Source organism: Chenopodium quinoa, unplaced genomic scaffold (assembly GCF_001683475.1).
Source record: "Chenopodium quinoa cultivar QQ74 unplaced genomic scaffold, ASM168347v1, whole genome shotgun sequence".
In the NCBI taxonomy this organism is placed as follows: Eukaryota; Viridiplantae; Streptophyta; class Magnoliopsida; order Caryophyllales; family Amaranthaceae; genus Chenopodium; species Chenopodium quinoa.
The window spans coordinates 2,921,778-3,065,956 of record NW_018743555.1 but is presented as its reverse complement, the minus strand read 5'-3'; the positions used below and the strand labels follow the sequence as shown (position 1 = coordinate 3,065,956).

At 36.3% G+C, this 144,179-nt stretch overlaps 1 pseudogene; it reads right to left on the bottom strand.

Moving 5' to 3' along the window:
- Positions 1-25,544: 25,544 nt before the first annotated feature.
- On the bottom strand, positions 25,545-82,712 carry LOC110681624 (annotated as a pseudogene).
- Between the last annotated feature and the right edge of the window lie 61,467 nt (positions 82,713-144,179).

Below are 144,179 nucleotides of genomic sequence, written 5' to 3'. Positions count from 1 at the left end.
TATCGAATCAATATCTATAGGTCTTTATCTCATGTTGGTATTGGAACGAAAATTGAATCCTAACTCTATTCCTTCAATATTTCACTTTGAATTTTAAGAGGTTAATTTCACAATATGTTTTTAGGGACGAAACATGTTTTCCGCAAATTATTGACTTGAATCGAACTCGACTCGAACCCGAGAATGACCCGACTTAGAAATGACCCGACTTGATTATAACTCGCAAATTATTGACTTGAACCGAACCCGACTTGAACCAAACCCGACTTGAACCCGAGAATGACCCGACTTAGAATTGACCCGACTTGATTATATCCCGCAAATTATTGACTTGAACCGAACCCGACTTGAACAAAACCCGACTTGAACCCGAAAATGACCCGATGTGATTATAACCCGTAAATAATTGACTTGAACCGAACCCGAATCGAACCCGAGAATGACCCTAACTCGTTTAAACCCGTAAAGACCCGAATTCAACCCGACCTATTTTTCACCTGAACCGAATGTAACCCGACCTTTTACTAACCCAACCTAAACCCGACCCAAACCCGATAAGATGTATGACCTGACATTACCCGACTCAAGCATGACCTCACCCGAACCTGACCCGCATATGTTATGACATTAACCCGTATTGACCCGACCCGAGATGACCCGACTTACATTAACCTAACACTAACCCGACCCGTTTACCCGAATTGACAGCTCTACCTGTGAAGGTTACACCCCATTCATAATCCATGAGATTACTAACTCTATATGGTTCAAAACAACGAAAGGAGGATCGGGGATGATGGTACGAAGTGAGTCATGGAGTCACATTTGCCCGTATTGGCCTCTACTCGATTCTTATAGTGAAAAGTGATTCTTGCGATCTCAAAGGCATGCAAACAAAGATTCAATTTTCTCCAAACTATTATTATGCTAAATTGGTTGAATATTAATGCAACACACAATTCTAAAATATTTCTGATCTCTTAATTAATAAAAAGATTAAAAATGATCCTAAACCGGTTGTCCAAATTATCTTATTAGGCGTGATTTTCAATTACATATTCCCTTTAAACATGCAATATGATGATCAAGAAATATAAAAGAATAAACATTAATATGGGAAGCAATTTAACAATAATAGCGTTAGTCAAATCAAATAATAAATTAACCTAATCTTGATACTATCAATATTAAAATAAAATAAGTAATTAAATTAATTAATTACTAACATGCCGCGCATTCCTTTAAATTGCTACATCATGAATAAATTGTTAATAATTTTAATAAAAAATATAAATCAAATGGAAATTAAATTAAATAAATGTAGAGTTGATTTGTTCCAAACCCTCATTTATTTGTACCTTTCACGCCTTGGTTTAAGGATGGAATCTCGGGTATTGTATGGACTCCTTGGAGTACTTAAGGGAAGAATGATATAATTAGAAATATAGCTTTAAGGCTTAGAATATGAGAGAAAGAGAGAGGAGAATGATTTTTGGTGTAAAATAGAGAAAGAGAGAATCATTTGATGCCCCGAACTGCAGAAAGGAGGGTCCTATTTATAGGGGAAAAGAGCATAGGGAACACACGGAACCCTAAAAAGATAAAAACCCTTAAAATAACGCCGCGACACGACAAAATGCGCCGTGACACGACAAAATCATGCCGCAACACGACAAAGATTCCCGTGACGCGGGGAAAACTGATGTGACTCGGGACATATTTAAACTACAGAGGATAAAAGCGCGTAAAGAATTACGCAGTGAAAACACGGAAAAAACCCGTGTCACGGTATATGTACCGCGACACGATACATATTGCCGCGACGCGACAAAGTCCACCGTGGCACGGTACAGTATACTATTTCACGGTGAAATAAGCACACGTGAAAATGCGGAAATGACGCGGGAAAAGCACCGTGTCACGGTATAGTCAGATATTGCCGCGTTGCGGCAATTTTGCAGCTGCGCGGCAATTCTTGTTTTTTTTATGCGTTTTTAAATTATCATAACTTTTGATCCCTAACTTGTAATACAAAACATAACATATCATTAGAAATCTTATCAAGTATACTTTCCAACCCAATTAGAATCATGTCAAAATCATTTGTTGATTTAAAGATATGGCCGTTTTAGTAGAAGGGTGTTGGTTTTGGGCCGAGTTTAGTGTTTGGCTCATATCTTCTTCGTTTTAAATCGGAATTGGGCTTAAGATATATTGTTGGAAAAATTATTTCAAGGCCTATCCAACTAATTATTAATTGGATCAAAATTTTTAGGCCACAAAATCAGTTTCTCTCGGTTTTGTGATGTGGACGCGAAAAGAGGAAAACAAGTTATGGTTTAGGGAAATGAGCTAGGAAATGGATTAGTTTATGAAATGTATTGAATTGAAACATGGATTTAAGCACTCCAAAGGTTAAATACTCAACCTGACCAATAATGGCGGTGAAAGGTTGTTCATCATCGGGTTTGGTTTTGGGGAGATATTTTTAGGTGTCTACAATGGGGCATGCTTTTTTTCCTTTGACCTTGTACCCACACAAGTTTCCTTATGCAGGGAAGTCATTCATGGTCCACATAAGGGCTGCACGCAATGTGAACATCTCGTCCTCATGAGCATCGAAAACGGAAACCCCTTCGTCCCACATCTTTCTCAAGTCGTCAATAAGTGGCGCAAGGTAAACATCTATGTCGTTTCTAGGTTGCCTAGGCCCCGTTATTAGCAATGAAACCATTACATACTTACGTTTCATGCACAACCAAGGAGGAAAATTATAGATCACTAAAAGTACTGGTCATGTGCTGTGTTGGGTACTAAGAGTGCCAAATGGATTCATCCCGTCCGTGCACAACCCAAGCATTATTTTTTCTTTCTTCCCTCTGCATGCCACCTCAAGTTTTTAGCGTCTTTTGGTATTTATAATAGACGCTTGAACCTTGGAATAATGGGAAGATACCACAACACCATATCAGGAGGTCCCTCTGTACTAGGATAGCAACTCATGCGCTTGTAGCGCGACAGCTTTCATCGTGGACACTCCTGCAATTGTTCATACTCATTTTGATAAAGAATACAATCATTAGGACATGCATGTATCTTCTTATACTCCAAACCAAAGGGACACATGAGCTTCTTTTCATAATAGTAAGACTTAGGAATTTCATTCCCATCAGGCAACATATCACTTAATGCAATTAACAAATAAGTAAAACTAATGTCCGTCCAACTATGCTTTGACTTAATGTTGAAAAGTGTTAGCACGACTGTTAGTTTGGAGTATTTTTTTCACCCAAGATACAAAGGATTTTTGGAAGCCTCCGATAATAACTCAAACACGCCACCTTCAACACCATGCAACATCTCATCCACGTCTTCATCCTTTACCTCATCTGCCTTATCATCATCGGCTCCATCCTCACCATTATCAATAATATAGTCATCATTCTCGTATTCCTCGTCCACGTGAATCTCATTGCTTCTATCACGCACATCATTTCGATCAAGATCCCCACAGTTTTCTCCACCTTCACTGTGCCAAATCCACACATGGTATATATGCCTAAACCCACGACATAATACATGAACTCTAATGATTTCAACACTGTTTACCACATTCACATTTTTAAAATCAACACAAGAACAATAAAGGCCTTTGTCACCCAGTTTGCGTTGATAAGATAAATCCGTCTTGCAAAACTCTTGAACCCCATTCAAAAATTCCAATGTATCGTGTCTACCATACATCCTACCACGATCCTTCTCCATTTAGTAAATTGTCTCTAAACATATATAACAACATATAATGAAAATGTGTAGTTGCTACATATTTTATGTAAATAAAATTCAAGTACACATCGTGAATATACCATTTATATAGTGAAAAAATGCATGTTTCCAAAGGGTCCTTATCACTCCAACCTAACCCATCCTTGAATGTCTACTCTCACAAGTGAATGTATGTCAACTTTCCAATTTTAAGGAAAATCTGACAGCATTTCTCCCAAGTTCTCCAAGTACGATGTAGATAATTACTTACCCACATATGTACCCAGAGAACATAATGAGGAGATGGTAAGCTAAGATGTTCCTTAAAATCAAAATGAAGACATACATTCACCAACTAAGTGAGAGTACACATTCAAGAACAGTCCTAACCGGGGACTATTCAAGACTTTCTCCTAATGAGAAAGCCTTGAACGGGTATCTAGTCATATGATGATGCAAGAATTCTATATATTGTTGTATTTATGTGCAATTAAACAATACACAATTTGTAATATCATGAAAAAACTTTTATTAAACGGATAATTAGAAAGAAATACATCTTAGTAAAGTTTATAATTCATACCAATACAACAATGCAAGTACAATGGATATACACTTATGAACTTCCCATTTCAGCTAAATATGCAGTCCTCAAGCTACTCGTGCTTCACATATGGATCTATTAAAAAAAAAATTAGCAACGTCACTAATTCTTAATTTATTCACAATTGTCTAAATTATTCACAATTCTCTAATGTATTCACAATTCTCTAACGTATTCAAAACTAAGTAGCAAGGTCACTAATTCTCTAATTTATCCACAACTAAGCACTAATTCTCTAATTTATTCACAATTCTCTAATGTATTCATAATTCTCTAATTTATTCACAAGTAAGTAGCAAGGTCACTAATTCTCTAATATATTCACAATGACCCATTAAAACAACCTAAAATTACACATTAAAACATACCAAAATTCAACAAATTAAGTAACACTTTTACTAATCTCTAATATATTAGAAATTACTCATTAAACCAACCTAGAATTACCCATTAAAACATACAAAATTTCAACTAAGGAACAAGGTTAATATCTAATTAATCTATAATGTATTCAAAATTTCCCAATAAACAACCTAAAATTAAGAAAAAGTAGGGTAAAATTATATTTAAACCTTAACTTTAATTTTCTTAACAATTGTTCAAAATGCAATTGAAAATAATATAAGTGCATATTTCAAAATAACCGTTCAATTTTTAACTAAACAATTAAAACTTACCCTAAGCTAGTTGGAGGTGAAAGCTAAGGGGAGGAAAGATTGAGGACGACCCTCGGTGGTTAAGGAACCAGCGGTGGTGGCGCGGCGTTGGAGTGGTGGTGTCAGCTGTGGAGTGGTTGAGGCGGGTATGGTGGAGTGGTTTTCGAACCTTAGAAAATGAAAGAGAAAGAAAAGGGAAAGAGAAGGACGTGGGAGAAAGAGAAGGCGGCTGTGGTGGAGGGTTTTCGACCCTCCGGCAATGCAGGTGGTTGGCAAAGGTGGCAGCTGTGGTAGAGGGAAAAGGGGAGAAAGACATTAAGGGTTTTTGAATGCAACAATGATGGTCGAACAAAAATGAAAAGGAAAGAGAAGGAAGAAAGGAGGGAAAAGGAAAGGCGGTTTTTTTTTTTTAAAAAAAAAGCACTGGTTCACATTGGCACCGGTTCAAACCGGTGGCCTAAATATTTTTGTCACCGATTTAAACTGAACCGATGTCATTAAGCTTCCCCGCCCATTTGTTTTCCTTTTTTTCCACCGGTTTGGACTAAACCGGTGGCAATTTAGGGGTGCCTTTTTCATATTTTATACTAGTGTTGAAAGCATATTCTTGTGATCTTTATCCAAGGTTGCTATGTCATAACAAAGCTCATCTTTTATGAGTTTGTTTAGGCCCTATGTGATTAATACTTGATCAGGAAAAGGCATTAGATAATATTGTTTAAGACTTCGACCATTGCTCTGTAACATCTTCTCTATCTCTACTAAAATGTAATTCTATAATTGTTCTTCATTTAGCTCCAAGTCTAATAAACATACATAAGAAATTAATATAACTTAGCTTCTAATAACTAATTCTAAGAATTATCATTAGTTAATTTGGTTATAGCAGCACATTCTACATTTATATAAAACAATTGTAACAATTATCATTAGTTAATTTGTCTGATGATGAGATTGCAAGTCTCTGTTTATCGTGAACCTTGCGCTATGAATCGTCTTTGCTTGGGAGATGATCACTTAAAATGATGATGGTTTGATTGTCCCCGGACGTGGGCTGCATTTGGTTCAATTGTCCCCGAACGTGGGCTGTAATGGGTTCGCTTGTCCCCTAACGTGGGCTATAATGGGTTCGCTTGTCCCTGAACGTGGGTTGTAGATGGTCCGCTTGTCCCCGGACGTGGGTTGTAGATGGTTTGCTTGTCCCCGAATGTGGGCTGTAAAAGGTTTGCTTGTCCCCGAACGTGGACTGTAGATGGTCCGCTTGTTTCCGGACGTGAGTTGTAGATGGTTCTCTTGTCCCCGAACGTGGGATGTAGATGGTCTGCTTGTCCTCGGACGTGGGCTGTAGATGGTTCGCTTGTACCCGATCGTGGGTTGTAAATGGTTCACTTATCCCCGAACGTGAGCTATAGATGGTCCGCTTGTCCCCGGACGTGTGCTGTAATTGAGACCTGCAAAATAAAATTTGCCAACGGACTCGTATAGACTATGATTTACTTGACCAACTGACTTGACCAAGGTTAACTTGACATGGCATGAAATGTTTATAACTTGTGGTTGTGTGTATATATGGTGTGTGTGTGTGCAAACACCAGCAACAGAAAATGCAAAAGCAAAATTTTTCTGTCATTTTAGTCATGAGAAAGTGGAAGGTACCGACTATTTCCCAAAAACCAAAAACATGAAAAATGAAGCTTTGTTTTCGAACTTCCCTCGATGAGAATATTTTGAATTTTTTTTTTAATTTCCCCAAAAGGGAAAATATGAATACAAGAAGATATTTTTGATTTCCTCGTTGAGCAAGACAAAATGAATTGTATGGATTGAATTGCTTGTCTTGAAAATAATGTATGCATGATGCATGTTCTTAGGCCAGGAGGCTAAGGACAATTACATCATGTGACACGATAGATGAATAAACTTAGGTTATGGAGCTAAGCATCATATATGGTGTAAAGAAACAATCTTGAACGTTACTTAGGTCTGGAAGCTAAGCACGTATATATATGAAGTAATAATGCATAATGAACGTTGCTTAGGTCAAAAGAGCTAAGCACGATATGCTTTGTATGATCACATATCATTGATATATAAATATTGCTCAGCACATTATGCAATGTGTGAAACAATGAACACTGCTCGGGTCAGGAAGCTAAGCAAATATACACGTTTCTTCTACTGAATGTTGTCTTGAAAGATGATGAAGCATGCGCGGTAGGGAAATAAGATTTAATGATAATAGGTTCCTAAGGGAAAGATGATATGGATATGTATGTGTGAAAGAAGTGTAAGAAAGTGATACTAGGTGAGGCTGCAAAGGCTATGGTGAAGGAAATAGATGTGAGAAGAGTCCAGATGGTGACTCTTTAGGCTAGGTAGGCTAAATGATGTGAGTTCAAGCCCCCAAGTCTAGCTCTAGATGGATAGGGTCATAGGATTAAGCATTGGATATTCTTCGACTCAATCATGCATATGAATGTGGCCGCACCTCAATGTGACGTTGCCTACGTATCCGTTAGGAATCAGGCCGAACGTAGCTCTAAGAGAACTTTGCACACGTGTATGTACACCTGAAAGAGGTCTTTCAAGGGTTGTAATGTAATTAAGTTGATTGTTTAAGGAAGAAAAGGGTACAAGGCCCAAGACCCAAGAGAATCCCCAAGATGTGTAATTGTGAATTTGAAAATTTTGAGTTTTGCAAGTTTATTTTCAACATTTTTTTTTGAATTTCTTTTTTTTTCATTCTTTTGAATGAGTGTAGCCTATCTCAGATCATGCGGTCCATCACTAACTTATCATTCATGTTTCTCTAAATTACTCACAATTCTCTAAATTTTTCACAATTCTCTAATGTATTTACAACTAAGTAGCAAGGTCACAACTAAGTACCAAGATCACTAATTCTCTAATTTTTTCACAATTCACTAATTTATTTACAATTCATTAAATTATTCACAATTCTCTAATGTATTCACTACTCTCTAATTTTTATTCACAACTAAGTAACAAGGTCACTAATTCTCCAATATATTTACAATTACCCATTACAACAACCTAAAATTACACATTAAAACATACCAAAATTCAACTAATTAAGTAACACTTTTACTAATCTCTAATTTATTCAAAATTGCTCATTAAATCTACAAAAATTACCCATTAAAGCATACAAACTTTGAACTAAGGAAAAAGGTTACTATCTAATTAATCTATAATGTATTAAATTTCCCAATAAATAACCAAAAATTAAGAAAAATTATAGTAAAATTAAATTCAAACCTTAACTTTATTTTTCTTAACAATTGTTCAAAATGCAATAAAAAATAATATAAGTGCATATTTCAAAATAATTGTTCAATTTTTAACTAAAAAATTAAAACTTACCCTAAGCTAGTTGGAGGTGGAAGCTAAGGGGAGGAGATTTTGAGGACGACTCTCGGTGGTTGAGGAACCAGCAGCGGTGGCACGGCTTTAGAGTGGTGGAGGCGGCTGTGGTGGAGTGGTTTTCGAACCTCAAAAATGAAAGAGAAAGAAAGGGGAAAGAGAAGGACAGGGAGAAAGAGAAGGCAGTTGTGGTGGAGGGTTTTCGACCCTCCGACAATGCAGGTGGCCAACGAAAGTACGGCTGTGGTGGACGGAGAAGGGGAGAAGGAAAATGAGGGTTTTCGAATGCAACAGTGAGGGTCGAACGAAAATGAAAAGGAAAGAGAAGGAAGAAAGGAGGGGGAAGGAAAGGCGGGTTTTTTTTTTAAAAAAAAAAAAAAAACCAACGGTTCATACTGGTGGCCTAAATATTTATGCCACTAGTTTGAACTGAATCGGTGCCATTAAGCTTCCCCGCCCATTTGTTTGTCTTTGTTGCAACCGGTTTGGACTGAACCGGTGGCAATTAAGGGCTGTGTTTTCCATTTTTTCTACTAGTGTTGAAAGCAGATTCTTGTGATCTTTATCCATGGTTGCTATGTCATAACAATTCCCGCTCATCTTGTATAAGTTTGTTTAGACCCTCTGTAACTAATACTTGATCAGGAAAAGGCATTGGAGAATATTGTTTAAGACTCCGACCACGCTCTGTGACATCTTCTCTATCTCTGCTAAAGTGTAATTCCGTAATTGTTCTTCATTCAGCTCCAAGTCTAATAGAAATACATAAGTAATTGATATAAGTTATATTCTAATAACTAATTGTAACAACTATCATTAGTTAATTTGGTTATAGAAGCACATTCTACATTTATATAAAACAATTAACATGTTTAATTTTTTTTTTTTTAAAAAGGTACTTTATTTGCCACCTGGAATTTCAAGTATTAATCTTTGTTTATAAATAATATCCTCTCCAAGTAATTGCTAGGTTTGCTCCCACACATGTTCCAGTCCAGATAAACTCCATGATAATAATAGGGTCACAAAAAGAGTTCCTAAATATTGTGAAGACCCCCAAAAGATTGCCTCTGTAATACCATATATGTATTCGTTGTCATCATCTAATAACCCCAATTAATTGCATGCCTCTTTGAATAAAGGATACGCAATACCATTGACAGTCCTTATATCATCATAACATGTTGGAGCTTTAACTATATTCAACAATATCCTCAGATCATTGTAGGCGTTGTTCGAAGCGCGCCTACGTTAAGCATGTCTGTATATGCTTGGTAGTCATAGGAAGTGGGAATTGACATACGATTAGGGACACAATTAGGGACAAGGAAAGTTGGGAGCCTCCATTAAGTTTTTAAGGAACTTGTAAACCGTTCACGGATCATAAAAGGCAACCATGATAAAGGGACAACGATAGGCAACAACGATTGACTCGTGAATGTTACACCCCATTCATAATCCATGAGATTACTAACTCATATGGTTCAAAACCATGAAAGGAGGATTGGGGATGATGGCACGAAGTGAGTCATGGTGTCACATTTTCCCGTATTGGCCTCTACTCGATTCTTATAGTGAAAAGCATTCCTGCGATTTCAAAGGCATCCAAACAAAATATTCAATTCGCTCCAAACTATTATTAAGCTAAATTGGTTGAATATTAATGCAACAAATAATTTTAAAATATTTTTGATCACTTGATTAAACAATAAGATTAAAAAGAAACCTAAATCGGTCGTCCAAATTATCTCATTAGGCGTTACATATTCCCTTTTAAAATTCAATATGGTGATCAATAATAATAATAATAGAATAAACATTAATATAGGAAGCAATTAAAAAATAATAGCGTTAGTCAAATCAAATATAAAATAACCTAATCATGATACTAGAAATATGAAAATAAAATAAGAGTAATTAAATTAATTAATTACTCACATTCCGCGCGTTCCTTTGAATTGCTACATCATGAAAAATTGTTAGTAACTTCAACAAAAAAATATAAATCAAATGAAAATTAAATTAAATTAAATAAAAATTAAAGTTGATTTGGTCCAAACTCTCATGTAATTCTACCTTTCACACCTTGTTTTAAGTATAGAACTTTGGGTATTGTATGAATTCCTTGGAGTGTTTAGGGGAAGTATAATGGAAGAATAGGGAGGCTAGTGTTTAGGCTAAAGAGGGAGAAGAGTATTATTTAATGATCAAGCTTTTTGATAATTTAAAAAGGGAGATATGGCCTCTATTTATAAGGAAAAAATAAGGGTCAAAGAATTAAGAAAAGATAAGAATTCGAATCGGAATAAAACTCTTGCGATAGGAAGCAGTTTTTGTGATTTTTGTTTTTATCATATCTTTTTTATCTAGAAATTGGAATAAGATAAACAATATGTCGTTGGAAATCCGTTGAAGTCTACTTTTTAAACCAATTAGAATCAGATTAAAATATTTTGTAGAATAAAAGATATGGCCGAAATAGTGAGACGGTGTCAGTTTTAAACAGAGTTTCGCATTTCATTTATATCTTTTCCGTTATAGCTAGGAATTGATATTATAATATATCATTGGAAAGATAATTCAAGTTCTATCCAACCATCTAAGGTTTGGATAAGAGGCATGAAAATAATATCTGACTATGTTTGAATGTCTTTCAATTCGAATAGAATTAGGAATTTCAAAAAGAAAAGTTTTATTCCATTTTAAATTCTTTAATCTTATCTTTTTAAAAAGGATAATTAAGATCTTTTAGAAACTTATAGAAAATTCCAGTTAATCCTAATTCGTTTAGGAATGGAATTAAATCCTTTGGACCCTCCACATGATAATTGGGTCATAGGTAAGGTGGGCTTAGGTTCGGTTTGGGCTCAGTTTAATATTTTGGTCATAACTTATTCGTTATAACTCGGATTTGGGATTATAATGTATCGTTGAAAAGATCTTTTTAATCCCCATCCAACTATTAAATCATTGGACTCAGATTATGGACCAAAATAAACACAACTAAATGTTTTTATAAAAAGGACACGAAATGAATGATTTTAAGGGTTTAAAGGCTCAAAAAGAGGTAAATAAGTTATGGTTTGTGGAAATGGACTAGGAATTGGGTTGGTTTATGAAATGGAAATATGGATTTAAGCACTTAAAATATTAAATACTCAACCCGACCAATAATGACAGTGAAAGGTTATTCATCATCAGGTTTGGTTTTTGGGAGACATTTTTTGGTGTCTACAGAAGCCCCCACTTTGGCTGAGTTTGTAGAAACTTCAGTTTTGAAAATGATAGTCAAAGTAGTTTATAGGGACGGAGAATGATTTAAGACGTCCTGCAATCCTAAATAACTCTTTATACGCGATACCTGCAGAAAAATGTTAGTTCTACAAATAAAAAAGTAAAGGGATAGAATGCATATCTAACACCAGTGTATCGGTGAAAAATATATTTGGTAGCTTCTTATGCTTGAAGGAATCCACCGGATGACGTTTGTTGAAATACTTTCCATGCCTGAGGAAAGTCTAGTGATGAGTTTGGTAGCTTTCTATGCTTGAAGAAATCTACCAAATGATAATTTCCATGCTTGAGGAAAGTCGACATATGAATTTGGTGGATTTTTATGCTAGAAGAAATCCACCGGATAATTCTTTCCATGCTTGAGAAAAGTCGACAGATGATTTTGGCAGTTTTCTATGTTTGAAGAAACCCACCGGTTGAGATACTTTCCATGCTTGACGAAAGTCGATAGATGATATAATCGTTGACTTATTCTCCTTGAGAAGTGGCAACGACCGACAATTTTCCATGCTTGAAGAAAAACTTGTCTGATGATGAGATTGCAAGTCTTTGTGTATCAAGAACCTTGCGCAATGAATCGTCTTTGCTCAAGAGATGATCACTTAGAATGATGATGGTTTTATTGTCCCCGGACGTGGGCTGCAATTGTATCAATTGTCCCCGAACGTAGGCTGTAATGGGTTCGCTTGTCCCCGAACGTGGGCTGTAATGGGTTCGCTTGTCCCCGAACGTAAGATGTAGATGGTCTGCTTGTCCCCGGACGTGGGCTGTAGATGGTTTGCTTGTCCCCGAATGTGGGCTGTAGATGGTTCGCTTGTCCCCGAATGTGGGTTGTAAAAGGTTCACTTGTCCCCAAACGTGGGCTGTAGATGGTCTGCTTGTCCCCGGACGTTAGTTGTAGACGGTTTACTTGTCCCCGAACGTTGGATGTAGATGGTCCGCTTGTCCCCAGACGTGGGCTGTAGATGGTTTGCTTGTCCCCGAACGTGGGCTGTAAAAGGTTCGCTTATCCCCGAACGTGGGCTATAGATGGTTCGCTTGTCCCCAGACGTGGGCTGTAATTGAGACCTGCAAAATAAAATTTGCCAAGGGACTCGTATAGACTATGATTGACTTGACAAACTGACTTGACCAAGCTTGACTTGACATTACATGACATGTGTATAACTTGTGGTTGTGTATGTATATGATGTGTGTGTGCAAACACAAGCAACAGAAAATGCAAAAGCAAAGATTTTCCGTCATTTTTGTCATGAGACGAGTGGAAGGTACTGACTTCCTCACCAAAAAGAAAGACGTGAAAAATGATGTTTTGTTTTTGAACTTCCCTCGATGAGAATATTTTGAAAAAGTTTGTGAATTTCCCTAAAAGAGAAAATATGAAAACAAGAAGAAGTTTTGAATTTCCTCGTTGAGAAAGACAAAATGAATCGTATGGATTGAATTGCTTGTCTGGAAAATAATGTATGTATGATGCATATTCTTAGTCCAGGAGGCTAAGGACAATTACATCTTGTGACACGATAGATGAATAAATTTAGGTCATGGAGCTAAGCATCATATATGGTGTAAAGAAATGATCTTGAACGTTACTTAGGTCTAGAAGCTAAGCACGTATATAGATGAAGTAATAATGCATAATGAACGTTGCTTAGGTCAAGGAGCTAAGCACGATATGCTTTGTATGATCACAGATCATTGATATATAAATATTGCTCAGCACATTATGCGATGTGTGAAACAATGAACACTGCTCGGGTCAGGAAGCTAAGCAAATATACACGTTGCTTCTACTTAATGTTGTCTTGAAAGATGATGAAGCATGCACGGTAGGGAAATAAGATTTAATGATAATAGGTTCCTAAGGGAAAGAAGATATGGCTATGTATGTGTGAAAGAAGTGTATGAAAGTGATACTAGGTGAGGCTGCAAAGGCTATGGTGAGGGAAATAGATGTGAGAAGAGTCAAGATGGTGACTCTTTAGGCTAGGTAGGCTAAATGATGTGGGTTCAAGCCCCCAAGTCTAGCTCTAGATGGATAGGGTCATAGGATTAAGCATTGGATATTCTTCGACTCGATCATGCATATGAATGTGGCCACACCTCAATGTGACGTTGCCTACGCATCCGTTAGGAATCAGACCGAATGTAGCTCTAAGAGAACTTTGCACAAGTGTATGTACACCTCAACGAGGTCTTTCAAGGGTTGTAATGTAATTAAGCTGATGGTTTAAGGAAGAAAAGGGTACAAGGCTCAAGACCCAAGAGAATCCTCAAGATGTGTAATTGTGAATTAGAAAATTTTGAATTTTGCAAGTTTATTTTCAACATTTTTTTTTTGAATTTCTTTTTTTTTCATTCTTTAGAATCAATGTAGGCAATCTCAGATCATGCGGTCCATCACTCATTTAGCATTCATGTTTCTCTAAATTATTCACAGTTCTCTAAATTATTCACAATTCTTTAATGTATTCTCAATTCTCTAATGTATTCACAACTAAGTAGCAAGGTCACTAATTCTCTAATTTATTCACAATTCTCTAATTTATCCACAACTAAGTAGCAAGATCACTAATTCTCTAATTTATTCACAATTCACGAATTTATTCACAATTCTCTAATTTATTCACAATTTTCTAATTTATTCACAACTAAGTAGCAAGGTCACTAATCTTCCAATATATTTACAATTACCCATTACAACAACCTAAAATTACAGATTAAAACATACCAAAATTCAACTAATTAAGTAACACTTTTATTAATCTCTATTTTATTCAAAATTACTCATTAAATCAACCTTTAATTACCCATCAAAACGTACAAAATTTCGACTAAGGAACAAGGTTACTATCTAATTAATCTATAATGTATTCAAAATTTCCCAATAAACAACCAAAAATTAAGAAAAATTAGGGTAACATTATATTCAAACGTTAACTTTAATTTGCTTAACAATTGTTTAAAGTGCAATTAAAAATAATATAAGTGCATATTTCAAAATAACCGTTTAATTTTTAACTAAAAAATTAACTTACCCTAAGCTAGTTGGAGGTGGATGCTAAAGGGAGGAGAGATTGAGGACAACCCTCGGTGGTGGAGGAACCAGCGGCGGTGGCGCGGTGTTGGAGTGGTGGCGGCGGATGTGGAGTGGTGGAGGCGGCTGTGGTGGAGTGGTTTTCGAACCTCTAAAAATGAAAGAGAAAGAAAAAGGAAAGAGAAGGACAGGGGAGAAAGAGAAGGCGACTGTGGTGGAGGGTTTTCGACCCTCCGACAATGCAGGTGGCCGACGAAAGTTCAGCTATGGTGTAGGGAAAAGGGGAGAAGGACAGTGAGGGTTTTCGAGTGCAACAGTGAGGGTCGAACGAAAATGGAAAGGAAAGAGAAGGAAGAAAGGTGGGGGAAGGAAAGGCGGGTTTTTTTTTAAAAAAAAGAACATCAGTTCACATTGGCACTGGTTCAAACCGGTGGCCTAATTATTTTTTGCCACCGGTTTGAACTGAACTAGTGCCATTAAGCTTCCCCACCCATTTGTTTGCCTTTTTTGCCACAGGTTTAGAATGAACTGGTGGCAATTGAGGGCTGTCTTTTTCATTTTTTCTACTAATGTTGAAAGCGTATTCTTGTGATCTTTATCCATGGTTTCTATGTCATAACAAAGATCATCTTGTATAATTTTGTTTAGACCCTCTGTGACTAATACTTGATCAGGAAAAGGCATTGGAGAATATTGTTTAAGACTCCGACCACTGCTCTGTAACATCTTCTCTATCTCTACTAAAGTGTAATTCATTAATTGTTCTTCATTCAGCTCCAAGTCTAATAGACATACATAAGAAATTAATATAAGTTAGCTTATAATAACTAATTGTAACAACTATCATTATTTAATTTGGTTATAGCAGCACATTCTACATTTTAAAAATTCTAGTATAGTCATCGACTACAAACGATTACGGACGACTATGGTCGACTACAATAAGAGATTAAATCTGAACCATTGGTATTTATTTATTTATTCCTACCCATCCAATTCAACCGATGGTTATAAGATAAATTTTTCACACGCATGAAATTATTTTTTATTAAAATAAAAAATAAAATAAAATAACAAATTTTAAACATGTCATCTTTAACCTTAAATCTTCTTTCACATTAAAATTGAAATCTTAAACCTTCATCTTCATCCTTAAACGTTCTAATTGATTGTTAATCCTTAAATTACCCTCATCCTTCATCTAAAACTTGTCCATAATTTCGAAAAGTATATATGAAACCAATAAATTAATTAATTTATACCTATCACTTATTATATATTATGGTTTCGTGTTAACTCATGATTAGTCATATGATTTACAGATTAATTAATAAGTTATCATTGAAAGTTAAGAATTAATTTTCTAATTTATTTTTATCTTATAATTTTAAAAATACTCTTATGATTTTGTATTTAAATTTGATAATCACATGAATTTGTGAGTAATTAATCATCCACCGTTGTTGAATGTTGAAACTATGGGCATAATTTTAGGTTGAACACAACTAAAAAAAATAATAAAATTAAATAAAAAAAATAAACTAAAAGCAGTTGTTTCCATGATTTTAGGAATAATTTCCCTTAATTTTTGATGAGGATAGCGTTATTTGGGAAGATTTTTTTTCGGAAAATAGAGAGGTTCTTTAGGCATGCAATATTTGATAAAATCTTTTCATATATTTAATTATTTATTTATGGTAATAAATAAATACGAAATTAGAAAATAAAAGGATATATATTATTATTACTAAATAATATCATTGACTAATTGATATTATTTCACCATGATTTATTCTGATTTATTCTCTCAAATATGTATATATTGACTCATATATTTATAATTTCTTATAAAATGATGTTATATTTTTTCCTATTAAACATTTGTGTTAAAGCTGCTGAGCACGGGCCATGTTGAGTCATATCACTCAGGCAGTCAGGCTAACTAGTTTTGGAGTCCAAATGTAGTACATACATTATAAACGCATTGGTTATTAGGCTACTATGGCTAATTAATTTTTGGGTAATGGGGTCCAAATCAAATGTAGTACTCCGTACATGCATTCGTAGTAAAGAGTTTTTGTTTTTTTTCCCTTTAATTTAATGCTTATTTTCAGGTGTATGGTTAATTGGTTATTACATTTACAATGTACCGAGCAAAAAATGACGCAAAGTAAAATATTTTTAAAAATATTTAATCTAGTGATTAATCTTGTAAAAAATATAACAACAATTTTAGATGAATGATATGAAGAATATTTTGTAATCATAAATAAACCAATCTAATTGATTGACAAAAATGATACTCAAAAAGTGATACAGAATATATGTCGTGTAACACGATGAGCTCATACGTGAAACGAAAGTACAACCATATTTGTTAACAAACGCTCCATCTTATTACATTAACTAGATTAAGTTCCGTGTCACGCACGGTTTTTTCAAAATTTTATAACGAAATACTATGTTAATTCAAAATCTATCAAAACAAAAATTCTCACATTTTCAAATGACATTAAAATAGTTTGATACTTATTTTATACCTAGAACCAATCCCCAGATTAGTCCAAAGGAAAAACGAGGTGGAACACCAAAAAATTAAGATATAGAATAATATTTTATACAATAAAAAATAAGAATAATATGTGAATATTTTTTTAGGAAGAGAATAAAAAAATAAAATAAATTTTTTTTTGAACGGAAATAAAATAAAAAAATTGGAGGGAAAGAATCGGCACCAAAAAGTGACATGTGTCCTTTATGATTTTTGTTTTCGTACTTTTGTTTTTTAAATGCATTAGTTTGACTTTTACATTATTCACATGTCATGTTTGACTTAATTTTTTTTTTTTTTTTTTTGCTATTATAAGATAAATAAATGATATTATATCATATATCATTATATTCGTCATAATGTGTACTTTCGTAATATAATATTGTTACAATTTTTGCTTTTAGATAATTAAAGATATAATAGTCAAAGTTACATTTTGGCAAATGTGCCGGTCAAACTGATGTAAGAGGGAGTATTTTGTTGTGAAGATTATATATATATATATATATATATATATATATATATATATATATATATATATATATATATATATATATATATAAAGGAATGATTCCACAATAATAAATCTAAGTTTTTTTTTTTCTTTTTTCCTGTTTGAGCTTAATAATAATTGTTGATATGCATTACATATATTTTCTAGATGTGTTCATGTATACATAACATCAAATTTTCTACAATTAAAAAACATCATGATTAGCTTATGAAACAATGGTCAGATGTAAGGACCAATAAGGGACGAACAATATTATTAAAATTTAATTAAACATCATGATTAGCTTTATTAGATAGTTAATTGAGACATGTAAGCATGTAGCTATATTGTTGATGATGTATACTTAGACTACAATGTATAGGCACCTTTCTTTTAGAACGAGTAATCGGAGCCATATATTGATAATGATAATTTATCCATGAGTACATATGGAGCAACCTCACAAGGACTTTGGTTCTCCCAAATTTGTTCACTACCAAAAGGCATTAAGCGAGCAAGATTATGAGCCACTACATTGCCACTACGCTTAACATGACTCCAATTAACAAAATTAAAAGAAGAACTGAAGAAAAGAATATCATCTAAGAGAGAATCTAGATCAGAGAAGAAGATAGAGCCCTTGCACAGCCGTTTAATGAGGACTTCACAGTCGGTTTCGATGATGATATGCGATAGATCAAAGCGCTTGGCTAACCTCAGAGCAAGAAGCACAACCTTCCTCTCGGTAATGATAGGAGGCCAGTGAACCCTGTACCTGATCCCTCCGTATATTTTCTTCGAGTAAGCCATATAATCAACAACTAGACGAGAGACACGATCAATAATTGTGGGATGATACAATTCCTTATCATTAAAAACCATTTTCATTCCTTCTGAACCATATATTCCACAAAAGAAAAGCTCCCCTGCATTTCTTCTTATTGTCCAGCTTTGACCATGAGACAATTAAATCCAGAAAAGACATTCCACAAGGCCAAGTAGACATCTCAACGCAAAAAATCATACTTTAAGGGTAGCAAAACTAAAATATTAACAATCTAACTTTTAATTCCAATACCACATACGACAAATCCAAAACACCTAAAAAAAACTTCATATTAGCCAAAAAATAGTAGATTTTCTCCAACTAAAAATATAAAATATGAAAAATATTCATAAAATATTAGTTTTGAATTTTTTTTTAAAAAAAAAAAATCAAATCACAGCCATTGTCTGGTTAATCCATATAGAAAAAATAAATAAATAAAAAACTATTGTACCACTACAATACTACTTTATGTACATACGAAGTATAAAAGTACAAGCTCTAGGTGTGCATCATCAAAATACCTTTATTTTACAGTCATAGTGCTCTAGGTGTTGCATCATCAAAGCTGCAAAATACCTTTATTTCCTTCTCAACATAGTGCTCTAGGTGTTGCATCATCAAAGCTGGAAAATTTATCTTAATTTTTTTTTACATATTCAAAATTAAGGCCATATCCAAATAACAGAGTTTATTTTTCTTTTTTTTCTCTAGGAACTATGGATTTTTTCACAAGATTGAACAATAATTTATGTAGAGGAGACAATTCATTATGATTCATAACACTCACACCCTTCCTACCACCTAAATAGCTGATTACTTTAGTCTTAGTGTGTCTAGCAACCTTAATAGTCACTGCCCCTTCATATAGATGTCAAACCCCTCACAAGGAATCTGCAACATAGTTCCTAACCTCAGGATCAAATTCTATATCCACCCCATTGATTTTACTAAAGCACATTCCCTCTTCAAACACACTTTCTTTGAAAAATTCATCCATAGCTAAAGGATATAAGTAATTGACAACGCCATATCTGGGAACTTTAATTACAATCAATTCAACTTGATCATCCCAAGTTCCAGTCATATTTACTCAAAGCGTTCTCTGCTCAAAGGGTTAGTTAGAATATCAGCAATTTGATTCTTAGTTGAACAAAATAATAACTTAATATTGCCTTTTTCCACATTATCTTTCAAAAAATGATATCTATTGTGGATATGCTTAACCTTAGAGTGTTGCACTGGATTTTTTGATATACAGATAGCACTTGTATTGTCACAATAAATTGTAACACATTCAAATTTTAAACCAAAATCACGTATTTGTTGTTTTATCCACAACATTTGTGAGCAACATGCAGCAACAACTACATATTCAGCTTCTACTGTGGACAGAGCAACAATATTTTGCTTCTTAGAACCCCAAGAAACTATTCATGGTCCAAGGAATTGTGTCAAAATTGACGGGTTCTTTTTGTTAACTAAATCACCTACATAGTCGGCATCAGTGTATCCTACCAAATCAATTGACTCATTTAACGGATAGTATAGGCATAAGTCATCAGTTCCTTTTAGACACTTCAGTATCCTCTTAACTTCTTTAAGATGTGATTCTTTTGGATTTGCTTGGAATCTTACACATAGTCCTACATTGAATGATATGTCAGGTCTACTAGCAGTTAAATATAGTAAGGAACCTACCATACCTCGATACATATATCTTCTGATCTATGCAAGTCCCACCTAAGTCTTCATCCAGCCCGATGTTAGTTCCCGTAGGTGTTCTAATAACCTTGGAACTTTCCATCTGGTACTTCTTCACGAGTTCCTTCACATATTTTTGTGGTGAATCATTACCCTCTTTGGTTTATTTAATTTGCAGACCAAGAAAGAAATTCAGCTCACCCAACATGCTCATTTCAAACTCTCCACTCATAAGGTCGGCAAAATACTTTCACAAAGTTTCGTTAGTTGCACCAAAAATAATATCATCAACATAATTTTGCACAGCTAAAATGTCAGTTCATTTATATTTCAAAAACAATGTTTTGTCTATTTTACCACGTTTAAAATCTTTATCTAACAGGAACTTGGAAAATCTCTCGTACCATGCTCTTGGTGCTTGTTTCAACCCATAAAGTGCTTTATTCTGTTTATAAACATGATCCGAGAATTTTGGATTTTCAAATCCAGGTGGTTGTTCCACATAGACGTCCTCTTGTAAGAGTTCATTCAAGAATGTATATTTGAAGTCCATTTGGAACAACTTAAAACCCATGAAAGCTGCAAAAGCAATAAGAATGCATATATCTTCTAACCTGGCAACTGGTGTAAACGTCTCATCAAAGTCTATGCCTTCTTGTTGATTGTACCCCTTGATAACCAACCTAGCTTTGTTTCTTACAATGATTCCGTGTTCATCAAGATTTTTCCTATATACCCATTTTAGACCTATGACATTCTAATCTAGTCTAGGAATTATGTGCCAGACTTTGTTTCTCTCGAATTCACTTAATTCAGCTTGTATTGCCATTATCCAATCATCATCTTGCAAGGCTTCATCACAGTTCTTTGGTTCCATTGTAGAGAAGAATGAGAAGAATGCATAGAAGTTTCTCATCTAGGAACAAGTCTGAGTTCATTTAGTTATATCACTCATGATCATGTCCACTGGTTGAGATTTTTGATGTTTCCAATGTTTAGGGGTAAAGTCTTTTATTGGATACAATTTCTTAGATTCATCATTGTTGTCCTCTCCCTCCTGATTCAGTGATTCAAGATCCTTAGATTTTGGATTCTCAAGCTATGGATGTTCCTCATGAGGAACTTCTGTTTCAGCTACCGTCTAGTTTTTAGCTACATGATTTTTGTTTTGCTGCTTCATGGATGTTGATGATTCTTCATCTGGGTCATATCTTCTTACTAACCCTATTTCAAAATCATCATCATTCTGCACATTAATCACATAATCAGTTTCATAAAAAAATTATATGTATAGATTCTTTAACACACATTGTTCTTTTATTATAAACTCTGTAAGCTTTACTATTTGAGGCATATCCGAAGAAAACTGCCTCATCATTTTTTAATCAAAATTTCCCAATTTCCTCTTTCCACTGTTGTGTACAAAGCACCTACAACCAAATATTTGGTTTTCCTCCTTTCATCATCTCGTAAGGTGTCTTATTCGTTATTGCTCGAACAGAGACCCTATTTAATATATAACATGCCGTGTTTACTGCTTCAGTCCACAAGTTCCTAGGCAGTCTACTAGATTTCAGCATAGTTCTTGCCATATATTCTAGGCTCCTATTTTTCCGTTCAACTCCATTTTGTTGTGGAGTCCTAGGGCTGAGAAGTTATGATCCATTCCATATTCCTTGTAGAACTCATCAAACTTGGAGTTCTCAAATTAGTTCCATGATCTAATCTCAGATAAACTATTTGGCAACCTGTTCTTCTTTGTTCTTTCTTGACAAAAGCAACAAACTCATCAAATTTTTCATCCTTGCTTACAAGAAAGAAAACCCAGGTGAATTTAGAAAAATCATTTACAATAACCATTACATACCTTTTGCCACTTCTGCTTTGTATCCTCATAGGACCACACAAATCCATGTGTACAAGTTGCCAATGGTTTTGTGGTACTTATCATATTCTTAAATTTAAAAGATATTCAAGTCTACTTACCTTTAACACATGCACTACAGACTTTATCTTTTAGGAACTTGATGGATGGAAATCCTTTTGATTTAATTTTATCAAGTAATGGGAAACTAGCATGGCCAAAACGTTTGTGCCATAATAGGGTATCATCCTCAATGACACTAAGACAGGTCAAGCTACTTCTTGGAACTTCATTGAGATCCACAACATATGTGTTCCCTTTTCGAGTTCCTTCAATAATAATTATGTTAGTGTCATTCTTGATGATTCTACATAGAATAGAAGTAACGCTAGCTGAGTTACCTTTATCACAGAATTGAGAAATGCTTAACAAATTGTGCTTAAGACCCTCGACTAAAAAAACATTTTCTATACCATGGGAACCTCACCTTCCTGTTTTTCAAATAGCAATAATTTCACCTTTCTTGTTATCTCCAAAGGTCACAGCTCCTCTGTAGTAGGCATTTACTGAGAGAAATTTAGATTCTTCTCTAGTCATATGCTTAGAACAACCAATGTCGAGGTACCAAGTGTTTTTCCCCCTCACTAGAACCTTCATGAAAACTAAGCGTTAGAGTCCTGAACCTAGGTTTCCTTGTGTAGACACCCATTTGTGTCTCCCCAAAACCAAACCCGGTGATGAGTACCTTTCACGTCGAATCATAATTGAATAAAGTGAAAGTGTGGAAAGTCTAGTGTTGCGGATAGTTTTAATTTCTTTTCTTTTCTCTCTGTTTTTGAAAATCTATTTTAATAAAACAGCCAACCAGTTTGGTTTGGTCCATAGAAAGGGTCCAATAATGGTGTAGTTGGATGGGGCTTGAAAATAGCTTTCCACCGATATATTATAAGCCCAATTCCGATGAATAATGAGGAAGTTATGGCCAAATTATTAAACTGAGCCCGGTTTGATACTTATATGCGGCCCAATGATCTAGAGGAGAGCCTAATATGGATTTATCATTCCTAATGAAATTAGAATTGATTTTAGTCTTCTAGATTCTTCTAGAAGGTTCTTTTCATTCCTAATTCAATTAGCATTGATAAATTGACTTTGGTTGACTTTTTAGAGTTTTAATCAGAATAAAAGAGTGTTTTTAAGGAAAATACGATTTTGCCCCTCTATACGGCTAAATTTTATTAGAATTAAGAAAACGCGTGAAAATAATAATTAGCGCCTGATGACATACGCGTGAAAATAATAATTGGCGCTAACCTGTTTTATCCTCGTTGAAACTCTGATTTGTTTTTCTATCCGTTTGGCTGATTTTCTCTATAAATAGCCTCCTAAAACCTCCGTTTTTCATCATCAACTATCACCAATTCTCATCAACAATAATTATTTTTCTTCTCTCTCTCTAGCTTTTAAGAATTCTTCTCTTCTCTAGCTTTCTCTACAAAATTCCACATTCACAAGATCTAGAAATACCTAGCATTGTTCGAAGTTGCCTTCGCCCTAGACGTGAAAGGTTTTAATTTCTGAGGGTTTGGTCCCTAATCTAGTCTAAACTTTCTTAATTCTTTCTCTTTCAATTATTTAATTTAATTGTTTTAATTATTATTTTCCTTGAAGTTACTAACACGTGTATTTTGTTATAAGAAAGAGATACGAGGCATCCAAGCAAGTGCTTTTAATTGATTTATTGATATTATGACATAGAAATCATATCTAGGTTGTTATTATGATTCCTAGTGTCATGTCAGGGCGTTTTGATTTTCCTAGTATCATGTTTAGGATAAAGAATAAGTTCCTTAAATTAAGTATGATTGTTGTGATGCTTCCTATTACTGTTTCTAATATTCATGTTAGTATCATGTTAGGGCTAAAACTTTGATCTTTAATGTTTAGTGACATGCTAGGTTTTGTTATTAATCTTGTTAGTATCATGCCTAGATCTTGTTATTAATATTATGCTTTAACATGATTATGATAATTATGATTATGATTATGATTATAATTGTTTTGATTATTATTATGATTATTATTATGTTGTTTGATACATTATTTATTATTATTGCTTGATCACGCCTTTTATGCATAAAGGGAATTGGTACTTGTAATCACGCTTATATAAGATAATTAATAATCTTGTTTAGGGTTAATTTGATTATAATTCAAGTGATCGCTAATAATAGTTTATTTGTGCATTAATATTTAACCAACATAGATTAAATAGGTTTAGGGTAAACCTAATGATTGCATGTTGGTCAGAAAGCGCACATGAATACAATCAGAATAAAGTAGAGGCGTATTATTAGGGCTGGTTCAATCTCTTTTAGGTTGGATTTGTACCTTCATCCCCGAACTACCAGTCATGATTCCAGACCTATAGGAGTTGACGATCTCTTAGATCGTTAAGGGGTGTAACCTTCACCCTGTGAACAGTTTATAAGTTCTTAAAACTTGTTGGCGACTCTTTTGCTCTATCTTCTTTCCCTTTGGACGCCACCGTACTTTAGTGTATGATCACAGTGGGGTTCAAGTTTGGGGTTATGCTTGAAATATTCCCTACACCTTGGGTTCCATTGTTTTGGAGGAAGAGTCGGATTTCTTCATCCAAACCTGTTTAGCATGTTCAGTATTCTTAAGAGTATCTTTAATTCTTTTAGGACATGCAACTCAAAGATGTCCTGTAAGATTACAAAAGTGACATAACTTTTTACTGGCAGATCTACATATTTCTTGTCTTTTCAAGACTTTTTTTTATATCCTAGTCATTCCTTATGTTTGTTCGGAACATTAGCTATCCAGAATGGAATTACTTGATTGATAACTTCCTTACCTTTCCTAGTTCTTACAAGTTCCGCCTCCAAAGTTTGATTTTTCATATTTACTTCTTCCAAATCTGTTTTCAGTTTGGAAGTTGGTTTGCATGAGGAACTTCAAAATCAAGAGAGTCAATTCCAAGTTTTAGTTGAGCTAGCTCTACATTTAACATAATGTTATCATGTTTTAGTTTTTCAACTTATTCTTTTAGAAGGACATTTTTATCATATGAATCGAAAAATCTAGTCGAACATCTGTTTTCATATTATTAACCCATTCACTATGTTCTTTGTGGATTTTTAAAGCTTAATCAGTTTGGAACTTTGATCTATTTAGTTCAATATAGTCATTTTGAAGTTCCAAAACAATGTCCACAAGATTTCATTTATTCAAAATTTTAAGTTGTCTATAATCATACCATACCTCAGATTCAAGTTCCTTTAGATGAGCTTCATTGTCGGTTTTGTCCATCAAACATAAGTTGGCTATTTCTTCCACGGGTTATCTTTCTTCTACATCTTCTAAATCATAATTTCCCCATGCAGCCATCATGGCTTTTTTGACATCTATCTTGGAGAACGATGGCTTATAGAACTTGTTTTGCTCCTTCCATATATATTTGGGTTTCTCGTCCTCCTTAGGCTGAGGATATTCTCTAATAAGATGTTCCTTGGAACCACATCTGTAATAGTTTATCTCCTTGGAACTTGATTGTCCTTGTTTGCTCCTATCTCCTCTCTTACCCAACATACTCCTGAACTTTCGAACAAGCATAGTTGTTTCAACATCATTGTCTTCTGAGTCGCTTGATTCATAAGCCTTTAGAGCAAGGCTTTACTCTTGGAACTTTTAGTATTTGCTCCAAGGTGAAGTTCATGAGTGATCAGGGATCCATTGAGTTGTTCAAGGTTGAACTTGGTGAAGTACTTGGAATCTTGTAGAGTAGTTACCTTAGATCTCCACCTCTCATCTTAAGGAACACTTATAAGTACTTTTCTTACATGTTCATCAATGGGTATGGACTTGCCTACAGATTCTAACTTATTGACTATGTTATTACATATTGTGAACATATCCTAATTGGATTCCTTGTGTACCATTTCAAATCTTTCATACTTTGATATCAGTATTTAAAGTCAATTTTGGAATGTTTAACTTCATTCAATTCGTTCCATCATGTGTTATTTGTAATAAATCCCAAATCTGCTTTGCAGACTTACAACCCATGATTATGTTGTTCCCATGAGGTCCTACTCCAAAATGCAAGATTTTCACTACTTAAGCATTTAGCTCAAATTTTTCATAATCTTCTTTTTCAAATTCAGAAAGTGGTTTAGGAATTACCTCTTTGTTTTCATTGGTTTTTGTTACCTTAAAGTCAACAGATTCAATGACTCTCCATACTTAGTACTTCTTAGCTTTGATGAAGATTTCCATTCTATTCTTCCAGTAAGAATAGAACTTTCCGTTGAACATTGGTTGTCTTTGGGTCGAGTACCCTTTTTCAAGTATCTCGTGGGCATTCATCTCTCCAGGAACTTACTCTACAAGGTTGCTTGTGTTTTCGTGAGAACTTTCTCTGATACCAATTGTTAGTTTAGATGAACTACTACGAGAGGGGGGTGAATATTAGTAGGTTTCAATTAGGTAAACTTTTGCAGAATTTAAAGACATAACATAAAAGGAACTTAAAGAGCACAACAAGATTGTACGAGGGAACCTTCTAGGGCATAAACTAGAAGTAAAACCTCGACCCTTCTCAGGATTTGCAAACAAACTTCACTATAATAGGCAACTTTCCTAGTATAACCTATTATTACATAATTTTCTCACAAGTTCCACCATGGACACTTTCTACCTGATAGGACCCTATCCTACCTAACCTAAGTCCCACTTAGGTTCACTCAGCACTCCCGAAGTGCCTACACTCGGCTTCCTACTTGAAGCTCATTCAATGAGCTCTCACAGCTACAACTCAAATTTTAGGGACTTTCAAACTCCTAACTCAAATGTGAATTGTAACAAAAACCCCAAAACCAATTATAACACAAAGACTCACTCTAATATATAAATGTAAAGCTACACATGAAACCCGGAACTAAAATGACAAAGACTAACCTTTTGGCAAACTTACTCTTAAGCACTAAGTGTTTTTCACGCTTAAAACTCTCAGTTTGCTTTGTTGTATAACTTCTATATTTATAAAAGTTCCTCATCTAACAAAGTAAGGTTTCCAAAAATGATAAGTTAAACAGATATTCATTCTTATCATTTAAAACCGAAACTAACTTAATCTCGATTTTAAGAAAACCTTTTTGTGTAAAATTTGTTTTATTTAAAGATAAAGTTTTATGAAAAAATAAAACTAATTAAACCAAATTATAAAAGATAAAATCATATAAAATATTTTTCATAAATCTAAACTTCTCTTTTACGAATTACTAAGCTTGCAAGGCTTTATCCGATTTTTAATAAGTTCCATGTATAACAACCAGATATATATTTACATCAACCTAGAAAACAAACTTATCTTTAATACAACCTAAGTTATGAAGTCCATCTTTTTCGGTTAATATCTCGAGCTCTGCACTGGTCCTTGATTGTGCTCCAGAATTACATCGGAACCAGGTCTTTACAACCCGTTGATAAGTTCCTATTAGGGAACTCCTTGTAGTTCCAACCAGGTGAATTCAGAGAACTACTTTCTGGAACTCTTCTTCTGACTTTACTTGTCATCCTGGACCTTCTAAGGTTCTTATGTTTCAGTTCCTACTTCAACTCCTAGAGTTTACTTAACTTGTAAACATCACAACACTAGAAAATCCTTATTAGATGGAAGTTTGCTAAATAATAACCATCATCCTCAAAACCTCATAAGGGTCAACAGTAAAATAAAATTTAACCACATTACTATTCTTCAAAATATTATGATTATAACCATCACATTCTTGCAATAACTTGCTGGACACAAATAATTGAAGTCAAAATAGCATATAGAGTTTTGTTTAGAATGACAATGTTAAACAAAGCAATGTGATAACATTTCCTTCCAAAAAAAAAAAAAAAAAAAAAAACAACGCAATAAACATAGAAATCCCATTTTTTTTTCTGTCAGAAAATAGAAATCCTTATTTTGTATCATCAATTTATACTACGCTAAAATTATCATTGTTTTTTCTTTTTCTTTTTTTATTTGACAAGATGAATTACCATTGTTATGTTGTTTCTACTTAAAATTTTAGCACATATATATATATATATATATAATTATTTTAAAAAATTTCAGACAAACCGTACATCGCACGAGCTTCATCAAGTAGTATAATATAAGCTTTCAATAATCCATCAATTTTTTTGAGTTTATATCCTTTTTTCTTGACATCGCTTATATATTATTATTTTATCTCTTTATAATAATCGCTAACACATATGGTTGTCACTAATTATATTTATTTGGAATCCATCACACGGGATATATATTATAGTATTTCTATATGCCAATTACAAAAATCTAAAATTATAATAAAATCGAAGGGAGTATTAAATGTGTACAACCTTAAATAATATTCATTTTTACTCACAATTTTCATATTAATTATTCTACTTGTAACAAAATTGTTTGAAAATTATTATGAATTTAATGTCAATTAAACTTCTAATGTTGTACATGCATTTTATGCGTTCCATAACTTGGATGGACATTTCAACAAATTAAATATTTTTCTCTTCCACGAAGTTTTAGAATTAGGGTTATTAAAAATTTAGCAACTACTATGTACAAAGCTTGTAGAATCTATGGATGCAAGGTGGGGGCTTGTGTTAGCTATGTAACTCGAGTTCAACAAGGTAGAGTAGGAAAGTGGTGCTCTTGACATGGTAAATGTGTCAATCAGGTGTATATTGGTCGATCTCCACTTGATCTCGTCATTGAGGATATTAAGGAAACTAGAAACATCCTTGTTAGCTTTAGTTATAACCATGTTAAGTGTTGTGGTAATGTCGTAACACATTTGTCTGCTAGATTATCGCCTCCTAGTTGATCAAAACATGTATTTTTAACTCGTTTCCCCAAGTATCATAGCCTTGGCCGAACTCGTTTTGGTTTGATTAATAAAGTCCGATCCTAACTTTTTTTTAAAAAAAAAAGCAAAATAGATGTCACTAAATAAAAATTACTAACCAATCATTGTATTGGTAGCGTTGAAAACCGTATTCAAGAAAGTGATGTTTCCCTCTCTAAGAGATACCACATTGGTGTTTTCCTCAGTGATTGTTGGCAGCATTTTAGTGATTTCACTCTCCATTGTATTAAGTTTTTTCACTCAAAAATAAAGTCTAGTATTGAATTTATTTTTATTTTTATTGTTCTTGTGTTATTGTAATTCTTAAAGTTGAGCTTATATATAAGGTCTTCAGGTAGTTAAACCTTTATTTTATTTTATTTTGAATAGCAGGTAGTTAAGTTTGGTGCACGCTTCTTTGGTGTTTTATTTATTTATTTATTAATTATTATTTTTTTGTGGCATATGCATTTAGATTTTTATTGTGAAAAGTGCATTAAAAACTAAACACTAAATTCATTTTTTTTAATATTGGTTTATTGATATGTTAAGCACAGAGATCAATTTATTGCCCTTATTAGAACAATGACAAAAACAAATTACTTGAACGAGAAATGTAATTAGTTTTAAATGCATAATAAAATTCTTAATAGAGAGATCTGTGGCAAATCTACCATTTTATATAAGTGATTCAAATTAACTCAAAATTAAATACATTGTATTGAAATTAATTATAAATTAACAAATTACATAAAACTTTATTTACATTATTGACGACACATATAATTATAGGTATTAATAGATTATCATAATTTTATATTACTTTTCTCATATTATAAATTTTATGTAGAATAACTTATTATACCTTATATTTCAAATATTTGTAATAAGAATTTATTTTTTTACAAAATAAATGGGGTCAATTGACCTTATTACATTGAACATAGATCCACTCCTAAGAGAGATATAAGATTAAGTGAATAGGTTAAAGTTCATAGCAAATTTTACGTGAAGAATGAAATAAGAAATTTCAATTAATTAAATTTCTATTTTCTTCAAAATGTATAGAGTAAATAGTCACGTTAGAACATGTTTTTGTGAATTAGAAATAAATAATTATGTTTCACTTTTGCATGATGCCCTGATTTTGACTTAATGAACGAGAAGGTACTACAGACAACTATTATAAAGGTAATTCTCGTAAAACATGTTAATTTTTTAGTATGATTGATTGTTAGTGTGTGAAAATGTGACAATGCTCATGGGTGAGGTGTTTAGAGAATGAGTAATGGTGGATAACTCACAATCATAACAAGTCACCTTAAGTTACCATTATGATTCACCATATTTTTTTATCTGCAATGATAACATTACTCACCACTCTTTCTCCTAATTTTATCAATACCCCACCAATTATTCTTTTTCTTGATTTGTAGTCATTGAACTTACATAATTAAGTCCTGTTAAAAAAAAAAAATATATGTAAGCTATTTTTTAGGAAAAAATATGTAAATTATTTCCTTTTTATTATTTATTTATTTTTAATAATTTTCAAAATGAAAAATACAAAAATAATTTTAAATTTAAATAACATATTTTATAAAACAAAGAGATACATAAAAATTTAAAATACAATCTTCATTCAAAACTACTATGATCATTCTAGACACCTACTTTTGGATTCTTATCCCAAAGGGAAGTGCGATGATGTTACAAAAACCCGCTTTTCATGCTAGATCAAAGTTGAAGTGTTTTATGGACTCTGAAATGCATTATAAAGTAAGTTAAAACCCATATTTGAGACCAAGTTATCTTAGAGCCTTGTTGAATTACTAAATACGCCTAAAACGTGCTCATACATGCTTAATATTGATTAATAATAAATCTAAGTGCATCATATGCAATGATTGGATCAAATGGATCTTACATTGTTGAAAACCGAGCCAATCAAATAAATTAGCTATCTAATTTCTATGCAAGACCTATTGTAGACACCTAAAAATGTCTTCGCAAAACCAAACCCGATGATGAACAACCTTTCACCGCCATTATTGGTTGGGTTGAGTATTTAATCCTTGGAGTGCTTAATCCATATTTCCATTCAATACATTTCATAAACCAATCCAATTCCTATCTCATTTCCCTAAACCATAACTTATTACTTTCCACTTTGTGTGTCCACATCACAAAATCGAGAGAAACTGATTTTGTGGTCCTATAATTTTGATCCAATTATTATTTGGTTGATAGGTCTTGAAATAAGCTTTTCAACAATATATCATAACCCAATTCTGATTTAAAACAAAGAAGATATGAGCAAATAACCATTCAAGAGTTAGTAGATGCCAACAAACTTCCCGTCCCTCCAGGTGGTAAGAAGTGATAAGCAACAATGAAGACAAGGCACATGGCGAGCCCTTCATGCTAGATTTCATGATGTCTTCTTATTATTAGTTTCTTTTTCCCCAATTCAAGTCTAGCATAGATTTCCCTTTCTATAATTTGATAATTTTGTTAGCTTATTCACTATTTTCAACAATAAAATTGTGTATTCTTTACATATCGATCATTTTCAAAAAAAAAGAAAAAAAAAAACCATTACCGAACTAAACATAAGGTACACCAATGACTTGAGGCACCTTTGCAACCCTGTCATTCCCTATTAACCATTCAATCACATATCCATTTCTTCGTCAACCACTTTCAGCCTCGTTTAACGATTGACCTTATTATTTATTCAACACACATTCACTTAACCCTGGGATGGGAAGGTGTGCAATTTGTGTAACAATCAGAAAGAAAGTTCAAATTAAAAAAAAAAAGAATAAGCAAATAAAAAAATGTCTAAAGGCAAGTGTTCCAACGTCTTCGATATGAACAAGTCTCAAATTGCATCTTTCATCGAGTGCTTGTGCCTGAGAAACAAGAATGCTAAGTGAGTGATGGACTGCATGATCTGAGATTGCCTACATTGATTCAAAAGAATACGAAAAAAAAGAATAAAAGAAATTCAAAACAAAAGAAATATGAAAAATAAAACTCGCAAAGTCAAATACACAATTGCATATCTTTAGGGGGCTTCTCTTGGCTCTTGAGCCTTTACCCTTTTCTTATTTAAAACATCATCTTAACCACATTACAACCTTTGAAAGACCTTTTTGAAGTGTACATATACTTATGCAAATTCGGTTAGAGCTACGTTCGGCCTAATTCCTAACAGATACGTAGGCAACCTCCCAATGAGGTGCGGCCACAATCATACTCACATACATATCCACAAATGATAGAGTCATTTCCAATGCTTATCCCTACCCATATATAGAGCTAGACTTGGGGGCTTGAACACACGTCACTTAGCTTACCTAGCCTAAAGATTCACCATCTCAGCTCTTCTCACATCTCTTTCCATTACCACAGTCTTTGCAGCAAGCCTTAGTATCACATTCACACATGTCTTTTACACATACATAGCCATATCATCCTTCCCTTAGGAACCCTTTATCATGAAATCTTGTTCCCTACCACGCATGCTTCATCATCTTTCAAGACAACATTCATTAAAAGAATCATTGAATACTTGCTTAGCTTCCTGACCTAAGCAATATTCATTGTATCACGCATCGCATAATGTGTTGAGCAATATTTATATATCAATGATTTGTGATCATACAAAGCATATTGTGCTTAGCTCCTTGACCTAAGCAATGTTCATTATGCAATAATAACTTCATCTATATATGTTCTTAGCTTCAAAACCTAAGTGACATTCAAGATCGTTTCTTTACACCATATACGATGCTTAGCTTCATGACCTAAGTTCATTCATCTATTATGTCACATGATGTAATTTTCCTTAGCCTCCTGGCCTAAGAACATGCATCATGCATACATTATTTTCCAAACAGGCAATTCAATCTATAAGATTTATTTCGTCTTGCTCAATGAGGAAGTTCAAAACTTCTTCTCTTTTTAATCTTTCTCTTTAGAGGAAGTTTAAAAACTTTTCAAAAAAAATTTCACGGGAAAGTTAAAAACAAAACTTTTTTTCACGTCTTTCTTTTTCGGGAGAAAGTCAGTACCCTCCACTCATGACAAAAATGACGAAATTTTTTTGCTTTTGCATCTTCTTTTGGTTGTGTTTGCACACACACTCACAAGTCATACACACGTCATGTCAGGTCAAGTCAAACTTGGTCAAGTCAGTTGCTCAAGTCAATCACAATATATACGAGTCTCTTTGCAAATTTATTTTTGCAGGTCTCATTTACTGCCCACGTTTGGGGACAAGCGGACCAACTACATCCCACGTTCGGGGACAAGCGAACCATTTACAGCCCACGTTCGGGGACAAGCGAACCATCTACAACCCATGTTCGGGGACAGGCAAACCATCTACAGCCCACGTTCGGGAACAAGCGAACCATATACAACCCACGTTCGGGGACAAGTGAACCATGTACAACCCACGTTCGGGGACAAGCGAACGATCTACATCCCACGTTCGGGGACAATCGAACCCATCATAATTTTAGTGATCATCTCCCCATCGAAGACCCACCTTCATCGTTGGTTGACCCTCCCCTTCTTCGTCCCTTTCCCCTTCCCATGGCAGCAACCCTCTCACCCATCGGACCCGTCGCCCATATCTTCCCACCTCTGAAGACCCACCTTCATCGTCGGTTGAACCTCCCCTTTCCCTTTATCCCCGTTGGAAACCAACTTAAATGAATCACATTAACGATTTAAACTAGATTGTAAAACTGATATTAGATGATTAAAAAAAAAATCTTACCTCAGTTGCTTGCTTCAATGGAGGAGAGAAAGCTCACAAGCTGCTTTAATGGAGAGTTTAGAGTACTTTTCAATAAAGAAAGAGACAAATTTATTTTGAGAGAAGTCGGAGAATTTCAGAATTTAAAAGAAGTAACCATTTCAGAACCCGACCCGACTCGTCAATTCCCCGTATAAGCTCACCCCGTTAAAAGTCCGATGCTTTACAATATGTTTCGGGTTTAACCGGGTTGTTACAGGGGTTGGTACGATCCGGCTTATTATAGCAACTCCAATGGCGGACATGCTAAATATGTTTTTAAGCTAATTGTCATTTTAGCTATTTTGAGCTCTAATGGCTAGCTATTAACTTACAATTTAAAAAAATCTCAGTTCCTTAGTTAACTTTTTATATTCATTTTATTTAATCTACTAGTTCAAAACCCGTGACATGCACGATTTTGCAGTATTGGCAACATTCGTTCATTAGAAAAGTTACATACTAAACATAATAAGTGGAAGTACAAAAAAAAACATAGAAAAAAACATATTAATGTGATATACCATAAGATGAATCTCAATAAATACACAAAAATAATATAAAATGAAATACAAAAATAAAAATATCATAATAATTGATTGATCCTTAATTTATTAGTCACACTATCAATGGGTGTCATGTAGTTGGCCGGATACTTAATAGCTGATATCCCTACAAAAAAAGAAAATAAATAAATTAATAAATAAATAAATATATATATATATACATATACATATATATATATATATATATATATACATATATATATATATATATATATATATATATATATATATATTGCCTTCGTTGAAATTTGAATGGCAATGTTATGTCAGATGGACTTAAGATCATGCGAGGAATAAAAACTTTATGCCCAATGTTGCTTCCCGATATAATGTTTGCCTCAATGATATGATTGCCCAATTGTGTTATTGTAACACCGTACCCTAGAAATTCCTTTCTTTTAAAATACCTGTTTTGTCCTATATAAAACTTTAAATAGGAATATCTAAGATATTACCGCCACCGTGAAAACGGCTAAGGAAACTATCAAAGACATACAGTGGAATACTAATTTCAAAACCATCCTAAACAAGTCAACTTGAAAAGTCAACCAACGAAAGTAAATTCAAACCCAAGTCAAACAAAGTAAAATAAAATCAACCTACAACTTGGAACCATTATAGGCCCTTATAAAAACCAAACCATCTTTAAAACTTTTGCGTTTGTCATGCATAATAATATTATAAATAATTAAAGCATTAAACACATCATGTACTAATGGAAACTAGCATGATTCGCTCTTCACTCATGTCCATTCATGAATATGCTTCATCACCTGAAAAGCTTCTCTCTACTTGTTTCCACTACTCTCCATTAGAAATGGGTCATCATAGGGCCAAGATAAAGACAAGGCCAACAAACACACAAAACACACAATCAGCAAAGCTGAGTACATAAGCGTAATTAACACACTAACATGCATTTACCTATCAACACACAACTTACCTTGTCGTATCTGTTTTTCAATCATATAACATCCAACAAAACTTCTCAACCAGACAACTACATAATTTATTTAGCGTTGATTACGCATCGAACGGGTTTCCCACTCAACCTCCCCCAATAAATGCGATTACTGACACGGGAGCTAACCGTGCCAGCATCAAAACCACTCATAGGTGGCGGAATTTCTGCGCATAATAATAATAAAAAGAATGTGCAGTGTCCTGTACTCCAGTAGAAGTTACGATAAAATATAAATTCACATAACTCCCCCCATATGTTCATACTCAAGGTATATACGTTCCAAGAGTTTTGGTGCGTAATCTCTTTCACTTTACGTTATTTACAGATTATTAAACTTGGTGATGACTCTCAAACCATAATCATTCAATCAACAATAATTATTCAATCAATTAAATATACCAATTTAATTCTTAAATAATTAGTGACCACATAATATTTAATGTTGAATCCTTTTTAATTCTACCTTGGTGCCAATGACACCTTAAACGCATAAAGCGCCACAAATCCTATCCCTCGGTGTTAAAAACACTTTAAGTGCACTAAGGCACCAAAATATAATTCATTCCTCGTGTACAAAGACAATTACCTAACTCCTTCCTCATGCTTATAGCATCAATAAAAAATATATGAACCATAATAAAATTCTCCTTTTCAATATTCTAAACAAAATTAAATATTTAGTTTAATTAAACTTGCTCTCTAACATGCCAAAAATAAATATGTGGATCATAAATAATACGCCAAACCATTATTTTCCATTTAATAATCTATCACAAATAAATCATGTTTCATAATCCAATCACCAATAACATCCAAATCATGATTTCCATTCCAAATCTAGCATGATACTACTTGTAATCAATTAAACACATTTAGCATGCTACTACATCAAAATAATTATGCTAAGTACGCGAAGGTACCTCCAATAAGCTATTAAAATAGCCGAGTACACTACAAGAATTCCCTAACTAAGTCTCCTACATAAAGGGACCATAATACTATATTGCTTCTTCTTGTATACATAATTTCCAGCAATTTAAATCCACTTTAGACTACTTAAAATAATCTGAAAATTATAGTAAAACCCTGAATTTATCCCTTCTTTAATGGGTAATTAAACCCTATTCATAAAACCATCATAAGTAGTACTTTAGGCAAAAATTCCAGCATTATTGTTTAATTGAAAACTCATCAAAACTCCAGAAAGATTCAATCTTTAAGCTTTATTAATACTTCCAATCAATGGGTATATAGAACCCCCAAATTAATTGCAAGATAGAATCCTAAAAATAAATTCTCTTATAATTAAAAAAAACTAACTTTTAATACTTTATAAAATCTGAAAAATAAAACACTTAATAATCTAAAATTTACAATCTTTAATCATCAAAACACAATTATAAAATATATTAATCATGTTTAAACAATTAAAATAAAAAACCTAAATTATAAAATTATAGGATAATAATTAAAACAAGATAAAGGAGGAGAGAGAAAACCACTAAGGGGTAGTGGCTGCGACTGGGCGCCGTTCAGGCGTGAGGTCGTGGGTGGTCGCCGGAGATGACATGGCCTCGTGTTGCGTAAGGTGGGTGCAAGTCTTGGCCATTGAAATCCCACATGTGCACGCACAAGCAAGAAATCAAATATAAGATAAAAAACAAAAAGAAAAGAAGAATAAGAAAAGGAAGAAAGAAATAAAAGAGAAATAAAAGAAAAAAAGGAAAAAGGGAAAAGTTACTTACATCTCAAAATCTGATTTGTAAGTCTCTTTTTGAGTGGGAAAATTTTGGGGTTTTGAGAGGTATTTATAGAGTAGAGAGTAGAGTTTAATTTTGGGCTTAATGAATAAATGGGCTTGAATTATAAAACATTTGACCCACAAGGTTTCAAATAAAGGGTTGAGCTTATTTAAATGAAATGGTTTATTCCAATAAGAGTATGTAGGAATAATTTACATACAATATTTTAAACAAGGCCCTGATGGGTGTCATAAATGGCACCCATTTGATGAGCATTTAGGTTGTTTTTACCTTCTTTTCATGGCTTTCATGCTTAATAAATGCATATTTTTATGCTTTTGGTCGTAGTCTTACCTTTCCTCACTTTTTTTGTAGCTTTTGTGCATTTCTATGATTTTTCTAGTTTTTTATCCTTTATTTGCTCTATTTTTGTGGTTGTAGGTATTGTACGAGGTTTGGGTCTTGATATTGGTGATTTACTAAGGTGAAGGAAACCTTTGGAGCAAGCTTATGGCAATAGAAAAGCTCAAGATGCAAGGAAGTGGATTCTCCAAGTTCTAGCTCTTGCGCTCTCAAGTCGTGCTCTCATGAATATGGGGTGTTGAACCCACAATCATGTGATTTTGGGACTGCCTCACTTAGTGTTCATCATCATCATGATTGTGCGTTCATTCGAAGACCTTAGCGAACGCACAAAGCCGCGAGAAGATCGAAGAAACCCAGCGATGCGCGGGCGCGCCACCCCTGCAGCATGGGCGCGCCTCTCCTGCAGCGTGGGCACGCCTTCTTGGGTATTTGTTTGCTCGATTTTTGTTTTTTGCGCCTCTATAAATACCTTTAAAACCCGATTTTTGGGGCAAGTTTAGAATTAGTTTCATTTAGATTTTGATCATAATTTTAGATTAGTTGAGAGCTTCTCTCTCTAGTTTTAGGGTTAGTTTAGGAGTAGATTTTAGAGAGAGAAAGTGAGGAATTTTAATGTTGATTGAGATATTGATGATTCAATGGTGACAATTGTGTTGAAGATCTTCTTTATTATCAATGAGCATTCTTAACTCTATCTCATTTTATTGTTTTGTTTAATATTCAAGTTTGTTTGATTTGATTTTGATGTTTGATTGTTTATTAGTGTAATTGTTCTTCATATATTGTTGATTCTTGATTTCTTTAGTTGTTAGTTGATTAGATGATGATGTTAGAGTAGTTGTTTGCTAGGAATTGGGTGAAACTTGTATGATTGACTGATTGTGCTTAATTTAGGGATTGTGTTGATTAGTTGTTGAGATTAAAGTGATTAATGGAAGTTTGCATGTGTGTAATTCGGTTAGGCCTTGAAAATTATGCTAGATTGCATTGTAGTTTCTAATGATACAGACCATTGATTTAGGAATTGAAATTGTCGATTGAGCTTGATTAGTGATGCTCCTAGTTAGAGTCTCTCGTAATTGGCGCTAGTTTGACCTCTAGGAGATAGCTTGTTGACTCTTTTGATTGAGTTTTCCATTTGTCTTCACAACCATTGATTTGAATATTGTTCCCGAGTTGGTACAATTGTCATGATTACTTGTTGATCCCCGTTCCTAGTGCTTTATTTGTTTGGTTTCTTTGTTTGCTAGTTGTTAGAGTTCTCTCCTTATCTTTATCTTTGACCTAGATTAGGCACATAATTGAGAGCGCTTGAACATTACCGTTCCTTTGGGTTCGATTCTTGACTTGCCTATATACTAGTATATAGGTTTGTTAAGTGTTTATAAATTTAGTTTGACCGAGGGAGGATTAGTTTTAACGACCTAATTCCACCCCTCGTCAAAATGGCGTCGTTGCTGGGGAACGGTGTCTATGTTTAAGTGTTTTTGATTGCTTGAGTCTAGGTCTTTGTATATACTTTTCTTTTATTTGATTTTTGTTTGTTTTGTGAAAAAAATGGCATGTCTATCATTTCCTCAATATAACAATGAGCTTTTTTGTGAATATTTCCATAGACTTGAGGGATTTCTTGACTATCATTGTTGTAGTCTTTGAAAGGCTTGTGAGATTTTTTATTTTGGTTTGAATGAACAAACTAGGGATATAGTTGAAGGAATGCATAATGATAGATTTCGAGCATTTTCTATCGAAGATGCTTGGGGTTTTTATGTTTGGTTTGCTTGGGAAGTCTATAATAGCGGTAATCGTGCTTCAATTTTTGATGTGCAATGTGTTAGTTCTTCTAATGCTAGCATGATTTCCCATGATGTGTCACATGATCCCATAGTTGAACCTAGAACAAATGCGTCCAATTCTATTTCCTCTTTTGTTCATGATAATGAGGTGCATGCTCAAGTTGACAAATCTCATATGATTGATTATGCCCCCACTCCCCTATTTAATGAAAATGCTCATGATTTTAATGTGCATGGTCCTACCCTTGGTTGTGAATCTTCTTTTACTATTGGTCAACCCTATTTGCCTTTTCATTCTCCAAACTCTTGTGATGAGTCTCTAGTCCCCTATAGCCAAATTGATGAATCTTTGAGGGAGTTAGAGATGAATCCTAATCTTAGGCCCTTAGAGAGACAAATGATAGAAATTTTAAGGAGCCAAATGGAGAAGATTAGAGAGCGTGAGGGTGTTTTGAATGAAGAGTTGAAAAGAAGAGAAGAGTTGGAAAGCCAATTGTCATTTTTGATGCTTGTGTGTGAAAATTTCAAATCGAATGTGTGTGTTGAGGATGATAATGATATTTTAGAGCAACCAAGAGAGTGTGAGGATAGCTTTGATGAGCATATGAGTGATGGTGAAAGAGTTGAGAATGAAGAGAGAGTTGAATTTGAAAATCCTAAACCTCTTTCCCATCTTGATGAGCCTCAAGTGTATGTTTGTGAGCCTTCAATCTATGAATACATAGACTCTTTTGAGGTAATGTCCCATTTGTTTTGTGAGAGTCATATGAAAATTTATAGATTTTTGGATGATTTCATCGAGAAAGCTTATTGGGATATAGATGATTTACGATGACTCTACCTCCTCTCATGCATGGTTTTGAGGACTTAGGTTTTGAGATATTTGAAGGAAAGGTGGTTTATTGTGGTGCAAAGAAGGATGAGGGTAATTCCTTTGGAGTTTTTGAGCTTGAGGGAGATGTAGATTGTGACATATCTTCATTTGAGGACTCTATGATTGATTTTCATGCCCTCATTGGCGATGTGAGACTTTGTGTTGAGGGAGTAGCTACCCCTTTGCCTATTTCTCATACCCCTTTTTCTCAAAGGTTTGACCACATCCCCTATTGCCCTATTTTTCTCCCTTCATATCTCAAAGAGCCTATTGGGGACCCCCTTGTCTATGATGATTTGTATGTGGCTCATTTGTCCCCAATTGAGCAAAAGGGTGATGTTGCCACCCAAAAATATTGTGAGGAGAGTTTGCCTTCTTCTTCTTTTTCTTTTTCCTTTTCTTATTTTGTTGAGTTTTCTTTTGATTCTACTTCCTTCTCTTAGCATCTCTCTCCTCATAGGTGTGCACTAAGCTTGTTACACGCCTTATTTTTGTCATGTGCACACTTGCTTTCATATGAAATGTGTAGTAGTGAATTTGACAAGCTCTTGCATGCGTTGAATTATTATTTTCTAGAGCGGTCAAGCTTAAACCATAAGCAAGCCTTTCTTGGGAAGTAACCCGTGTTTTATTGCTTTCGTTTTATTTTCTTTTTAGAATATATTTTTTCTTTCATGGAAATGTTTGTGTGCCTTTTGCTAGGTACATGACTTGATATACTTTGGTGCTTCAATTTGGATCAAGAATCAAGGAAGTTTGACTCCTATTTTTAATAGCATATGGAAGGCAAGGTTCAATTCTTAAGGAAATTAGCTTTGAAAGGTTAAATTGGGTCATTTGTGGGTATTTACACCCACCTAATATCCGGTAATATCCTTCCTTGTTCTTTCTCAAGTGGATGATGACTTGTTAAATATATGTTGGTTTGTTGGATTGCTCTCCTTGTTTTCCCCTTCCATGGATTATATGATTTATGTTTGAGTGTATTGTCTCATTCAAGCTTGGGGGAGAGTATTCTATCATGTTTGGTGAGATATTGATTCATATATGCTATGCACCTTTGTATATGCTTTTCCATGTTCTTATATTTTGAAAAATCCCAAAAAGATTTTTGTTTCTATCAAGACAAATTTGCAATTTATCTTTGTTTTTTTCTTGCTTTGGACATAATACTTTTGGACTTGTATAGTTTAATGTTTTTCTTCTTAAATGGTAACGGTGTGCACAGTTTGAGAGTACGCTTGGTTGATTCTAGGATAAAGCATGCTAAGGTAGTTGGTTAGGACTAGTTGGACCATGGAACCGGATTCTACTTGTTTGTGGCATGTTGGTAGTTGCTTCCTATAGTTGAATTGACACCAATAGTGAGTTTTTGCTACATCCATGTGAGGTTCATTCTATTTCAAGCCTTCAACATATATTTGCATGAGCGGCATGGATCCTTGACTATTGCGGACCTAATCTAGAATCTTGACTCATAATTCTCAAACACGAGATTGAGCCATCTAGGGAGGACAAAGGCATATTTTCGAGGTGGTAATTTTTCTTTTCTAGGTTATTTTCTTTCTTTTTAGTTCATTGGGTTTACATTTTCCTTCTTGCTAACCATTTGAGCCTTTTCCCTTCTTTTCAAGCCACATCTTTAGAATTTTGAGCTTTTGTTTCTTTTTGTTCCATTTTTGGTTTTTGTGAAGCAAATGGTCATATTTTTGGACTTTGTGGTATATAAGGTTGGATATTGGTTATATTTGTAAGCAAGCTTGTCTTTTGTATATATGGTGAATAATGGCAAATGAAAGTTGGAAAAAGTCGTCCAAAGTCAAAAGAGGCAAGGACATAATAAATGCAAAATTGAAAAAAGTCGTCCTAAGTTAAAAAGGCATGGACAATTGCTTTGAAAGAAATGAAAGGGAAATTCTCTTTGGTAGACCTCTAATAATAAACATTCTCAGTGGTCAAATGCAAAAAAAGTTATTATCCTTGGTGAACCATGTTTTAAAAAGTTTTATCAATGATAACATTAAGCAAGGTAATTAGGCATTTTAAGTGTAACTATGGTTAACTAATGATGTAATGACTAATTTGACCCTATGGTTAACCCCTTCTTAAAACATGGTTCACCAAGGATAATAAATTTTTAATGACTAATTACCTTGCTTAATGTTACCATTGATAAAACTTTTTAAAACATGGTTCACCAAGGATAATAAATTTTTTTGCATTTGACCACTTAGAATGTTTATTATTAGAGGTCTACCGAAGAGAATTTCCCAAAAAGAAATGAAAATAAGAAAAATAAAAAAGTATTTTGATGTAATTTATTTTCCCTTTTCAAGCATTGAGGACAATGCTTCCTTTAAGCTTGGGGGAGAAGAGTTTAAGCTTTTTATATATATGATTGTGGTTATAGTTTTGAATAAGCTTGGAGGTTTTAGTTTGCTTTGGTTTGGTGTTCACTTTGTTTTGGCGTTGAGATTTGGCCAATCTTGCTTCACGACTTAGGTGTACGACCAAATTCTAAATTTAAGGCTTACCCCTAACCCTTTTTGCCCTTACGTTACAACCATTGGGAAAGACCTTTCAACCTAGAGGTTGAGTCAAATTTCGGGAGATGACATTATGAGTTAAAGCCTAAGGAGAGGGGATACATTGTCAAGACGTCGAGTAGCCCAAAATTATCTCTTTTTCCGGTTCCTTCGTGGAACTTTTGAGATGCTCACTAGGGGAAGATATGAGACTAGTAGGGAGAACGCGGTAAGACAATTTGGGATGAAAGTGGATTGCGTTTCTCTAGTTCCTATGCTTAGAATATTTATGTTTCAATCAACATCGGGTATCTTGAAACGTGCACTCCCTTACTTGTTTAGAAAGATTTGCATTCATTTATGCTTGTACATTTGGAAAAGTCCTTTCATGAACATTTGTTTGCTTTTCTTGTATTTTGGTTTCTTCTTCATGCTTTGCCTTGTTTGTATTATTACGAGAGTTATAGGTTAATCTCTTACGAAACCTTTACGAGAGCATCACACGTCGTCTAGGGCGATCTAGGGGTTTAAATGGCTTGTCTTTAGTTGCTAAAATTGACCATGATTCCTACGAAAGTGAGTTAGTGTTTATTCTTGTCTCTTCTCTTCTTTTTGTTTGCTTGGATAAGCTCATCATTTCTCCCTTGGTTTTGTTTTGGAGGAGCAAAAGGTAAGTTTGGGAGTATTTGATGGGTGTCATAAATGGCACCCATTTGATGAGAATTTAGGTTGTTTTTACCTTCTTTTCATGGCTTTCATGCTTAATAAATGCTTAGTTTTATGCTTTTGGTTGTAGTCTTACCTTTCCTCTCTTATTTTGTAGCTTTTGTGCAATTCTATGGTTTTTATAGTCTTTTCTCCTTTATTTGCTCTATTTTTGTGGTTGTAGGTATTGTACGAGGTTTGGGTCTTGATATTGGTGATTTACTAAGGTGAAGGAAGCCTTTGGAGTAAGCTCATGGCAATAGGAAAGCTCAAGATGCAAGGAAGTGGATTCTCCAAGTTCTAGCTCTTGCGCTCTCAAGTCGTGCTCTCATGAATATGGGGTGTTGAACCCACAATCATGTGCTTTTGGGACTGTCTCACTTAGTGTTCATCATCATCATGATTGTGCGTTCATTCGAAGACCTTAGCGAACGCACAAAGCCGCGAGAATATGGAAGAAACCCAGCGAAGCGCGGGCGCGCAAGGCACGGGCGCGGGCGCGCCACCAACATGCGTGGGCGCGCCACCCCTACAGCATGGGCGCGCCTCTCCTGCAACGAGGGCGCGCCTTCTGTGGTATTTGTTTGCTCGATTTTTGTTTTCGCGCCTCTATAAATACCTTTGAAACCCGATTTTTGGGGCAAGTTTAGAATAAGTTTCATTTAGATTTTGATCATAATTTTAGCTTAGTTGAGAGCTTCTCTCTCTAGTTTTAGGTTTAGTTTAGGAGTAGATTTTAGAGAGAGAAATTAAGGAATTTCAATAGTGCACTACTACAAAAAATGGAATAGAGAACAATTGAAATAGGCCTTATAGAACGTCTTAGAGGCAATCTTCTACTAAGCGATGTGATGTGTAAAGTTTATAGAACGGGTATAGGAGGCGTTCTATGGAAGGGAAAAGATAACGGGTACAAGAGGCGTTCTATATGGAAGAGATAATCGTTCTCTTTCCTGTTTTTTATGCTTATAAAAAATAAATAAAAGAGAACGGTTAACACTGATAACGTTGTATTTTTTTAAAAAAATTTATAAATTTTGGGAGATTGCTTATATACAATATACATCAATAATCAATAAATCAAATTGAATCAATGAATTGAAGTTGTAAAAGTCAAAATCAAATGTTAGATTAAAACAAACTTTATTATCATATTCAATTAATTACATCTCATGCCTAAAAAAAAAAATTTACTCTCAAGTACATTTTGATACATTTCAATTAGCATAACTATCAATGTACTAGTACTGTTTCCCCTAAAAAAAATAAACAAATCAATTTGCTTCAAATGCAGGTTGCGCTTTCATTAGCCTCAACAACCGCAACACGTTCCACCAACCACAACCACCGCAGTGCCTCCACCAACCTCAACCGTTGAAGCTCCTCCACCAATAGTGCACGCAAATAGTGAAGCCGCACCAAAAACCCAAAATCATAGATGAAAAATCAGAATTTACCAAATCATAACATCAAAATCAATTGATAAAAGTTATAGATAAAAAATTAACAATTGAGAATTAAACAAACTACCTCAATAATGTTAAACACCTAGCAACTCGCAACAACTTGCAATTGCGACCATAAACAGAGCACAACAAAGATTCAATGGTTCGATCTTTCACACTGGACTTTCGCGCAGCGCATTGTATCGAAGATGGGGTTAGAAAACAAGGCTCGTTGTTCTTCATAACATTAGCGGCGATGAGACCTTAATCGGATGTCAGCTTAGAGTTTTTAAGACATTGAGCCATTGAAGGATTAAGGTAGTAGAGAAAGGAGTTAGAGGGGTTTTTTTTTTTTGAAAACGAGTTAAAGTTTCAGAGGAAAGAAGTGAAAGAAGAGGGGAACTTATGGATGAAGAATGATAGGTTGACGGCTATAAGAAGAAAGAGGAGTTATGGTTAGAATTTTGGGCCCTTTTATATGTTAGATTATTCTTTTTTAATTTTTAAAAAATAATATTAAGCATGTACAACGATTAACTAAGAGGAGCGATCTATATTGTAATTGTAAAATATTTGGATATATCAAATAGAACGGTTAACTAAGAAATGCATTCTATAAAATAAATTTACAATTTAATAAATATAATAAATAAATTAGATAGAACGGTTAACTTAGATAGACGTTCTATATTCTTCTGGAGAACGCCTACCTTTGGTAACCGTTCTATATTTTGCGATCTCTAATCTAGTTTTTGTTGTAGTGGTGATTGAGAGATTGATGATTCAATGGTGACAATTGTGTTGATGATCTTCCTTATTATCAATGAGCATTCTTAACTCTATCTCATTTTATTGTTTTGTTTAATATTCAAGTTTGTTTAATTTGATTTTGATGTTTGATTGTTGATTAGTGTAATTGTTCTTCATATATCGTTGATTCTTGATTTCTTTAGTTGTTAGTTGATTAGATGATGATGTTAGAGTACTTGTTTGCTAGGAATTGGGTGAAACTTGTATGATTGATTGATTGTTCTTAATTTGGGGATTGTGTTGATTAGTTGTTGAGATTAAAGTGATTAATGGAAGTTTGCATGTGTGTAATTCGATTAGGCCTTGAGAATTATGCTAGATTGCATTGTAGTTTCTAATGATACGGACCATTGATTTAGGAATTGCAATTGTCGATTTAGCTTGATTAGTGATGATCCTAGTTAGAGTCTCTCGTAATTGGCGCTAGTTTGACCTCTAGGAGATAGCTTGTTGACTCTTTTGATTGAGCTTTCCATTTGACTTCACAACCATTGATTTGCATATTGTTCCCGAGTTGCTACAATTGTCATGATTACTTGTTGATCCCCGTTCCTAGTGCTTTATTTGTTTGGTTTCTTTGTTTGCTAGTTGTTAGAGTTCTCTCCTTATCTTTGTCTTTGACCTAGATTAGGCACATAATTGAGAGCACTTGAACATTACCGTTCCTTTGGGTTCGATCCTTGACTTGCCTCTATACTAGTATATAGGTTTGTTAAGTGTTTATAAATTTAGTTTGACCGAGGGAGGATTAGTTTTAACGATCTAATTCCACCCCTCGCCAGGCCCTATAATTAATAAACGTATGACTCAAAACATATATTTTACTTTTATAAAACCTTATAATTAAAATACTTTAACCCTTTAAAATATTTAATTAAAATACTTGAACCCTTAAAATATACTTTATAAATACTTAAATACTCTATAAAAATACATAAAAATACGGAGTATTAGAGTAATGATTAATCAAGTTCCATTACATAAACAAGAGGAATGGTCTATGTTTCTGAGTAGCATATTAAAGGGGACACCAATCTTCAACTTAAGGATGTGATTCGGCAAGCCTGGACATTTGATGCTGTTTAAGTAATCATATGAATATATTTCTTCATTAATTTGCATATTTCTATCTGTCTTGCAAATACTATCTGAACTAAAATATATCCTCTCTTCTCTTGGAACCAAAGACAACAAATGTTCATTGATATTCTCTACACAATCATGGGTGGGAGCAAGAATGGCCCTCTCTTTGAAATAATTTGGATCTTCCGAGTTTTGCAATATAAAAGGATAAACACCATATGTAATTGTTGTAAGAGGATCGATTGAGTCATCTCTTACTAATATATTGATCAGGATCTCTATATTTGCTTCACCATCATTTGGACCCCCCTCTGTACCATCTCCTATCCTCAAAACCCACTCAGATAATTCTCTTATCTTATCTGAAGCAATATCAAAACTTCCGATCTGAAGTCGCATATTTTTTGTCAAATTTAGTACTTTACAAGAACTCCATAAATAATATGAATTGATGGTTGAAAAAAACAATATCTTGCCGACTTCCTTTAGGGATAACAGGTAAAATTTGCCAGAAATCACCTACAAGGACAACTATTTTTCCACCGAAAGGTTGTTCTGAACTTTGTCCATTTGAAAATATGAGAATATCTCTCAAATTCTTATCCAAAGCTTCAAAACAATATCTAAACCGCAATTGTTAAATTAAATAAATGTAAGAAAGCAAATATTTAGCAACTTAATTCACAACTTGTTAATAATCAGTTTACTTCCTCCTCATACTACATATTAATGATTTAGCCAAAAAAAAAAAAAGATATTGAAGTCAAACAACTAGAAAGATAATATTTGTGTAGTCCAACATAGTTAGCATTCTTAGCTTATCACTTAGCATTAAAATCACTTTAAATAGTTAAGTTGTTGATGTAGTTAGCATTCTTATCACTTAGAGTTGTTATCAAAATTGTAAATACTATCCTCACAATTGTACTTAACATGATAATATCCTCACAATTGTACTTCACATGATAATATTATCATCAACTAATAAAAATACTACATATTTTTTTCTTAAAATAAAAGCCAAGAAAAAAGAATAAAGGTCAGAAAATAAATCAATTATTAAAATTTCGGGATTAATCAGAGTGATTTACGAAGTTTATACCGATATTTTAAATTTGACAATGATTACATCATATATATGCAAGGTAGCCGTAACATGCAATAATCAAGTAATATTAATAAACACATTTTATTCAAATTATTTTGCACCTAAAAACTAAGTTACACTAGTAGAAAAATAGCATTAGGCACCCCATCATATGGCACCAGTTCAGGCCGAACCGGTGCCAAAAATCGGCCCAAAATTGGGCGGGTTTTTAAACAAAGGCAAAAGGCACCGGTTCAAGTCAAACCGGTGCCAAAAATAAAATAAGCACCGGTTTCAACCGGTGTCAATCAAACCGGTTTATTTTTTCAAAAAAAAAAAAAACGCAGCCTCCTAGCTTCTTCCTACTTCTTTCTTCTCCTTCCTCTCTCTCTTTCATTCCTTTCTAGCTAACCCGACATTAGAGACGAATTGAAGAACAACAAACCTCCCCCTTTTCTCTCCACCACAGTCGCCACCTTCACCGGCCACCGGCCTCCAGCCACCAACATTGTTCGAATTGAAACACCGCACTTAATTCTCCCCCTGCCCTTGTACGAATTGTCGAATTGAAACACCGGCGTTGTACGAGTTGAAACACCACCAGCATTGTACGAATTGTCGAAAACCACCGCCCTTAATTCTCCTCTGCCTTGTCTTTTCCCTTCCCTGCCCTTCTCTGTCTTTCACCGCCATCCAGCCACCAGCATTGTTCGAATTGAGCAGCAGTGCACCGCCTCCACCTCCGTGTTGTTCCCTCCACCAGCGCGCACCGCCTCCACCTCCGCGCTACCTCCACTAGTGCGCACCACCGCTGCTACCTCCACCAGCGCAGGGGTCGTCCTCAATCTCTCATCCCCTTAGCTTCTTCCACCTCTAACTAATTTAGGGTAAGTTTTTTTTTTTGTTAAAAATTGAACAATTATTTTGAAATATGTAATTCTATTATTGTTAAGAAAATTAAAGTCAAGGAATGCATATATATAATTTTACCCTAATTTTTTTTATTTTTGCATTGGTTGTTTATTTAGAAATTTTGAATACATATTATACATTAGAGTAATTTTGTATGTTTAGAGTAATTTTGAATACATATTATAGATTAGAGTAATTTTGCATTACCTTGTTCCTTAGTTGAAAAATTTATAAGTTTTAATGGGTTATTTTGAGGTTGATTTAATGAGTAATTATGAATATAATAGAGATTAGTAAGAATGTTACTTAATTAGTTGAGTTTTTGTATGTTTTAATGTGTAATTTTAGGTTGTTTTAATGGGTAATTGTGAATATATTAAAGAATTAGTGACCTTGCTACTAATTAGTTGTGAATAAATTAGAAAATTGTGAATAAATTAGAGAATTGTGATTACATTAGAGATTTGTGAATAATTTAGAGAATTGTGATTAAATTAGAGAATTGTGCATAAATTAGAGAAATAAATAGTGATATTGCCACCTAATTAGTTGTGAATAAATTAGAGAATTGTCAATACATTAGAGAATTGTGAATATATTAACTAGATAATTAGTGACGTTGCTAATTTTTGTTTTTTTTAATATATAGATTCATATGTGAATTGAAGCACGAGTTTAATTAGCTTGAGGACTACATATTGAGCTCAAGTGGGTAGTTGCACTGCTATAGTGGTATGACTTATAAACTTTACTTAGCTATATTTCTTTCTATTTATCCATTTAATAAAAGTTTATTCATGAAATTGCAACTTGTGTATTGTTTAATTGCAAATAAATACAACAATATGTAGAATATTTGCATCATCATATGCCTAGATACCCGTTCAAGGCATTCTCATTAGGAGAAAGTATTGAATAGTCCCCGGTTGGGACTGTTCTTGAATGTGTACTCTCACTTAGGTGGTGAATGTATGTTTTCTTTTTGATTTTAAGGAACATCTTGGCTTACCAATTCCTCACTATGTTCTCTGGGTACATATGTGGGTAATTAATTATCTACATCGTGTACTTGGAGAACTAGGGGGAAATGCTGCCGGATTTTCACTATATGAATGGTATATTCCAGGCATTCAAGGATGGGTTAGGTTGGAGTGATAAGGACCCTTTGGAAACATGCATTTTTTCACTATATGAATGGTATATTCACGTTTTGTACTTGAATTTGATTTACATAAAATATGTAGCACTTACACATTATAATTATATGGTGCTATATATGTTTAGAGACAATTTACTAAATGGAGAAGGATCGTGGTTGGATGTATGGTAGACGCGATACATTGGAATTTTGGAATGGGGTTCAAGAGTTTTGCGAGAGGGCTTTATCTTATCAACGCAAACTGGGAGGCAAAGGCCTTTATTGTCCTTGTGTTGATTGTAGTTGTGTGAATGTGGTCGAAAGTGTTGAAATCATTAGAGATCATGTATTATGTCGTGGGTTTAGGCAATTATACCATGTGTGGATTTGGCACGGAGAAAGTGGAGGGTACAGTGGGGATCTTGATCGGAATGATGTGCATGTTAGAAGCACTAAGATTCATGTGGACGAGGAATACGAGAATGATGAGTATATTGTTGATAATGGTGAGGATGGAGCCGATGAAGATCAGGCGGATGAGGTCGAGGATGAACAAGTGGATGAGATGTTGCAAGGTGTTGAAGGTGAAGTGTTTGAATTATTATCGGAGGCTTCCAAAAAGCCTTTGTATCCCGGGTGCAAAAAATACTCCAAACTATCGGCCGTGCTAACAGTTTTCAACATTAAGTCGAAGCATGGGTGGACAGACATCAGTTTTACTTCTTTGTTGACCGCATTAAGTGATATGTTGCCTGATGGGAATGAAATTCCTAAGTCTTATTATTACGCAAAGAAGCTCATGTGTCCCTTTGGTTTGGAGCATAAGAAGATACATGCATGTCCTAATGACTGTATTTTGTATCGAAATGAGTATGAAAAACTGCAGGAGTGTCCACGATGCAAGCGGTCGCGGTACAAGCGCATGAGTTGCAATCCTGGCAGGAGGGACCTCCTGCTAAGGTGTTGTGGTATCTTCCCATTATTCCAAGGTTTAAGCGTCTGTTCTCAATACCAAAAGACACTAAAAACTTGAGGTGGCATGCAGAGGGAAGAAAGAAAAACAGAATGCTGAAGCATCCAGCTGACTCTCCACAGTGGAAGAACATTGATTTGAAGTTTGAGGAATTCGGTAATGAAGTCAGAAATTTAAGGCTTGGGTTGTGCACGGACGGGATGAATCCATTTGGCACTCTTAGTACCCAACACAGCACATGGCCGATACTTTTAGTGATTTATAATTTGCCTCCTTGGCTGTGCATGAAACGTAAGTATGTAATGCTTTCATTGCTAATAACTGGTCCTAAGCAACCTGGAAACGACATAGATGTTTACCTTGCGCCGCTTATTGACGACTTGAGAAAGATGTGGGACGTAGGGGTTTCCGTTTTCGATGCTCATCAGAACGAGATGTTCACATTGCGTGCAGCCCTTATGTGGACCATGAATGACTTCCCTGCATATGGAAACTTGTGTGGGTACAAGGTCAAAGGGAAAAAAGCATGCCCCATATGTATTGATGACACATCAAGCGTATACCTGACTCATTCTCACAAAGATGTCTACCTACGGACTCGAAGGTTCCTTAGGCGTGATCACCCATACCGTAGGCAGAAAAAGGCTTTCGATGGAACCGTGGAAGAGGATACTGCGCCTAGACCATTGACTTGTGCTGAGATTAGTGCTCGGGTGAAAGGGATACGAACGGTGTTTGGAAAATCAGAAAAAACTGTGGTCTCAGCTGCTCTGTTTAAGAAAGAATCAATCCTTTGGAAGCTGCCGTACTGGAGAGAACATGACGTTAGGCATTGTCTTGATGTGATGCATATAGAGAAGAATGTGTGTGATGCTCTTTTGGGGACGCTTATGAATATCCCAGGCAAAACAAAGGACGGAAAGGGTGCACGGTTAGATTTGAAAGAGATGGGGATTCGTCCAGAATTGTGGCCTCAAGAAAAGGTTAGGAAGGGGAAGGAGCCGAGAATAGAAGATGAAAATGTTTCGAAAAAAGGGAAGGAGAAGAGCAAGGGAAAGGGAAAGGCCAAAGATGCGTCAAAGAAGAAAGTTAAGGGTAAAGGGAAGGATGAAAAGAATTATTTACCCCAGGCTTGCTATACATTGTCAAGGGTAGAGAAACGTATGTTTTGTGCATGTTTGTACGGCATTAAGGTTCCATCAGGGTACTCATCTACCATGAAAAGATTTGTAACCTTAAATGGAGAATTGAAGCTGACAAGTATGAAATCCCATGATTGTCACATTATGATGCAAGTATTCCTACCGATTGCAATCTGTGGTATTCTACCGAAACACGTGAGGGAAGCGATTACAAGCCTTTGTTCGTTTTTCAATACAATTTGTAGCAAAGTTCTTGATCCTTGTACACTAGATGCTTTGCAAACAGATGTGGTTGTGACTTTGTGCAAATTTGAGATGTATTTCCCACCCTCATTTTTTGACATAATGGTTCATCTGGTTCTTAATTTGGTGCGTGAGATTAAGTTGTGCGGTCCAGTGTTCATGAGGTGGTGCTACCCTTTTGAAAGACACATGGGTACATTACAAGATAAAGTACGGAACCGAGCTCACCCTGAAGGAAGTATAATGCAAGGGACAGTGGGTGAGGAGATAGATAACTTTGTGGCGGACTACATAGCCCTTGCTCAACCTATTGGTCTTCCTACTTCTCGACATGAAGGTAGACTTGATGGTCATGGAACAATTGGGTCGAAACGAATGTCACCAGACCGAGATCAGTTCTTACAAGCACACCTTTATGTGTTGCACCATGTTTCAGATGTGCACCCATATTTAGACGAGCACATGGCTTGTTTGCGTGCTGAATTTCCATCCAAAGGTGAAAGGGCACTTATGCAGTTGCATAATAAGAAATTTGTTGATTAGTTTCGTGAACGAGTAATGAGTGGATTGAATGATACTAATGTGGCCGATACAGTACAGTGGCTTGCGTACGGTCCTAGAGATGATGTCCGTTCATTTGAGGGATATGACATCAATGGGTACACTTTTTGGACCGAGGCTCGTGATTTGAAATCTTCCTCCACCCAAAACAGTGGTGTAACTCTTGTGGCATCGTCAAGGGAGTTTGCAAGTTCTAAGGATAAATCACCTGTCGATGCAGAGTTGTCATACTATGGTCGAATTCAAGAAATATGGGAGCTTGATTATTGTGACTTCACGGTTGCTCTTTTCAAGTGTAAGTGGGTTGATAATATCAGGCGTAACGTCAAACATGAGGACTTTACTCTTGTAGATCTTGGCCACTTGAATGATAGTGCGAAACCATTTATCCTTGCATCTCAAGCTAAGAAAGTGTTCTACGTAACTGACCCAATGGATTCAAAATGGTCTATAGTGCTAGCTGGCAAAAGAAGAATCCTAGGCATTGGAGATGTTGAGGATGAGGAAGAATATGATGCGTTTGATGATTCAGCACCTTTCACTGTTCCTAGACCTGTTGTACTAAATGACATAGACAACGAAGCAGGTTATATGCGATCAGACCACAACGAAGGAATTTCAGAATGAGGTAGTTTGATTAAAAGTTAGTAATGGTTTCATTGCAAATATAGTTTAGTTATCATGTATATAGGAGCATAAGTAGGCAAAAATGATCTATTTGTAGTTTGAAATTGCCTAAGTGTACTCATTATCATGCATGTACAAGGTTATAGGACCATAAGTAGGTGAAATTGGCTTAAATAGCTTCTACTTAACCCAATTCTTTTGTTTTGTGTATGAACTAACATTTATTCATTCTAACAACCTACATTCAATATATTTAACATGTTTGTAGTTTGAAATTGCCTAAGTGTACTCATTATCATGCATATACAAGGTTATAGCTAGGTCAATAAGTAGGTGAAACTGGCATAAATAGCTTCTACTTAACCCAACTCCTTTGTTTTGTGTATGAACTAACATTTATTCATTCTAACAACCTATTTTCCATATGTAGATTGAAATTGGCATTTTGTACTCATTATCATGCATATACAAGGTTATAGGACCATAATAAGTAGGTGAAAATGGCTTAAATAGCTTCTACATAACCATAATAACTATCATGCATATACTTTACTATACACTAATATTGTTTTATGATTGCTTTGACAGGTGCTTATATCTCATGGCGGACGATCATGATCCTCCTTTGGTAGAGGACATTGACGATGATGAGTATGAGGACGAGTACGAGGATGACGACTCCGATGATAGTGATGTGCCTTATGATGTGAATAAGGAGGATGACTTGGGTGAGCCAGAGGATCAGGCTCAAGATGAGTTTGAGCGTAGGCTTGACGATTATGAAATTTCAGCTAAACGTGCACCGACCATTGTAAATACAACACGTGAGATTGTTGGTGAGAACCCGACTCCTGAAAGTCAAGGCCAAGGAAAAGATGAAAACAACACAGGTGGTGGAGGGGGGGAAAAGGCACTGGCTGAAAGAAAAAGAGGGGGTCCGACGAGAAGCTTTAAGAAACCGGACGGTCCCATGGTCTTGGAGTATGACAACAAAGGCCAACCCGGGCCCAAATGGCGTCAACAATATGCTAATCAAGTTGGGATATGTTCGCGGAAAATCCCCATTACACTTGTAATGCGGCAAGTACCTCCGGGTTTGATTCAAGCATTTTGGGATGATACAAGGGTAAGTGTGTTTTTGGCACATTTAGACAATTTAAGATACCTTAACCTTATGGTTGTTACTAAATAGAAACTAATAATCGGTTTTTAATTTGTGCTTGCAGAGGCAATTTTCTATTCCTAATGATCCCGAGAAGAAAAGGGTGTTTGTCTCTTTATTAGCGGAAAGATTCAGAGGCTTTAAGACCAAGTTGACTAATCGGTGGATCCACAAGAAGAAGAAGGTGCAAACAAAGAAGAAGAATGCCAAAGAGGATGACCGTCTCCCGTGGCAAATATGGCCGACCGTGTCAAAAGATGATTGGGAAGAGTTCGTTAGAATGAAGAGTCAAAAGAAAGCCATTGTAAGTTTGTGTAAATCTGATCTCAATTGAATAATAGCTTGACACTTTTTGTAGTAATGAGACTAACTTATTATTCATTATATATGTACTTACTATTATTTGTATATGTAAGCAACTTTTTTTTTTTTGTATTGCGTTTGGGAATATTTATATCTATATATATAATTGAATTCTTGTTTTTAATATTATTTTTGTATCTTATTCTAATAATTAATATTATTATTATTATTATTAGTTATTATAATAATAATATTATTAATTATTATATTTAATATAATTGCTGGAATTACAGGTTATTATTATTGCTGGAAACAGGTTTTTTTTTAAATATTATTGCACGATGGAAAAAAAAAAACAAAAAAAAAAAATTGGTGAATAGGCACCGGTTAGGCAGCAACCGCCCACCAAAAAAAAATGGCGGGAGAGCAGTTTTAGGCACCGGTTAACCGGTGCCTATTTCACCCTATGGCACCGGTTAACCGGTGCCTATTCCACCCTATGGCACCGGTTTTGAACTGGTGCCAAAAACTTGGTTTTTAGAACCCCTCACATAGGCAGCGGTTCAAACCGGTGCCTTAGACCGGGTTTGAACCGCTGCCAAATGCCTTTTTTCACCTAGTGTTAGCATGATAGTTTTATATTAACACGTGGAAAGATTTTCTAATTATCAAGTAGTACTATATTTATTTGATCGTTAATAAAAAAATTAATTAAATCATCATACCACTTTGTAACTATTATTCATTTAGGAATACAAAGATAACTTTTTTTTTTGAGCAATTTTTTTTTTTTTTTAACTTATAAGAGTTAAAATCTTATATGAAGTATTGTAACATACCTGTGAACCATTGGTGCTTCATCCCATATTATAAGTTTTGTCTTGATTAAAAGCTTGGCTAAGGGAGTTCCTTGCTTAATTTTTCATATTGTATCTTCATTCACATTAATAGGTATTGCAAATTTAGAATGGGCATTTCTACCTCTGGGTAGAAGAATAGATGCAATACCACTTGAAGCGTCATTAAGAACAATTTCCCCTTGGCTTCGAATACCGACTGAAAGAGTTTTCCATATAAAAGTTTTTCTAGTGCCACCATATCCATAAATGAAGAATATGCCACCTTTACCTCCATTAAGAGAATCCATTATCTTATCATAAACTGCTCTTTGTTCGTTAGTAAGGATTGCACTAGTAGAAAAAAGGGGAAAGACACCGGTTCAAACCCCTTGTATGCCACCAGTTTGAACTGGTGAATATGTGGGGGGTGCCAATTCCTTCCACATTTTCCACCGATTTAAAACTGGTGGTATAAATAGGTTTTGGCACCGGTTAACCAGTGCCATTAATATTTTTGGCCACCGGTTAACCGGTGCCAATAATAATTCCCCGTGCAAATTTTTTTGGTGGTAAGTCACTTTTTGGCACCGGTTAACCGGTGCCATTTTACTATATTAAATTTTTTCCCCTGTTTTCTTGCAATAATATAAAAAAAGGTTTTTTTAGATTTTAACACCTGCTAAAAAAACGAAAATGGTTTTTAACACCTCCAAAAAAAATGGGTATTAACACCATACAAATTTTCAAAAAATTGGTATTACCACCACTTAACAGTTTCCATTAAAAAATTCCGTTAAATGTGGTCCATAGTGACACATGTCACTATTTCATTTGTTTAAACAAAATTAAAAAAAATTAAAAAAAAATTAAAAACCTAAAACTACCCCAGCCCCACCCATCGCGCCACCACCGGCGTCCCCAAACCTACCCCCTTCCGGCATCCGGCGTACCAGTAAATCGCCCGGCGCCGGTGACCCCACCCCCACCACCCTTTCCTCCACCTACGCACCCCACCCCTTCCCTTTTCCCCATTTTCATTCCCGACCCACGACCCCGAAACCACCCTAAACGGGTTTTAGGGTTTCGTTTGGGGTGGTAGGGAATCGATTAAGGGAGGGGGAAAGGAGAGGGAAGGCGTTTCCGGGGGAGGAGGAGGGGCGTTTTCCGGGGGAGGGGGCGTTTAGGGTGGTTTCGGGGTGGTGGGTCGAGAAATGAAAATGGGGAAAGGGAAGGGGTGGGGTGCGTAGGTGGAGGAAAGGGTGGTGGGGGTGGGGTCGCCGGCGCCGGGCAATTCTCTGGGACGCCGGACGCCGGCAGGGGGTGGGTTTGGGGACGCCGGTGGTGGCGCGGTGGGTGGGGCTGGGGTAGTTTTAGGTTTTTTTTTTTAAATTTTTATTTTTTTGTTTTTTAATTTTTTATTATTTTTTTATTTTTTTGGCCAATAACAAAGCGACACGTGTCTATATGGCCCTACTTAACGGATTTGTAAACGGAATCAGTTACATGGTGGTAATACCCAATTTTTTGAAATTTGGGTGGTGTTAAAATCAATTTTTTTTTTGAGGTGTTAAAAACCATTTTCGGGTTTTTAGCAAGTGTTAAAATCTAAAATAACCTAAAAAAACTTGTGATTCCAGCAATAATACTAACAAAAATAAGAAATATTATTATTATTATAATTACCCATAATACTAATATTATTAATAATTATAATAAGATACAAATAATATTAAAAACAATAATTCATATATAGATATAAATATTCCCAAATGCAATACAATAAATAAAAAGTTATATCTATATATATATATATATATATATATATATATATATATATATATATATGTATATATATATGTATGTATATATATATGTATGTATATATATATGTATATATATAGATATAACATATATATATATGTATGTATACATATATATATACATATATATATATATGTATGTACACACACACACACACATATATATATATATATATATATATATGTATATATATATATGTATAAACGATATTAAGTAATTAATGAATAATAATATACTACCTCCTTTAAATGTTTTCTGCAACTTTTGCCATTTCGGGATGATCAGGGTTATGTGCAACTTTCCTTTTTTCTATTTTTAGTAAAGAAAAAAGCTGGAATTTACTTTTTTACCCTTACTTAATTTTTTTTGTTAATAATTACCCTTTTTATCTCCTAATTTCATTAACCTAAAACTAATCAGATTCATCTAACCTAATGATTCCCTCCCTTTATTTTCCCATCTCCCTCCTTCTCCTATCATTTACTTACTTCCCCAACCACCAAAAATTAAATTCTGATGGTCGGGTCTCCCTTTATGTTCTTGATTGTTCTTCAGAAGATGAACCCTAGTTCATCGTCTTTCAGTTTCTCTCTCCTCTTCTTCTTCGATTCTTCATCTTCCTCTCTCCAGATCCACTCTTCACCACTCCAATTTCTCACCAAAAGAGTCCCCCACGAAAATGTTAACCTCGATCCTTTGAAAGACGCGTACATGGCCACAAATGATAAGAGTGAGGAGAACTTGATCCAGCACTTCATCTATTGCTTTGAGACTGGCAACCCTTTCCCTCGCGAGTTCTACGAGTCTACTGAAACCGGTCCCTACTGTACTTTGTACATCTACAAAGCTTTGGGTTAAGTTCTAAAGAGTATGGAGGAGGAGGAACGACTGAAGATGGAGCAGGGGCAAGCTGTTCCTGTTGATCTGATGGCTGAATCTGCTGGTCCTGTAGATCTGGTGGATGAATCGGCTATTGGGAGTGTTGTGGCTCCCAAAAAGGCCAGATCTAAGAGGCCAAGGTCACCCCCCAAGGTCCGATCTTTGAGGAAGGCGGCGCGTGTCGCTCTTAGGAGGATGCGTGGGCTTCTAGACCATGAGTACATCGTTCTTTCTTCTGATGAGGACGAGGAAATGGAGGAGGCTTCACCTACTCCTCCCAAGAAGCCTGACTCTGGATGCTCTTCAGTCCCTGTAGTCAAATGCTATGTGAGGCGGATGAATCGTTCGGTTCAACCCTCTGAGTGATTGCTGTTGTAACAGTTCCTAACTCTAACCTCTTTAATTTTAATTTATGAGTCCCTCAATTATGTTGGTTGTTCAATTTTTAATTGATGCATGTGTTCTGGGCTTGTTGGTTTGTGTTTGATTGGATTATGTTGTTGATTGATGAATTATATGAGTCCTGTTGCCCATTTGCTAGTGGATTGTTATTGATCTGTGCTAGATCTGTTTGATGAGCATGCTTGTTGTTGAATTATAGTGCTTGTGGTGTTGGATTGTTGTGCATATGTTGTTGGAGTTAAAATGTTGGTGCTATTGTGAGTCTCCTGTACTCCGTTGCTGGTTGATTACCTTGGATGTTGTTGGGATATGGTGTATGCTGTTTTTTTCTCTGTGATGATGCTGCCTAATAATGCTTGTCTTGTTGACAATGAGTTGTATGTATTCCTTAATTTTTTTTAAAAAAAAGGGGAACAAGGGAGTATGATTGATGAATGATGAAGGCTGAGTATAGTTTGGTGTCTTTCTTTGGTTATGTGGTGTATACAATGTTCTCAATGATCATATTGTGTAGAGAACAATGGCTCTGGTTTTGTGTTCATGTGTGGCAGTGCATGAAAGAGTCCCTCCCTTTTGTTATGTGCAACAGTGAAGGTATGGAGTCCCCCTTCCTGTATGAAATACCACCCTAAGTCACTTTTATTGTCCATATGATGAAGGGACTCTAATGAATTTCACTTCACACATTAGTCTTGCTCCAATAATCTCTTGTTTGAGACTGTTGTTGAGGTAACAATGTTGTGAAGTGTAGTATTCAAAACCATTTATGACTTTCTGATGGACTTGTATTTTCACAACCCAACAAAAACTTTTCTTTGTCATTACATTCATAGGGTCATTACAAAAGTTGATGCACATCATCAAAAGACTTTACATTTGACTGCCTAACATGTTAGCTCACTGTAAATCAACAAAATACACCTAGCCACCTATTCATTAAGATAAACATAATTAAAAAAGGAAATTCTCAATGGTGCTCATCAACTTTTTATTTTTCTCAATGGTGAACAACACAAATTTTAATTATCTTTGGTACTCATGTGTTTTTGTATATATTAGCAATAACATTAATGATGTATTTTGGTTAAAACATTTAACTAGGGTTAGTTTTATTATTATTTTATAATAATTAAATGATTTAAAAATTAAAAAAGAAAAAAAAAAACCACCACCCACTTCTTCCCCCTGCCACCCCGCCCTCGCTGCTCCAATCCGATCCCCTGCTCCCAACCCAACCAATCCCTCTGCCCCGGCGTCGACGCCGACGACACTTTCTCAGACCCCTTTCCCGACGTCGTCGCCGCGCTAAACCCCCCCTCCCCTATGCTGCAACCTCCAACAACAGCCCGATTAAACCTCGACATCACCATTATCTCCGGCGAACACCTCAAAAACGTCAACTGGAAAAACGACGATCTTAAACCCTTAAACAATCAAAGTTGCATTGGTATTAGTCACCAAATCTTTGATTGATTCAATAAACTTCTTCAGAAACTTCCTTGAACTAATCATAAATAATCCAACATTTTTTGGGGATTTAGGGTTTGAAATAAAATTAAAGTTTCGAAGGAAAGGGATTGGGTGGCCTGGTTGGGTCGCGCGACGAGTTTTGTGGGAGAGGGAGACGCAAAAAGGGGAGAGTTGATGCCGGTGCCGGAGGAGGGTGGTCTGGCATGGCAAACGCCAGGGGGCAGAGTGGTTAGGGCTGGCAGGAAACTAGGGCTGTTGGGATTTTTTTTTAAAAAAAATATTTTAAAATAATTAAATTATTCAAAAAATTACAAAAAACTAACTATGGTTAAATAAGTTATTAAATTAATTAGTAATGTTACCATTGAATTGATAAAGGTAATACAAGAGTACCAAAGATAATTAAAATTGTTGTTGTTCACCATTGAGAAAAATAAAAAATTGAAGAGCACCATTGAGAATTTCCCAAAAAAAAAAGTTAAGTGGTTATGCGTGGCAGTCCATGTTGTCATTGTGCATTACCTATGTCCCTAGCACTATGTCCCTTTGCACCTCAACCTTGTCTAGCAAAATTCCCAAATTTTCAAGCTTCTTTTTGTTCATGTGAGGAATTTTGTACTTGTTACCCCCCTCTGCCTGCAGTATCATGATCATGCACTTTTGCAAAGTTATCCATATGTATATGTTCACCTCTGGTTTGAATGTTTCATAAGACTCAATCACTTTCTCCACTAGCTCATCTAGGTTGCTAGGAAATGATTGGTATTGCAGTGACTAAATAGACCTGAACAACCCTAAGTCTAGCACATTCAAATCTGGTGACTGTGGTGGTTGAAACACTAGTTGAATGTTGAATCCATTTGCTTTTTTTGCTGCAATAAATTCTTCATCTCTTGGTATCTGATGTGGTCTTGCATTGTCCCACTGTATTGTGACATTTTTGCTTAGACTTTCTGGCCATTTTGAGATGATTGATGGTATTACTTTTGTGAGCAACATCTCCCTAATCACCTCCCTATTCACATTTTGGACTGCCTTGGTTTCCTATGTTCCTGCAGGCCTGTTTTTTCTTGATTTCTTAGCCTTCTCCTTCACTGTAAAAGGAAACATGCCATATTTCCCATTATGTAGCAATACCCCATTTGTGTCATACAATGGCTTCCCCACTACTGCCATAAACATTTCCTTGAGTTTGAAGCTTCTGGATTGTTGAACTCTGTATGGATCTTCTTCACTTGGAAGGAGATAAAATCTCCTTTTATCTAGATTTAGATAGAACCATTTCTCATCTATGTGGATGACATGGTCCATATCTTCAAATGTAGGGTCTTCATTTCTAATGATTGGATTAATGTGTGACAGAATCCATTTCAGTCTTGCAACTTTGTGGTCACTTGTGAGTGCTGGCTTGTTGCTGCTTGTATGTGTTCTGAGCCTGCCTTTTTTTTTTAAAAGTTGTGAAGAGTAACATGAGATATCTTCAAAGCAGCTGCATAACTCCTCTTTGTCTGCCTAAGGTGAAGAGGCACTGATTGTAGGAATTCATTAGTAAATTCCCTTGGTTTAGGCCCAGTTCTGCCAAACCTCTTGGACCTGACATCAATCACATCACCTTGTTCCAACTGTTTTTTTATGTCCTTGAATACCCTTGTGATTGTTGATTTTTGTACATTGAATTTGATTGATAATTCTTGCATGTACCCTCTAGGTAAGTTACCATTATGCATTTTGAGTAAGATTGCATCAACAATCTCTCTCTTCTTGTGCAAAGACAATTGTTTTCTACTTGAAGGTTTTGTGTTGCCCTGATCTTGTGTTTCTTGCTTCCCTTGTTCTTGTGTTTCTTGCTGCCCATGTTCTTCCATATCTTCATCATCAGACTCATCATACAAGCCATAATCTTGCATGTGTTCTTCATAGTCATAGTAAAGCTCTGCCAGTTCTTCCTCACTTAACAATTGATCTGCCAGTTCTTCCTCACTTAACAATTGCTCAACATCCAAAAATACCCCTTCTTCTAACTCTGCCATGTTGTGTGCTTAACTTGAAAATTTTCAGCTCAAGGTTAATGAAACAGGGCTGCCTGCTGGTTTTTTTTTTTGTGAAGAAGGGGTTGTCCTGTTGGGTTGTATGGATGATGGAGGTGCTAAGCCAATGAAGCGTCTATTATGTGAAGAAGATGTGCAGAACTGACTTTAGTTAGGATAATTTTTTGGATAATTAGGGTGTTAATGAATGTGTTTATTGCTCACTTTTGAAAACAAATGGTGTAATTTTGAACAATTTCATGGCTTGTATTTTGGGGAAAACATTGAATGCACTTGTATTAAATGAGGCTGCTTTTATATGCCTCTTAAATGCTGAAAATTGAATGATGAAGTCTTTTTTTTTTAAAAAAATAAAACTGCTGGGAGATTTGAATCTCCAAAAATTTCAAATTGTTTGAAATTTTGGTGAAAATTTAAGAGGGAAAACTCTTTCCCTCAAAAGTGACAGATTTCCCCACTAAATTGCAAGTGGGGGTCCTACTTTCTCTCTCCTCAACTTTTATTAATATCTCTAAACTTCCTCTAATCTTTACCCCTTAAATTTTGCATCGTGAACCGCAAACCACTCCAAAGTTGCAGAAAACATTTAACGGAGGTAGTAATTAAAAAGTTAACAAAACATAAATTCACAATAAAACTGGCATTTACATGTTAAAGGTGATAAAAGACGACAACATGTCGCGAACTTCATTAAGTTCCTTGATTGTCAACGGACCATCATTTTGTACCTTGCAAAACTTGAAATATAGAAAAACTATGTTAGAATTAATTAAATAGGCTAAACAATATGTATTTTATAAAAAATGGCCTATATGACTTCTACTTTACCCATTTTCTACATTTCTTATCAAATGAACTATTTCTTCCTTATAACATGTCAATGTTGGCTATTATTAGGTGTATAAGGCTTGAAATCACATCAATAGAGCATTTTATTAAGTTTTAAGACGCATTTTACTCAAAATGGCCCAAATGTGACCTATATGACTTCTACGTTGCCCATTTCCTACATTTCTTATCAAATGAAATATTTCTCTCACATAACACGTCAATGTTACCTAGTATTAGGTGTCTAAGGCTTAAAATTGAATCAAAAGAGCATTTAACCAAAAATTTCCCTAATATAGCCTACATGCATGACCACCATTTTAGCCCATTTTCTACATTTCTTATCAAATGACATGTCAATATTATCTAGTTTTAGGTGTATAAGGTTACAAATCACATCAAAAGAGCAAATTAAAAAAAAAATGGCCCAAATATGGCCTACATGACTTCTATTTAGCCCATTTTCTACCTTTCTTACCAAATGAACTAATTCTTTCTCATAACATGTCAATGTTACCTAGTTTTATGTATCTAAGGCTTGAAATCACATCAACAGAGCATTTTATTAAGTTTTAAGACGCATTGTACTCAAGATGGTCCAAATACGACCTATATGACTTCTACTATGCCCATTTCCTACATTTCCTATCATATGAACTATTTCTTTCTCATAACATGTCAATGTTACCTAGGTTTAGGTGTTTAAGGCTTAAAATTGAATCAAAAGAGCAATTTACCAAAAATTGCCCCATTATGGCCTACATGCATGACTTCTATTTTGCCCATTTTCTAAATTTCTTATCAAATGATCTATTTCTTTATCATAACATGTGAGTTTTGTCTAGTTTTAGCTGTATAAGGTTAGAAATCACATCAAAAGAGCATATTAGCAAAAAATGGCCCAAATATGGCCTATATGACTTCTTTTTAGCCCATTTTCTACCTTTCTTATCAAATGAACTTTTTCTTTCTCATAACATGTCAATGTTACCTATTTTTAGGTGTCTAAGGCTTAAAATTGAATCAAAAGAACATTTTATTAAGGTTTAAGACGCATTTTACTCAAAATGGCCTAAATATGGTCTATATGAATTCTACTTTGCCCATTTCCTACATTTCTTACAAATGAACTATTTCTTTCGCATAACATGTCAATATTTTCTAATTTTAGGTGTATAAGGTTGGAAATCACATCAAAAGAGCATATTAACAAAAAAATGGCCCAAATGTGGCCTATATCAATTCTTTTTAGCCCATTTTCTACCTTTCTTATCAAATGAACTATTTCTTTCTCATAACATGTCAATGTTATCTAGTTTTAGGTGTCTAAGGCTTAAAATTGAATCAAAAGGACATTTTGTTAAGGTTTAAGACGCATTTTACTCCAAATGGCCCAAATATAGCCTAGATGACTTCTATTTTGCCCATTTCCTACATTTCTTATCAAATGAACTATTTATTTCTCATAACATGTCAATATTATCTAGTTTTAGGTGTATAAGGTTTGAAATCACATCAAAAGAGCATATTAATAAAAAAAAAAACCCAAATATGGCCTATATGACTTCTATTTAGCCCATTTTCTACCTTTCTTATCAAATGAACTATTTATTTCTTATAACATGTCAATGTTATCTACTTTTAGATGTCTTAGGCTTGAAATCATATCAAAAGAGCATTTAATTAAGTTTCAGGACTTACCTCATCAAGTTGTTGATTGTCCCTGAGTCACTATGTCAAGCATGAATCTCATCACATACAAAGCACAATCAAGTCCATTTTCTTGTTGTGCGCCCTAGCATATGACGAACAAATCAAATCAGTGAAAAATGAATAGCAAATTAGCAAATATTTACTAACATATATTTTTAAGATAATAACAATACCGTGTAAATTACCATCGGTGACTTCCATGTTGGACCTTGAGGAGCACGACAATGTAGCTTCTTCATAACACTGTAGTAAAGTACATTCAAATTTGATTAGTCATCTGACTACTAAATTAGTTAGCAATAATTATCACTAGGAAGCTATATATATTTACTTTTGCAATATAGCCTTCACGAGCCACTTCTCCGATGATCGAGCTGAATCAAGGTGATAGATTGTGTTATTGGAATTACAAATCACCATGAGGCTCCAATGCTCCCTACATAAGTTCACAATAGACAACACAAATTAATTTTTAGGAGTCAACATATAATGAGGCTAAACGATTGAATTTGACATGGTTAGACATACTCTTTATAACATGCGGCGAATATGAACTTGTCTCCCGCACGCAGTGATTCCCTGGTACTCTGTTCAACATAATACAACACGTCACGGGAGTTGCCTAAGATTCTAGGAGTGGATATCTGCTCGGGACATAACCAATCAACTTTACAAGGAGAATCAGTTTTAGTTAAGTGCTCCTGTAGTGCTCTACGTGCATGAACATTGAATAATTAACCAAATGAAGGATAATCACCACAAATTTGAATAACTTGAAAAAAGTGTAGATTATGTGGGAATTGAAAAACCTCATGAATGTTTGAATGAAGGAAATGTTAAGATTTACACCACGTAGAAATTCCTTCACATCTTCTTTGTTAATCCATGCAACTGCATCCTCATCATAATGGAACATTGCCTTAGGAAGTGCAACTTCGATGGGATCGACCAAATGACAAGCACGATTGTGAAGAAAGGTTAAATCAACAGAGAGCGATTAAAGAACAATGTCTTCAACAAGTGGAGTAGGTTGCATGGGTGAACCTCTCGAAGAGTACAAATTCGACGCTTGTTCACTCATCTTCTTATTATGTTGATCAATGCTTCTAGGCTTCTCCACCCTCCTTCTCTTTGAAGTTTGGCTTCTATGCGAAATCTGAAAATTCAACAACCTAGTGAGCAAAGAAAAAAAAATAATGGCTCAAAATAATCCCAAAAAAATAGTGCAGCTTCAGTCGAGGCCAGAACAGCCGAGGGAGCCGCTGTCAAGGCCAGAATAGCCTAGGAAGCCGCCACCGAGGCCGGAACAGCTCAGGCAGCCGCTGTTGAGGATGCAGCAGCCTAGGCAGCCGCCGCCGAGGCTGCAGCAGCCCAGGCAGCCGCTGCCGAGCCTAGGGAGCAGCAGCCGAGGCCAGAGCAACCTCGGCATCGGAGATGGGGGCCAGGGATTCGTGTTATTTCGACAGTTTTATTTTCAGAGGTGCAGTTAGAGAGTGCCTAACGGTTATTTAACACTAAAAAAATGAAAATAAATAAATTACCTCGTCGATTAACCTCACCCACGCACGTGGCCAATCCACGAAGCTACCTTGAGCTTGCCAAATCTTTGTTATCTCAACCTCCTCTATCGGTACCGGTAGTGGGATATCTTCGAACCTCGCAATCACCGAATCGATCCCAACCGAAAAATGATGTGGACCCACCGTATCACCGGTCGTCGCTTGTGCACTACCATACGCCACGAAATTCAATTATCCCCTATTTGCAAACCCCAGGCTAGAAGTGCACACCGGGTGTCTTCCTACACTTGTAAAAAAAGAATTTATCAAAATAAGTCTTTTCCTACACCATTGATAATATGACGAAATTCATTACGCTAGAACCAAACAAATCACCTATAAACCTGGATATTCATGCGGTGTTGGATTATCAAGCTCCCTCGAGTCCGCATGTGTAGGAGTAGCAACCTGCAATAGTTCATCCATCATGCCACCTCAGATTTCACGTAACTCAATATTTTGAAACTTTTAATACAATTGAAACTACCTCATGTAGCACATCTTCTCCTTATATATCATCTCCTCCATGTCTGTCACCTTGTCCTTGTCCTTATGGGTGACTACATGAGTCGACCGGTGTAGTCGCGGGGAACGGCAAAGTTGGTAAGTTCATCTGCTTCGCCAAGCATTGAATTCATCTACTAACTCGTTGCGTACTTGTTCCTTAATTGATGCCACCTTGGAATCCAACTCATCCGGTGAGTTAACACTTGCTCGAGATCGACTCGATTTTGTGTATTCTGGACCCATCACCTTTTGCCATCCTAGCAATGAGCCTCCCGAACCTACTACTCGTCCTGGATGGTATGGCTTTCCCAAAGCCAAGGTGAAAGGGTCATTCTCCACACTTGGGACCAATTCTCCCTCTACTAGTTCTTTAGTGTGCTCAAGTTGTAGCAAAAGGAAAAAGGATGTCAATAATACAATTAATGGTTTGTATAGTGATTTTGATGTAAAAGCTTCTTAAAATTCAACAGTTCATAGGTAACTTACAAGTTTATCTGCCATTTTTTTGGTTTCCGGACCCTTGATGACCCATTTTTCGATTTCCTTATCACACGTATGGAGAGAACAAAAGAAATCACCGGCACGACTCACCAAAGTAGTGACCGTGAAACTAGAGGGTTCTTTCGATGGCACTAGAAGCAATTCGGGGTATAAACCCTTTTCGATCCACTCAGGTCTCTTTTCACCAAATGTCTTAGCCCCCATACGATGGGTGTACTCCTTCTGCAATGCATTTTTTGTATTTTGCTCTTGAATTTTCTACATAAACGCAAATGTTAGTATCAGTACTTTAAAAAGAGTCAAGCTATTATTCAATGGAAAAATACACTTTAATAATACCAACTATGGGCGATTTACCTACAATAATCTCAACTAACGTTTATTCTATAATAATCCCAACTATTAGGTCAGTTTTTCTCCAGCAGTCCCAAAAACCGGTTACTTGCTGAAAAGGTAAACTTTTTTTTTTTGTTTTTTAGGGAGGTGGTCGGCCGGTGCCGATCAACTGTGGGTGGCTGGGAACGGCATCGGTTGGCGACGGTTAGCTAGGTTGGTTGAATCTAAGGATTTATTTTTTTTCTTTTGTTTTTTTTTAATTTTTTTAAATTAAGATAATCATGTGTTGACATGTGGCATTTAAAAAAAAAGTTTACCTTTTCAGCTGGTAACCGGTTTTCGAGATTGCTGGAGGAAAACTGACCTAATAGTTGGGATTATTGTAGAATAAACGTTAGTTGGGATTATTGTAGGTAAATCGCCCATAGTTGGGATTATTAAAGTGTGTTTTTCCTTATACAATTGGCATCAGATTTACCCACACTTACAATTGCTTTCTTTTGACTTCTTTAAATAACGAAATTTTCCCAGTCATCTTTTGACACGCTCGGCCACTTTTGCCACGGGAGAAAGTCATCCTCAACAGCTTTCTTCTTATTTGATTTCTTCTTCTTATAGATCCATCCATTAGTTAAGGTGGTCTTAAAGCCTTTAAATATTTTCGCTAATAAAGATTCAAACACCCTTCTCTTCTCGGCATCATTAGGAATACAAAATAGCTTCTGCAAGCACAAATACAAACCAATTATTAGTTTCTATTTACAAACAACCATAAGGTGAAGTTTTCTTAAATTGTTTAAATGTGTTAACAAAACACTTACCCTTATATCATACCAAAAGGTTTGAATTAAACCCGGAGGTACTTGCCGCATTGTAAGTATAATGGGGATTTTGCACGCACACATGCCAACTTGATTACCATATTGTCGACGCCATTTGCCAGCGAGTTGGCCGTTGTTGTCATACTCCAAGACCATGGGACCGGTAGTTTTCTTAAAACTTGTCGTCGGACTCCTACCCCTTCTTTTAGCTGGTGCCTTTACACCCCCTCCACCACCTGTGTTGTTTTAATCCTGTTATTGGCCATGAGTTTCATGAGTCGGGTTCTCATGTACAATCTCACATACTTTATTTTCAATAGGCGGCGCACGTTCAGCTGAAATTTCAAATTCTACAAGCCTACGCTCAAACTCATATTGAGCCTGATCCTCTAGAACACCCAAATCAATCTCCTTGTTCACATCATAAGGTTCATCCTCGTCCTTGTCCTCATAGTCATTATCCTCAATGTCCTTTACACAATGAAGGTCATGATCGTCCTCCATGAGATATAAGCACCTGTCAAAACAAACATAAAACGGTATTAGTGTATAGTAAAGTAATAGTGTAAATGAATACTCTTATGAAATTTCAAACATCAAAAAAGTTAAATATAATGCATACGAGTTGTTAGAATGATTAAATGTTAGTTTATACACAAAACAAAGGACTTTGGTAAAGTGAAAGCTCATTTAAGCCATTTTCACCTACTTATGGTCCTATAACCTTGTTAAATATAATGAATATGATTTGTTAGAATGATTAAATGTCAGTTTATATACAAAAAAAAAGAATTTGGGTCAAATACAAGCTCATTTATGTCATTTTCTCCTACTTATGCTCCTATATACATGATAACTAAACTATATTTGCAATGAAACCATTACTAACATTTAATCATAGTACCTCAATCTGAAATTCCTTCATTGTGGTCTAATCATATATATAACCTGCTTCGTCGTGTATGTCATTTGGTACAACAGGTCTAGGAACACTAAAAGGTGCAGAATCATCAAACGCATCATATTCTTCCTCATCCTCAACATCTCCAATGCCTAGGATTCTTCTTTTGCCAGCAAGCACAATAGACCATTATGAATCGACTAGGTCAGTTACGTAGAACACTAGCTTAGCTTGAGATGCAAGGATAAATGGTTCAGCACCATCATTCAAATGGCCAAGATCTACAAGAGTAAAGTCATCATATTTGACGTTACGCCTGATATTATCAACCCACTTACACTTGAAAAGAGCAACCGTGAAGTTACAATAATCAAGCTCCCATATTTCTTGAATTTGACCATAGTATGACAACTTTGCATTGACAGGTGATTTATCCTTAGCATTTGCAAAATCCCTTGACGATGCCACAAGCGTTACACCACTGTTTTGGGTGGAGGAAGATTTCAAATCCCGACCCTCAGTCCAAAAAGTGTACCCATTGATGTCATATCCCTCAAATGAACAAACATCATCCCTAGGTTCGTAAGCAAGCCACCGTACTGTATCGGTCAAATTAGTATCATCTAATCGACCCATTACTAGATCACGAAGCGAATTAATAAACCTCTTATAATGCAACTGCATAAGTTCCCTTTCACCTTTCGATGGAAATTCGTCACGCAAACTAGCCATGTGCTCGTCTAAATATGCGTGGACATCTGCAACATGGTGCAACACATAAAGGTGTGCTTTTAAGAACTGATCTCGGTCAGGTGACATTTGTTTCGACCCAATTGTTCCATGACCATCAAGTCTCCCTTCATGTCAAGAAGTAGGAAAAGCAATAGGTTGAGAAACGGCTATATAGTTGGCCAAAAAGTTACCTATCTCCTCACTCATGGTCCCTTGCATCATTCTTCCTTCTGGGTGAGCCCGATTCCGTACTTTATTTTGCAATATACCCATGTGTATTTCAAAAGGATAGTACCACCTCATGAACACTGGGCTGCATAACTCAATCTCACGCACCAAATGAAGAATCAGATGAACCATTATGTCAAAAAATGAGGGTGGGAAATACATCTCAAATTTGCATAAAGTCAAAACCACATCTGCTTGCAAAGCATCTAGCGTACAAGGATCAAGCACTTTGCTGCATATTGTATTGAAAAACGAACAAAGGCTTGTAATCTCTTCCCTCACGTGCTTCGTTAAAATACCACGGATTGCAATCGGTAGGAATATTTGCATCATAATGTGACAATCATGGGATTTCATACTTGTCAGCTTCAATTCTCCATTCAAGGATACACATATTTTCATGTTAGATGAGTACCCTAATGGAACCTTAATGTCATATAGACATGCACAAAACGTTTCTCTACCCTTGACAATGTTTAGCAAGCCGGAGGAAAATAAGTCTTTTCATCCTTCCCTGTACCCTGAACTTTCTTCTTTAACGCATTCGTGTCCTTTCCCTTTCCCTTTCCCTTTCTCTTCTCCTTCCCTCTTTTCGAAACATTTTCATCTTCTTTTCCCGGTTTTTTTCCCTTTCTAACCTTTTCCCGAGCCCACAATTCTGGACGAATCCCCATCTTTTGCAAATCTAACTGTGCACCCTTTCCGTCCTTTGTTTTGCCTTGTATATTCATCAATGTTCCCAAAAGAGCATCACACACATTCTTCTCTATATGCATCACATCAAGACAGTGCCTAACGTCATGTTCTTTCTAGTACGAAAGCTTCCAAAAGATTGATTCTTTCTTAAACATAGCAGCTCAGACCACCGTTTTTTCTGATTTTCCAAACATCGTTCGTATACCCTTAACCCGAGCATAAATATCAGCAGCATTCAATGGTCTAGGCGCAGTTCCTCTTCCACTGTCCCATCGAAAGCCTTTTTCTTCCTACGGTACGGGTGATCATGCTTAAGGCACCTTCGAGTCCGTCAGTAGACATCTTTGCGAGAATTCTTAAGGTATATGCTTGATGTGTCATCAATACATATGGGGCATGCTTTTTTTCCTTTGACCTTGTACCCACACAAGTTACCATATGCAGGGAAGTCATTCATGGTCCACATAAAGGTTGCACGCGCTGTGAACATCTTGTTCTTATGAGCATCGAAAACGGAAACCCCTTCGTCCCACATCTTTCTCAAGTCATTAATAAGTGGCGTAAGGTAAACATCTATGTCGTTTCCAGCTTGCCTAGGCCCCATTATTAGCAATGAAAGCATTACATACTTATATTTCATGCACAACCAAGGAGGCAAATTATAGATCACTAAAAGTATCGGCCATGTGCTGTGTTAGGTACTAAGAGTGCCAAATTGATTCATCTCGTCTGTGCACAACCTAAGCCTTAAATTTCTGACTTCATCACCAAATTCTCAAACTTCAAATCAATGTTCCTCCACTACGGGGAGTCATCTGAATGCTTCAGCATTCTGTTTTTCTTTCTTCCCTCTACATGTCACCTCAAGTTTTTAGCGTCTTTTGGTATTGAGAATAGACGCTTAAAACTTGGAATAATGGGAAGATATCACAACACCTTATCAGGAGGTCCCTCCGTACCAGGATTGCAACTCATGCGCTTGTAGCGCGACAACTTGCATCGTGGACACTCCTGCAATTGTTCATACTCATTTCGATAAAGAATACAATCATTAGGACATGCATGTATCTTCTTATACTCCAAACCAAAGGGACACATGAGCTTCTTTGCATAATAGTAAGACTTAGGAATTTCATTCCCATCAGGCAACGTATCACTTAATGCGGTCAACAAAGAAGTAAAACTAATGTTCGTCCACCCATGCTTCGACTTAATGTTAAAAAGTGTTAGCACGGCTGATAGATTGTAGTATTTTTTGCGCCCAGGATACAAAGGCTTTTTGGAAGCCCCTAATAATAACTCAAACACGCCACCTTCAACACCATGCAACATCTTATCCACGTCTTCATCCTTGACCTCATCCTCCTTATCATCGTCGGCTCCATCCTCACCATTATCAATAATATAGTCATCATTCTCGTATTCCTCGTCCACATGAATCTCATTGCTTCTATCACACACATCATTCTGATCAAGATCCCCATTATACTCTCCACCTTCACCGTGCCAAATCCACACAAGGTATTTATGCCTAAACCCACAACATAATACACGATCTCTAATGATTTCAACACTCTTGACCACATTCACATGATTACAATCAATACAAGGACAATAAAGGCCTTTTTCACCCAGTTTGCGTTGATAAGATAAAGCCCTCTCGCAAAACTCTTGAACCCCATTCAAAAATTCCAATGTATCGCGTCTACCATACATCCAACCACGATCCTTCTCCATTTAGTAAATTGTCTCTAAACATATATAGCAACATATTATGAATAATGTGTAATTGCTATATATTTTATGTAAATCAAATTCAATTACACATCGTGAATATACCATTCATTTAGTGAAAAAATGCATGTTTCCAAAGGGTCCTTATCACTCCAACCTAACCCATCCTTGAATGTCTACTCTCACTAGTGAATGTATGTCAACTTTCCAATTTTAAGGAAAATCTGGTAGCATTTTCCTCTAGTTCTCCAAGTACACGATGTAGATAACTACTTACCCACATATGTATCCAGAAAACATAGTGAGGAAATGGTAAGCCAAGATGTTCCTTAAAATCGAAAAGAAGACATACATTCACCACCTAAGTGAGAATACACATTCAAGAACAGTCCCAACCGGGGACTATTCAAGACTTTCTCCTAATAAGAAAGCCTTGAACGGGTATCTAGGCATATGATGATGCAAGAAATCCATATATTGTTTTATTTATTTGCAATTAAACAATACACAAGTTGTAATATCATGAAAAAACTTTTATTAAATGGATAATTAGAAAGAAATAAAGCTTAGTAAAGTTTATAATTCATACCATTCCTCAAGCTAAACTCGTGCTTCACATATGAATCATTAAAAAAACAAAAATTAGCAACGTCACTAATTCTCTAATGTATTCACAATTCTCTAATGTATTCACAATTCTCTAATTTATTCACAACTAAGTAGCAAGATCACTAATTCTCTAAATTATTCACAATTCTCTAAATTATTCACAATTCTCTAATGTATTTACAATTCTCTAATTTATTCACAATTCTCTAATTTATTCACAATTCTCTAATTTATTCACAATTCTCTAATTTATCCAAAACTAGGTAGCAAGATCACTAATTCTCTAATTTATCCACAATTCACTAATTTATTCACAATTCCCTATATTGTTCACAATTCTCTAATGTATTCACAAATCTCTAATTTATTCACAACTAAGTAGCAAGGTCACTAATTCTCTAATATATTCATAATTACCCATTAAAACAACCTTAAATTACACATTAAAACATACCAAAATTCAACTAATTAAGTAACACTTTTACTAATCTTTAATATATTCATAATTACTCATTAAATCAACCTAAAATTACCCATTAAAACATACAAAATTTCAGCTAAGGAACAAGGTTAATATCTAATTAATCTATAATGTATTCAAAATTTTCCAATAAACAACCAAAATTAAGAAAAACTAGGGTAAAATTATATTCAAACCTTAACTTTAATTTGATTAACAATTGTTCAAAATACAATTGAAAATAATATAAGTGCATACTTCAAAATAATTGTCCAATTTTTAACTAAAAAATTAAAACTTACCCTAAGCTAGTTGGAGGTGCAAGCTAAGGGGAGGAGAGATTAAGGACGACCCTCGGTGGTGGAGGAACCAGCGGCGGTGGCGCGGTGGTGGATTGGTGGTGGAGGCTGTGGAGTGGTGGAGGCGGCTGTGGTAGAGTGGTTTTCGAGCCTTAGAAAATGAAAGAGAAAGAAAGGGGAAAGAGAAGGCGGCTGTGGTGGAGGGTTTTCGACCCTCCGACAATGCAGGTGGCCGAAGTTGGTGGCGGTTGTGGTGGAGGGAAAGGGGAGAAGGACAGTGAGGGTTTTCGAATGCAACAGTGAGGGTCGAACGAAAATGAAAAGGAAAGAGAAAGAAGAAAGGAGGGGGAAGGAAAGGCGGTTTTTTTTTTTAAAAAAAAAAAAAGCCACTGGTTCACATTGGCACCAGTTCAAACCGGTGGCCTAAATATTTTTTGCCACCAGTTTGAACTGAACCGGTTCCATTAAACTTCCCCGCCCATTTGTTTGCCTTTTTTGCCACCGGTTTGGAATGAACCGGTGGCAATTGAGGGGTGCCTTTTTCATTTTTTCTATTAGTGTTAAAAGCATATTCTTGTGATCTTTATCCATGGTTGTTATGTCATAACAAAGCTCATCTTGTATAAGTTTGTTTAGACCCTCTGTGACTAATAATTGATTAGGAAAAGGCATTGGAGAATATTGTTTAAGACTCCGACCACTGCTCTGTAACATCTTCTTTATCTCTACTAAAATGACATTATGTAATTGTTCTTCATTCAACTCTAAGTCTAATAGACATACATAAGAAATTAGTATAAGTTAGCTTCTAATAACTAATTGTAACAATTATCATTATTTAATTTAGTAGTAGCAACACATTCTACATTTATATAAAACAATTAATATGTTTAATTTTTTTTTAAAAATAAAAAGTACTTTATTTGCTACCTGAAATTTGAAGTATTGATCTTTGTTTTAAAGAATATCCTCTGCAAGTAATTGCCAGGTTTGCTCCCACACATGTTCCGGTCTAGATAAACTCCCTGATAATAATAGGGTCACAAAAACAGTTCTCAAATATTGTGAAGACCCCCAAAAGCTTGCCTCTGTAATACCATCTATGTATTTATTGTCATCATCTAATAACCCCAATTGATTGCATGCCTCTTTGAATGAAGGATACACAATACCATTGACAGTCCTTATACCATTCAACAATATCCTCAAATAATATATTTCTCCGCAGCCAGGAGGGACATGATATATTCGTCCAATGGAAAAATCTAGTTTTCTTCCCTTTTATTGCATTCCATCCAACCTAAGAACATTGAACAATCAAACCCCGGTTTATTTGCAATTGAATCAATTGGTTCATCATCTTCAAATATAATGTTTTGTTCGCCTTCAAGATGGAAACTAAATATTTCAACGGGAGGACTTCTGTAATGAATATCAAATCCAAATATTCTCCAAACTGCTTCACATGGAGAAATGTACCTATTTATTGATCATAGATATATAAAAAGGAAATTAGGTAATTATAATTTCTTAAATAGCAATTATATAAAAAGTGATAATGAAAAAAAAAAAATTGTCCTTAAACGATGTCATGAAATAGTAAGTATATCTATATATAGATAGTTAATTAAGACATGTAGGCATGTAGCTTTATTAGATAGTAAATTGAGACATTGTAGACACCTAAAAATGTCTCCACAAAACCAAACCCGTTGATGGACACCTTTCACCGCCATTATTGGTCGAGTTGAGAATTTTAATCTTTGGAGTGATTAAATCCATGTTCTATCCAACATATTTCATGAACCAATTCAATTTCTAGCTCATTTCCCTAAACCATAACCTATTTTCCACTTTTCGTGTCCATATCGCAAAACTGAGAGAAACTGATTTTATGGATATAAAATTTTGATAAAATTATTATTTTTTTAATAGGCCTTTAAATAAGCTTTCCAAAAATATATCATAAGCCCAATTCCGAGCTATAACGAAAAAGATATGAGCAAAACACCAAACTCGGCCAAAAACCGACACCCTTCCACTAAAACGGACATATATTAAAATATACATATTATTTTGACTTGATTTTAATTGGGTTGGAAAGTAGACTTGATAAGCTTTCCAATGATATATTATATGCCTCATTCCAAGTTACGGATCAAAATTTATGATGGTTTTAAAAACGGGTAAAAACCTGGAATCACCGCGCACAGTGCAATTCCACCGTGTCACGGGAAATTGCACTGTCTGACGGTGGGAATCCCCGTGACACGGTGCCCTTGCTGTGACGCGGGGCTATTCCGTGTCCTATTTGCGTTCTTCGTACCTAAACAACTCCCGCGTCACGGCATTTTCCACCGTGTCACGGGAATTTACACCGTCTGACAGTGGGATTCCCCGTGACACGGAGCTGTTTTCCGTGTAACTTCCGCGTCTCCCATACCGTGACACGGTGTACTGTACCGTGTCACGGTGGATACTGCCGTGTCACGGTACCTGTGCCGTGTCACGGGACATTCCGTGTCTTTTCCGTGTAAACCCTTAACGCGTTTTCTTTCCCGTTTTCTGAAAATTTCCCGCGTCACACTAAAAATGTACCGTGTCGCGGGAAAGTTTGCCGTCTGACGGTGGGACTTCCCGTGTCACGGTACACTTTTCCGTGTCGCGGGATAATTTTTTAGGGTTTTTATCATTTTAGGGTTCCGTGTGCTCCCTCAGCACATTTTCTCTATAAATACCCCCTCATTTCTGATGTACGGGGCACCAATAATCATTCTCTCTCACCTTACACCAAAAATCATTCTCTTCTCCCTCTTTAACCTAATTTCTAGCCTTTTTATTCTTTCATAATAATTCCCCTAAGCACTCCAAGGAGTCTATACTTAACCCGAGGTTCCGTCCTTAAACCAAGGCGTGAAAGGTACAAATAACTGAGGGTTTGGACCAAATCAACTCTACTTTTTATTTAATTTAATTTCCGTTTGATTTATATTTTTATTGAAGTTACTAAGAGTTTATTCATGATGTAGCAAATTAAAGGAACGCGCGGAATGTGAGTAATTAATTAATTTAATTACTCTTATTTTATTTTAATATTGCTAGCATCATGATTAGGTTATTTTATATTTGATTTGACTTACAATATTATTGTTAAATTGCTTCCAATATTAATGTTTATTCTATTATTTTTATGATCACCATATTGCATGTTTAAAGGGAATATGTAATTGAAAATCACGCCTAATAAGATAATTTGGACAACCGGTTTAGGATCCTTTTTAATCTTGTTAATTAATTCAAGTGATCGCAATATTTTAGAATTATATGTTGTATTAATATTCAACCAATTTAGCTTAATAATAGTTTGGAGCAAATTGAATATTTTATTTGCATGCCTTTGAGATCGCAGGAATCACTTTTCACTATAAGAATCGAGTAGAGGCCAATACAGGCGAATGTGACTCCATGACTCACTTCATACCATCATCCCCGATCCTCCTTTCGTGGTTCCGAACTATATAGAGTTAGTAATCTCATGGATTATGAATGGGGTGTAACCTTCACGGGTCAATCATTGTTGCCTTCGTTGTCCCTTTATCGTGGTTGTCTTTTATGATCCGTGAACGGTTTACAAGCTCCTTAAAAACTTGTTGGCGGCTCCCTACTTTATTTGTCCCTAATCGTATTATGTCAATTCCCACTTCCTATGAATGTCAAGCATATTCACAACATGCTTTTACGTAGGCGCACTTCGAGCGACGCCTACAGACATGTAAGCATGTAGCTATATTGTTGATGACGTATACTTAGGCTACAATGTATAAGCACCTTTTTTTTTAGAACTAGTAATCGGAGCCATATATTGATAATAATAATTTATCCATGAGTACATATAGAGCAACCTCACAAGGACTTTGGTTCTCACAAATTTGTTTGCTACCAAAAGGCATTAAGCGAGCAAGATTATGAGCCACTACACTGCCACTGCGCTTAACATGACTCCAATTAACAAAAATAAAAGAACTGAAGAAAAGAATATCATCTAAGAGAGAATTTAGATCAGAGAAGAAGATAGAGCCCTTGCAAAGCCGTTTAATGAGGACTTCACAGTCGGTTTTGATGATGATATGCGACAGATCAAAGCGCTTAGCTAACCTCAGAGCAAGAAGCACAGCCTTCCCCTCAACAATGATAGGAGGCCAGTGAGCAGTGAACAGGACCTCGCCTTCGTGATTTCTAACAACCACACCCGTCCCAAACCACCCATCTTCATACAAGGAGGCGTCGCAATTGAGCTTAATGGACCCTTCTGGCGGGGCTTTCCACGTCTTCGAGCTGCTGCAGGAGTGTTTCCTGATCCCTCCGTATATTTTCTTCAAGTAAAACATACAATTAGCAGCTAGACGAGAGACGCGATCAATAATTGTGGGATGATACAATTCCTTGTCATTACAAACCATTTCATTCCTTCTGAACCATATATTCAACAAGAGAAAAGCTCCCCTGCATTTCTTCTTATTGTCCAGCTTAGACCATGAGACAATTAAATCCAGAAAAGACATTTCAGAAGGCCAAATAGTCATCTCAACGAAAAAAATCATACTTTAAGGGTAGCAAAACTTAAATATTAGCAATCTCACTTTTAATTCCAATACCACATACGACAAATCCAAAACACCTAAAAAAAATACTTCCTATTAGCCAAAAAATAGTAGATTTTCTCTAATTAAAAATATAAATTATGAAAAATATTCATAAAAATATTAGTTTTGAATTTTTTTTAAAAAAAAGTCAAATCACGGCCATTGTCTTGTTAATCCATACCAAAAAAAAAAACATTGTACCACTACAATACTACTCTATGTACATACGAAGTATAAAATTACGAGCAATAAAATCTTTAGTTTAGACCATACCTACTGTAGGGAATATTTCAAGCATTACCCCAAACTTGAACCCCACTGTGATCATACACTTAAGTATGGTGGCGTCCAAATGGAAGGAAGATAGACCAAAAGAGTTGCCAGCCAACAAGTTTTAGAAACTTGTAAACCGTTCACAGGGTGAAAGTTACACCCCTTAACGATCCAGGAGATCGTTAACTCCAATAGGTCTAGAACCAAGACTGGAAGTTCGGGGATGAAGGTACAAATTCAATCTAAAAGAGAAAGAACATGTCCTAATAATAGGCCTCTACTTTATTCTTCTCGTATTCATGTGCGCTTTCTGACTAACATGCAATCAATAGATTAACCCTACACCTGTTTAATCTATGTTGGTTGAATATTAATGCACAAATAAAACTATTATTGGTGATCACTTGAATTATAATAAAATTTACCCTAAATAAGATTATTAATTATCTTATTAAGCGTGATTACAAGTACCAATTCCCTTTAAACATGCATAAAAGGCGTGATCAAACAATAACAATAATATATATCAAGCAACATAATAATCATAATCATAACAATAATTATAATATTAACAATCATGTTATCAATAAAGCATAATAATAGCAAGATCCTAGGCATGATATTAACAAGATTAATAACAAACCCTAGCATGTCACTAAACATTAAAGATTAAAGCTTTAGCCCTAATATGATACTAACATGCTATTAAGAAAGACAATTGGAAGCGTCACATAAATCATAATTGATATTAGAAACTTAATTATTACCCTAAACATCATACTAAGAAAAGCATCTCAATATGATACTAGGAATCAAAATCACAATCTAAACATGATTTTTATATCATAATATCAATAAAACAATTAAAGCGCTTACTTAGATGTCTCGTACCTCTTTCTAATAACAAAATATACATACATTAGTAACTTCAAGGAAAATATAAAATCAAAAAAATTAAATTAAATAATTGAAATAGAGATTTGGGACCAAACCCTTAGAAATACCAAACTTTTCACGTCTAGGGCGAAGGAAACTTCGAACTTGGCTAGGTGTGTCTAGATCTTGTGAATGCGGAATTTTGTTGAAACAGAGTTGGTTTAGAAAGAGAGAGAGAGAATCAAGAAATTCTTGATGAGAGTTGATGATAATTGATGAGAATTGATGATTAAAAACGGAGGTCCAAAGACGATATCTATAATGAAATAGTCCGGAATTGATAATACGAATCAGAGTTTGAAAAGGAATAAAACACGCCTCTGTCGCCAACTGGCGATAGGGTATGTCTCCAGGCGACAGCCTGTCGTTTTGCGACGCAGAAGATTTTCCACACGTTTTCTATTTTTTTTGATAAAATCAAAGTCGTAAAAGTCCGTACGAAGGGTAAAATTGTAATTTCACTTAAAACACTTCTTTTATTCCAAATAAAACTCATAAAACATAATTATCAATCCTAATCCCATTAGGATTCAAAAGAACCTTTAGAATATTCTAGAAGACTATAATCAATCCTAATTGCATTAGGAATGATAATTCATAATAGACCCTCCTCTAGATCATTGGGCCGCATACAAAAACCAAATCTGGCCTAGTTTAGTAATTAAGTCATAACTTCCTCATTATTCATCGGAATTGGGCTTATAATATATCATTGGAAATCCCTTTTCAAACCCTATCCAACTACACTATTAATGGACCCTTGTTATAGACCAAACTAAATAGGATTGTCTATTTTCATAAAATAGAGCAAGTTTTCGAAAACAGAAAGAAAGATTCTTAATAAAAACTAACCGCAACACTAGACTTTCCACACTTTCACTTTATTCGATTATGGTTCGACGCGAAAGGTATTCATCACTGGGTTTGGTTTTGGGGAGACACAAATGGGTGTCTACACCTACAATCATAATATGCCTTGATCTCATCATTTTGTTGGTTATTCTCATCATTGCCGACTCCTTGATACAATGCCGCAGTTATTTGATCGTGTCTCTTGTTTATATATTTAAACAAATATTTGATTGATCTAGATTGATTACACCACTCGACATTGATGTGAGCTTGGTACTTCAAAAGGAGATGAGAATTATATGGAACGAAAAATCTATTATCTAGAAGTACTCCATTCTTTTTTACTATTCTCCCATTATCTCTTCTCCTATACAAAGGATAGCCATTATCATCAACACTCGTTCTCTCATTGTATTACTTGGGAAAATGCTTCGAACATTTACCATTTTTCATACATGGTGAACTCATATTCGATGAACCACATGGACCATGCATCATACTTACCTTAAATAATTGATACAATTCAGGATGTGTTTCCTCACATGGTATTTCTGCAGAGATGATTTTATCGATGTCATCCGCATTAGGAAACTTTTCCTCTTGATTCAAGAACAATAAAATATGAGCATGAGGTAGGCCACATTTTTTGAAATTCAATCGTATAGATCACTGCATGAATTTAAAATGAATTAATATTAATAATTATTCCTATAAAAAATATAACATAGAAAAATTAGATCAACTAAAGTGTAAGCAATAAATATATACCAGCTCTTACTCTCCCAAATACTTTATTTTCCTTTAAATCTTTGATCATGAGATCAAGTTTGATTTTGAAAATCCTGCAAATTATCTAGTCGATCTTCAGGTTTAAGACCTCTTTGTTGTACGAATCTCATCACTTCTGCCCATTTAGGATTACAAGTGAAAGTGATAAATAAATCAAGATATTCATACCATTTGCAAATGGCCATAGCATCTTGATAATTCTGAACAATATATCTAGCACAGCCAGTAAATGATGAAGGTAGCAGTACATACTTTCCTATAGTAGACGAATTAAGATTATTTGTGGTACTAAATTGTGTAAGATTTTTGTATGAATCTACTCGTAGATTTTTTTGATGAGTTCGAACATAACACAATCTCTTAGATTCTATCATAGTGTAAGCATCGACACAAAATTGTTGGAATAACTTGCGAGACCATAACATTGTAGGAGTCTCTCCTTGTCGTTATTGGATTCTGAATGCAAAGAATTCTCTCATGCTTAACTTTAACCTTTTTCTAGACGATTTGGTGCTTGCATCATCTCTTAGTTTAATACCAATCCTATATCTGTCCTCTCCATATGGGAACAATAGGGGATATTGAAGAGCAAGATAAGATGGATGCAACTCCCTTATACGTTTTAATTGGCCATCTTGTGTCTCTATGATTATATCCCTTTCCTCTGTTGAATTTCTATTGTCCCCTATATAAGAGCAGCTACTTCAGATGAAGTTGGGAGATTACATGTTCTCCCATCATATTCTCGTCTTCCAATGAGCTTTAGCTTAATAGCTTCTTGGTCATTGGAGCTAAATCGATCCCTTGCTACTCTAAAAGCCTTCACCAAGGGATTATATTCATCTAGCATAGCTTTTACATCATCCATAATCTCAGCACCTAATGAATTATTATACATAATAGGATAGAGAGCCTTATATTATATCATGGATATCAACATTCATATATATATATATATATATATATATATATATATATATATATATATATATATATATATATATATATATATATATATATAAGAAGGACCTTAATTAAAATAAGAAGAATGAGAAGGAATCTCAAGCGTTCAAATAAGAAGATCTAAGGGCTCTAATTGCAAGCTTCATTAATGGCAAAATTGTAAATAATATGAAAAACTTATTTTCCCCAATTTCCTTCTCTTTCCCGTTTACCTCCCCTTCTCTTTCCTCCATATTCATCAAACTTCCCCATTTTTTTTTCTGTGATCAAATGAAGATCCAACCTCTCTCTCTATCATTGATCATCTTTTTCCCCACTCTCTCTCCCGTCTAGAAGGAAAATTCAATCACAAATTCCAAAATCAAATCAATCGAATCTGAGGTAATAACAATTCTCTAATTTTTTCGTATTATTGAAGTTTTTGTTAATTATGCTATGTTTAGATAACAAATTAGAAGGGAATGGAAGGGAGGGAAATAGGAGGAAAGGGAAGGAAGGGAAAGTGAAGGAAATGATGAGCTCCGTTTTCCCTCCAAATCTCTCCAATTTTGAAGGGATGGTCTTTATAAAAGGAGGAGGGAAAATGGATCCCTCCCTCCCCCTCCCCTTCCCTCCCTCCCCCAACATATTATTCAAACAAGGAACTTTGTCTCCCTCCCTTTCCCTTCCCTTCCTTTCCTTCAATTTTTCATTTTTGTTATCCAAACATAGCTTTAAAGATGGATTAGTGTATGAAATTAATGCAAAATAGGATTGATTTGGGTATTGATTATAATTAGGCGAAGGAGAGTGAAGAATAGAAGGAAGGATGGAAATTGAAATAAATGATTATCTAGGAAATGGAGCTAATCCAAATCATGAGCCAAAGCATCCAGGAAACGGTGGTTAATTTGATCTTAATCTTTAATTAAATTAATTAATTCTTTTCTTTGTTTGTAATAATACATGTTAGTAAATTGTACAGGTTTCTTTTAATTTGTGTAATTATGGAGTTGTGAATCTGGTAGTTTCTGGGGTGAAAAAAATCAAATCAACTTTATTTAAATTTTAAATCAAAATTGATTTGGGAGTTTCTGGGGTGAAATAAATCGAATCTATGAACATGCGTTTGATTAACTAACTCAAATTAGTGTGTCTTCTGTCAATGAATTAATGTATCTCATATGCATAATTATTTAATTAAAAATGCATTATTCTTGTATAGATTGTGCATATATTTGTGATGAAATGTGCATATTTATGAAGTTAAATGTGCAAAACTTCTGCACTAAATGTGCATACTGTTAAATATTTTCCAAACGATTCTACTTTACAGTCTAATTTTCGTTCAATAAATCCTTATGACGGGTTGCAAGTCTTTTAGGCCACAATTAGTATCTCGATCATCTCTAAAGTTAAACTTTAAATATACGTTCGAATGTAGAAGATAAAGAAAGAGAGTTGTTTGTGAATGATAAAAAATGGGGAAATTAAAGTGAAATTAAAATATGCATAGTTTTTTTTTTTTTTTTTTATATATATCTAAATATGCATAATATTTGAATTAAATGTGCATAATAATTATACTAGATGTGCATTTGTTCATGTAATATGTGAACCATTGGATTCATTTGTACGCTTTTGATTCCTTCTCGTCCTTCTCATTTTAAGATCGTTGTCATTGGATTACAACCCATATATATATATATATATATATATATATATATATATATATATATATATATATATATATATTCTTTAAAGATATTTAATCAATATGAAATTGATCAAAAAGATGATTCTTTCTTTAAAGATATTTAATCAATATGAAATTGATCAAAAAGATGATCGTTATACCTGAGGTATTTGATACATTCTAAATATTGTTGTCTATGAAGTCACTACCTCTAGAAATTTGTGCATCAATATTGTTGTCTATAAAGTCACCAACTCTAGACATCTGTTCATCAATGTCACCAACTCTAGAAATTTACTCATCAATAATACATGGAATGATCCTCCCATTTTTAATTAAGTGTTTGTCCTTTCTTAATGAAATAATAGAATGCTCATCTGGACCAAAATGAAACTTTCTTGTTGAATCACAATTATAATATCATTTTTTTTATGGGCGTATAAAATGGTGTCGTTGATGTTGATTTGTAAGTCCTGCAATCTACGAAAATAGACGCTTACATCAATTTAATTAAAAATATAGAGTAAAGCACAAATACGGTCCCTAAACTTTCGTATTTGTGCACTTTTAGTCTCTCAACTTTCAATTGTGCATTTTTGGTCCCTCAACCACCATATTTAGTGTTTCTGATATAAAAGTTGAGGGACTTTGCCTAGTCAGCGAAAGTTTAGGGACCTTAAGTCAGCAATTTTTTTTTTTTGTCAGATTTATTTATTTAATAAGAATCTTTATATGTGAGGTGGCTAATGTGATGATGAAAAAAGTTTAGGGCTAAAATTAGCCACATTGAAACAGTATAACCAAAACTAAATCATTAATTAGAAAACTAAAGTAATTAAATTAAAAACAATGTTCTTCAATATTAAAACCAATTAAAAATCTTTTGTTCTTTTGATTGAAAAAAAAATTTAATCTTTATCTATCTTTTCATGGCTTCCTCTCTCTCCCCCTTTTCCCTAACCTTAACCCCCCTTCCAATTTTCTCTCTCCTCCCTTCTCCCCTAGTCCCATGGCTTACAACTCCCTCATCTCCTTCGACAATGGCTCCCACCCGACCACCCATAAAAAATTTAGCCAAGCTCCGACAATGGCTCCCTTTTCTCTCACAACCACCACACCACCACCACTACTCGATCGATTTGCGTTCGTTTTCATCATAGTCGCCGCCTTCCACCTTGTCAGTTCGTCGCCGCCTCCTTTTCCCCATTTTAAAGTTACTGTCTCATTTTCCCTTTTCAAGATTTCGATTCGCAATTAGGGCAGGGTTTGATGATTTTTTTTACCAATATGGGTGAGGTATTGGTGGTTGTGCGTTTATGATCTTTGCGATGATAAGGTGGGTTTCAGATCTAAGTGGTGGTGATGATGAGTTTGGGATTTGGTTCGCTGGTGGTGCTGGTGACTGGTAATGTGGGGTTTTGGTTTGTTAATGGTGGTTAGTGATATGGGGGTTTCGGTTCGTTGGTGGCCTGGTGGGTGGTGACGTGGGGTTTCAAGTGGTGGTGATGAGGTGGAGTTTCGATCTTAGGGGTAGTGATGTGGGGTTTCAGATCTCGGTGGTGCGTAGTTAGACTGTAAGAGGGTGGTTACTGGGTGGGGGTGTTGCTGGTGGTGCAAGTTGGTCGGGTGGGTTTTTGTTGGTTGTGGAGGAGTTTCAGATGTAAATGGTGGTGAGAGAGTGGTGGTACAAGGTGGGTGTTGGTGGTGTTTAATGAGTTATTATTTACTAATTAAAGTTTTCTTTCTTATTTTAGTCAAAGTAAGTAATAAATATTAATATCAATAGTTGAAAAAAAAAGAAAAAAAATAAATAATAACTCATGGTCCCTAAACTTTTGCTGATTAGGCAAAGTCTCTTAACTTTTATGTCAGAAAAACCAAGAGTGGTGATTGAGGGACCAAAAATGCACAATTGAAAGTTGAGAGACTAAAAGTGCACAAATACGAAAGTTTAGGTATCGTATTTGTGCTTGACTCTAAAAATATACTACATACCACTATGTACACCATAATAATGTAGATGAATAATTTAAAATTAAAAAATAAAAACCCACTATAATGATAACAAACTTACCATTTGATATATCACCTAGTGGACTTCTTGATGTTTTCTTGATCTCTCTAGCCCACTATCAATTAGGCATTTTCCCTTCCTAATTAGTATTCTATTCGTCCGTGAATTCTTGGCAAGAATTTGATCCATCTTGCTAATAGTATACAGTTAAAAATATTCATGAAATTTTAGTTCATATATCTGTCATATAAAGAATGTAAAGAATCTATTCATTATCTTTATATATTTAAAAGAAGTAATAAAAAATGTAAATTGATTTTTATTTGATTGGGTAAAATAACAAAATTACATATAAAGGTTTCTTGAATAGATATTTGGATATGATAACATTATTCAAAATGCTCATAAAATTTTAGGTAGATAATATCATACGAATTTGAATATGTAACAAATTTTTTGTTTTTTACTAAGTCAAAATTAAATTTTTGATGTGTATGTTAAGATTAGAGATTTTTACCTTATCATTTACTTTGGAGGCATAACTACCTTTTAAAATTGAATTTAGACTTTTGTGAGTTGTACTCACCAATAATACCCACTTATTTTAGTCTTAGTTATAAAAGTAGGCGGGTACTATGTTGAGAACTTGAGATTATATGCTTTTCCAAGCTAGTGGGACTTCAATGTTGTTATTGATAGAGAATATCCATACATCCTAAGTTTAGGATATATTTTGTATAAGATTATCTTTGATATCTATACATATTTTATAGTTACCTAATATGATTAGGTTTCTCATTGTAACCCTATAAATATTGATCAATGGAAATCACTCTAATCAAGGAGTTTATATCCTGAATTCAATTAGGGATGTCAACGGGACGGGTTTTGACATTGACATCCCCGTCCCATATTTTCATCCCCATTCTCACGGCGGGTCTGATATTTATCCCCATCCCCTCCCAACGGGTCCGACCCTAAAACCATAATCGCCCCACCCCTACGGTGAATATCCATCCCCGCCCCAACCCCACCTAGTCCCCACCACAAATTATATAATTTTGCTATGAATCTGTAAAGTGTAGCCTAAATATCAAAAATTAATATGTATAAAATAAACTACAACAAATTAAATATTAAATTACATAATAGAAAATCCATGAAGCTATATTCTATGAATTAGTTAATACATCTTCAAACTTGTTCCGATCCAGTTTTGACATCCCAAGATTCATATTCTTTATCCTCTTTGAATATTTCAAAGTCTGCGAATTCATGAAATAATAGCTCTAATCAAATAGTCAATATATATATACAAGTAATTATTTAGGCATATAGGTAGTAAGTTAATTGGATGATCAGAACATAGAATCTGAACTTCTGATTGATCCTGGTACTTGGAATCCTATGGATGAAGGTATGGTCTCTATGGATCCTATCGAATAAGTAAGCAATTGAATTGCAGTCCTTTTGTTGGTACCGGCAAAATGGATTGCTAACTCCAATTTCTTTTTTAATTAATCGATCAGCTTGCTTTCGGACATTTTTTTTTGGATTCGATAATTTTCATTTTCGCAAAAAATTTCGACATACTTTATATTATGAGAATCAATCCTACTACTTCTAGTCCTGGGGTTTCCACACTTGAAAAAAAAAACCTGGGGCGTATCGCTCAAATTATTGGTCCGGTACTGGACGTAGCTTTTCCTCCAGGAAAGATGCCCAATATTTACAATGCTCTAGTAGTTAAAGGTCGAGATACTGCCCTCGTGGCCGATTTGAGGACTGCAATGCCTCACGTCTAGAAAAGAGCATTCCGTGCGACTCGCTTCTAACTTAATTTAGGCGTCTCTTTTCCATTTCCATTCAAGAGTTCTTATGTGTTTCCGCGCCCCCCCGAAAAATGGACAAATTCCTTTTCTTAGGAACACATACCGCATTCGTCACTCCAAAAAGGATAATGGTAACCCCACCATTAACCACTTCATTTATGAATTTCATAGTAATAGTAATACATGTCCTGGTAATAACATATAACTACTTCGTATTCATGTACAATATAGTTTCAAACAATGTCTAATTTGATTAATTTCTTAGTTAATTTGTCAAATTATTTGTCATTTTTTTTTAATGTAGAGGAGAAAATTTTTTTGGGGAAAATTGAATCAAAACTCAAATGAAAAGAGAGAGAGTACATACCGAAGAGTACGAAGAACAATGTGGAGGAGCGACTTCAAAGTTCAGAACAGATCTTCTCGTTATAAAGGAATTGATGGAGCCATGGAGGAGCTGCTGCTTATGTTTTGTGTCGACTAGAGTAGTGTTATGCTTTAGGGTTTATTTGAGAGAGAAGTGAATGAGTGAGAATATTTACAGTAAGTAATTTAGCTTCATTCTCTGGAAACTTCAGTATGGTACAATATAGTATTTTTTTTATTATTGTATTATAATTTAATTTTTAAATATGTATGGCTTGGTATAAGGTGGGTGGGGCAGGTATGGGGCAAGTCTGACGGGGCGGGTCAAGTGGGGCGGGTATGGCTTCACATCCACCCTCGCCCCACCACCCATGGCGGGTATGGTTTTTATTCCCATCCCCGTCCAGCCCCACCATCCGCCAAACCTAGACCCTAGATCCATCCCCTCCCCATCGGGGTGGGGATGGGGATGGGGCGGGTCTCCTACTTGACCCGCCCCACTGACTTCCCAAAATTCAATGTTAACACAATACTAATCACCATACAATTAGAATCTTCAAGTAAAAAAAAATTAATGGAAACATGCGGAGTAAGAGTTTTTAGAGAGTCAAGTAGGATTTAATTTTTTTAGCGCGCCATGTAAGATTTTAAATTTTAGTTGTATCCACTCAAATAAGAGATTTTTATTTTTTTAAGTTTAAACTAATTAAATGTAAAATATTATCTTTTGATATTAGGAATGTTATCTAAATATGTAATAAATTTTAACACATAAATAAAAAAAAATGTTTTAAATAGTTCAAACAAACCGTGTATCGCACGGGCCCATCTTGTTAGATTTAAAGAAAACTTGGGATAATATAATATGATATAATATGGTTGCACAAAGGTTTGCAATTATGTAGCTTCATTCTAATATCTCAACGTTAATTAAAGTGAATTGGAATATATATAATAAGGGTAAGATCATTATATTCACAAAAATTATATGATTAAATTAAAATTAACATTAATTATACCAATCGATAGAATATAACCTATTAAAAAAAATCCTATTAAAACTTCAAAGCAAAACGAACTGGTTATTTTTATTCAAAATAAATAAATAAAACAAAAAATCAACACCCTAATATTATTGATAGAATATAACCTATTCTACTAAGATAATGCCAATAACTCTCGATCATGACATATTTGACGAACTAAATCTCAATCTTCATCTTCTTCTCTTTTCACCACAACCATCCTTCTCCTTTTGTTTGTAGACAATTCAGCTGAAGCGAGATGATCTTCCACATTTGTATTCCCTGGAAAATTTTATTAGTTGATTATTTATATTTATTCACGTGACTTGAACAACCTTTTAAAAAAATTAAGAAAGTATAAGGAATTCCTATTAATAAATACATCTATTATTAATGAAGTCATTTTTACCTTTGAACTTTCTCCTATATATTCCATAGTTCCTATAGATTTGGAACTTTTATCACCTGTTTCCTGATGATCCTATATAATATTAAAAAATAAATTAACATTAAATTATACTATCAAATTAAAGATACATTATAGTGAAAAAAATATAACATACTGTTTCTGCAGGAATCCGATAACCCGAATTCAAGATCCTAAGCTCGAGTATGTAACCCGTTCTGCTCCTATCTGCCAAATAAGAACCTACACAAAGAGAAGAGATATGCTAGCCCCGGGGTGAATCCGGGGATAACCACTCCAAAGATTAAGTCAATAAGTGTTTATAGAAGAGTGATGATTTAGAGAGAGAAAGTAGTGAGAGAGAGAGAGAGTGTGTAATTAATGCTACCTTATTTATGAAATAAAACCGGATTATTTATATGTTTACTAGGTGACAGATGGCAGTTCAATAAGTAACATAATTTCTGCCACGTGTCAAACGTGAGCATGACACGTGGCAGCTACCTACGTGCCGATATGTATACTTTATAAGAATGCCGATATTAACAAAAACCATTTGATGGATCGAATTCAAATAGTGTGTCGGTCTGTCATACCATATCGGCCCATTATGATTTCCGTTATGCAGATATTTTCCCATACACATACATAAAATGTATTAGTTGAACCAATGAATGACTTAATCAACTTTTCATTCGTAGTCAATTTGGTTACTGTGTAAACTGGCCATTGTTGCGGCAAGTTATACTCGGAAACCTTGCTTTTGAACAAAAACTTCTTGCCCACCATTATATTCAACTCATCGGGGATACAATCATCATTTCCATCCTAGATAATATTTCTTGTTAGTAACACATGGTGTATACGAAATAATATTGATTTTGTTAAATATATTAATTATGAAAGTACATTTGCTTGGCGCTCTCGTATAGATTCAGCTGATTTTCCTACAATTTGCGTAACCTCACAATCAAACATAACGAATGATGCATTTCCCGTCTCGTCAACAACTCTAATTTGCAATTTATATTTCACTTTGACATCTTCCACATATGCATTGCACTTGTCACACCATGTCTTCGTCTTCCCCTCATCTGTGACTTCCTTAATCTTTTTTAAATCCTTCTTGCATTATTTGTACCACCATCCATATGTGGACTCAATACTATCAATAGTTGCTAATGTAACATAAGTAGTCACCTAAAAAGAAATAAATTTATGCAATTGTATAAGCATAGGCACACGTATACTTGATTTTATATATATATATATATATACTCTTGTGATTCTCAAATTTCATCAACATGTTTTCTATCAATTAATCGAATTGTGTGTGATGAAAAGCTTGCAAAAGAAGATGTTTCTCCTCAATCGCCTCTTTTATATGGTACATGATTATAAATCAAAATTACAAAATTTCTGTTGTTAAAAATTAGAGTTGCAAAATAAAAGTTTGTGGTAAATTACTCACTTTATCTTTTTCCTTTTTTAAAAAATAACTCACCTTCCCATAAATTCATGAACTTTTCCAGTGTTTGCATTAATAAGAAGTTTAGTTGCAAAAAGTGTGCTTTGAACGCCAATGACTCCTACAAAATTATCAAAAAAATATTAAATACTTCGTATACTATATTTAAAAAAATCATGTTCTATAGGAAATAATGAATGGAAAAAACTATGTTATATGAAGATAATGAACGAAATTATCACCTTGCCAAGTCTTCATTTTTGCAAATTACAATACAACAATAATTGGTTGGCCTTCGTGGTTTGATATAAGTTTTCATCATATCAGCATATTCATCCAAACTTTTTTTTACTACAAAGTAACATTATATTTAGCATTCATGTAGATTAAATAGTTATAAACTATTAATTTTAATATGTATACAATAGCAGATACTTACTCTAAATCCTCTAGATTAATTAAAATTTTCCTCTTCATCTTTCCATTGCTTTCCCACGTTTCAAAAGTATACACTTTTGTCACTTCTCCAATAACATCTAAAAGGAAAATACCTAATACACATGAGTACTATTGTTTGTTTAAGTATTAATAACTAAATATGTAATACTACTATAAGAATAATTCATACCTATTAAATATTTATCATCAAAATGATTTGAAATGATATCAACAAAGGTCACAAAATTCTACACACCAGCATTAAAATCTATGTCATTCAATTTCACAAGAATAGTAATGTAAATAAAATTAATTTTGTACGCACGTTGAGTTGGCCAATGTTCTCCATTTACTTGGCCTACCCCAAAATCTTGAAATTGAATATATTCTTCCTTCATGAAGAGCACATCCAAACTTCTGTAACAAAGTTTTTTCACAGTAGCTTGTATTTTATCACCCTATAAAATTAACCCAAATAAAAAGGATTTTCAATTAATTAGTTTAAGAAATACTGCAAAATTGAATAAAAATAAATGATATAACCTTTAATTTAAATAATTTATGTATTATCTTTTCATCCATGACAACCAATTCAACACTATAATGATCTTGTGGTTTGTAGAAATCAGGAGTAGTCCAAAGACGAATCGCTTTTACTTTAATACTCCATGTTTCTTTCGCTGGGTTAATTTCTCCAACGAAATCATATATTTGTGTCATTTGAGATGAGATGGAAGAAAAAAGTTGAATATTTTTGTGAAAAATATGTATGATTGATATGAACGTAAATATATAATATATAAAGTCATATACTCATATACTATGTAATTATATTTTTCAAAGTGTAACAAACTTTTTTTTAATCTGAGCTGATAATTCGCGTAAGATTATCTCAAACAAAAGGTTTTATTTTTATCTCAAACAAAAAATTTTATTTTAATTAATTTATTAATTATTTAAGAGATAATTATCCAACTTTCATATTTAAATTCAATTTTACATAAGATTATCACCTTTCATAGTTAAATTCAACTTTACGTAAGATAAATATCCAACTTTCATATTTAAATTCTATGTTACATGGACTCGGGTATGTGAGTCGGACACGGACACGTGTCCGAGTGTCCGATTCATCAATTTCCAAAGTTTTAGGACACGGGGACTCTGTCCTATATTTGGACACAGGTGCGGGGACACATCACTCTCATTTTTTGCAATAAATACATTACAAAATATTTAATATTTCATTAATATTCAAAAAATTTACAGTTTGCAACTTTTCTGTTTTCATAATTTTCAATACATATTCGGATTTATATGCACCCATATTACATATTGGATGACATTTTTTAATTTCTAAGTTTCTAACTACTTTCTTACATTGATACCAATCAGAACATAGTTACATAGATATGTAACTCACAAAATAAAAGCATTTTTCCATGTACATTAAATTAGCTATACATCTATCAAACTAACATGGCCATGCAAAAGGAAAAAAGGCTACTAAATACTAACACTTAGTCACTAACAGTGCTAAAGCAATCCAAAATAAAGGAGTTTAGTTTGATATCACCAGGGATCCTTAGCCTTCTTTCATCCAACTCAAACCTCTAACATCATGGCTTCAATCTCAGGTTCATTAAGAGATAACTCGACCAGCTCCAAGATGTGATCTACATCCATGACATCTCCTCGTTACAAGCTTTTTTTTAGAATAAGATTCTTTAAATTTAAGTTTAAAAATATTTTGTTCACAATAACTTACCTATGTCCCAATAAGAGCTTGGCCCCTCACGATACTCGTTTTTCTTCCTAGCAAGCAAACGGAGGTTCATATGCATATAAACCAAGTCTTCAACTCTGCTAGAAGTTAATCTGTTTCTCTTAGTGGTTTGAATAGGTCCATATGTGCTCCAATTCCTCTTGCAACATGATGATGAGGCTGGTTGGAAAAGCAATTTAAGTGCCAACCCTTGGAGTAATGGTGTGGAAGCACCATAATTGGCCCACCATGACAGAGGCTCCTCTTCATTTCTTGCATTCATGACATGAATTCGACCAAAGTAATCCAAACCACAAACAAAAGCTCCATACTCCTTGTATACTTTTTTAAGATCATCCGGGTTAGGAAACAATCTACAAAAGCACAAATCTCTATTTATAGACACTTCTTCATCTTCATTAGGAACTACTCGACGTACCCCGTTGCTTGAAGCTTTCAACCAGCCCTCACTATAGTATTTAGGAACTAATGAGTGAGCCAAACAATGCAAAAGAGTGTTGCTCTTATTCCATCGAGTCACCAACACTTGATGAATTGCATTGAAGAAGTTTGAGGTATCGGTTAGTATGTTTTTATCCTCTTGCTCAAATATAACTCTTTTCACTTCTTCTATGGTTGTGTCCCATATGTCATGAACATATGGTAGAACATTGGAATCCATATCTGCGACCCTTAAAAACTTCATCAAAGGCTCGGTGAAACTCAAGAAATAATTTACTTTGTCCCACCATCCATCACTTACTATCAAATCTTTGATATCCCTTGCTTGGATTACAGTGGCAGATTTTCCAGTCACCTTAAAATTCTTCCAATCCACATCCATAACCGTCTTCTCAAGTGCTTCTTTGACCCTTCGAAGTAGCGTGGCCATCGCAATGTTAGAGGCAAATCTGGTTTCTGCTACTTTCAGAAGTTTGACATCTGAATATCGATTGAAAATTGTCTTTGACAGACCATGACTTGTGATTAGAGGTGGTTATTGGACAGGGTAGCCCAATGATAATAGGGTCAGGGCCAAGCTTATAGGGCTTTTAATGGACAGGGCTTTTAATGGATAGGGCTATTAATGGATAGAACTCTTATTGGGTAGGGTCAATATAGGGCCAATATGTTTTTCCAATTTAGTTGATAAAGAAAATACATAATGTAAAAATAATTATATAGATTAATTTGTATTCATATGTATTTAATAATGACTTTGTCCAATATTTATTTTAATTGATATTTTGTAGGCCCGCCCATTATCGATCCGCGACCCGCATTGGCCCGACCCTATATTGACCCTATAAAATGTGACCCTCTTTGACCCTGACCCGCAACCGACCCGCACCGACCCTGACCCGACCCGCCCAATAACCAGGTCTACTTGTGATGAACACATTGATCTCATTTACTTGAGAAACTAAGTCTTTTATCCATTTTCACTATTCATAGTGAGAAGATTTCTCATTTGGCTCACTGTAGGCGACGTTCGAAGTGCGCCTACGTTAAAGCATGTGTGAATATGCTTGGCACTCATAGGAAGTGGGAATTGACATAACGATTAGGGACAAGGAAAGTAGGGAGCCGCCAACAAGTTTTTAAGGAACTTGCAAACCGTTCACGGATCATAAAAGGCAACCACGATAAAGGGACAACGATAGGCAATAACGATTGACCCGTGAAGGTTAGACCCCATTCATAATCCATGAGATTACTCCATATGGTTCAGAACCACGAAAGGAGGATCGGGGATGATGGTACGAAGTGAGTCATGGAGTCACATTCGCCCGTATTGGCCTCTACTCGATTCTAATAGTGAAAAATGATTCCTGCGATCTAAAAGGCATACAAACAAATATTCAATTCGCTCCAATCTATTATTATGCTAAATTGGTTTAATATTAATGCAACACATAATTCTAAAATATTAGTGATCACTTGATTAAATAACAAGATTAAAAAGGAACCTAAACCGGTTGTCCAAATTATCTTATCAGGCGTGATTTTCAATTACATATTCCCTTTAAACATGCAATATGGTGATCATAAATATTGATAGAATAAACATTAATATTGGAAGCAATTTAATAATAATTCCAACAATATAAAATCGTTAGAAAAATAATAGAAATAAAAGGAACATAATTCTTACTTTGATTCTGTTTGCTTACTACTACAAAATAATAAACGAGTTAGTAACTTCAAGGAAATAATAATAAAACAATAATTAAATTAAAGTAAAATAGAATAGAATTGATTTGTGGCCAAACCCTCAAACAGTTCTACCTTTCACGCCTTGGTTTAAGGACGGAACCACGAGTAAAGTATGGACTCCTAGGAGTGCTTGAAGAAGGAATTTTGAAAGAATAAGGGTAGGATAGTGTTTAGGCTAGAGCATAGAGGAGAGAAAAATAGAGAATTAATTAATGTCCCGTACATCATAAATGAGGGGTGTAGGGAATAATTTCAAGCCTTTAAAAATCCCACTAGCTCGAACCCCAATGTGATCATACACTAAAGTACGGTGGCGTCCAAAAGGGAAGAAGATAGAGCAAAAGAGTCGCCAACAAGTTTTTAAGGAACTTGTAAACCGTTCACAAGGTGAAGGTTACACCCCTTAACGATCCAAGAGATCGTCAACTCCATAAGGTCATGAACCAAATAAGGGTTCGGGGATGAAGGTACAAATCCAACCTAAAAGAGATTAAACCTGCCCTAAGAATAGGCCTCTACTTTATTCTGCTCGTATTCATGTGCGCTTTCTGATTAACATGCAATCAATAGGTTTACCCTAAACCTGTTTAATCTATGTTGATTGAATTTAATGCACAAATAAACTATTATTGGTGATCACTTGAATTATAATCACAATTAACCTAACAAGATTATTAATTATCTTATTAAGCGTGATTACAAGTACCAATTCCCTAACATGCAATAAAAAGTGCGATCAAGCAATAAATAATAAATAATGTATCAAGAAACATAATCAATAATAATCATGAAGAATAATAATCATATCATAATAATAATAATAATCATAAATAAAATAATCATCATCAAAATTATAACAATTATAATCATAATCATGTTCATGTTAATATTAAAGCACAATAAAAATAGCAAGATCCTAGGCATGATACTAACAAGATTAATAACAAACCCTAGCATGTCACTAAGCAATAAAAATCAAATCTTTAACCCTAACATGATACTAGCAATAATAAATATTAGGAAGAGCATAAAAGGCATCATAGCAATCGTATTTAATATTAAAAATACCCTAGACATGATACTAGGAATATCATTATAACAATATAAACAAGATTTCTACATCATAAATCAATAAATAAAGTACTTACTTTGATGTCTCGTACCTCTTTCTAATAACAAAATACACACGTTAGTAACTTCAAGGAAAAATAATAATCAAAACAATTAAATTAAATACTTGAAATAGTGATTTGGGACCAAACCCTTAGAAATTAAAACCTTTCACGTCTAGGGCAAAGGCAACTTCGAATATGGCTAGGTGTATCTAGATCTTGTGAATGCGAAATTTTGTATGAAAAAACAAGAAAGAATTGAATGCTAAAGAATACTTGAGAATGAGAGAATTGGTGAATTGGTAAATGTAGATGATGAATGATGAATGAAAACGGAGTCTTTGATACGATATTTACAGAGAAAATCAGCCAACAAAGATAATTTAACAAAACAGAGTCTGAAGATCGCAAAACAGGATTGGCGCCAACCCTGGCTAGCTGGCGCCAAGTGTCAGGCGCCAATGGCTAGCGCCTGGCGCCAAGCCTGGTTCCAGGCGCCAAGGCCTGGGGTCGGACGCCAAACTGGATTTCAACGCGTTTTTGAAAATCTGATAAATTTCCCGTACTGGAAGATAAAATAATATAATTTCTTCGAAAATGCTATTTGATGTTGATTAAAACTCTTAAAAGTCAACAAAGTCAACTTATCAATGCTAATTGAATTAGGAATGAAAAGAACCTTCTAGAAGATTATAGAAGACTAAAACCATTCCTAATTGCATTAGGAATGATAAATCATATTAGGCCCTCCCCTAGATCATTGGGTCGTACATAAAGCTCAAACCGGGCCCAGTTTAGTAAATTGGCCATAACTTCCTCAATGTTCATCGGAATTGGGCTTATAATATATCGTTGGAAAGGTATTTGCAAGCCCCATCCAACTACACCATTATTGGACCCATATCATGAACCAACCAAACTGGATTGGCTATTTTCTTAAAATAAAGTTTTCAAAAACAGAGAGAAAAGAAAAGAAATAAAACTTTCCGCAACACTAGACCTTTCCACACTTTCATTTCATTCGATTATGATTCGACGTGAAAGGTACTCATCACCAGGTTTGGCTTTGGGGAGACACAAATGGGTGTCTACAAGGGGGTATATATAGAAAACATGTGATGAGGGAACACACGGAACCCTAAAATGATAAAAACCCTAAAAAAGTATACCGCGACACGGCAAAGTGTACCGTGACACGGGAAATCCCACTGTCAGACGGGAAACATTCCCGTGTCACGGTGTACTTTTGTGTGGCGCAGGAAATATTTAGTGAACGGGAGGAGAAAACGCGTTAAGGGTTTACGCGGAAAGGACACGGAAACCCCGTGTCATAGCAGGTGTCCCGTGTCACGGAGAACACCACCATCAGACGGGAAAGTTTCCCGTGAAACGGTGGACTATTGCCGTGACACGGGAGTTTTCAGTCCGCTTTTCCGTCTAAAATTCATTTTTAACCCTAATTTCGTTCAGCATTTTAAGTGCCGATTGGTAATTTCGGGCTATTTTCTGATTTTATTATTATTTGGGATAAAATAAAATAAAATAAATAAAAAGTTTGGGCCAAAAATAAATAATAAAACAATACAATAAAAAAGGTTTGGGCTAAAATAATAAAACAGTAAAATAAGTTTGGGCTGAAATTAAAACTATGCTTTGACCAAACATCAAGACTGATCCATGGACTATTCAAAAATTGAATTAAATACGATTTTTTAAGCACTCTCGGGATTAAATACTGAACCCGACCAATAATGGCGGTGAAAGGTTTTTCGTCATCGGGTTTTGTTTTGGGGAGACATTTTTAGGTGTCTACAGAAGCCCCCACTTTGACTGAGTTTGTAAAAACGTCAATTTCGAAAACGATAGTCAAAGTAGTTGATAGGGACGGAGAATGATTTAAGACGTTCTGCGATCCTAAATCACTCTGTATACACCGATACCTGCAGAAAAATGTTAATTCTACAGATAAAAGAGTAAAAAGATAGAATGAGCTTGGCAGCTTCCTATGCTTGAAGGAATCCACCGAATGACGTTTGTTGAAACGCTTTCCATGCCTGAGGAAAGCCGACTGAGGAATTTGGTAGCTTTCTAAGCCTGAAGAAACCTACCGGATGATACTTTCCATGCCTGAGGAAAGTTGACGTATGATTTTGGTGTCATTCTATGCTTGAAGAAATCCACCGATAATGCTTTCCATGCTTGAAGAAAGTCGACTTGGCGGTATTCTATACTTGAAGAAAAATCCACCGATAACGGTTTCCATGCTTGAGGAAAGCCGACTTGGCGGTTTTCTATACTTGAAGAAAAATCCACCGATAACGCTTTCCATGCTTGAGGAAAGCCGACAACTACTGAAATCGCTGAAATTTGCGAGTGTATGATAGTTCGATTATCCCCAAACATGGGCCGCATATGATTCACACCTACAAGTCGACTATCCGACCATATTAGGTGTTTAAAACGTCGACAAAATTGACTTTGACGCTTCCTAGGGGCAAAATAGTAATTTTGATACCCTTCAAACGTCAGTTAGAATTTTTCGCGTAATTTTACTGAAAAATTAACTGTCCAATTTGCACGGAAAATCGTGCAATTTTGGTCAAAATGCCAGGAATATTCGCTGTCAGCTTCGAAGAGTGTGCAGGACAGAAGCTAGAACTCCGCGCCACGTGGACTAATCCCGCGACACGGTGCTATATTATATTACCGTCAGACAGGAGGAATTCCCGTATCGCGGGATTTCTTTTGGCCCAAAAATCCCACGCACCTCGTGCTTCACACCGTACCACGCGCCTGAACACCGTTACTTAGTAACGGGAAACGTGGAACGGTAACGGGGTCATGTAACGGTCATTCTTTGGCTTTAAATATTAGACATTGCTCCCATTTTTTTCATTCACCATTTCTTGTTCTTCTCCTTCTCTCACTTCTCCTCTCCATTTTTTCATTTTAAGCTGCTCTGATTCCCGTGCCACGGCGGGGCGGCACCGGCGCACGGCCGTTTACACCGTGTCACGAACCCTGTCACCGTGACACGGCGGCGCTGCTGGGTTTTAGTTTCTTTTTTTTTATTATTATTTTTCGCTACTGCCGCTGTTCAGAGCTCGTTGTTGCTGTCGCCGTCACCTGAAGTCGCCGCTGCTACCGCCGGAGCTCCGTCACGTCCCAGGTTCACCGTGACATGAATCTTGGTTACCGTGTCACGGCTGCTTCTGAACGTGTCGCGGCGGTTGTGCTGCTGTCTTCACGGCTTTTCGAGCTTTTGGAGCTCAAATCTTCATCTATTTTGCTCTAAATTTTTTCTACTTTATTTATTTTTGGTTCTCCACAAGGATCTATGTAAGTTTCCTTTGATTTTTGTCTCGAATTTGCTTCAAATGAGTAATTTCATGAAAAAATCCTTAAAAATCAATTTGGGGATTTTTTTTATTTTGAGGTTTATGTTGAAATTCTTGTCATGAATTTACTTGTATATCTATGTATGTGTGTTTGTGAGCGATTTGAGACAAAAATTGCATGATTTGGTGAAGAATTGAGCAAATCACCATTTTTGGTACTATTTGTGTGAAATGGTGTTCTTGTTGTTCATGTTGTTCTTTTGCACTTGAAATAATGACATATTTGTTGTAGATCTTGTAACATATGCCATGATGCGTCGATCTATTGTTTTCGTGCAATTTTGAGACATGTTTTGTGTTGTGTATGTACTACATTGTCAGGGAGAACATAGTATCATGCAATTAGGAGAACATAGTATTAGTTCGTCATGGAGAAACTAAATACTATAAATAATTCCATTGTTTTGCTAATTTTTAGCCTTGAGGTAAAAATTTAGCGTATAATAGAAAATGCATCTTGAAATAAATAACTAAATAACTTAGGAAATGATGCTAAGCATTTAGGTTTTTATTAAAATGCAACTCGATATAAATAACTAAATATCTTAGGAAATGATGCTAAGCATTTAGATTTTTATTTTTATAATAGCATGCCTAGACGACGGGGTCGCGATCTTTCCACTCATGGCCGGCGTCAGGCTTTTCGGGAGGACACTCCCACGATTGCCGAGGGTATGGATGATGACGTCTTAGAGTCTGAGCCTCGACCCTCTACGGGTAGAGGTAGGTGGGCTCCACTTCCGTGGACACCAGACCAGTTGGTTTTCTGTCGTGAAAACCACGTTTCTCATCGTCCACTTGCCGGCATAGTCGATGGCACACTTCGCCATCACGGTTCTGGAGCCGGAGATTTGATTCCTCGACTTCATCGGATTATCACGAGGGATCCTGCTACGAACACCTTATGGGAATCATCAGGTCTAGTAGACTTTTATTCGGCGATCGTAAGGTTTCGCAACCCCCGGGGTTGTGGTGCGACAGTCGTTCGCGCGTTGTTGGAGTATTTTTGGGATACTACCAACACTTTTCACTTTGCTTGGGGGGAGATGACAGTGACCCCTCTGGACTTTAGCATGATCTGTTTAGAAATGGGAAGAGGTTTACAACTACTCCAAAATATATGTTTGGAAATGGGACGAGGTTTATAAATTCCCCAAAGAAAAAGAAATAAAATAATAAATAATAAAAATAAAATGATAAAAATAAAAATAAAAATATTAATATTAATAAAAAAAGTTGAGAATTTTATTAGGAATGAAGCTCTCGAAAAACAGAATTAAAAATAAACGGTGAAGATAAAACAATAAAAAAAATCCAGATAGATACAGGAAAAGGATAAAAAAAGAAAACGCGTGGGTACCGCGACACGACACCGTACACCGTGTCCCGGCAAAATCTACCGTGTCGCGGCACAAATTCCCGTGACATGGTGGGAGTTCCCGTGTCACAGTGCGCGTATTCTACAATGGTGTGGTTTACGCGTATAGAAAGATAGATTCTGAGTAGTTCCGAGCGTTTATGCTATAAAATAGGACGAGTATATTCGTGATATGCATAATTACAAAACACAAAATAATTAGAATTTCATATTTCAATGATAATGTCTCAGAATTTTGATAATACATTGCGCGACTGGTCTTATTCTTTGACCAATGCAGACAAAAGAGAATTGGAATTGTTTCATGTCACGGGTTTACTCGCCCTGAGACATGTAGAGATTGAACATGATTTTCTCAGGGCAGCATTAGACTATTGGAGTCTGGAAACACATTGTTTTAAATTTGATTACGATGAAATTTGTCCCATGCCGGAAGAATTCGGTGCCATCTTTGGATTTCCTGCCAGAAATCTTATTGCCATGTCTACCCTACGTGAGTATTATTACCAAGACTTTGAACGCCATGTGACTCTAACAGATCCAAATTTAAATAAAATTGTGTGTGGTAATGAATTAGACTTAGAAAAACTTGCAAATTTATATTTCAATCGCCTTGTCTCTGAGTCTTATCATGTATACCGTAGAAGGGCTTATATTTTTTGCATGTTTAGCAAGCTTTTATTTGCAAACGGTAGGGTACGACATTCTTGTCTAGCATCCGTGCTTGAACATGTCGAATCTGGGAGATTTCCTATGCCCACGTGCCTTGGAGAAACTTTACGCGGCCTTGACGAAGCAAAAGCTGACCGGAAAGCCGTCAGGAAGGGCTCTCTAGTACTGCTGCAGGTAAAAACGCATTCTCAGTAGCCCCCGTGACACAAAACAGGCACCGTGTCACAGTGGTCTTCTGCCGTGACACGGTGAATTATGCCGTGTCACAGTGGAATCTGCAATATTTTTTTTTTTCAACTGATTTTTTTGTTTTGTATATTTGGTTGATGGAGCCTTTAGAACTTTTTGAAGCCCCCAACGATGTTGAAAAATATAGTCCCAACGATCTAGTCCGCAGGAAGAAGAATTACTCTGTGAACATGTCGTATGAAGATTGGAAGAATTTCTTTGCAAAGAGGGAATTTTCCATTCGTTGGGTGGTGCCTTGGTGGAGGCTTAATAGGATGGTTGGTACGAATTATACTCCGTATTTTCGTGTTCCTAGTATCTCAAGACTGACTTTTTATTGTCCTTCTCGATTGATGCGACAGTATGGACTTGAACAAGTAATTCCACGTTATAACGATAGTCCTCGTGAAGTATCGTTGCACGAAAGTAACATTCACAAGTACGAGGCTTATTGGATTGGAAGACCTTTGTGGACCGTTTCTGCAAGTAAGCAAGCTCCTCCTCCCTTATCTAGTGCATACAAGGCATGGTTAAATCCTAGAAGTAGAAGGGCTCGAGTCGGATCACGCAACTTTGATGTGAAGGGGCGTCTCAGAAGTAAGAAGGCGCCTCCTAAAGATCGTCTCGGTCCGAGAACACAAGGGATTGAGTTTAAGACTCCTACAATGCCTAAGAGGAAGAACTGTGTGAAAGGGAAGGGTAAAGAGAAGATGGTTTATAAATAGAAGCAACCAAGGAATTCTAAGAACGGTGAAAGGAGTGGAAGTTCGACTAGGGGTGTGACGGTTCGGGCTACAAAAGACACATTAATGGTGAAGGTCGGCCTAGTTGAAAAAGAGAAGGAAGTTCCTAAAGTGAAGAAGGATTAGATCAGCATTGCTTTGCTTTTATGATTTATAATTTTTAAAATAAGGCGCATGATGCCAATAATTGTAGTCACATTTATTTCAATAATAATAGCATAATTATTTTTGCCTTAAATAAAAATTACAATTTTTTTTATATATATATCCGAGTCAAGAAGTCGAACGCAATGGAAGAATGAAAATAAAAAACGTCGAACAAATAACTGAATTTGCGAAGACTGCGTCACTAAAAAAAATCGAAAAATTTGAGATTCCACCGTGTCACGGTGGAGTTTGCCGTGACACGGTGGAAATTCCCGTGGAGCGGCAAACTTTTTTTTTTTTTTTTTTTGCAGGTCCACCGTGCCACGGTGGAAATTTGCTGTGACACGGTAGATTTTCCCGTGGCGCGGAAAACTCCTTTTTTTTTTGCTCCAGGTCCACCGTGCCACGGTGGAAATTTGTCGTGACACGGTAGATTTTCCCGTGGCGCGGCAAACTCTTTTTTTTTTTAGCTCCATTTTATCGTGACGCAATGTTGAACTGGCGCGTATACTTGGCCAACGGAGGAATGATTTTATTTTTTATTTTTTTTAAAGTGGCCGGGCCCCCTTGAGGGGTTGCCTACGTATCCTTAAAAAGGAATCAGGACAAACGTAACTCTATTGGGTCATGAATCCATGCAACTAGGCATAGAATTTCTTGAGTTGATCTAAGTTGGTTAAATTGTGGAAACCGTTACCGTCCATGTCTACCAATTGTGCCGCTCCGCCGGACAAGATGACTTTAACAATGTACGGGCCTGACCAATTTAGTCTGAATTTTCCTCTTGGATCCAACACATTTTTGCGAAGCGCCTTAAGCACCAGGTCACCTTCTTTGATGTTCCTAGTCTTGACTTTTTTATTGAAATGTCGCGACATACGCTGTTGGTAGGTTTGGACATGATGCAAAGCGGCCAAGCGTTTTTCGTCAAGTAAGACTAATTCATCATATCTTGCTCTAATCCAGTCGACTTCATCTAGTTGGATTTCCAACGCGATTCGGAGAGAAGGGATTTCGAGCTCTATTGGTTGTACAACTTCAACTGCATAGACAAAAGAGAAAGGGGTAGCGCCCGTTGATGTACGAACAGAAGTTCGATAACCCCAAAGGGCGAAATGTATCTTACTCGGCCAATCTTTGTAATTTTCCGTCATCTTTTCGATGATAGTTTTCATATTATTGTTGGCCGATTCGACCGCACCATTTGTTTGTAGTCTGTAGGGTGATGATCTGTGATGCTTGACATGATATTTCTGTAATAATTCCGCGCATTTGGCTTGGAAATGTCTTCCATTATCACTGATCATCTCATGAGGCACCCCATAGCGGCATATGATATTTTTCTCAATGAATTGAGCTACGTGTTTTGCCGTTAACTTAGCATATGAGGCAGCTTCGACCCATTTGGTGAAATAGTCGATTGCTACGAATATGAATTCATGCCCCCCTTGTCCTCGTGGCTTTATCTTTCCAATGATGTCGATACCTCAAGTAGAGGTATATGGAGAGGTATATGTGTAGAGAAGCGAAGGTGGAACGTGTTGTAAATTTGCATAGACTTGACATTTCATACATTTCTTGACGTATTTATGACATTCTCTCTCCATGGTAGTCCAATAATAATCCTGTCGTTGAATTTTCTAGAGTAACATCTTAGCATTCATATGCGTTCCACACATGCCAGCATGGAGATTTTCAATGGTTTTGTGTGCTTCTTTCTTAGCTATGCATAAGAGATTTCTTCCTAGTGTAGTCCTTTTGTGGAATTCTCCCTTGATGAGCACATACTGTGAGGCCAGAAGCCTCAAAGCACGGTGTGCCCTTTTATCAGTATTAGGAGGGTATTCTCCTCTTGTCATGTAGTTAAGGATATCTGTATACCATGTCTCTTCATCTTCTTCTTGCGATTCCTGTTCATCGTCAAGTGCGTGAACATAAGCCGGTTCATATTTTTTTTATGGTCAACGGAATTCTTATTGTATCCGTTGGAATTCGCACCATTGATGCTAATTTAGCTAGTGCGTCGGCGAACTAGTTTTCTTCTCTAGGCAAGTACGTATATTCCACTTCATCTAGTTGCTCCGTGAGAGTTTCCAGATGAGCTTGATACGTAGCTAGACTTTCACTCATCACCTTCCATCTCTTGGAGATTTGGTTAATGATTAGTGAAGAATCACCGTAGATTTTGAGCTTCTTAATTCCCAAGGCGACAGCTATTTCTAATCCCAAGATACATGCTTCATATTCTGCAACATTGTTGGTGACATCAAAGTTGAGCTTCATGGAAATTGGGATATGCTCCTCATTGGGTGATACAAGCAAGACTCCTACACCACAACCTTTTTGGTTTGAAGCTCCATCGAAATAGAGCATCTAGCTATCATCTTCGGTCATGAGTAAATCTTCTCAGGGAAATCGTACTCATCTTCTTCTTTCTCAACTTCTTCTAGCGGAAAGTCTGCTAAGAAGTCAGAAACCGCAGAACTTTTGATGGCTTTTTGTGGTACAAATTTCAAGTCAAATTGAGCAAGATTGACTATCCACCTTGATAATCTTCCATTGAGTATTGCTTTTTCGAACAAGTATTTGAGAGGATCCATCTTGGACACGACATGCACTGTATGAGTGAGCATGTAATGTCTTAGTTTCTGTGCGGCCCACACAAGTGCGAGACACAACTTTTCAAGTGGTGTGTATCGTGTCTCGTATCCTTGAAGCTTCTTGCTCAAGTAGTAAATTGCATTCTCCTTGCTTTCGATCTCTTGTGCTAGCATTGCCCCATCGTTTCTCTTGTGACCGTAAGGTAGAGTCGAAGAGGAAAGTCAGGTATTGCTGGCGCTAGCACGGGTGGGTTTGCAAGGTACTCTTTGATTTTTTCGAAAGATTTTGGCAATCGTCATCCCATGTGACTAGGACATTTTTTTAAGCTTCTTGAATATAGGTTCACATATCGCTGTGAGTTTTGATATGAACCTACTTATATACTGCAGGTCTGCAGCTTTCCAATGAAACCTCGAATTTCCTTCTCATTCTTGGGCGGTGGCATGGCCATGATCTCTTTGACTTTTGTGGGATCTATTTCAATTCCTCGAGAACTGATCACATATCCAAGTAATTTGCCTGACGTGACTCCGAATGCACACTTTGCTGGATTTAATCTGATGTTGTATTTACGAAGTCTTTCAAACAACTTGCCAAGTGTAACGATGTGGCCTGGGCGATCTTTAGACTTAACGATCATATCATCAACATAGACCTCTACCTCTTTGTGCATATTATCATGTAACAATGTTGTGGCTGCTCTTTGGTAGGTGGCACCCGCGTTTTTCAACCCGAATTTCATTACCGTATAGCAATACGTACCCCATTGTGTGATGAATGTGGTTTTCTCCATATCTTCTTCGACCATTAATACTTGATTATATCCGGCGTAGCCGTCCATGAACAATAGGAGTGCATGGTTTGCTGTGTTATCGACCAGAATGTCAATGTGAGGTAGAGGGAACCCATCTTTCGGGCTTGCCTTATTGAGGTCCCTGTAATTAACACACATTCTGACCCTTCCATCCTTCTTTGGAACTGGAACCACATTTGCTATCCACTCTAGATACTTGGATACTTTGATGAAACCTGCGGCCAAATGCTTTCTGATTTCTTCTTTGATTTTGAGAGCCACATCCGGTTTCATACGGAGAAGCTTTTGTTTGACAGGCTTCATGCCTGGAATGAGTGGTATCGTATGCTGAGTTATATCCCTGTCAATTCCTGGCATATCTTGGTATGACCAAGCAAATACATAAACAAATTCACTAAGCAAGTTAATTAGCTCTTTGTGTTCATCTTGACTTAGTGTTAATCCAATTGTTACTTCTTTAATAGTCGTATCATTGGAAATATTAACTGTTTCTGTATCTTCGATAAATGTCGTTTTATTTTCATGTTCTTCCATTGCTTTTATTATTTCTTTGTCATTTTTATCATTAGCAAAGCAATATTGATCAGGGTTAGGGGAATGACACATATCGGAAGCAAAGGTATTCATTTATTGAATTCATCGGTCAATACATCAAGAGGGGCAAGGTCAGCTGCGACCTCACCGGAATTATTAGGGCTAGAAAGAGAAGACTCAATAAGAGACTCAGGATTGGACTCTATAGCAGAAAGAGGGTCGGCCTCAGATCCTAAAGATTCGTCTACAGACTTAGACTCAGACTCAGACTCGGACCCAGACGACTCAGACTCATCGAACATAGGACCTTCACCAGCGGTTATTTCCAACTTCTCTCCGCTTGGCATAGTGATCTCCACTGTCTTGCGCCATCCCTTTGAAATATTATCAGCTTGGACGATTAACTCGGAGGGGTCAAAATCCTTGTTTGATATAACAGCTTGAATGAGCTCGGAATCATCATTGCAGGTAGACTTGGATTCATTCTTTTCTAGTCCAAAGAGAAGGTTAATGTTTAGATCATCAGAGCTTGGACTAGCTGGTTCCTTAGTTGTGAAGAGTTCTTTGCCTTCATCGACAAAGTCACAATCGAGGAACATCTCGAATCCTAGTTCACGCTTCCTATCGTGGACGAAAGGCTCAAGGAATTCATAGCATGGGAAGTCTTCCCCTTCTTTGATGTACTGGCCATTGAGGGTGAATGGATATGGATCCATGGCCATTTCCGTCTTCATGATTCGAGCGTTATTGCAAGCCTTCATTTTTAAGAGGGCTTGTTTCACATCTTCTTTTGTTGGCTTGAATCCCAAGCCAAAGGTATCTTTCTTGAGTGCACCAGGATGGCCCCAAAGTTCAGCCATTTTCTTTTTGAGTCCGAGGGTCATTCCAGGGAAATGCCCTTTCTTCTTCATAATGGCATTAATGTTGGTGTTTGAATAGGGATCGAAGTCGAGATGACACTTCTCCCCTTCTTCGATCATGAGAACATCATCGAGTGAAAATCCCCAAAGATCTTCATCTTCTTCGTCATGTTCGATATGGACGATAGGAGTGTCGATAACTTGAATGCGCATGGGAGAGGCATCAATGGTAATTGGAACCCCTCCAACTACAACCTTCACTTTCTGGTGCAACGACGATGGAATCGCCTTTAGCTCATGAAGCCAAGGACGTCCTAACAACATATTGAAAGAGGCCTTAATGTCTACAACCTGAAACTTGGTGCGACGTTCAATGGCCCCAGTAGTTATGTTTAGTGTGATAGTACCCACGGCTTGACGGCGAGTATTATCATAAGCGTGAATTCCTTGAGTAGAGGGAGTCAGTTCTTCATTCTTTATGCCCAACTTCTTTGCAGTGCGGAGTGGGCATACATTGATTACAGAACCATTATCAACCAGGCTCATAGGAACATTCATCTACCTACACACCACAGTGAGTTGTAAGGCCTTGTTATGTTGGTCCCCTTCCGGGGGAAGATCCTTGTTAGAAAACGAAATCAAATTACTAGTACTTGGCAATTCAGTAGTGAGAAAGTTGACCAGTCCTTGAGGAGTCATATCGTCATCAACTCCTATTTTCACCAGCGCATTCATCACAGCCTTTCGATGCTCGTGAGAGGTGGCCAAAAGCTTCCATACATTCATTTCCACTTTGGTCTTTTGTAATTGTTTGACCACATCGTTGTTCACAGGATCAATGGGATCAACTATTGGTTGTGATTGCGGTGGAGGTGGAGGTGGACTAGGCTGTTGCAACCGCCCACTTCTGGTGAGAACCTTGACCTCAAGGTCTCCCCAAACATCTTCACTTGTGCCAAGAGACGAACAGGCTATATCCTTAAGATAGACGTCTTCATCGTCACTATCCAAAATTCCACTCACTTCTTCATAGCTCGAGATAAATACAACTTCCGGCAAAGGTTCATTCACAGGTTGAATGAGTATTGACGGATCAAAGGAGACTTCATCTCCCATGATAGCCAAAGCATCAGAAAGAGGACCTGTTTGAATGTTAGGCTTTTTCCCCCTAGAGGGACAGGAAGTTGATTAGCATCAATTAGGTCTTGGATTGCATCCTTCAACCTCCAGCACTTCTCAGTATTATGACCCTTGCCTTGATGAAACTTGCAATAAGCATTGGGGTCATAGCTAGCGGTTCTATTCTCCGGTCGAGGTTCTGGAAACGGTCTGATTGGCATAATCAATCCTTGACCATGCAAACGGTCAAAGGCAGCGTCATAAGTCATTCTTAAAGGCGTATAAACCCTCTTTGCCTTTGGAATCTTTGAGGAGGAGTATTAAGGGCCAGCACATCATTGATATTGATATTGATGGTAGCGTTATTGGGCTTGGAAGACGAAGAAGGAGTGTCGTTCTTCTTGTTTTTCCAAGTGCTGTTATTATTGTTGCTACCTGCAGTCTTCATCTGTTCATCCTCGATATTGATTCCAATATCGTATACAGCTTCGAAGGTACTCAGAGGCAGAAACTTCAAGTGTTGCTTATACTTATGAGTCAAATTGGCAATGAACAAGCGAACCATCTCTTTTTCCTTGGAGGGAACCACCAAGAGCGCAGCTGTTTCCCTCCACCTGCTTAAGTAAGTGGTGAAGCCTTCATTCTCTTTCTGCTTGAGAATGGAGAGTTCACGTTCAGAAGTCTTGGCCTGAATGTTACACTTGTAACGATTCATGAAGCTTTCGGCAACATCCTCCCAGATTGCAACATGTTTGGATTCCAAAAAGTAGAACCATTGTTGACAGGCATGCTCTAAGGAAAGAGGGAACACCGTAGGGAAGAGTGTCATATCTACTCCCTTATGAGCCATGGCCACAGAAAAGGCCTTCAAATGGAAGAGCGGATTATCAGTAGGCTTGAATTTGGGAATGTCAGCAGTGGAAAACTTCTCAGGAAGCTTGTCCCTTATGGACGAAGAGGCGACAGGTTGCTCTACATAAGTGAATTCTTCAGAAATCTTACTCATTTGTTCCTTAATCTTGTCCATTGCAGCGGTAGTGACATTGTTCTAATTGTCTTGCTCTACCGTGTTGACTCTAGTGGTGAGTGTTTGCATCATGTTAGACAACATTTCAATTGTCCTGTTGATGTTCTCGATATCTTCCTTAGTAGCCATTGGTTGAAAGTAGACTGGAGATGGATCTTGTGGAGATGATTGTGGTGGTTTCCTTGTACGCCTCTTTGGTATAAGAGGTTGTTGAGGTATTGACTCGAACCGTAACAATCTCCCCCTGCTTCTTGACCAAGTGCTGTGACACCGAAACAAACACACCTTTAATGACCACACTTAACCTTAACCCATCCGGAAAAATAAAAAAAAATTGAATTTTGAAATTCTATTTATTTATTTATTTTTGTTTAAAAAATATATATGGGAGGATACCATCCGAATTACTCCAAAAAAAACGACACAAAAAAAGGCTACCCTAAAATACGGTCATGAAATGGTGCACGACTAACGAGAAAAGTGTGTGAACACGACATGTGAGTGATTAAGTGAAGTTAAGAACGCGTGTTATGACCGTACAGCTAGACATGACACCAAACTGGACACATAAACCACATACGTACGCACAAGAACCAAAAAAGGACTGACGGGACACTTTTCCTGGGCACCGTATCACGTTGCTGACTGTCGTGACACAGTGCAGTCTACCGTCAGACGGTAGAAAGCGCCATGTCACGGCACTGTTCACCGTGGCGCGACAGGACTTTCCGTGACACGGTGCTTAGTTCCAGGTCTTTTTTGTGAGTTTTTTTTCAGATTTTAGTCGATTTTAGGTCTGTACTAATTACTATGTGGAAATAAAAACCCTCGGTCATGAGTTAAACAAAAAGAGTAAACACATGAGGGTTAGCACCAAACAAACCATGTAGCATTTAGTCACGATGATGTAAAAAAAAAGTTCGCAACCTAGGCTCAAGATCTATGTTCAACTATTGGTCAAGATTTGGGTGTCAAAAGGGTACCATGGTTAAGAGTTTGGACGCGTTAGCAAGGCAGCCTCCCTTGAGGGTGTATGCCAACGGGCGGCTCCGCGAGTTCGTGATGAAATTGAACTCGACTCCATGTTTTGGGTGGATTTAATAACTCGGATGAATTCTTATTGCCATGAGCGTTTTTGGGTTGATAGAGCTTAAATCCCTCGGGGCTAAGAAGCATGTAGAACACACACATTTTTTCAGAAAAATCGAAGGAAGCTGACTATGAGAAGATAAAACAAGCCACCGGACTGATTTAAGGACTGCCGTGACACGGGAGAGATTCCCATGCCACGGTACTACACACCGTCAGATGGTGTACTGTACCGTGACACGGCAGTCAGAAAATCTGACTGGTGCCCTGTTTTCCTTCGTACGCAATCAAGTTATTCAATTTCTCCTACGGGACAGACCTAAATGCGACGTTAAAACGTCAATGCTTATACAAAAATGCCAAATTAATCACAAGAATATTTTTCAAGAATCTTTCAAGTCTCATCCACTCATCTTAATTAAATACCGATCACTCAAATCGATAAATAACCAAGAATCCTCCCCATTGGAGTCGCCAAATTGTAGGCGTCGTTCGAAGTGCGCCTACGTTAAAGCATGTGTGAATATCCTTGGCACTCATAGGAAGTGGGAATTGACATAACGATTAGGGACAAGGAAAGTAGGGAGCCGCCAACAAGTTTTTAAGAACTTGCAAACCGTTCACGGATCATAAAAGGCAACCACGATAAAGGGACAACGATAGGCAATAACGATTGACCCGTGAAGGTTAGACCCCATTCATAATCCATGAGATTACTAACTCCATATGGTTCGAAACCACGAAAGGAGGATCGAGGATGATGGTACGAAGTGAGTCATGGAGTCACATTTGCCCGTATTGGCCTATACTCGATTCTAATAGTGAAAAATGATTCCTGCGATCTCAAAGGCATACAAACAAATATTCAATTCGCTCCAATCTTTTATTATGCTAAATTGGTTTAATATTAATGCAACACATAATTCTAAAATATTAGTGATCACTTGATTAAATAACAAGATTAAAAAGGAACCTAAACCGGTTGTCCAAATTATCTTATCAGGCGTGATTTTCAATTACATATTCCCTTTAAACATGCAATATGGTGATCATAAATATTGATAGAATAAACATTAATATTGGAAGCAATTTAATAATAATTCCAACAATATAAAATCGTTAGAAAAATAATAGAAATAAAAGGAACATAATTCATACTTTGATTCTATTTGCTTGCTACTACAAAATAATAAACGAGTTAGTAACTTCAACGAAATAATAATAAAACAATAATTGAATTAAATTAAAATAAAATTGATTTGGGCCAAACCCTCAAACAGTTCTACCTTTCACGCCTTGGTTTAAGGACGGAACCATGAGTAAAGTATGGACTCCTGGGAGTGCTTAAAGAAAGAATTTTGAAAGAATAAGGGTAGGCTTGTGTTTAGGCTAGAGCATAAAGGAGAGAAAAATAGAGAATTAATTAATGCCCCGTACATCAGAAATGAGGGGGTATTTATAGAAAAAATGTGCTGAGGAACACACGGAACCCTAAAATGATAAAAAAAAAAAAAAAACCCTAAAAAAGTATACCGTGAGAAGGGAAATCCCACCGTCAGACGGAAAACATTCCCGTGTCACGGTGTACTTTTGTGTGACGCGGGAAATATTTAGTGAACGGGAGGAGAAAACGCGTTAAGGGTTTACGCGGAAAGGACACGGAAACCCCCGTGTCACAGCAGGTGTCCCGTGTCACGGGAAACCCCACCGTCGAACGAGAAAGTTTCCCGTGACACGGTGGACTATTGCCGTGACGCGGGAGTTTTCAGTCCGCTTTTCCGTCTAAATTCATTTTTAACCCTAATTTCATTCAGCATTTTAAGTGTTGATTGATAATTTCGGGCTATTTTCTGATTTTATTATTATTTGGGCTAAAATAAAATAAAATAAAATAAAATTTTGGAGAGATATTTTTAGGTGTCTACACTCACAGATTGCCTTGATGGCCCAATTCACACAATGGACAGCACAGGGAGTCTAAAATATATGAGGGAATCTTTCTTCAATCTTACCATCTGCTGCCTTGTAATTTGCAGCATTATCAGTCACAATCTGCACAACCTTCTCATCTCCAATCTCTTCAATGATCTCAAAAAAAAAAAATACCTGCAATATAGTCTGCACTATTTTAGTAAAACATCACTAGAGTAGCATCCACGGCTTTAAAGACCCCCTCTTCTTCCATGAATCTTTTATAAGCTGTAATAACTCTCCTACATGTGCTTTTAGTTGGGCTAAGAGAGTAGTACTAAGTCTTGTAGGGGTTGGAGGTCCATATCCACTTAAATTACCATTAGCAAGTCTTTGACAAAATGCCTTGAAATAGGGATTTCTTGCAAAATTAAAAGGAATAGCACCTGTGTAAAATGCCATGGCACATTCTTTATCAGCCTCCTCTCTCTCTAGGACATTAAAGCATGTTTTGACTTTTGTTCTTCTGCCTCATCATATTCTTTCTTTATTTGGCGGTAAACATCATCAGAAATTATTTTGCAAGCTTCAACACCTTGGTTAGGAATTTTTAATAAATGTCCTTTAAGTCTTAAGTAAGAACCAGTTACCTTCTTGCCACAATACTTGCATGTCCATAATCTGTTTCCACCTCCTCCTGTAGTTGAGAGCACTGTAACATGATTCCACAATGGTGCATTATCGAATCCGATATTTTTTGTTGGAGGATTGATGGGCTTCATTTGTTTTGGTCCTGATAGTGAAATTACATAAATAAATTAGGTTGCAAAAATAAGCATTTTGTTACTGGTTGTATAATAAATTGTCAAAGTGAAAATTAAAAAGTCAAATGAAACAAGTTAGCAAGAACCTGACTAATTACCTAGTAATTAGACGTGATAAAGAGTCTTGATCTTGTTTAATTTCTTACTGATTTCTTGATCTTGTTTAATTTCGTACTAATTTCTTGATCTTGATCTTCTCTGAATAATTGGAGAAGAATGATAGAGATGGTTTCTGTAACTATGGTGTTGAGAGGGAAAATGAAATTTTGGGAGGGAATGGGGCTAGTTGTAATTGAATGGGCGGTGGAGATAAAATCATGGAAAAGTTTTTTTTTTTTTAAGACATCATTGCAATACAGTGCTAGGCTTGTAGACCTTAAGGCTAGTGTGCTTCCACCAAATATAATGAATTATAATAGTATAATATATATTAAAAGGCTTTCATAATCAAGGATATACGCCACGTATCACCCATCTCCATATTCTACCAAGAAGATGACATGTCACCAAGGAAAATTATGCATCAAATGTACATGTCAAATTAAAAAAAGTTTATGTCAACAATTGAACTCGAGTCCATTAGGAATAGAATAAGAAGTCATACCATCTTTGCTATCTTATATTGTTGCTTATTTATTCCTCTTAAATATAGTTAATATAGGCCATAAATTTATTTATTTTTTTCAAATTATTTCTTCAACTAAATATATAATAAAAGTATTTAGGATAATTATTTATTTAAAAAAAAAGAAAAAAAATTGTAATACGAAGTTAAGAATATTTAACGATAGACTCGGGGCATCGCCCGGGCTGAACACTAGTATTATATTATAAGAAGAATCTAGTAATTGTTTTTAAAGGGAGAAGATTCTAGTCATCTTACCACAATATATGGTATGAGTATGTGGGTTAATTATTATTATTAATTTTATTATTATTATTATTGTTGTTGTTGTTATTACTTAGTAATAAGTTTTAAGATGTTAAGTCCCTCAATTTCTAATTACTTAGTAATAAGTTTTGACATGTTAAGTCATAGTACAATGTAATATTATCTAGTAAGTTTTAATAAGTTCAGACAAATAAGTTTATAAAGTATTACAAAGTACTTATAATAAGTTTAATCAACTATTATCTAATAATCTCTTATAGGTTAAGATGTTAAGAGTAGTTAATAGTAGTCCATTTCACTATTACTTTATTACCTTTGTCTCACGATAGTCTAATAAGCTGGATCTTATAGGTTAACATTAGTTAATACTAGTACATATTTTATCTAACGATAATTACACCTTTTTATACTTTCTTTATTACTTAATCACCTTTTTCTCACGATAATCTAATAAGCTAGATCTTATAGGTTAATAGTAGTGTTTAGTGTTTTTAGTGTGGGACAAGAAGAATGCTCACATGTGGGTTGCTCATGGGCTCAACGACATTCAAATTTGACACACACACCAATGCATTATTTTGACCTTAGATTAATTAAAATACTCGCTCCTTATTTTAATAAGTGTTACATTTTGACCGACACATAATTTTAGGCAATTATATTGACTCAAATAAAATAAGAGGAAAGTGGGGTAGTTCGAGTATTTAAAAATTATAAGAGAAAGATAGTGGGGTTAATAATTTATTGAAAAGTAATGAATGTGAGATGAGGGAAATAATAATAATAATAATAATAATAATAATAATAATAATAATATTAAAAAAAAAAAGTAGTAGTGGGTTTAGATGGGGACCATAAGAGAAGAGAGAGATATTATATTAAAATGTAGCTTTTTCCAAAAAAAAATGTAACACTTGTTTTGGGTGTTTTTGTCCCTTGGGAGAGTTACGTCACGAAGTCTGATCCGGCTGAGCAGTACCTGCAAAATAACGGAGACTTCGGGTGGTTGGAGCTCCGCCTCCGCCAATCAAGTTAGTAACTTGAAACGGAATAAATGATGTGGGAGATTTAGGTGGGTATCTGCTCGGATTCCAAGCTCATGTCTTTTTCTGATGTAAGAGAATGCAGGTGTAATAAATGATTGAATGTGTCCCCAAAATGGGGAAATATCTCCCTATTAATAGGGTCTTTGGGATTAGTGCCCCTGATTAGGTCACTGAACCCTAATCATTGATGGGTTGCGCCGTTTTACGGCTTTCTCGGGATTTGGGCCTGAAGGTCGCCTTTTTTCCTTAACTTCTGGGGTGACACGTGTCAAACAGGGATTGGTCCACTTTGGGCCATCCTGAGGCTGACACGTGTCATCCTCTGATTGGACCACGTGGCGGGGTAAAATTACCCTAAACAACACTTATTGAAACACGACCGTATTTGATAAGTGTGACACTTATTAAAACAGGAATGGAGTAAGTATAAGAATTAAAAAAAATTGATATTATGAAACTTTACATTTACACCTTTTGTTCTTTTCAAGTGTCTCATACCCTTGGACACTTAGCTTTAGGCAAAAAGAAAAAAAATAATATATGAGATTATGAGTTGGTATGGTTAGGAATAAAATATTTGAAAGTAAGAGAAAGAAATATGAATGGGGACCACTAGCAATAATGTAAGAGAGGGAAAATGTTATAAAATGATATTGGGAATAAAAGGAAGAGAGAAATAATATAATGTAGAACTGTCAAAACGATTTGACAGTTCGGTTTCGGTTCGGTTGGAAACCAGTTAGGTTTGAAAACTGGTCGATTTGAAATCGGTTTAAGTGCCTTACGGGCCGGTTTCGGTTCTGTTCAAATTATTATCAATTCGGTTTCGGTTATGTACAAATTATTATCAGTTCGGTTCCGATTTATTCTTGAGTTGTTTTAATTCGGTTCAGTGCATACGGGTTGCGATTTGTTAACGGTTCGGTGTGAATGGTTTTTATCCCAGTTCAAACGGTTTCGGTTGGAAATGATTTCAGGTTAGAAACGGCTCAGTTTCTTCATTTCGGTTCGTTAATGGATTTGGTTCTTATATGATTTAACATTATTCATATCGGTTCGATTTTGGATTTTCTAAAATACAGCTTGAGCTGGATTTCGATTTTAAAAATTGGATTTTAATATAATAGGTTCGGCTCTCATTTGGGTTGGTTGGTTTCAAGCTAGAATTTTAAAGTTCCTTTTTCAATTGATAAATTGATTAATAATATTCTTTATTATAGTTTTTGTATTGACTTTAATTTTATTTTAAAAGATAAAAGGATGTAATCATCTATTCCAAAAAATTTAAGAATTACAATAATACATCATAAGAATTTGATCAGGCCAACTTTGGTCCATTATATGTCCAAACAGAATATGAAGCATTTTGATGATGTTGTTTAATGAGAAGATAAAAATTATTTTTATTTAATCCATAATTACATAAAAAAAATCAAGGAAAAAATAATGTACTTCGTAGTAACATGTGTGCATGATTAGATTTCATTTAAAATTCAATTAAATGTGATTTTATCTTCCCTTTGTAATACGCGGTTTGCAAACAGTTCGGTTCATAAACGATTTGGTGTATAAACGATTTGGTTTGTAAGTGGTTCAATTTATAAACGGTTTGATGAAAATGGGTTGCGGTTTGTTAACGGTTCGGTGTAAACGGTTTTTATCCCGGTTCAAATGGTTTCGGGTTGGAAACAATTTCGAGTTAGAAACGATTCGGTTCTTTTTCGGTTCGGTTTTATTTCAGTTTAGTTAAGAACTGGTTCGGTTATTTAACGGGTTCGATTCTTATATGGTTTAACATTGTTCGGATCAGTTCGATTTTGGGTTTACTAAAATACGGTTCGAGTCGTTTTCGGTTTTACAAAAACGATTTTTAATCAATTCGGTTCTCATTCAGGTTGGTTGGTTTCGGGCGTTAAACGATTTCGGTTTGAAATTTGATGATGGGCCACTTAAAACTTAGTTGCTTTTAGAAAGTTGGGCACTTTAAAAAAACGGAGAGTATATCTACTTAACAATATTTATGTCTTTTTATATGTTATTATACTAAAAATGAGGTTTATAAAAAATAAAAGGGATTTTCCATTTGGTGCCATTGTACATTTGATTTTTCCACTTGGTACCCAATTTTAAATTTTATTCCAAATGGTACCATTATACTTTCAATTTATTCTCTACTTTAGCATTCCATCAAATATATTATGTATTCTTTGATTTGGGTGTCATTAAAATTGATCCGTTAAAGAGAATGTTTTAGCCCTTAGCAGCTCTAAGGTTCAAGTTTGAGGTCAAAATTAGCCAAAAAAAAAAAAACAAAAAATGTCGCTGTTTAATTATGTGCAAGAAAAATGTCTCAATCTGTATATTTTGAATTGTTTTGTGCAAACAAAAAAAAAATGTTCGGTTAAAGTTTTGAAAATCATTTTGACCTTAAAGGATCAAAATTTGTAGTCGAAGTTAGATTTAAAGGACCACAATCGCCCCAAACTAATGTTACATTTAACGAAATGTTGTATTAAAGAATGACAAAATTACAATGGTGTCATGTGGAGTTAAACTAATAAAAATTGGGTACCAAATGGAAAAACTTAAACTACAATGGTACTGTAGACACCCATTTGTGTCTCCCCAAAACCAAACCCAGTGATGAATACCTTTCACGTCGAATCATAATCGAATGAAGTGAAAGTGTGGAAAGTTTAGTGTTCAGATAGTTTTAATTTCTTTTCTCTTCTCTCTGTTTTTGAAAACCTATTTTAAGAAAACAGTCAATCCAGTTTGGTTGGTTCATGATATGGGTCCAATAGTAGTGTAATTGGATGGGGTTGAAAAGACCTTTCCGACGATATATTATAAGCCCAATTCCGATGAATATTGAGGAAGTTATGGCCAAATTACTGAACTGGGTCCGGTTTGAGCCTTATATGCGGCCCAATGATCTAGGGGAGGGCCTAATATGGATTTATCATTTCTAATGCAATTAGGAATGGTTTTAGTCTTCTAGATTCTGCTAGAAGGTTCTTTTCATTCCTAATTCAATTAGCATTGATAAATTGACTTTTGTTGACTTTTAGAGTTTTAATCAGAATAAAAGAATTTTTTTGAGGAAAATACGATTTTATCTTCCCGTACGGTCAATTTTTATCTGATTTTAAGAAAACGCGTCAAAAACTTAGTCAGCGCCAAACGCCAGCATTAGCGTCTGACGCTCCGCTTGGCGCCTGGCGCTAATGTCAGCGTCTGGCGCTAACACCCGTTTTACGCGTCAGAACTCTATTTTGGTTTTTTATCTTTTGGCTGATTTTCTCTATAAATAGCTTCCTAAAAACCCCGTTTTCATTCACCAATTCTCACCAACTCTCATCAAGATTTTCTTGATTACTCTCTCTCTCTTTTCTAAACTAGCCTTCTCTCAAATACAAAAATTTTGCATTCATTAGAGTTAGATACACCTAGCCATATTCGAAGTTGCCTTCGCCCTAGACGTGAAAGGTTTTAATTTCTGAGGATTTGATCCCAAATCTCTCTTTCAATTATTTAATTTAATTGTTTGTTTATTATTTTCCTTGAAGTTACTAACGTGTGTATTTTGTTATTAGAAAGAGGTACGGGGCATCCAAGTAAGTACTTTATTGGTTTAATTGATGTTATTATGTAGAAATCATGCTTAGATTGTTATTATGATTCCTAGTATCATGTCTAGGGTAACTTTAATACCAATTATGATTATTATGATGCCTTTTATGTTCTTTCTAATATTTATTCATGTTAGTATCATGTTAGGGCTAAAGCTTTGATCTTTATTGTTTAGTGACATGCCTAGGATCTTGCTATTATTATGATTTAACATGAACATGTTTATTTTTATGATTATAATAATTATTGTTATTATTTGTGATTATTATTATGTTGCTTGATATTTATTGTTATTGCTTGATCACATCATTTATGCATGTTTAAAGGGAATTGGTACTTGTAATCACGCTTAATAAGATAATTAATAATATTGTTTAGGGTTAATTTGATTATAATTCAAGTGATCGCCAATAATAGATTTGTTTGTGCATTAAAATTCAACCAACATAGATAAACAAGTTTAGGGTTAATCCTAATGATTGCATGTTAGTCAGAAAGCGCACATGAATACGATCAAAATAAAGTAGAGGCCTATTATTAGGGCAGGTTCAATCTCTTTTAGGTTGGATTTGTACCTTCATCCCCGAACTACCAGTCATGGTTCCAGTCCTATTGGAGTTGACGATCTCCTAGATCGTTAAGGGGTGTAACCTTCACTCCGTGAACGGTTTATAAGTTCCTAAAACTTGTTGGCGACTCTTTTGCTCTATCTTCTTTCCCTTTGGACGCCACCGTACTTTAGTGTATGATCACAGTGGGGTTCAAGCTAGGGGTAATGCTTGAAATATTCCCTACAGGTACCAAATGGAAAATCCCAAAATAAGATATCAAACCTTTCAAATATTTAGGAACAGAGTAATATTTTATCGTATTGGTTAATGTATAGGGATGTCAATCGGGTTTTCGGTTCAGTTTTGGGTTCGATTTATCGGTTTTCGGTTTGTAATGGGTCGTTTTTTAATGGGTTAGAATTATTGACGGGTCAGTTCGGGTCGATTTTAAATAATTTTTGGTCGGTTCGGTTTGGTTTATTTTTATTACAGTTTCTTTTCGGTCAAATTTTAATCAGGTCGGGTTATAATTGGTTCGGGTCATAATTGGTTAGGATTAAATCCGGTCGGTTTAAAAACGGGGTTTGTCAGTTTAAAACGGGTTTTGGGTCAACACATATCGGGTCCTAATCGGGTCGGGTTGTAATCGGTTCGAGTTGAACTTAGTCGGTTTGACAACTAGTTTTGCCAATTTTAAACAGGTTTCGTTAATGTATATCTAGTATATCCTCAATATTCTTTAATTAGTTATTCCAATAGATCATACGGACTATTAATTAGTTTTTTAACTTTATGTCCCTTTTTTGTATAATGATTTTAAGGATCAAATAATAATAACAAATCTAGAGTTAGCTTTTGATTTAGATTTTTAATTTTTTTTTAATACAATATAGTGTTCCATAAGCCATTATTCGTTAGAGGACGATAATATTGTAGCATAAAATTCCAAACCTTTTCAATATAAATACTTTATAATTCAAATTAAACCCTTTTGTTTTACTATTGATAAAATATAACCAAAGAAAAAAAAATTCTACGGTCATAACGGGTTACGGACTTACGAATTATAAACGGTTCGGTTATATATAACTGATTACGGGTTGTAAACGGTTCGATCATAACTTATTATGGGTTATAAACGATTCAATCATAACCAGTTACAGGTTGTAAACGATTTGGGTTTATCGAGTTTTGGTTTACAATGGGTCACGTTGCTATCGGGTTCAAAAGTACTCGGTTCGGGTTATTCTCGGTTTCGGGTTGTATCAGTTTGGCTTGATATCGGGTACGGTTCATTAACTGTTCTCAAACATTCGGATCGATTCATTTTCAGGTTTTAAAAAATCGGGTCGGGTCGATTTACGGTTTTAAATTAACAGGTTCTTAGCGGTTTGGTTTCTTTTCGGAATAGTTCAAAACGGTTCAGATTTACCAGTTCGGGTCGTATTTGACAGCTCTATTAATGTATAATTTCAAATATTGTATTAATTATTTCCTAATTTTTATTAATACAAATACATAATTACATCCCATATATTTATAAATAAACTGTAAGGCGTAAGCACATGAACAAACATCATATATTCATAAACAAAGGTAGTACAGAGTATTAACTTAAGCATCAAATATAAAAGTATTAACTTAACACATCCTGTAAAACGCAAAATATCTTTCTTCTCATTCCCAATTCTGTTTACTTTAAACTTTTTTCCTTCTAACGTTAAACCCAGAAAATACCCATTAGCACACCTTATTTTTTTTTAAAGATGAAATGTTATGCTCCATATTAATCTAAATTCTTGTTGAAAATTTTCTAAAAGTAGTAAGATGGTTTTATACAAGTTATATTCTTGTTGAAAACACTTTATTTTATTTTTTGGTATAATTTTTTTTTTTCAAACTTGTACAGTCATTGAATAAAATTAAATATGTAGGTATAAAATCAAAAAATAAATTCAATAAGAATCATATGTAAAACAACAATAAAGAACCAACTACTTCCTCTGTTACATATTGTGTGCAACAATTAGGGGTGAAAGTAATTCGGATTAAAACCGAACCGAACCGAAAACCTAACCGAATTATGATGCCTTTTATGTTCTTTCTAATATTTATTCATGTTAGTATCATATCAGGGCTAAAGCTTTGATCTTTATTGTTTAGTGACATGCTAGAGTTTGTTATTAATCTTGTTAGTATCATGCCTAGGATCTTGCTATTATTATTATGCTTTAACATGAACATGTTTATTTTTATGATTATTATAATTATTGTTATTATTTGTGATTATTATTATGTTGCTTGATATTTATTGTTATTGCTTGATCACATCATTTATGCATGTTTAAAGGGAATTGGTACTTGTAATCACGCTTAATAAGATAATTAATAATCTTGTTTAGGGTTAATTTGATTATAATTCAAGTGATCGCCAATAATATTGTTTAGGTCTTTTTCTGATGTAAGAGAATGCAGATGTAATAAATGATTGAATGTGTCCCCAAAATGGGGAAATATCTCCCTATTTATAGGGTCTTTGGGATTAGTGCCCCTGATTAGGTCACTGAACCCTAATCATTGATGGGCTGCGCCGTTTTACGGCTGTCTCGGGATTTGGGCCTGAAGGCCGCCTTTTTTCCCTTAACTTCTGGAGTGACACGTGTCAAACAAGGATTGGTCCACTTTGGGTCATCCTGAGATCGCCAATAATTTTGTACGTTTACAAAAATTTTCTAGAGAGAAAATTTTGAGAGAGCAGAAGTCATCCATTTGAGTCAGGCGCAAGTAAGAAAGTTTGTTCTCCATCAACACAGCCGGACCCGCCTATCTTCATATATCACATCCAAAGGTACCGTCTCTGACTCTCTCAGCTCTTTTTCTTTTTTTTCACCGCTTGTACATATTTCTTGCAATAAATGGATGCATCACCAACACACACGGCACAGCCTAGGTTAGAGTCCAGTCGGTCACCAGGGACAGCTGAGTCTAGGACTGGGAGTGTCGTCTCGGGGTGTTGGGACCACCCTTTGCCTTGGATTCCGAACTGTTATATGTCTTTGCAGGACACCATGGCTCGGACAATGCAGACGACAACTGATCCAAATTACAAAAGCGAAGGCTCAGGCGGCCAAACGCCTGAGGGAGAAACGTCTGGTCAGGGAGACCAGACGGCTCTGGAGAGATCCCTTCCGCGCGCCCCCTCAACTCCTGCTGATTCCTTCTTGGAAGAATGCGACCAAGGCGGCGATGAGGCCGTCTCTGCCCCCTTGACTCAAAATGAGGAGGAGACGGAGAGCGACAGCTCCGCCTCTACCTCTGAGCACAGTGACGATTTACCCCCGCTTCAGGATAACAAGGAGGAAGAAAGGAAAAAATGGAACGAGAAGGACGATCCCTTCAACATCCACGTCTCCTCCAAGGACCGGATCCAAATGGAGGAAAACTTAAAGAATTTTACCCAAATGCACCCGCTAGGAGACGGGTATAGGATCCGGGTGCCGACTGAGAATGGCACCGTCGCCTGGGAGGACGATCAAGAGAACGCCAACAGCTATTTCGGCTGTTATGAGGCGGCGTTCAAGGCTGGTCTTCGCTTCCCCCTTCACTAGGCGATGAAGGCAATTTTAAGAGGCTACAGCCTCGGAGTCTGGCAACTTAACCCCAACTCTTGGACAAACATTATGGGGTATGTTGTCGCCTGGGAGTTTCAGGGGCTTAACCCCGGCTGGGAGGCTTTTGCTAGTATGCATTATCTAAGCAGAAGCCCAGGCGGCTGGAGGGCGTGGTATACTCTAACCACGCATCCCCAATATATTATGACCTTGGACAAGGTCTCAAAATTCGACGGCTGGAAACACAGGTTCTACCTGATGTCAGCTCCAACCAGACGGGAGAACTATGAATTCCGTCTGTACAATAAGAAGCCCGACTTGATGGGCAGGAAGTTTGCTCTTCCCCGGATCCCAGAGAAAGATTTTGACAAGATCATTAAGGCAGACTTTTTCGGCCTCTCAGATGCAACCTTGTCAACCAGGGAAACAATAAAGGTCCCCAAGAACTGGATCCCCAAAAGCTCCTAGTTCAGGGACGAGTGTTTCCTAGCTGCCTACGGGCTAGGACACATGTTCACCAAACGTATGCGCCTGAGTCTATATCCGTATGTAGTATCTTTCTATCAGAATTGATTTATGATATTGATCAATTTCTCTTTTTAAAGAAGAAGCATTAAAAATGTTGCAGACGGAGAAGACTCCCAAGCGGTCCTCTGCAGTCATTCGCAAGGAGCTTGCAGAGAAAGTTGTGGCTGAGGTCAAAGCCAAGGTAATAAACGCCTGACCCTTTCGTAAATTGATTTTAACAATTATTTTTCCCGGATGCTAACTTTAACTTGGTTATTTTTGCAGGGAGGAGAGGTTGGAAAGACGTTTGAGAAGAAACTTAAACGGGCTAGGGAGGAGAACCCCTCCGTTCTCAACAAATCGAAGAAATCCACCTCCGCCTCAACTCCTGGCGTCTCAGCCGGGAATCAACAATTACGGATAGCGGGGCGAATCGAGAGGGTAGGCGGCAGCCTAGGCCTCGACCTCGTCAACCCTATAACAGCGACCGGGGGGTTCTCCACGCCTACAAGCGGTTCCCGCTTGGCTGGCTTTGAAGGTAAAAACCCTTTTAAATCCCCGCTTGAGCTGGGGTGGCCTTTGCGGGTGAAATCCCACTTTCAACTGACGTCATCTTCAAACGGTCGGCAACAAATAGGTGTTGCCTTAGTTTCGCACTCATCACGTATTGATTGTGGTGCAGATCAATCTCCACGCTGGTCAGATGTCCAGAAGCATGCCAAGGCCATGCTTGACGCCGTCCGGAAGAGGGATAAAGACAATATCCTTGGGATAGAGACGTTCAATTTGGAACGCATTCTATCCCTTCTGGCTGAGGTAAGAAACTTGTCAATTCAATTTATTTTTCCCAAGTGTTTTATCCCGCCTGCAATACTTATACCGCCTGCTTTTTTGAAGGCCATGCTGCGGGTGGACGGGCTCAAACGTCCTTATTCCCGCAAACGGGAAGAGGTAAAAAGGGATAAGAAGTCCGCCATAGACGCTGACAATATTGCTTTACACTCGACTATCGTAAATGCACTTGAAACTAAAGCAATCATTATGACACAAGCGTCTAGAATCCAGCAGCTGGAGGCGGATCTGGAGACGGCCAAACAGCGGGCAAGTGATGCTGAGACGGCCCAGAAGAAGGCGGAGGAGGCCCGGAAAAAGGTGGATGAGAGCGCCAAGAAGGCTAATGAGGAGCTCAAGAAGGCTCAGGCGGACCTTGGCACACTTCAGGGTGTTTCTGAAGAGAACACCAACCTGAAGACCAAGGTTGAGAAGCTGGAGAAGGAGGCTGCTCAGGCTCAGATAAACTTTGCAGCAACCCTGGAGGCGGAGCAAAATCGTCTAGTTGCTGAGAGTGACGCTGACAATGATGCCCGAATGAAGATCGCTTGGGCTGCCTTGTACCCAGACGCGGATTATGGCGTCTGGGCACTGGCTCACAGGTACGCCGAGGACGTGGTGTACTTGAGAGAGAAGGGTGATCCAGAGCCTGAGTCCTTCGACGCCTGGGTTAACGCCAACAATGTGCCCCTCGTGCCTCGGCTACCTGGTCCGAGTGAAGCACAAGAGATTCCCTCACACGGTGAAGAAGAGGACCAGGAGGAGCCGCCTGCAGGCCAGAAGTGACTTTTCAGCGGCAGTATGCCAATCTCTGTTTTTTCTTTAATCTGTGGCAGTATGCCAATAACTTTGCTTTTCCGGCCTGCGTGCCGAGTTTCTTTGTATTTACCGGCTATGGAGCCGGGTTAATTAACAATTTCTCTATTTTCCCGGACAGGGTCCGGTTAACATTTGATCCATCACAACCGTTTGGTTGGGTGGACTTTAATGAAATGCACCGACTGAGTCGATTTTGATCATTTTGCGTTTGCGTTTGAATTTCAATTTTTGCGAGTTTTAATTTTTCATTCTTGCCTAACTTATCAAAAGCATGCGGCGATTTGTTGCCTAACTTATCAAAAGCCTGGCTGTCCTTGCCCCTGGACGGCTGTGTGATTGGTTTCAAGTGGAGTTGGTTGATTGACTTGGTAACGTCTGATGCTGCATAGAGCATGATGCGTTTTTAAGTCAATCAATCACAGTAGTGATTTCCCCAAACCAAGTTCATAGCCGTACACAAAAAGGCGTTCCAGTCACTACTCAGACGGTGCTTGTCCGTCTTGGTAGAGATTTCATAGCCATTGAACAACTCTGCCCCAATTGGGATAGAGAGTGCAATTTTGAAATAAATAACCTAAGTGAGAACTTCATCCGTTGACCGACTGATGCCCCAGGGCATCCGGTATTCAGTAACTTGATCGTTCTTCACAAATCATTATGGTCAGACGGCTATGAGTTGACCGATTCGGTCATTCAATTTTTGTCGTCTACATAGGTACGTAGAACCGACAAATAGTCTGTTCTCTACGAAGATTGCACCCGGAGGGGTGTCACCGGACGCCTTTGTCCATGTTGGGACAGGCGATTTTATAAAATGAGCAACCATCCTGCCATTTTAGCCTTTGGTCTTGTTTAGGACCGGTTGTATAGCCACTAAGCGTTTTTGTGCTTAGCTTTTAATCAGTTAATTTACACTAAGTGTCGAACTTAGTTGGTTAAACCAAAAATCCTGTCTGGGTATTACCCAGACGGACGGGCAATTATTAAATCATACCAAGTATCAAACTTAAGTAAATAAACAAAGGATCCATCTGAGTATTACCCAGGCGGTAAAGCAAATGCAACCTTTACTTAGTATCAAACTTAGTTAGGTAAATGAAGAATCCGTCTGAGTATTACCCAGGCGGATAATCAAAACAACTTTGCAAACAAATTCTGAATCTTTATAAATTGACTGACTGTTTACAAAAAACTTATATTCTCAGAAGTAGTACTTTTTCAAATTGTCTACATTCTAAGTTCTAGGCAGGCGCCTGCCGTCTGGAGTTTCCAGGCGGTAGGTGCCGTCTCTCACTTCCTCATAGATCCGGTAGGGGCCTTCCCAATTTGGAGTTAGCTTTCCCAGCTCATTTTCCCTACCGGTTGCCTCCATTTTTCGTAACACTAAGTCGTCAACTTTCAAAGGACGCTTGTGTACTTTCTTGTTGTAGACTCTAGTCATTCTCAGACGGTAAATCTCATGACGTAAGGCGGCATTTCCCCTGCGTTCTGGGAGTGAATCCAATGCCAGGCGCATTGCTTCCCAGTTTGCCTCTTCATCATATAGCATGACTTTGAGAGTCGGCTCGTAATGTTCGATGGGCAAGACGGCTTGAGCACCGTAAACCATGAGAAATGAGGTTTCACCGGTTTCCCCTTTTGCTGTTGTCCGGATGGCCCATAGGACATGGATTAACTCTTCTGCCCATAAGCCATCGGCTCTTTCTATTTTCTTCTTAATGCCGTCTGAGATGAGTTTGTTGAAGGCTTCAACTTGGCCGTTTGCTTGGGGCCGACCAACAGATGCAAAATAGCTGGAGATCCCCTGATCTCCCAACCAGGTTTTTAGCTGAGGCGTCTCAAACAGAGGACCATTATCAAACACCATAGACATAGGTACCCCATACCGGGTGATAATGTTCTTCCAAATGAAGGAAATTACGTCTGAGGTCTTGATGTTTTTAACTGCCTCAGCCTCCACCCACTTGGTGAAATAATCCACAGCCACCAAGATGTAGCGCTTTCCGCCTGGAGCAGGCGTGTATGGACTTAGAATGTCCATGCCCCATTTTGCAAACGGGATTGGGCTGTGGATGGCCGTCAGGTCAGTAGCCGGACGGTGATTGAGTTTGCCTAATTTTTGGCACTTGTCACATTTCTTTACTAGCACCTTGGCGTCTGCCTCAAGAGTGGGCCAAAAATAATGTCGTCTGGCTCTGACGACTAGGGACTTGCCGCCTGTGTGGGAAGCGCAGAATCCCGAATGCAAGTCTTCAAGAACTTCTTTCCCCTTTTCTGAGGTGACACACTTCAACAAAGGCTTCAGAAACCCCGCCTTGAAGAGTTCTCCATTTTTCAGCTCGAAGCTTGCAGCTCGCTTTTTCAACACGGCTGCCTCCTGTGGCGAATCAGGAAGTGTGTCGTCTGAAAGATAGGCCCGGATGCCATCCAGCCAGGTAGAGTTTCGGTCCAGAATTCCAATGGGATCTTCATAGATGCTTCTCTTTTCAAGAACCTCCCAAAAGACTGACCGAGCCGTATCATGGCAGGCGGAAGACGCCAGTTTTGACAATGCATCCGCCTGGTTGTTTTCCGACCTAGGCACTTGACTCAGCCGGAATTCCTCAAGTGCCCCGGCCTCTTCTTTGACTGCCTGAAGATATTTGATCATAGCCGGATGAGTAGCCTCGTAGCTTCCCTCATACTGGCTAACAACCAATTGGGAATCAGAGTAGGCGTCAATTTTCATGGCCCCTGCCGCCTTACACATGCGAATGCCGGCTAGCAGGGCTTCATATTCCGCCTCATTGTTAGAGGCCTGAAACTTGAAGCGTAGTGCATACTCAAATCTGTCCCCTTCAGGAGACTCGTAGATTACGCCTGCACCACAACCGTTCTTTGTAGAGCTCCCGTCTACATACACTTTCCAAACCTGATCAAGATTATCTAGAGCCACCGGACGGGTCATTTCAACAATGAAGTCGGCAAACGCCTGGCCTTTCACTGCCTTTCTTGGTTCGTAAGTGATTTCAAGACTTTGCATTTCAATAGCCCATTTCAACATTCTCCCGGATGAGTCCAAGGTAGACATTGGCCGCTTGAGTGGCTGGTCAGTGTAAATCACCACCGGATGTGCCAAAAAGTAAGGCTTCAGTTTTTTGAATGCCATATACAAAGCAAGGCCAAAATTTTCAACCATGGGTACCGGAGTTCAGCATTTTTAAGAACATGGCTAATGAAGTAAACCGGGAGCTGCAGCCGTCTCGCTCAGCAAGGAGAACGACACTGAGGGCATGATCTGAGACGGCTAAATACATGTACAACGTCTCCCTAGGCAAAGGACTAACCAACCTAGGTAGAGAATGTAAATTCTCTTTCAACCTCTGGAATGCCGCCTCAGCATCCTCCCCCCATTCAAATCTGGTCTTCTTCCTAATTGCTTGGAAGAAGTAGAGGCACTTGTCGCCTGACCGGCTGAGGAACCTCCCCAAGGCGGCCAAACAGCCGGTGAGTCTCTGAACTTCCTTGACAGAACGGGGTGACTTCATGTCAATCACCGCCTGTATCTTCTCAGGGTTAGCCTCTATCCCCCTTTGATCAATCAGGAATCCGAGAAACTTCCCAGACTCAACACCAAAGACGCATTTCTTTGGATTTAACATAACCTTATGCCGCCTAAGGGTGGTGAATGTTTCTCGGAGATCAGTAAGGTGATCCGTCTGTAGCTTGGATTTGACTATCATTTCATCAATGTACGCCTCTACATTCCTCCCAATTTGAGTAATGAAGACCGTATTAATCATCCGTTGGAAAGTGGCAGGCACATTTTTCAAGCCAAACGGCATCACAGTATAACAGAATAACCCCTGATCAGTGACAAAGGTCGTCTTCTCTTGATCCTTTTTCCACAGGGTTATCTGATGGAAGCCGGAGTAGGCATCCATAAAGCTCATCAAGGCGTGACCGGCTGTAGAATCGACCATACTGTCGATCTTTGGAAGCGGGTAACTGTCCTTTGGACACGCCTTGTTGAGGTCTGTGTAATCAACACACATGCGCCAGGTCCCATTCGGTTTCTTAACAAGGACCACATTGGCCACCCAGTTGGGAAAGTTGCAGGGCCGAATGAACCTGGCGTCTAGCAGCTTTTTGACTTCGGCAGCTGCCGCCTGACTTCTTTCCTCACCGTGGTTTTTTTTTATTTTGCCGGACGGGCTTCTTTTTGGGTCCACGGCGAGTTTGTGGACAGCGTGATCCGGGCTAACGCCTGGCATCTCTTCCACTTCAAAGGCAAAAATGTCTTTGAATTCCTTCAGCAGAAGGTGCAAGCTTGCACCCAAGGTAGCATGAGCAATCGTCCCCACCTTTGCAGTACGTTCTGGACGGCTGTTATCCAGAACGAAATCAATGTTTTCACCAGCCGGTTGGGGGCGGAGCTCATCTGACCGTTCACCGGTCAGTGATTGCTATTTTTTCTCTTTCTTCACCTCCACCAGCAGAGGTGCCTTTCTTTTCTTCCCGGCAGCTGGTGGGACAGGCGCTGGGTCGGCATCCTTGACATTGTCAAGGTCTATTGGTTCCTGGCCGTCTGGGGCCACAGTGTCTCTGACGGCTGAGAGATAACACTCTCGGGTCGTCTTCTGATCCCCATTCAGGGAACCAACAGTGCCGTCATCCCTCTCATACTTGATGAGCATGAGAGACGGGATGATTACTGCCTTGGCTACGTTGAGGGTCGACTGACCAAGGATAATGTTGTAGGCGGTCAACTCCTCAACGACCAAAAATCTGACGACAATATGTCGTCCTTGGCCCTTCTCTCCCAGCCGGATGGGTAAGTCAATTCTTTCGGCTGGGTAGACCATCCCACCCCCAAAACCAACCAAGGAGTGGGTGACCGGATGCATGCTGCTGACGTTGTATTTCATCTTTTGCAAGCACCGGAGGCTGATGATGTTTGATGAGCTGCCGGTGTCAATAAGGATTCTTCCAAACAGTTGGTTGGCAACCTTACATTCAATGACAACGGGGTCATCAATACGTCTGGGAAGGAGGTGCTTGCAGATGCCTGCTCATCATCATCCTTGTCCATCTTTCGAAGATGGCTCTTGGTGCCCCAGATGGTAGGGCCACCGCAGGAGAACCCGCCTGCTATTGTGTAAACCGGCTCCTTGTCGGTATCCGAGCTACTAGCAGGCTGGGGGTAGTTTTGGAGGACTGACCCTTGTTTTTCTTTTTTGCCCCGGCTGGGGACTTAGAAATGTAGGACTTCAACAGCCCTTTGTCAGCCAGACGATCCAACGCCCGCTGAAGACTGAAGCAGTCGTTGGTATCATGGCCGACCTCCTCATGGAACTGACAGAATTTATTTTTGTTCCGTGACTGGATAGAACTCTTCATAGGATTTGGCTTCTCAATGGACAACCGGTCCTTTACCTCCATGAGGATGGAATTGCAGTCTTTATTAAACTCGTACTTGGGGACGTACGGTTTAAACTCTTTCTTTTTCTTCTGGGACGGCTGGTCAAAATCATTAACCGCCCAGATTTCTTTTCTTTTCTTGCTCTCTTCTTTATTTTTGGCCGGCTGAGCAGACCGGCTGTCTTTCTGTTTGTCGGACTTCTTGGAGTCCGACTGGTTACCAGGCGAGCAGAGGTCGGTAGCTTGAATGTAGCTTTCCGCCTCCCTTAGGGCCGCATGTAAGGTGAAAGCCCCTTTTCTGACTAGGTCGAACTTAAAGGTCGACCCGTCTCTCATGCCCTTGAAAAAGTCTGTAAAAGCTACCTCATCAAACAGTCCTGAATCTTAATTCTGATCAGATTGAACCGTCTGACATATGAGCGCAGCCCTTCTCTCTCTCCCTGCTTAACAGTGCTCAAATCAAGGCTTGTTTTCTTAGTAGGGATGTTCATTGAGAAGTTGGAAGCAAACAGGAAGGCGAGCTTCCTGAAACTATCGATGGACCCGGCTGGCAGATTACCAAACCATTGTTGGGCAATGCCCTTCAACGTAGCCGGGAAGCACCGACACCAAGTGGCATCATCCAACCCCTGCAGATACATGAGGTTGGTGTAAGCCATGAGGTGGTCTTCCGGATTGGTGGTACCATCATAGGTACCAACCAATACATTCTTAACCTTGGCCGGCTGGGCCGCCTCGGTTATCTCCTGGGTGAACGCAGAAGGCTGTTCACCCAGGCGCAGCAGACGAAGCTGCCAGTCCAAGGGCTGGACATTTGGATATGCCGCCTGACCTCCAAAGAGGGCCGGCTGCATGAAGTGAGGGGGATACTGTCCGTAAGCCTGAGTAGGTACATACGGTACAGCTCCAATCATGTGAGGGCCAGAATGGACGGTGTTACCGCCTATCTGGCTCTCATGCAAGGAGGGTGCACTCCCTGCAAAAATTTTGTTAAAGCTGTCTAGAAAGTTCGACGTTGAAGCCGACTCAGACAGCGATTGGTTTCTCTTCCGGTTGATGATCTCCCGGGCATCAAGAGTTGGTTTTTTGCTTCCCACCGGCTGCTGAGTCCGGCGGGTGTTGTTGTTGTTCCTCTTAGGAAGGAGAATTTTTGACCAATCAATGGTCCCAGCTGCCTTCTGCTTTGGATGAGGAGTGGGCTGCCGGTCTCTGACTGACTTCCCCTTCTCTGGAGGAGTCTTCTTCGGCGACTGGCCTTTACTTGGGCCAGCCCGGCTTTGGGTGATCAGCTCTTTAATTTCACCCTTGAAACTTGTCATGAATCTCATGAGTTCGTCTCGGGTGACAGGGGCTGATCCAGCGGTCGTTTGGGTTTCCCCTTTTGGCTGCCCAGAGGGTCGGCTTGTACCCGCCTGGGAGGCACCCCGCTCCAGAGTGTCTCTGGGCCGGATGCGCTTGATTCTGAGAGAGCCGTCTTCGGCTGTAAAGGTTTCGACCTGAGGATCTTCATCCTCATGGTCTTTAAAGATTTCTGGGTCTTCTCCCAGACGGTTAGGGGGTGGCACAGACTCTTGAACCATCTTCGAGGTACTCTCCCCACAGACGGCGCCAAATGTTTTGGGTGTTTTTGTCCCTTGGGAGAGTTATGTCACGAAGTCTGATCCGGCTGAGCTGTACCTGCAAAATAACGGAGACTCCGGGTGGTTGGAGCTCCGCCTCCGACAATCAAGTTAGTAACTTGAAACGGAATAAATGATGTGGGAGATTTAGGTGGGTATCTGCTCGGATTCCAAGCTCATGTCTTTTTCTGATGTAAGAGAATGCAGGTGTAATAAATGATTGAATGTGTCCCCAAAATGGGGAAATATCTCCCTATTAATAGGGTCTTTGGGATTAGTGCCCCTGATTAGGTCACTGAACCCTAATCATTGATGGGATGTGTCGTTTTACGGCTTTCTCGGGATTTGGGCCTGAAGGTCGCCTTTTTTCCTTAACTTCTGGAGTGACACGTGTCAAACAGGGATTGGTCCACTTTGGGCCATCCTGAGGCTGACACGTGTCATCCTCTGATTGGACCACGTGGCGGGGTAAAATTACCCTAAACAACACTTATTGAAACACGACCGTATTTGATAAGTGTGACACTTATTAAAACAGGAATGGAGTAAGTATAAGAATTAAAAAAATTGATATTATGAAACTTTACATTTACACCTTTTGTTCTTTTCAAGTGTCTCATACCCTTGGACACTTAGCTTTAGGCAAAAAGAAAAAAAATAATATATGAGATTATGAGTTGGTATGGTTAGGAATAAAATATTTGAAAGTAAGAGAAAGAAATATGAATGGGGACCACTAGCAATAATGTAAGAGAGGGAAAATGTTATAAAATGATATTGGGAATAAAAGGAAGAGAGAAATAATATAATGTAGAACTGTCAAAACGATTTGACAATTCGGTTTCGGTTCGGTTGGAAACCGGTTAGGTTTGAAAACTGGTCGATTTGAAATCGGTTTAAGTGTCTTACGGGCCGGTTTCGGTTCTGTTCAAATTATTATCAATTCGGTTTCGGTTATGTTCAAATTATTATAAGTTCGGTTCTGATTTATTCTTGAGTTGTTTTAATTCGGTTCAGTGCATACGGGTTGCGGTTTGTTAACGGTTCGGTGTGAATGGTTTTTATCCCAGTTCAAACGGTTTCGGTTGGAAATGATTTCAGGTTAGAAACGGCTCAGTTTCTTCATTTCGGTTCGTTAATGGATTTGGTTCTTATATGGTTTAACATTATTCATATCGGTTCGATTTTGGATTTTCTAAAATACAGCTTGAGCTGGATTTCGATTTTAAAAATTGGATTTTAATATAATAGGTTCGGCTCTCATTTGGGTTGGTTGGTTTCAAGCTGGAATTTTAAAGTTCCTTTTTCAATTGATAAATTGATTAATAATATTCTTTATTATAGTTTTTGTATTGACTTTAATTTTATTTTAAAAGATAAAAGGATGTAATCATCTATTCCAAAAAATTTAAGAATTACAATAATACATCATAAGAATTTGATCAGGCCAACTTTGGTCCATTATATGTCCAAACAGAATATGAAGCATTTTGATGATGTTGTTTAATGAGAAGATAAAAATTATTTTTATTTAATCCATAATTACATAAAAAAAAATCAAGGAAAAAAATAATGTACTTCGTAGTAACATGTGTGCATGATTAGATTTCATTTAAAATTCAATTAAATGTGATTTTATCTTCCCTTTGCCATACGCGGTTTGCAAACGGTTCGGTTCATAAACGATTTGGTGTATAAACGATTTGGTTTGTAAGTGGTTCAATTTATAAACGGTTTGATGAAAATGGGTTGCGGTTTGTTAACAGTTCGGTGTGAACGGTTTTTATCCCGGTTCAAATGGTTTCGGGTTGGAAACAGTTTCGAGTTAGAAACGATTCGGTTCTTTTTCGGTTCGGTTTTATTTCTGTTTAGTTAAGAACTGGTTCGGTTATTTAACGGGTTCGATTCTTATATGGTTTAACATTGTTCGGATCAGTTCGATTTTGGGTTTACTAAAATACGGTTCGAGTCGTTTTCGGTTTTACAAAAACGATTTTTAATCAGTTCGGTTCTCATTCAGGTTGGTTGGTTTCGGGCGTTAAACGATTTCGGTTTGAAATTTGATGATGGGCCACTTAAAACTTAGTTGCTTTTAGAAAGTTGGGCACTTTAAAAAAAACGGAGAGTATATCTATTTAACAATATTTATGTCTTTTTATATGTTATTATACTAAAAATGAGGTTTATAAAAAATAAAAGGGATTTTTCATTTGGTGCCATTGTACATTTGATTTTTCCACTTGGTACCCAATTTTAAATTTTATTCCAAATGGTACCATTATACTTTCAATTTATTCTCTACTTTAGCATTCCATCAAATATATTATGTATTCTTTGATTTGGGTGTCATTAAAATTGATCCGTTAAAGAGAATGTTTAGCCCTTAGCAGCTCTAAGGTTCAAGTTTGAGGTCAAAATTAGCCAAAAAAAAAAACAAAAAATGTCGCTGTTTAATTATGTGCAAGAAAAATGTCTCAATCTGTATATTTTGAATTGTTTTGTGCAAACAAAAAAAAAATGTTCGGTTAAAGTTTTGAAAATCATTTTGACCTTAAAGGATCAAAATTTGTAGTCGAAGTTAGATTTAAAGGACCACAATCGCCCCAAACTAATGTTACATTTAACGAAATGTTGTATTAAAGAATGACAAAATTACAATGGTGTCATGTGGAGTTAAACTAATAAAAATTGGGTACCAAATGGAAAAACTTAAACTACAATGGTACTGTAGACACCCATTTGTGTCTCCCCAAAACCAAACCCAGTGATGAATACCTTTCACGTCGAATCATAATCAAATGAAGTGAAAGTGTGGAAAGTTTAGTGTTGCGGATAGTTTTAATTTCTTTTCTCTTCTCTCTGTTTTTGAAAACCTATTTTAAGAAAACAGTCAATCCAGTTTGGTTGGTTCATGATATGGGTCCAATAGTAGTGTAATTGGATGGGGTTGAAAAGACCTTTCCGACGATATATTATAAGCCCAATTCCGATGAATATTGAGGAAGTTATGGCCAAATTACTGAACTGGGTCCGGTTTGAGCCTTATATGCGGCCCAATGATCTAGGGGAGGGCCTAATATGGATTTATCATTTCTAATGCAATTAGGAATGGTTTTAGTCTTCTAGATTCTGCTAGAAGGTTCTTTTCATTCCTAATTCAATTAGCATTGATAAATTGACTTTTGTTGACTTTTAGAGTTTTAATCAGAATAAAAGAATTTTTTTGAGGAAAATACGATTTTATCTTCCCGTACGGTCAATTTTTATCTGATTTTAAGAAAACGCGTCAAAAACTTAGTCAGCGCCAAACGCCAGCATTAGCGTCTGACGCTCCGCTTGGCGCCTGGCGCTAATGTCAGCGTCTGGCGCTAACACCCGTTTTACGCGTCAGAACTCTATTTTGGTTTTTTATCTTTTGGCTGATTTTCTCTATAAATAGCTTCCTAAAAACCCCGTTTTCATTCACCAATTCTCACCAACTCTCATCAAGATTTTCTTGATTACTCTCTCTCTCTTTTCTAAACTAGCCTTCTCTCAAATACAAAAATTTTGCATTCATTAGAGTTAGATACACCTAGCCATATTCGAAGTTGCCTTCGCCCTAGACGTGAAAGGTTTTAATTTCTGAGGATTTGATCCCAAATCTCTCTTTCAATTATTTAATTTAATTGTTTGTTTATTATTTTCCTTGAAGTTACTAACGTGTGTATTTTGTTATTAGAAAGAGGTACGGGGCATCCAAGTAAGTACTTTATTGGTTTAATTGATGTTATTATGTAGAAATCATGCTTAGATTGTTATTATGATTCCTAGTATCATGTCTAGGGTAACTTTAATACCAATTATGATTATTATGATGCCTTTTATGTTCTTTCTAATATTTATTCATGTTAGTATCATGTTAGGGCTAAAGCTTTGATCTTTATTGTTTAGTGACATGCCTAGGATCTTGCTATTATTATGATTTAACATGAACATGTTTATTTTTATGATTATAATAATTATTGTTATTATTTGTGATTATTATTATGTTGCTTGATATTTATTGTTATTGCTTGATCACATCATTTATGCATGTTTAAAGGGAATTGGTACTTGTAATCACGCTTAATAAGATAATTAATAATATTGTTTAGGGTTAATTTGATTATAATTCAAGTGATCGCCAATAATAGATTTGTTTGTGCATTAAAATTCAACCAACATAGATAAACAAGTTTAGGGTTAATCCTAATGATTGCATGTTAGTCAGAAAGCGCACATGAATACGATCAAAATAAAGTAGAGGCCTATTATTAGGGCAGGTTCAATCTCTTTTAGGTTGGATTTGTACCTTCATCCCCGAACTACCAGTCATGGTTCCAGTCCTATTGGAGTTGACGATCTCCTAGATCGTTAAGGGGTGTAACCTTCACTCCGTGAACGGTTTATAAGTTCCTAAAACTTGTTGGCGACTCTTTTGCTCTATCTTCTTTCCCTTTGGACGCCACCGTACTTTAGTGTATGATCACAGTGGGGTTCAAGCTAGGGGTAATGCTTGAAATATTCCCTACAGGTACCAAATGGAAAATCCCAAAATAAGATATCAAACCTTTCAAATATTTAGGAACAGAGTAATATTTTATCGTATTGGTTAATGTATAGGGATGTCAATCGGGTTTTCGGTTCAGTTTTGGGTTCGATTTATCGGTTTTCGGTTTGTAATGGGTCGTTTTTTAATGGGTTAGAATTATTGACGGGTCAGTTCGGGTCGATTTTAAATAATTTTTGGTCGGTTCGGTTTGGTTTATTTTTATTACAGTTTCTTTTCGGTCAAATTTTAATCAGGTCGGGTTATAATTGGTTCGGGTCATAATTGGTTAGGATTAAATCCGGTCGGTTTAAAAACGGGGTTTGTCAGTTTAAAACGGGTTTTGGGTCAACACATATCGGGTCCTAATCGGGTCGGGTTGTAATCGGTTCGAGTTGAACTTAGTCGGTTTGACAACTAGTTTTGCCAATTTTAAACAGGTTTCGTTAATGTATATCTAGTATATCCTCAATATTCTTTAATTAGTTATTCCAATAGATCATACGGACTATTAATTAGTTTTTTTAACTTTATGTCCCTTTTTTGTATAATGATTTTAAGGATCAAATAATAATAACAAATCTAGAGTTAGCTTTTGATTTAGATTTTTAATTTTTTTTTAATACAATATAGTGTTCCATAAGCCATTATTCGTTAGAGGACGATAATATTGTAGCATAAAATTCCAAACCTTTTCAATATAAATACTTTATAATTCAAATTAAACCCTTTTGTTTTACTATTGATAAAATATAACCAAAGAAAAAAAAATTCTACGGTCATAACGGGTTACGGACTTACGAATTATAAACGGTTCGGTTATATATAACTGATTACGGGTTGTAAACGGTTCGATCATAACTTATTATGGGTTATAAACGATTCAATCATAACCAGTTACAGGTTGTAAACGATTTGGGTTTATCGAGTTTTGGTTTACAATGGGTCACGTTGCTATCGGGTTCAAAAGTACTCGGTTCGGGTTATTCTCGGTTTCGGGTTGTATCAGTTTGGCTTGATATCGGGTACGGTTCATTAACTGTTCTCAAACATTCGGATCGATTCATTTTCAGGTTTTAAAAAATCGGGTCGGGTCGATTTACGGTTTTAAATTAACAGGTTCTTAGCGGTTTGGTTTCTTTTCGGAATAGTTCAAAACGGTTCAGATTTACCAGTTCGGGTCGTATTTGACAGCTCTATTAATGTATAATTTCAAATATTGTATTAATTATTTCCTAATTTTTATTAATACAAATACATAATTACATCCCATATATTTATAAATAAACTGTAAGGCGTAAGCACATGAACAAACATCATATATTCATAAACAAAGGTAGTACAGAGTATTAACTTAAGCATCAAATATAAAAGTATTAACTTAACACATCCTGTAAAACGCAAAATATCTTTCTTCTCATTCCCAATTCTGTTTACTTTAAACTTTTTTCCTTCTAACGTTAAACCCAGAAAATACCCATTAGCACACCTTATTTTTTTTTAAAGATGAAATGTTATGCTCCATATTAATCTAAATTCTTGTTGAAAATTTTCTAAAAGTAGTAAGATGGTTTTATACAAGTTATATTCTTGTTGAAAACACTTTATTTTATTTTTTGGTATAATTTTTTTTTTTCAAACTTGTACAGTCATTGAATAAAATTAAATATGTAGGTATAAAATCAAAAAATAAATTCAATAAGAATCATATGTAAAACAACAATAAAGAACCAACTACTTCCTCTGTTACATATTATGTGCAACAATTAGGGGTGAAAGTAATTCGGATTAAAACCGAACCGAACCGAAAACCTAACCGAATTAGTAATTCGGTTTGGATTTTATAAGAATTCGAATTGGATCAGATTGGAAAAATTAAAAAATATGGAATACGGATAGGGTTCGGTTTGGGGTTTAAAAAAACGGAAAACCGAATTACTAACCGAATTTCGACCCAATACTTTAAGCCCATTTTCTTTTTCAAAATATCCAACCACTTTCCCCTTTTATATATAAACTTAAAAAAAAAATCTAATTCTCAAGTCTCCTTTCTCAATATCTTGCTCTCTCACAAAGAATCTAGTTAACAAGAAATGATTGTAGGAATTTTCAGGGTGAAGTTCGAGTTTCGGATTTGAATGTTTCAAAAGAAGGAAACAAATTTCGGTTTGGATTGGATTCTAATTTGAAAAACCGAATTAATTCGGTTTGGATTGGATTGAATTGAATCTTAATTCGGTTTGGATTCGGATTAAGATTTCCGAAACCGAATTAATTCGGATTGGGTTTGGTTTTGGCTATATTCCAAACCGCAAACCGCAAACCGAACTTCACCCATAGCAACAATTTCCAAAAACAGAAGTTACACATTATGTGCAACAAAGTAAATATTTCCATATATGGTAATTTTTTTTGTGAAAAAGGACCAATCTACCCTTACTTAATTTCAATAACACACCTTAAATGAATAAGATTATATGTTATTAACATATTAACCTACATTAATTCATTCATGATTTACCCTAATCCCAATCTCTCTCACAACCACATCCATCACCATCATTACCTCCCTCTTACCAGTCACCGCCGCCACCACCACCACCACTATATTTCTCACTCTTCTCTCATAACCACGACCCAACCCAAAATTCCCCACACAGTTGGCCACCTCCAACACCGATTCCACCCGAGCACCACCTCCGCCCGAAATTTCTAGAAATCCTCCATCCACCACGAAGGCACGAACCTTGTTTTTGCTTCGATCTCTTTCTTCTTTTCGCTCTCACAACCATCGTCGATCGAGTCATCGACCTCCTTTTCCCTTGTCAAAGTCGCCGCCGACTCCTTTTTCCCTTGTTATAGTTGCCGATTCTCCTCATAATCAAACCCTAAAATTGATTTGGGTATGTGGTGGTTGTGAGCTGGGCGAGGTTAGTTGGTTTTGGTGGTTATGGAGGGGTTTCAGATTTTGGTTGTGGTGATTGGATTACAGTTGCGAAGTTGGTTAGTTCGATTTGGAGGGGTGAGTTTTGGGTAATTGGGTTATGGTTGTGGTGATGGTTTGGCCGGTGGAGTTTCGGGTCATGGTGGTGGTGAGAAGGTGGTTACGAGATAGGGTGGTGGTGGTGGTGGTTGGGTCAAAGAGAGGGTGGTGTCGGTGGGAGGCCGTGGCAGGTGGTAATGGTGGTTGATTAATTCTCCCCTTTTCTCTCTCCTACCCTTAATCCCAAACTCTTCACTTTGTTAATCAACATTAACAAATTTTGTCTTCAGAAACATTTGTTGCATATAATGTGTAATGGAGGAAGTATTATGAATAAACGTAATATTTAAGTCATTAAATGCTATAGCTTAAGTTTATTACTTCGTATATCATTTACAAAGTGCCGAAATATTGCGTCGTTCCAACAACCGGCGGGGAGCACCCCAAAAATAAGGCATTAAAGCCAATTTTGCCCACATTATTTGAACATTTCACTACTGACATTTGGAAATGTAGTAAACACGATTGAAATTCAAAAGAGGCATACACTATTTATAAATTGGCATTAAGTAAAGTATAAATGTGGGTATATATGTACTAAAATTTTCCATTTGTTGCAAATTGGGTACTAAACTATGAGATAGTACTTGCATGTGAAAGTATTCCGGCCAAGTAAATAACAAATTTTCCATTTGTTTCACTGTTGTATGTAGGTAGATTTTGTTTTGGTTCTTTTTTCTTTTTCTTTTTTTTTTTTTTTTAATTTCGTTTTTCATGTAGTTTTATTTGTTTTCAAGTTGCCCCAATTTAAGATTTGTTTGTGCGTATATACGTTAATTATATAGTCGTATTTGGTAGGTATGTAATAGTTTATTGAACTCCAATAATATTTTTTCTTGAATTTTGAAGAATGTCGTATATTTGGGACTTCTATGATATTAAATTTGTCACCCTCAATGTAAATGATAGACTTATATCTTGTTAATGCATGAATTTGATGTTTGTAATTGCTTGGGGATTGTTGTAATTTTTGCATCGAATGGCATAATTGTTGTTTGCGATTGAAAAAATTCTGTTTTGTTTATGTTTTAATAATCTTTTATTATTGAATAGCTATGATGATAAACTCAATTGATTATGATAAATTTGTTCATCAATCTAGATTTGAGGCAAAATAATCTCATAGGTTAAGTCTTGTATGTGGCTAGCTACACGGTGTGACCACATTGATTTATAACGGTTATCTTTATTTATATGTATGAGTAACCTTATTTCTTCATAAGAGTAACCCCATGTTGTCCATAAAAGTAACCCAAATTCATTATATGAGTGAAATCAAGTAATTTAGAAATAAGTAACTTCATAAAAATGAAAGAATAATTCCTTTTGTTTCAGAAAGTAACCCCTTGTTCTCATTTAAGTAACTTACATCGTTAAGGTAATCTCATTTGCTCATCACCATATATAACCCGCTATTACTTTAGAAATTGTCTTATATATGATTATTTGAAATGGCCACACCATATGGTTAGTCACATATAAGATTTTGTGAATCTCTTATGTACATAGTTTTATTTTATAAACCTATTTAAATTATGGAAAATTTTTAAATTACCATCCAAAAATGTAATCATTTTTGAACTAACCACCCGTTTAATTTTTTAATTTAAATTAAATAAATGCTCAGATTACTACCCATTTCAAAAATCCGATGGATTAAATAAATGCTCAGATTACTACCCATTTCAAAAATCCGATGGATTTTCCGTCTATGGGCCCCACCCAACGCTTATTTTGATTTTTTTCCCCCAATTTTTTCCCTTTAAAAACGCTCTCCTAACTTCAATTCACATTTTTCTCTTTGAAATTTAGTAAAATTTGGTGAAAGAAATGTGAATTAAAGTTTAGAGAGCGTTTTTAAAGAGAAAAATCGAGGAAAAAAATCAGTCAAAAGGGTCAAAATAAGTGTTAGGTGGGGCTTACAAACGAAAAATCCACCGGATTTTTTAAATGGGTGGTAATCTGAGCATTTATTTAATTTAAGGGGTGGTAATTTAAAATAAAAAATTAAACAGGTGGTTAGTTCAAAAATGGTTACATTTTTGGGTGGTAATTTAAAAATTAACCTTTAATTATAGTTAGGTTTTAAAGGAGGTAATAATTGAACTTTTTGGCTGAAAACACCTAATTTTAAAACTTGTAGTCAAATGAAGGTTGGGAAACAAACTGACATCCTTCAACCTGATGATTTGTTGGGGAGTATTTTTTTAGGCTGCCAGTTAAAGACTTGTTGCGAAGATGCGTCTGCAATCCATGGTGTGCCCTTATTGATGAATCTAGTTTCATTTTGATGCACCACCATGCTCAATATGCTACTTTTAAAGTTGCAAAGAAGATATAGATTTGCCACTCCTCCTTTGGTTTCATATGTTAATACATCCAGATCGATGCTATCTTTTTTCCAACACAATAGAACACAATAGAAAATCTGCTCTCACTGTTGATCCCAATATAAAAGTGAACAATAAATGTAGAGGCAGCGTAAATGACATTATTTGCTTTGAAATTGAATTGTTTAATAAAGAACGGGGGGACTTTGATTTCTACTGTGCTTGTGGAATCCGACCTCAAGAAATTTTAAAGACTGTTGCATTTCTAGAAGCCCTGAATCCACAGTTGTAACAGCTACTTCAAAAAACTTGAATGATTTTTGCGTTTTTAAACATTGACTGCTATTAATTGTACTTCATCTGAGACTTCAAGGTATTTGAAAAATAGTTATAAAATGTTTGCATAACCAGCTACAACAGATGAAACAAGTTGAGTACAAAGTTTAGTACATAATATGCAACAATTGATAGTTGAGCATCTGCAACAAATGGCAAACTTAAGTATCCATATTTATACTTTACTCGATTGGAAATCCTAAATTTTGCATACTTGATTTGGAATGAGAGAAATTTAAGAAGAATTCACTAGAATTATTAGCAAGTTACTACAAGTATTTTGAGACCATGTAAATAATTGCCTCAACAAATGCTTGAAGGCTTTAATTTGTTAATTTTCTGTATTTTGGTTATTACTTGATGGCATCATTGTGTATTCAATATTGCCTTGTATGTCGGCAATTGACATCTAATAGAAACTTATATGTTCAAAATTTCAAATAATGATTATGGTTAATCCACCCTACCACTTACCCCACAATAGGGGCGGATTATTTAAGGGGCTCAGTGGGGCTTGGCCCCTGTTGCATTTGGGAAATTTTTTTTGTAAT